Source organism: Myripristis murdjan, chromosome 6, assembly GCF_902150065.1.
Source record: "Myripristis murdjan chromosome 6, fMyrMur1.1, whole genome shotgun sequence".
Taxonomy (NCBI): Eukaryota; Metazoa; Chordata; class Actinopteri; order Holocentriformes; family Holocentridae; genus Myripristis; species Myripristis murdjan.
The window spans coordinates 21,640,420-21,750,189 of record NC_043985.1 but is presented as its reverse complement, the minus strand read 5'-3'; the positions used below and the strand labels follow the sequence as shown (position 1 = coordinate 21,750,189).

The 109,770-nt window shown below is 41.8% G+C and overlaps 2 protein-coding genes across 2 annotated transcripts; both read right to left on the bottom strand.

Moving 5' to 3' along the window:
* Positions 1 to 6,103: 6,103 nt before the first annotated feature.
* Positions 6,104 to 17,052, bottom strand: sema3e (sema domain, immunoglobulin domain (Ig), short basic domain, secreted, (semaphorin) 3E). The gene is made up of 17 exons (XM_030054493.1): positions 16,957 to 17,052; positions 16,147 to 16,206; positions 15,782 to 15,901; positions 12,893 to 12,986; positions 12,483 to 12,599; positions 11,552 to 11,694; positions 11,337 to 11,451; positions 10,753 to 10,822; positions 10,523 to 10,667; positions 9,967 to 10,192; positions 9,455 to 9,546; positions 8,954 to 8,995; positions 8,560 to 8,726; positions 8,064 to 8,131; positions 7,441 to 7,574; positions 6,393 to 6,630; positions 6,104 to 6,335 (listed from the first exon to the last, which is right to left on the bottom strand). The coding sequence occupies exons 1-17, from the start codon at positions 17,050 to 17,052 to the stop codon at positions 6,121 to 6,123; spliced, it is 2,142 nt and encodes a 713-aa protein (XP_029910353.1). The 3' UTR covers positions 6,104 to 6,120.
* Positions 17,053 to 41,296: 24,244 nt separating this feature from the next.
* sema3ab (sema domain, immunoglobulin domain (Ig), short basic domain, secreted, (semaphorin) 3Ab) lies at positions 41,297 to 67,873 on the bottom strand. Its single transcript, XM_030053137.1, has 17 exons — positions 67,215 to 67,873; positions 57,305 to 57,465; positions 56,745 to 56,807; positions 53,226 to 53,345; positions 51,924 to 52,014; positions 50,989 to 51,108; positions 50,728 to 50,870; positions 49,520 to 49,634; positions 49,342 to 49,411; positions 49,086 to 49,230; positions 48,746 to 48,965; positions 48,414 to 48,505; positions 47,994 to 48,035; positions 47,180 to 47,337; positions 45,850 to 45,917; positions 44,446 to 44,591; positions 41,297 to 44,149 (listed from the first exon to the last, which is right to left on the bottom strand). The coding sequence occupies exons 1-17, from the start codon at positions 67,330 to 67,332 to the stop codon at positions 43,613 to 43,615; spliced, it is 2,409 nt and encodes an 802-aa protein (XP_029908997.1). The 5' UTR covers positions 67,333 to 67,873; the 3' UTR covers positions 41,297 to 43,612.
* Between the last annotated feature and the right edge of the window lie 41,897 nt (positions 67,874 to 109,770).

The following is a 109,770-nucleotide window of genomic DNA, read 5'->3' as shown; positions in this document are numbered from 1 at the left end:
TATGCTAATTCATCAGTGATATGTCCTCATAGTTCTGTTGTAATAACCAAATACTGACCTTGCTATGCACTAAATATTCCACTTTGAGAAGAAGTAAAGGCACCAGCTCCTTTTCTATCTCCCATCCATGGGGGAGCTTAGATATACCACCACTGTTCTCTGCTCTTCCTGTTTTCCACAACATGTAGAGCAATATGTTGTGTCACTTGACCGGGTGTGTTGTGTGTTGTGTTTTACAGCCCCAGCCAGCTGTTAGGGCTGCAACAGTGCAAAGGTCAGAGTGATGTAATGAGGAAGATGGAGGGATGGAGAGATGGATTAGGGGAATGAACAGCACTCGCAGGGACACAAACACTGTGATTACGCTCAGATTAACCCCACAGCTCTCGTGGTGGCTCTCTTATGTGCACAACACACACACACACACACACACACACACACACACACACACAGCAAATGTGTAAAAATAAACACAAGTCACTACACCTTCACACGCATCAAGGTGGCGTCATGATTTTTTAGCTTGGCTTAACAGCACTGAAAATGTATGTGTGATTGACATTCCCTTTGCCTTTATTTCTGACGCATGTGCGCTTCTCATTTTTGGTACACTGGGTACCTGTCCCAATTCTCCTGGGAGAGTTCGAGTTCAGGCCACTGGATTAGACGGCAACATAATTCAGAGAAGTGTGGGTCCCATGAGAGATGCAATCCAGAGGACAGTTCATCACATCATCCACATCACTGCTCTCTCTCTCTCTCTCTCTCTCTCTCTCTCCCTCTCTCTTCTTCTATCTTCTCTTCACTTCACACTTTCTCTCCCACTAACTCGCTCTGCCTTCTCTACTTTCCCTCCGCTATCAGTAGTAGGAAAAAGTCAGATGATCTACGCCTCCCATCTTTCTCACTTCCTTAGCTGTCCTCTCTCGGTCTCTTGTGTGTCGTGAGGTGTGTGTGCGCTGTTGGAAACGTCAGAGGCTGATGATTAGTAGGCATCTATCATGCATACAACCTCCTCCAAAGCCGGAACACCCGCACACACACACACACACACACATGCACACACACCCGCACACAAGGTAGTGACTCATACTAGATGTAGGCTCTTTGGTGAGGAGTGATGGGTGTCACGCATTTTTCAAGATTTGGCAAGAGTTGTACATGAGGGAAATGTCATGGAGAGAAACAGACAGAGAAAAAGACACACTTTCCCTCTCTCTCTCTTTCACACACACACACACACACTGTTATATGTACGTTTTGCAAGGGTCAGTCCAACCAGTCCTGGTGTTGTTTATTTGATGCAGTGACTGCTCAAGGGGAATACCATACCCCTGTGTCAGCTGTGTCAGCGAGATAGCACACAGTACATGTTGACACGTTGCTGTGTTGTTTGTGCACCGTGTTGATGTCTATATTATTTCAGATTTGGCTCATGTATTTTGTGTATTTCTGTGTGTGTGTGTGTGTGTGTGTGCGTGTATCCTCATGATATTTGCTGGTGCCAAATATCTCTTCAAAAACTGGAGTCCCATTTGTTCTAACCTGATATGAAAGACAAGCAACTGCCTGTGTCTCGACTGATAGTATTTCCCCTTTGCTTATCAGATCATTTATTGATGTGGAGAGTGTAGTATTTGAGTGTCGTATATAACCTTCACTTGTCACATCTATGTGCCGACAACATCAGGAGATAAAAAAAAATAATAAATAAATAAAAAAAAACAGCCACTCTGTCCTCTGCTCTGGCAGTGAGCACATATAAACAAATCCAACAAAAATAGGTGCAGATAAGAGAGAATCCAACAAGGTGAATTGTTAGGGAAATAACAAAAAGAGCGTGGTGCACCACAGCATTGCACTGCGTTAGGACCTAATTTAACAGTGAGAACCATTTATTTCTCGAAGGCTTTAATCTGTGGCTGACAGTTAAGATGAGAAAAAGAAGACTTAATGAAGTGATGGAAATGAAAGCGGGAGATGTTTTGCCGTGGGGTGTGCTTATGTTTTGTATGTGTGTGTGTGTGTGTGTGTGTGTGTGTGTGTAAGGTGAGTCTTGCATGTCACTGATAAGGCATAACCACAGAGGGGGAGGTAGAGAGGGGTGGGAGGAGCTGGAGAGTTGGGGGGCAGAGAGAGAGATAGAGTGAGGGAGAGAGAGAGAGAGAGAGAGAGAGAGAGAGAGAGAGAGAGAGAGAGATCTGTCCATCTATTAGGCTTTCATCCCTAGTCACACACAGACACACACCCATGAAGGCAACTCAAACATACACAACCACACACACACACACACGTACAGTAAACACACTTCTAAAAGGTCAGATTTGTTCCATCTTACAATCCTTTACCACGCCAAATTACAACTGGCCTGCTTGTACAGTACAGAAAGGGAGATCTCATTTTCAGATAGGCCATCCTGGCTCACTTCCCAAAATAAACACATACATACACACAGACACATGCATGCAGCACGTGGACTGCTTTACATGTTGTTGAGGTTCATTTAACGCTCCTCCTCCGATGTTCATCTTCCAGAGGCTGATAACCTCTCCTTCCCTCTGACATTCTCACTTGTAATGAAGCGTTCTGGTGCATTGACTCCTAATTGAAACAGCGCTGTGCAGGGAACAGAGAGGGAGAGGATGCAGACGGAGCAAGATCAAGCGCTGTCATCGTCAACCTGTGGCAGAGGCACACGCGGCAGACGATTTATTATAAGTGGCCTTTGACCTTTTGATCTCCTGGTAGATTATTGAATGGATTAAGTGCATTTCAATGAACAAAATTGGCTTGTTGAAGCTTGAAATTTCGGATCTCATGCATAACAGTTAATGCTCCAGATTCAAGCTCTATATTTATGCATCTTGTAGAGCAGCTGTTCCCAAGGCTGCCTGCTCAGACAGCATGTATCTGTGGGGTCAGAAACTCCGTTCGGTGAGCAATGCCAATGTTCTAAAGCTCCAGTCCCAGAAGAAAAGGGCACTTTTGAGCCGAACTAGTAGTACCAGTCTCATATATTAGAGTGTAATGTATGAGCGGCTACAGGGACCATTGGCTACAGGGGCCTAGGGGCCAGAATGACAGTGGTAAAACTGACAGAGAGAGAAGAGGGAGCTGTGATAAGGTGGGAGCTGAACCAGTTCAGAGCCTGTTGCTATGGTACCCGTGTGTGTGTGTGTGTGTGTGTGTGTGTGTGTGTAGCCATATGTCCAGTATGAATCCCATTCTCAAATGCCTTCAGCACCCCACTGACTCAGGGAGCTCTACACAGAATATGAATGAGTGAGGATACCTTGCCAGTGTGCAGCCCATAATAAGTGTTCAAAAAAAATCTCGTCAGCTGCACGTGAGTTTGTAATTTACAAGCGCATGGCGTGTTCCATGTATTACATCACAAGGTAAAGCCACATTTTTCGGATAATTTTTATGGCATTTTGTGAAGACTGATAGACATTGCTAACACCTGGCTGTCATGCCACCTCTGATAATTGGTAAACAGGCAGGAGAGCATGGTGACATTCAGAGTATGATGCTGTGATAGAACAGAAATGCTCAGGTAAAAGTGCCAGCGACTGATAGGTCACACCTCTGCAGGGAAAAAAGACAGACACATCTAGAAGCTCCCACACTGTTTGTGGTGGTAATTGTGTGTGTGTGTGTGTGTGCGCGCGCGAGCAGGTCTGGTCTCTAGCCAGACAGCAATCAGCACATTCACATAGGTCACATTGATGCAGTCTGACCTGGGCCACACCCACCTCCAACGCCTCATATAGCTGTTGCTGTGGAAGCAACATCATGGCTTGTTGGTAACAAGAAAAATGTAAATTTCTTCTGTTTTTATCAGTTTTATCTACTTATCTATCTGTATATGTTCTGTCTTTTCCTCGTTCCAGATAAACATGATTGTATAATCTTATCAGATACACAAGTTTGCAATTCACAAGCACTTAGCATGTTTCATGTATCAAAAGATTATGTTTTTGGCATTTTATGAAGATGTTTATTAGACAGTATGATTGACTAACAGATTATTGAGGCATAGTGATGGAGAAGGTCCTGGACAGGACTTTTTTTTTTATTTGCCACACTGACGAGACCATAATTGTGTATAACAGAATTATGATGTAAACATCTTTCAAACACTTAAGTTTTATGTTTTTGTCTAAATAGCTGCTGCATAAGGCTCTCTCTATTGGCTACCTCTATTTTTCTGCCTCTCTGTCTCTGCCAGTTTGTCTGTGTGAGTAGGTGTGTGCGTCTGTCTGAGTGTGTGCATGTGCATGTGCCTGTGCGTATGTGTGTGCATGTGCTTGCACAGTCACGCAGACTCCAGCCTCACCATTATTGATCACACAGGTGACACCAGGGAAAGATGGTCCATCTTTTTAATGGTAGGTATTTATAAACGGTATAGGAGACACAACATTTTCAATCTTATTCAAAACTCTTAGCTGGAGAGTATTCAGGGAGAATTATGAGTGGAGATATCGGGTTTCAGTTCAGTCCAAGCTGCTCAGTATCCTCAGCCAATCATATTATGACTGCAGTAAACACAACAGAATTAAAACAAAGTGACAAATAATTAGATAAATAAGGCACAACATGGAATAGACATGGAAAATAGTCCAAATCTTCCAGATTCTATTATTAACACAATCTCTACAACAGATTTCACTTGTGCACCAGATCGTTCGACGCTGTCTATCTTCTCAGGATTAATTGACTATTCATGAAGCTGACACCACAGTCAGGCCAATGACATGCTTGGATGGTCACCCTGACATCGTCATCCTTTTGTTTTGAAGACAAATATGGTGTTCCCGACTGGTGTCTGTGATGGTAATTATGAATCTCATCTGCAATATCATTACACACAAACAACAGGAAGGGAAGATGAAGAGGGAGCAAGAGAGAGACAGAGACAGATAAAAACAGAAGCAAAATATCAAATGATCATCAGACACAGATGACTCTCTAAATGCACATTTAAAGTTACCGGATGTCTACACACAGGCCACCCTAAATTTCAGATAAATACAATATACAATACACACAATACTGTTGGTACATTTGATCACAATTGTAGATGAATTGAATGCAGACACAAGGCATAAAATATCTACTGATATTAACACTTTTACTATAACGGGCTTACCAAGTGCTTAAATAGTCATTATTTCCAATGAGGGCTTAATCATTATTAATAATACATGCCTCCAAATATCCATACTAGTGGTATTGTATGTAGCCATAAATGACCACATTATCCAAGTAGCAGTATCATAAAGCTTAAAGCATTTTTCACCGTACAAAAACAATACAACACTCTATTTCCAGTTTACTTTATGACATCTAAACAACTACAGAACTCAAAGTAAAAACCAAAAAAATAAGTTACTATAATACCAAAAAGAGAACAAAGGTCTTTACCTTTAACATAGTTGTTGATGTTTTTTTTTTTTTTTTTTTCATATAACACATACAGTAAGATATTAAGCTTTTGTCATATTACACCGTTGAATCAGTGGAGGAGCAGAGGTTTGGTTAGGTAGTCTCTATGTGCGTTTGTGTTGGTGGTCGGGTTAGGCTGCGTCAGTCCGGAGGAACTAATATGCGTTCTGTCTCTTCAGATCAGAGGCGACATCACTCAGTCAGTCGCTCAACTCCTCCAGGGGCCTTAGCTCTGCTCTAACAGACACTCGGAGACACTAATATACCTGATTTTACAGTGTCTACCCAGGGTCTGCACCATATGTTAGATTTACACCTGAATCCACACAGAGAGGCATACCATAGCTTATTTAAAAAAAAAAGGAAATAATTTTTTTTATAGCCATGGGATCCCAGCAGCCTGATCAAACTATCAAGAAAGATAAATGTAGCTACAGTAGCTGGGTAGACAGCTGTCTGTTTTTGTTTTTGTGTTACTGTTTTTGTTGAAAGATATGTGAAAACTTTTTATGCGGTGCAAACACTGAGCAAGTCTGACCTTTAGGCTATGTGTGTTTGTGTGTTTATGTATGTGTGTGTGTATGATTGTATGTGTGTTTGTATGCATGTGTGTGTGTGTGTGTGTGTGTGTGTGTGTGTGTGCGCACACGCAGTTAGTCTCTGTTCTCCTCAGGTGTCCAGGGTGTGCCTGGGAGCTCTGTGGGAGTTCTCCTCTCCCCTTCCTTTCCCTCTCTTCTCACCCCCTGCAGGAACATACCTCCTCTTTGTCTTTTTGCGTTTTTTATCAGAGCACCACACTCTCTCACAGTACTCCTCTACTCTCTGGGCATCCCCGTAGCCAATCAGCTGGAGAAACTCCTTGTACCACAGCCTGGAGTGAGGGCCTGGGACAGAGGGTGGTCCTAAAGCCCTAGGACTCACGCTGGGGCCCGGAGGGAGGCCCATGGAGGAGCGACAGGGAGCTGCAGCTTTCTCTCCATCCCCGTCTTCGGCTCTCTCCCCCTTGTGTATCACTGACTCCACCCTCTCCCCTCTGAGCACGTGTAGAGTGATGCGCAGCAGCGTGTGCACGTAGCCATGCTCTACTGTCTGGCACACGTACACACCAGCATCAGAGCTTCTCACACGCAAGAACAGCAGCCCATGGGAGGTCATGATAACTCGCTCATCACTTTGAACCTAAATTGGGGGGGAAATAGAGGACTCTTAATAGCAAATGATGGAGCCATTTCAAGAGGTCAATTAAAATGACTGGTGCTTTGCTGCTGCATTTACTCCAAGTGTTATGAATAATCCTACATAACTACTGAAGGATAAAATGTGGTGGGTACGTCAATAATTCACCCAATACATTCACGTTCATTCATTGTATAAGATATTATTATATTTATTTATGATATTTATTTGTTTGCAGAGGTTTATGTATTTAAGTGTGATAGGATGTTTCACTAATGGAGAATAGATGAAGGGTTGGTGGTGCCTCATTATAGGAAACCATAAAACACATCAGACACTACATTTCTAGTGCTGTTTTGTTGTTTGAGCAGCTTGTAGAACAGCTGCAACTACAATGGGAGAAAGAAGTGAGCTCTCCTATGTGCTAGATTTCTCCTTTTTTTTTGTTTGTTTGTTTTTACATTACTGCAAATCAGTGAATCTACAAAGACGCCCATTCTGATTTATTTTTAGGCATTGATGTTGAAACATGACAGCTAACATTATTGTTTTATATTATTTAATATTTATTCCTATTATATGTGCCAGTGTAGCTGTACTGAGGATATCTGCCAGTGACGTCAATAGAATCATATTTGGCTGGTTAGCCTCAGAATGGCTAAAGAAATGCAATTTAATTCCATAATCCAAGGTTTAAATCCAGCTGATGTGTTGGAAGGCTGAATTTGTTTTCCTTGAACCCCGTCCAGGCCACACAAAAACACAGCCAAGCTACTTCTGTGTGTTTTACACTTATGGTTGCACTGGACTCACCTCTTGTTTGTCTCCTCCTCTCTGGAGGAACCAGAGAACCTTTGCCTGCAGTGATCGGGGGGTACACTCCAGCAAAGTACTGTTGTTCTCCACTCCATATACCAGCCTCTCCTCAGCCCTGTGCCACTGCTCATCTGGACATACACACACGCACACACATAAAGACGGACATAGACACACACATCACAAAGATGGTGGTGCAAAACTTGAGATGACAATGAACTCTGGTGACCTTTCATTAAACGATGCACATCCAGTAGATTGAGCTTTCACCCCAGTCGCCTGCCACAGTAGATGCTCACAGAGCCCTCTCACCTCAGCCAATTGCCCTGGCACATCAGGAGGCCACATTTTCTCATACTCAGTCCACTGCTCCTCTAAACGTGCAACATACTGAGAAGCTATGCTGAGCTAGAAAATCACCAACTCATTTAATTCAGCATCACCTTATTGGAGGAACAGATGGATTTGAATAACAACTGCTCAACCTCTTTTTCACACAAATGTTTGCCTGAAAAATATTGATATACCAAATTAAGACACATGCTTGCATACACCACATGTGTACACACACACACACACACACACACACACACACACAAACAGAAATCACATACACTAACCATCAATTTGCAGCCCATTGCACAGCTGGACGGCGTTGCCATGGCGAACATCCTGCCGCCTGAATCGTCTGCTGAGAAGGGAGGCAAAGGAAATAAAGTGGGAATAATTTTGTAGATGTGATGAAAGGTGAAAAATGGGTGAAAGGAGAATGAGAGAAAGCAGGGAACATAGATAGATAGACAGATAGAGAGCGAAAGAGAGAGAGAGAGAGAGAGAGAGAGAGAGAGAGAGAGAGAGAGCTGATCATGTGAATACTGATAGACATTACATAACACCTGGCTTTCATGCCTCTCAGTGCCTCCGATAATTGGTAAACAGGCAGGAGAGCGTGGTGACATTCAGAGTATGATGCTGTGATAGAACAGAAATGCTCTGGTAAAAGTGCCAGCGACTGATAGGTCACACCTCTGCGGGGAGAGCACATCTAGCAGCTCTCACACTGTGGCCATGGTGGTGGCAATGTATGTGTGTGTGTATGTGTGTCTGCGGTGTTACCTCTTGGTGTAGACTCCAGCAGGGTAGTATCTGGAGCAAGTGAGGCCATCCCAGGCACAGTAGGGGTCTCTGGCCAGACAGCAATCAGCACATTCAGAGCCGTACAGGTCACACTGATGCAGTCTGACCTGAGCCACACCCACCTCCGACCCCACATACAGCTGTTGCTGTGGACCCAAAAACATGGACCATTAAATTTTACATTTCATCTATGTTTATCGGTTTTATCTACTTGAATCTGTTCCTGCTTTTCCCCATCAAACATAAACATGATTAGAAATGCAGGTTATGGTATATTTGAATTATATCAATACAAAGTAATGCAGAGTGTTGCAATGTTATCATCTTGTGGCTAAACAACAGAATTGCAGCTAATCACCAGCAGTCGCCTTACCCTTTTAGCTGATATTATGATCTCTGTTATTGGCGCTGGCACCTGCAAAGTAGAAACATTTTGATGTTTTTTAATGATAAAGTCGAATCAATAGCCCAACAAATTATGCAAGAATGAAATACCAGAAGGGAGCTGGCATTAAATTAAAAGAGGTTGTCATAGAGACCTCAAATCATGCTTCTTTTCTGGATCCACCCTTTATAAATATGGCAGCACCCACTCACCCACTCTCTCTCTTACTCAGTTTTTTGAGCTGAGACAAACTAAAATCTGGAGATTACTCAATCAACCATAAGGTCTCAGAGAATAATTTGATGTTTCATAATTAGAGCACTCTGATAACTGGGATTTTTCAAAACATTTCCTCTCAGGGATGGCTCAACAGTGCAACAGTAATGGGCTATAGCTTGCAGTGTAATTCAGTGAAATGTGTAACCTCTGATTAGAAGGCCTGTATCGCTCCAATCTTTCCCAAATTGGATCTTAAAATAGAACACTTACCTTGAATACTTGCAGCTCTTCCAACAGCACCTCCTCCACAGTATCTGTGTCTTTGTTGTAGATGGTGATCACTTTCAACACCAGTGAGTCATCTAGGAATGAAAAAATGAGACGCTAAGCATGGATGCTACATCCTTGCCTACACAAAAAATGAAGGCTAATGGTAACGCATGTAGTTTATTTAACATTGAAATGGAAAGAAGCACTAAAATTCACAAAATTCTATCGGTTCAGCATCACAGTAGACTCATATTTTATTTCAGTGAAGGAATCTGCTATTCTGATCATGCACACTGGAGAGCAAAGTACTGCATTTACTTTAAACATGTGACAAAAAACATACATCTGTCCCCAGTATATCCATTTTTTATGTGATTCTTGTGTATACCATCAAGATAAATGGAGAGAACAAGTGTGTTACTTCAATAAGGCTAAAATATTAAAGTGTAGCATTATGTGCTGGATTACGAGCAATTGATATTCATTCTTCTCATTCTGTGTGTACACTGTACCAGTGCCGATGTATAGGACATGATAGTGCCCATCCTGCGCCTGGACCCTGTCCACAGCAATCTGAGTGAGCTTTCTTCTGCCTGGCTCTGTCTGCAGCAGGACAGGTCTGCGGTGCAGGGGACGCACCGGGCGATACATCACAGGATGGGAGCGCACAAACCGCAAAACCTCATCAGGAAACTCCTTCGAGCTGGAGAAGCCACCGCCATTCACCTTGCTGGCACACTGTAGAGGAGGTGGAGAGGATGAGGGAGAGTAGGGGAGGAGGAGGGATTAGGGTGAGAGAGCAGCTGTGTATTGAATTGGTGCAGTATGCAGTGTAGAAAAAAAAGGTGGCATGTTTTGGTCTGTCTCAGACTGTCCTCGTGTGACCCACTGAGGTAGCTACAAGAGTATTGACATTCACCGAAGCTGTCCTACATAGCCTCAACACTCTCCCTCAAAGGGCATCTGCCATGGACACAGACACATGGAGAGTGCTTTGAATATGTAATGTTGGTGTACTGAGGATTGAAAGTCTGTAAATATTACTTTACTCAGGCTTGTGAGACTCACAGATCCAGGCCGAGGATAGGGGACCCTGTCTTCGTAGGGAGTCCAGTGATGCTCAGGTCTCTCCCGGTAGGCAAATGGACCATTGAAGGCTGCTCTGATGTCATCCATGTGATAGACACACACAGCGTAGCCCTTAAACACAGCGCTGCCAAGAGAAGTTTCATTGGTGATTTGATCGCATAGCCAACTGTGTTATTAATAGAGGTTAGCAGGTGTTGTTTTCCACTGACCTTGTTGTGCTGAAGAGGCCAAATATTTCTGGATTCTTCTTGTCCTTATTCTTGAGCACAAACACATCCTCTGAAACACACAAAATGTATTTCAGAATGTTTTTTTTTCTTAATAAAAACACATTTCCAAGGATTATGAGTATGATGGAATATTTCTGTATTGTAAGTAAAAAAGTAAACACAGGCTTAGCAGTAGATATATGCTTGGCAGCTGTAGGTACAGTATCTTAATAAATAATGCAACAAATGCGATTGTGTTTTTTTCCTCTGTTTTGTTTTGTTTTGTTTTGTTTTGTTTTGTTTTGTTTTGTTTTGTTTTGTTTTGTTTTGTTTTGTTTTGTTTTTCCTACAACATTTGTACTATAAGTACTATAAGTGTTGGTGGTATTTCCTCTTTTGATATGAAGGTAAGTCAGATATTTGCAACTCAACAAGGACCAAATAAAATCCTGTTATTACATAGTGACTTAGCAGGTGGGGAAGGAGCTAGATGTAGATGCCTGCCATGCTGCCATCCATAAAAAAAAAAAAACACAAATTGTGACAATCAACCTCAAGACAAGAATGAAAAGATATATTCCTACCAAGCTCATCAAAGTGTGTATCGATGCCATTGGGCCCAGCCACAGAGCAGATGAGACGAGTTTTCAGGAAGGAGCTCCATCTATTTACTAGCATCCTCTGTCCTCCTTGGTCATTCTGAGAGACCACAGAGAGATATGGCTTGTGACTGGGCTTTGACACAATATAGTTTGTTGCTGTTGTATGCTGAGAAAAGCGACTATATTTGCATTCTCACCGCACAGACTCGCCCCACACGTGTGAAAACAGCCTTGTTCACCCCTTGAGCATCCATCTCTCGCTCCGTGAAGAAGAAGTAAACCTTATCATCATCCCTGTCATCGTTATCAGGGATAACAGCCGACCCAATAAACTTTGGTTCTGAGGAGAGAAGAGTGAGAAACAAAATGCCTGTAATGAATGTTTCATAACTGAACAGATAGCTGTGACATGCCAGGCATGCCATCTGTGCTAATGAGTTAAAATTAGTGTTCTGCATTGTCGTGCTATAATAAGCACTGTAAATATCACCAGGAGATGCCAATTTTGCCTTGGAAACACTTTGATATTGAACTATGCCTCAGGATGACTGCAAAAGATCTGATGAGAGGCTGGTGCAAACCTTATGTTCATCATGTACTTATTTATTTTAAATGCTTACTATTATTGTCTATTTCATTAGAAAATTAGAAAAGTCTGAGAAAATATGTAAGATCTACTAAATTATACTTGAAAGCAATTATACTTTAGAACAATATTTAATTATTCACTAGACATTAAAACCCCTTAACAGCTTACAGTAAATACCTATTGGCTAACATAATTTAAAATTAATATTAAAAGAGCATATAAAATGTGTATACTGTTTCTGTTTTTTTTTTTTTTTTTTTTAAGATTTGATTTGTCAGCATGGAAAACAAAGACATTTAGAGACCAGATCAGATGGGGCAGAGAGGATATTTTCCTGGCCATACACGGTCAAATAACATTCCACAAAGTATTCTCTGTATTTCTGTGTTTTTTCTTTTTCTTTTTTTTTATATCAACTATTGCAATCTCTGCCTCTAATTTATCTTAATATCATTCTGAATAAATGTTTGCAATTTGTAATGAGATCTATTTATCTATCACAGGATGTCATTAAGGAGAAAATCATTTTTTACACCAACCACTGAGCTGCTGTCTGTCATCTCGCTCGGTGCGTGTGTAGGTCTGGTTGTTCAGGCGACACAAAGCTCCATCATTCTCCCAGTAGTCTGTATACAGGCCAATATACAGCTCTCCCCCTAACACACACACACACACACACACACACACAAGCATATGAATAAAAGCCATAAATAACAACAACATGCTACTGCGCTGCAACCCCACATACACCCCATTACAAACACTGACATTAAAAATGATCCACAAGATGGCAGTATTGTCCAAACCACTTTTCAGTATTAGATTGCCTTGTCTGCTGTCATTCAGCTGAGATGAAAACATAGCAATGCAAACTCATAACAGCTGTTTTAAAAAATCAATAGCTGAGCTGATGGTGAATTGATGAGTGCTACATTAAGCAGTGTCTTACTGGACAGTGTGGAGGTACAGGGGCTGTTGGGGTCGTACGGGCAGCGTCCTCTCCCGCTCTCAATGCTCTCCTTGTCCAGACTAAACAGCCTGTCCTGAAGACACCACACAGTTAGAATACAGATAACATGAAGGTGGCATACATGCATCACACACACACATGCCGTCAATGTAAAGGCTAACAACTTTCAGACAAAAACCCATGAGAAATGATGTGTGGATGGTGGTGGTGAGTGGTAGTGGGGCGTCAGAGAGACAGAGGTGGCTGCGGGAGCGGGACAGGACCGGAAAGTGATGAATGAGAAGGAGGAGGGAAGATAGATGAGACAAGGAGTGATGGATGACCAAATGAAGGACTGTTGTCTGAGTATGTACAGCCAGCTATGCTCTGCTCTTATATCATACAGAGTTCACTGCTCCCACTCATCAGGTCTGGCTTCTCTGCACAGTAGGTGGCACACACACACACACACACACACACCTGAACTCCCTATAGACTCACAGCTCATACGTTCTGGGCCACCACAGTGTTTATGACTGTCACTGGCAGATCAGAGGGGATGTCTTGTATTGATTTATGAGTAGCCATGGAGCCCTACTGTGCCTTGCCCGCAGCCCTGTGGACAACTGTAACAGAAGTCAGTTGCTCTTTTAAACTCATCCATCATGCGCTTGTGATATATCAAAACCTAACAAGATTTGTAAAATAGGCTGAATCGGTGTTATTCTACATACTCAGAAATACAAGGTTCATATAGAGTCTATATGAGCCTTATATTTGAGTATGTATACACACAGACAGGATCTCTATAGACTGAATCAGTGAATACAAAAGTGGGACTTTTTTATATTTAAATAGCTGGTTCTGGTGTGCTGTGGTTTAGTTATTAATGCATTATTTTTTAGGATTACCTGCTGAGAAAATGTTTTCATAAAGCAAAATAGCTCAGTCTGCTGCCAGTGATGTTGCTAAGCTGCATCAAATAAAGGCTCATGACAAGCCAGGTACATTGATTTTACTTTCCATGTGTTATGCGTTTTCAGACAGCACTGCCAAGGAAGTTTGCTTTATGGTGTTCACCTAGGTCTTCTCCCTTTCAAGAGCACAGAGACCATTATCGATGACTTCAACATGTTGTTCTTTTTCACTGCTTTTAAGCGGCGCTTGGTCAGTGTCATGTTAATTGTCTCGCACTAAATCAAAGGTGTTTTTTGCAAAGCCTGTTACAAAAGCATTGTAATTTACTCCTGCTGCTGTTCTTTTGATGATCCATTACTGTCACTATGTATCAGCTGTCCCAGTTCAATAGGTCAGCTGCTGCTTTGTATCAGCTGACTCACAGCTATTGATGGACGGTTAACAAGGCAGAATGTTACATACGCAAAAATTTGGTCTGAGTGCCAACAGATATCGGTGCTCAACAGAATGCCTCTCAGCCAGTGAAAATGCGAAACTGGCGCTGACTGTGGCATAATAAAACTTGTGGGCCTGTGGTGTGCTGTGGTGCACTAGTACATAGCCTATTACTCAAGTCAGGCTTAATAGTAATTCAAGGCTATATGTAATCTCATACACCACATATGAAATTTATGGGAGGCACTGGTTGCAGAGAGATTAGACTACATACACATAACACAGCCAGCAATAGCTAAGTAAGTTTTGTTGAGGATACAGTTGCAGCTATAAACATTCCATTGATATGAGAAGTGAGTGAGTGTGGCTTGAGTTTGGAAGGTGTGATTGGCCTGACCTAGTGGGCCAGAGTGTTGGAATGCGGGGAGGAAACCTTTCTCCCCTCTCCGCTCTCTCTAGATACACTACAGATAGCCTACACACACCCAACGGGCTGCTCAGTGTCAACATCTATGCTTTTCACTCATGCATTTTTACACATGCGCACACGGATGCATGCATCCAACCAAGCTTGTATGGTGTGCATACATTATATAAACACGCACTCATACACAAAGGCAAGCGCACACACATGAAATTGACCCCACAGTAAAGAGCCAGAACATTATTCTTCTCTGTTTTCAAAGTCCCTCCTGCTTAAAGAAGCCCCTGGTCTTGTTTTGTATTCATTCAGAGGTCTACTGGGGCCTCGGTGGTGTTGGTTTTTCCTGTGCAGTGTGCTGTTTTAATGTTCAGACAGTGAATGATATAAACAAGCCCCATGCCAAACAAACATTCTCCCTCTCCCTCTTAAGAAAACACAAACCCAACTAACTCTCTCTCTCTATCTCAGTGTCTTCCACATCCCCTCCTCTGAGATACACATCAATCCATGTCTCTCAGAGGATAAGCTAATTTACAGTAGGATGTGCAAAGTATTTAAGAGCTCAAGGGTTTTAGCTGTAGTAAGAGTTAAAGCAATGATAAAGTCTTGGCTGAAGCACTACGAAAACAAAGTGTTGACAAAGGTCTGGCTAAGTGGAACTATCTGCACAGAGAACCGCGCAGTAGCAATATGTGAAACTTGGCTGACAGCGTAAAATAAGAATCAGCATTCTCATACAAATAAATATGTGTTTTACAACTACATCTTTGCAAGGGAAAATCCTCTGGCACACAGGAAGTGGATGCATTATTCATTTCAGCCAGCAGCAAAAGCAGGTTGTTTGGAATAAACTAAAGAAGAGCTCGGTAGTTAGCATGATCAGCAAAGAAAAGATTGGCACTTCCAGAAACTCAGTCGTCATCGACAGAAAAGCCAAAGGAAAGCACATCACAGCACTCACTGTACTGTTTGAGTGTTTAATTGTGAAATGATCTCCGGCAGTGACCACTTATCACCAAAGACTTTGCCAGAACATTCAAAGGGCCTTGCAGATTCTTGTCACCTGCACTCAGCTCTCTACACCTTTAACAAGTCAGTCTGTCGGGACTCACCTGCCCTGTGTGTCCCACCCTGACCAGGCCACAAACAGGGTTAAAGGCTCCTGTCCCACACGCCAGCAAGTGTGTTTGATTGTACTGCTGCAATACCTTGATGTAGTTCGCACACTCTGGCTATAAGAGGAGAGAGAAGGATGACATTGAAGATGGGATGCGAAAAGACTGAGGCAAGCAGAGAAAATTAATAGTATAATGTGGAAAGGGCAGGTTTACTGCATCATCCATAACATCAATACATCAATAGGTTGAGTAAAGGTTAACGAGCACAACGACATATGCTAATCGATAGATACGTTTTAGTGGTGACAGGATATAGAATATACAATATGCGCAGTAATATTTTACTGAGCGTCCCTTACCTTCTCCCTTCCCTTCATCAAACACTCCTCTACCTGTGACTCAGTAGTGGCCCAATGAATCTGTAGAGAGAATATTTTTGCAGTCAAATTTATGTTACCTCCCCACTGAGCACTAGACATCATTTCAATGTTGCAGCCATGTTTTAGCTGTCATATAACCTGGCTTCTTTTTGGCTATCTACAGCCTAGTTTTAGCTGACTAATGAATAATATTACTTATTTAAGTAATTCATGAACAGCTGTCAGTATTAAGCATGTACACAGGAGAAATTCACATGAACAAGGTAATGTTTTATATATATATATATATATATTTTTTTTTTTAAACTAGTCAGACGGTGCAGTCTAGGCATAGACAAATGCTAAATTTTTGCTTTTAAAGCCAGTGTAGCCGGGTTTTAGCACAGACGTCCAAAGCTATTTAACATTTAATCACTGAAAAATTGTTGAGTTGGTCATTTAGTTTTTTGTTAAAATATCCCTACAATGGTAAAACAAGTGAATATTTGAGTAGCCAATCATTATCTCCACTGGCTCATTGTGATGATAATATTATGCTCTGTACACATACTGTGCAGGGGTATTCTGCCACTGTTTTGATTTCTAATTGAATTATTCAGTACACCGCTTTGTAATTTACACGGTAAACACACAGTCATATGGTCCATATGTTTACACACATACACAAACATACACACACACACACACGCATGCACACACTCACTGTTTGGCTAACCTACTGCCCCATGGGTGTGAGAGTTCAATATGCCTCACACCCTGACAGGCGAATGGAGAGGAAAACAGGCCTACCTCTCTGTGGTGCGTGTTAACCCGGTCCAGGCTCAGGGAGTACAGGGTGTTCTTGGCCCCCACATAGAGTCTCTCGTGGCCCTCATCCAGCAGCATGGTCTGGGGCTGGAGTAAGGCCCCGTGCCCCTGGAACACCCAGGTCCTGTTCAGCTGCCATAGCTCTGCACACATATCACAGAGTGTGTTTAAACACATTTACACAGATATATTAAGACAAAAGACCACAAGAAGTCTGGATGACAGTTACTTTTTTATATTTTAATGAGCTAAGAGATAGATAGATAGATAGATAGATAGATAGATAGATAGATAGATAGATAGATAGATAGATAGATAGATAGATAGACAGATAGATAGATAGATAGACATTTGCTTTTCAAACATGGGCTCATGGCTGAGATTGGGTGGCCCGACTATACTGACAAAATCAAATTTGATCTGCTGCCCCGTGCTCGAGGGATTTCCAGCTGCTCCAGTAACCTGCTCCTGAGTCCCCAGTGCTACCATAGCCAAGGGCACAAAGCAACATGTGTTTCTGATCCATAGCCTCCCCAGAGGATGACAGAGAGCGACAACAAGGTTATCTCTCCTTCTCATCTCTGCCTCCTGGAGCCATTTATGCCTACTCTAACTGGGTTCAATGGAGCTGCTATGTGTTATTGGCTCATAAATTGCATTTATTGTTTTTCATCATTACTGAACATTCACATGGTATAAACAAGAAGATGGGGACTCTCAGAGAAAGACATGGATTTGATATAGCAAACAGATTCCTTGTGCAGTGCTAACTACTTGGTCTGCTGGTGGCAATAGCGGAAAGTTCATAGGTTTACTAAAATTGACATGTTTCATCCTTTAGGCAACATGAATGTTGTAACCAGTGTCCGATTGTCATGGCAATCAACCCAATAGATTTTGAGATGTGCCATTCCAGACCAACAGAAAAACAGAAATGGTGACATGTGCGTCCGTGCTTCACAGCGGGGCAAAGGTACATAAAGAGAGGAACTAAAATAAAAGAAACAGGATGAAATCATTTTGATTTGTCAAAGTTTTGCCAGAAGGCAATAATGCATGCTGAACTAATTGCACAGAACAAAGCATGCCTCCCAGGCACTAATAAAGCCTACCTCCAACCCTTGACACAGCTCAAGCATGAAGACACTCCTGACTCTAGAAATTCCTCAAAGGAGGACTGGCAGAAGTGGGATATGAATGATGGGAAAGATGTTGTGATTAGTGGGAGGGGCATTTGATCTACACAGTCTGGCCTACAGTCTCTGTTACTAGGAGGAAGTGCTTTCATCAGACAGGAAACGGAACCATTCTGCTTTTATCAGGCATTAGTTAACCTTGCCCTGAGGCAGAGATCATGGCTCAGCTTTCCCACTGAAAATTGTGCCTGCATGAGTTAAGGCCAGTATAAACTGATTTGAAATCAGCTGTCACTCCCTGTCAATCAGCTTAAAGAGATTTGACTCCCTGCTTTAAAGAGTAAGCAATGGACTGTGACAGATATGCATGATATAAACCCAAAGAGAATAAGATGCCAATTTATCAAGAAAAAAAAGAAAGAAATCTAATACATGAAGAAACACATTCCTACGCCACAGGAATGTTGTCACATTTTTGTTGTTACATACATAGTTATAAATAAACATTTATACCCCACATTGTCTTTGTCATTGTCTTTGTTTGTTTTTGCTGTTTTTACCCTTTGTTCTTTACTGTGAAGCACTTTGGTTCAGCCAAGCTGTTGTAAATGTGCTATAGAAATAAACATGACTTGACTTGACTTGACATGACACGTGTATATGTAGCCCATACACATGTGTAAACCTAAATATGTTCATAAATGAAATATATGGATACATAGATATACATGACAGTGGTGGTTGGTGACTCAACAAACTGATGCATGTAGCCCATTTGTGATACATGTCAGACATACTGTATGTGTCCATATATAAAAATGTACAGGAATCATTATTTAATATAGCAAAAGATATATGGAAAACCCATATACAGTATGTGCATAGATTACATTTCCATGTGGGACTGTATTTTTTTTTTTTCCATTAAAAATGTACCGAATACCAAATTCAACACAAACATGCTTGGTTGCACAAAGAGCCAGACAGATACAGACCCATTATGTCAGTGCATATACGCATGCAAGCACACACACACGGTCACAGAGTTTTCTCTGTCTGATTGAACCTGACAGGTTGGTCCTCTATACCTGTCAGCTCCCTGTGAGCTACTGGAGCGCATGGCTGAGGTTGAAGGACTCAAACTAAGTACTGAAACCCCAGAGTGGTGCACTTCCTGTGGATCAGACCAGCCTAAAAAGACTTCTGGGCCCAGGACCACATGGCTGGCTGTCCTTGTAAAAGAAGACAAGGGGATCTGGTGTGTGTTAGCAGACCTCCTGAAACTTCACCAATTCAGCCAGGATCCTGAGTCTGATATAAAGTCTACAACAGTACAACAAGCCTGCAGGATTCTCCTCATTCGTTTTGCTCTCATACCCAAATCAGACCATTCATACTTCAGACCCCAAGACTTAGCCAGTACCACCCCAGTGATTCTGTCCTCAGGCAAAACTCCCTCTGAGCTACCTCAAATAATGCCAGAGCTGCTCCAAATTCTGGGGTTCTATAATTCTGTGATTTGTTTTCTTTAGCATCTGTATGTTTTTAGAGACACTCGATCTCCAAGATAAGGATTCAAAGTGTTTATCCCATTTTCGTAGCTCGCTCATAGAAACGCTATAGACTGTGGAAGGTTCTGTTTATTTAAAATGGTATTAAATCTCCACAGACGACGGAGTGACTGTGTTTATTTTTCTGCTATTAAGATATCTATGGTAGAGACAGGCTGACTGTTTGTTTGAGTAGCATTAGGTCTCTGGTGGTTAGGTGGCAGAGACTAAGGGGATGTGGCAGTGCTGTTCTGCCAGCGCCTCTGCTTCCTGTAATTATCTAATCCACGCACTTAGAGCTCTCTCTCCCTCTTGCTCTTTCTTTCATACACACTCTCAGTGCATTAACCTGACTTTGGATCAAGGACATCATCCTAACTTTTAATTCCACCTCTCCGGTGGTGTTAGACTGGCTCTGAAACAATCAGCTCTTTCTTTCTGTGGAGCCATATCTGCTAGCTAGCTCTTATTCGGATGACAGACTGAGACGGCAATTGAGAGTGATGGAGTAAACAGTGCGTCAGCCAGATCTTTTTTTTTTTTTTTTTCCATCCACTTTGCACTTGTCTTCAGTAATAATGAAGTGTGGCAACTGATTCCTATGAACACATACATATGCACACAAAGATGCAGTATATGCACACACAGGCACACTGACACACATTTTCATACAACAACAATTAACATGATTATACAGTGAAAGAAAGAAAAAACGGAAGGAAGAAAGAAAGAAAGAAAGAAAGAGGATGATGAACAATCATGTTCACAATAAAATAAGATGTTGATTGATTGGGTGAATTATGCATGATTGCAGTGTTATCATAAACAGCAATTGTTTGATTCTCTGATTACACAGACACACACTCAGAGGTGCCTCAGATCACACAGAGGCAGTAAAAATGTTTCTTCTCTGTCATTATGTGGAACAGCTACAGACAGCTATAGTCCCTGTTCAGCCTCCTCAGATTGACGGAAAAAGGGGATTTCCACATTTCTCTCTCCTCTGCCCAAGTCATTCTCCACATCTGCAGCCACTGAGGGTTTTGCCGTCAGCTAAGGAGCTGAGAGGGGAAGGAGGGTGTTTCTCCAACAGCAAACGAGCCAGGGAGACACACGGCCCTACTGTGCTCCCACTTCAAATGGAAAAGACAGAGCAAAAGGACTCCCTCAAGACAGACACTTTCATCGGCTGTCTGCGGGCTGCTGACTGATGCCTGAGAAGATTTGGTGCAGTGAAATCTAAATAAACCTTCTGATCTCCTCTTTATCCAAGTATGGAAACACAGTTTTCTTGCACCAGGGAGAGAATTGAGTGTGTCTGTATGTGTGTGTGTGTGTGTGTGTGTGTGTGTGTGTGTGTGTGTGTGCACATAGCACAGACTTAATTTTGATTGTAAGTCTCTGAGCAGTGAGGAGCTAAGCATTCATGTTTAGTGAAAGACACCATGATGAATGCACACAGGATACCATAAAAAAAGTTCTTTGGGAAACTTAAAAAGACATTCTAAATTTGCTAATGATAATGTAACTTTTTGCCAACACTAACTACATGTTTCTTGTCAGAAAATGTGTCTCCTTTGTCTCAAGCCATAGTTTAACTTATTGACTAATGGGACTTGAGCTGGAAGAGAAACAAAGACAAATCTTGGAGCGGGGTAGGGTAAAGGGGACATGAATAAGGAGTGAGTCTGTTCTCCTTGTGCTGCCGGGGCCTGACTGAGACTGTGGGGTCCCTGGAGGAGGGGTCAGGAGCCGAGGGGCTGGGGTGTTATGCCATTATCGGTAAAGCCTTGTGTTCCCGTATCCCCTTTTGTGGGGTGAATGATGTCACAGAGGAAAATGAAAGCCACATGGAGTGTCCAAGTAGGATGACACGGAGAGAGAGAGAGAGAGAGAAAGAGAGAGAGACTCTGAGGTGCGTTTCTCAGTAAATAAAAGTGTACTTCAGTAATGTACTCGGTGACATATATCACATCAGTAGTATAAACAACTGACAGTTGATGTTATGATTGGCCCAGGCAGACATATGCTTCTTTATCAAGCAAGACAGGTAAGCGCAAGACACATGTCATCATTAATGTTCTGTCTAAATGAAGGATTATGTTGTGTTTGACTGACATTTAATCAAACTCCATCCCCATCTGTTCCAGAGTACACCACTTCAACTGCAAGGCCTTGGAGCCCACATGAATTAGTGAAGCACAGTAACCTTGCAGGGCCTCATACTCTGTAAATAGCATCATGTGATTCATTTGCTTGAACGTGCAATTCTTTGCTTAAGCATGAACTGCTTCCTAACTACAACCTGCTTCATTTGTAAAATGAAAAAAAAAAAAAAAAACAGACAGAGTTTTCACAGAACTAAATAAGATAAAGAATGAGTGCATATGACTCAAAATGGTAGGGGTGACTAGATGAAGAACTATTTTGTGATGACTAAGAAACTAATTTTCATTTCTTGTTGACATGACGTGCAGACTTGGACAGTTTCTGATCTATGTGGTTCGGAAAAGATTGCTATAACAACTGAGCAATAAACTTCAAACATAATGGAAGTTGCGGGCTGCTGAGTGACATATCTAGAGCAATGTTCATACAGTACAAAAACAAAAGCTTCTTTAGATGCCAGAACAACTCGAATGAACTTAAACTTGATCTGACATACTAGCTGAAACAAAGTTTACTCTCATGTTTTCTAGCAGGTATTGTTTGTGTAGCAAAGACCACTGTATTATTCATGATTGCGAGTTGAAACAATCATTTCCAGTGCATTGTTTGGTGATTCAGTGTGTAAGCAGTAACCATATTCCATAGAGGGGTCCTCTTTGCTCTCCTGCAGTTTGGCATGGAGGGAGAAAGGCTGGCAAGCTGACACAGATCCGTCTGTTAAAGGAGGTGCTTCCTACTGCCAGGCTACAAGAAAACAATAGCTACTTGCCATCTCTGTGTCTTTAAGTGCTCGCCCCCACGGCTCATCCTCTGTCTCCTCATGTCTCTCTTTCTAATATCTTTGTAACTTCCTCTCTGAAGACACTGAAGAACAAACAATTTCCGTGCTTCCTCGTCCTTTCTCATGCCACAAACTTAACTCATCTATCCCTGGTCCCTTCGCAGAGAAAAGGTCAGAGAGGATATTACAGTTTCAGCAGCTGCCTTCCCCTCTGGACATCTCATTAATGAACTGGAGAGCACACACATTACACAATGGGAGAGAAAAGTACGCAAGGGCACACAGGGAGAAAATGAGAGCGAGAGAGAAAGAGAGATAGAGAGAGAGAGAGACCCTTTAACCTTTACTGACTTGGGAGTGATGATGTAGCTTAGCATCGTCATCACCTCCGTTTTTCAGGGGTTGATATAAGGGGTTGAGATAAGGTCTGTGTCTTTGCCCTGTGGCTGCGATACTAAGTGGTAAATGTTAATTACAGGTCTCTGCACATGTAGGCGGAACAGAATTAATGGGACTCCTCACTTTGCACATTAGCATTAAATAGGAAACAAAAATCCCCCCTCATTTAAGGTAGGCAGGACTTTATAACATACTGGTATTCCCCATCTGATCTCTCAGAAGAAATTTACCTACAGCTAAATCATTTAAAGGATGCAAAATATAAAGAGAGACCTTTTCTTGTCTGGAGAGGAAGGTTTAAAATTACAGCTCAGAGGGTGTGTGGGGGGGTGTCCACACATCAGTAATTGCTACCTTAGTATTCACTGTGTTCACACGCACACACACACACACACACACACACACACACACACACACACACACACAAATGCACACATATGCACCCACTATCGTACTTTTAAAAGTACAATTGGCAATGCTTGAAATTTTATAGTTTAATAGGATACATTTAAATTGCATTATGTTGAACTACCCCTTCAACCATTGTAAGTTAACATCCCCCATTCCTAGATCACACACTGACTCTAAACTCTAAAATCTATACATCAAAATAAGTGATTAGTGGGTGATTTAATGGCACCACATCAGCTCCTGTTGCCCAAATTTCACAAGTTTAGAGCGGCTGCTATAGAAAGGCAAAACTCTACAGGGAAGTTTTAACATCTGCTATACTAAGCCATTGTGCTAGCACCAGCTGAATGTGCTTTCCTACTTTCTCAAGATACAGCGCACGAGCAGGCATAAACTCAGGCAAGTGCTGGAAATTAACACTGGCGAAGCACAGCTCTTGAGTGCTTTTAGCATCTTTTGTTTGAATTTTCTGTGAGGTACACGTTGGACTAAAACAGGGGAAGGACACGAGTTTATTTATATAAGCCAACATGTATGATGTTAACCCTGTCAAAACACCCCTGACATCACTGGAAGCTTTATTCACCTTGGAATATCGCACGGACCTGCTGAACAGAAATATTTATAAATGTTACTAAATGATTATGACTTTTAAATAAACACGTCTTTGCAGAGATGCTGTGGGAATGCCTGGTCAACTTAATTACTGAGGGTTTTAGCTATGGCATGTATTTGCTGTCACGCACTTCTTACAGAACTCAGGCATGTTTTAAGGAGAGCTCTGCCATAAAATGCCTGCTGTAAAACTTGACAACTCAACTTTACAATGTTGTTTTTCAAGGATTAGAAAAATAACATGAACATTTTTTAAAAAATTTCCATTACATTGCACCCTTTCCTCAGCCAAAGGAATGATTCTCATTTCAAACAGAAGCAGCAGAAACCACTGCTGTCTCTTAAATCCACACAGATGTCTGATCTGTTCGTAAAGAGAGAATAGTTTCTGTAAGTGCATGATACCAGAACAGTAGTGCTCAACAGGTATCTATTATGTGGGTGTGGTGACATTTCTAAGCTCACAGAACCAAGGAATGCACAAATCTGTTTCATACCTGTAGTTTCAAGAATGAGGAGCTGCATAAACCACGGCTGGATTGAAAATTTGACACAGAAGAATGATGAGAGACTCTGTGTCCAATACAAACTGAAGTGCAAATTAAGTTTCAAAAACAACATTTATCCGCCTCCTTAAATTATGCAGAAGTCAGGAGTTTTCGGAAGTGACTTTGGTTTGATTAGGTCATCACTGTTTTGAAACCACTGTATCACACTCTCTGCAGCTCCATCACTGAGCCAAGCATGTGGATAGTGCTGCAGAGAAAGGAATATATGTCTATGCCTCACCACCCACCTGCAGAACACCATAACTTTGACACATGCTTGCTGTGCAAGAGGCTCATTAGTAACAGAATGGATGTTTGTCCTTAGGAAGGGCTCATTTAACTCAATGGGCATGGAGCCCTGAATTGAGCTGCCAAAAGCCTGAAAGCTAGACCAAGAAGGCCCAGAACCACTTTTTTTATGGCTAGTAGAACAAAACATACATTCTACTTTCTGTTCAGTGGTGAGCACATCTCACTGCTGGGCATTTCTACAGATAATCCTACCTGGATTAAGGATATTGATTGACTAAAAGCCCAAGCAATTGAGGTGCATTACCATCTCATAACTTGTGTTTAAAATCTTTGGGGGCTCTGCAGCCAAACCAAGGGTCAGTTCTGCTCTAAAGACAGCAGGCAATTTGTGATTGTAACTTAAGACTCAGTGAGCTTTAGGTAATAACCCTCTGGAACGTAACTTAATTGGAAATGTAAGCAATTGGGAAGAATGCTCGGGATGAAAGCGGAACAAATGTGTTTGGAAAAATCTTCACTGATCCAGAAGTGTAGAGGAGAAGATGGGAAATAGATGAAAGGGAGATAATAATAATTTCATGCCATGTGCGAAGTGTGTCTAACATCAAAGCTAAGAGAGATCCATACTTCATGGTAGAAGCACTGTCCTTGAAACATCTAATAATGTACCCGAAGGAATTCATTCCCAGAAATCAAGAGAACGTTAATATGAGAACAGCTACTTATTGAAAAAGAGACAGATTTCTATTGATCCCTCTCTAGCATCTGGGCATCTGACCAGAGTGGGTTAAATATATCTTACAGTAGCAGTGTAATTAATGACTTGTCATTATCACTCTCTTTGTCAATGGGGAGCATCAAACTGACATTACACTAGTTCTTCCACTCTGCTTTTATGCCAGAATGTTATGGTAATATTTTCTTAGTCTTAAGGGTGAATAGTTAAACCACATCCCTCTCCATCCCCCTGAACTGTGTCCAAGCCATAAGCGTGTGAAGAATTCACACTATTCCGTATGTGTGTGTGTGTGTGTGTGTGTGTGTGTGTGTGTGTGTATATGTATGCATGTCAATATGGGTTTGTGTGAGCTTATGGGTGTGTGCAAAAAACATTGGCCATGGCCATGAGGCATATATTAAGGCTTAGATGTTTTTCATTCCATAATGATAGGATCCAACTGCAGCCCTTCATAGCACTCTGCACAAGCCAGAACGTGTATCAGAGAGAGAGAGAGAGAGAGAGAGAGAGAGAGAGAGAGAGAGAGGTGGGATGTCAGTCATCATAGCAGCTCTGCCCTCAGGCGGCTAATGAATTGGGTGATATATGAAAGTCAAGGTTATTACAGATATTGATGTGGCATTTATGACTAAGCACATCAGCGCAGTTCTGCTCACTCTGTTGATATGCAAACTTAACATTCTGCCAGAGGTCCTTGGATCTTGCTCTCTCACCCTCTTTCTCTTTCCTCTATTCATTCTGTAGTTTGCTTAATATCTGTTTTCCTTTAATGCTTTAGTTGGAAAATTGTCTCCAACTGGATGATTTGATTTTCTTCAGGCTGTCGTAACCCACAGTACAAATAGGGATGGAAATAAAACACAGAGAGCACCACACAACAGTAACGCAAGCTCTCCTCACACCTGCAACTTATAGACCAGATCAGTCAGCTCCCCATAAGCAACTCAGAGCACTGTATTTATGATTTATCGACCACCCAAATTCCACACCTATATTCAAGCGTGACTAACAGGCTTATGTGGAATCGTCACCTTCTGTTACCATAGAGATCAAAGAGATCTTTGTTGGGAAAATTGGAATGTTTACTATTTACTCAGAAGTTTTATCTACAAAGAGAGGACCCTCATTGTTCTCTGAGATACACAGTAAACAATCACTCTGCATACCAGTACATACATATCCATATCACACACTCCCACACAGAAGTGCACACACACTCTCTCTCAGATACTAACATACAGTAACCACATCTATTCCCATGTCCAGCCACCCGCTCTATCAGTCCACCACTATGGCATGAGAGAAAGCCACATTGTGAATTCTCAGCCACCGTGGCTGTGGATCAAAACAAACTAGAATCAGCAGCAAGGAGACGACCACAGGCTCCTTGAACATCAGCTCACAACAGTCGGAGAGAAAAAGTATGCACTTGACAAAGTCATAGCAGAGGTTCACCCCTCTTAGAGCGGCGCTCTTGATGACTGTTTCTCCACCGGCTAAAACATAAATCACAGATAGCAATCCATAACAATCCCATTAGACAGTTACAATAACCCGCGGGTTTCTTTTGCTCAGAGGATGGCGCTTTCAAAATGACACGACGGAGGCTGACCCCCTTTTTTTTTCCATAGCAACAGACTTAAATTCCTTTCTGTTTTCTTTTTGAAATAGTTTTATTTGGTGAATTGCTTATAGCTCCAGCGCACATGTCATAAACCATGTCAAGAGTGGAAGCTCGGTCCAGTCTCATTATAGCTGAGCTAGGTTTTGTTTTGTTTTGAAGAAACTGTATGTTAGGATTGGGACTTAAAATCACCTATACATCAGTGAGTAAATATTCAGTGAGGCAATTCCACCAGGAATGTTGAGAATGCCATAAAGAATCCTAGCAGCCTGATGTTGAGAGTAGACGTCCTTTAAAGTGTGCAACAGTAAGTGCGGAGAATTCAGTTGGCGCTGTTACACCTGTCTTACTCTAAATCTATCATGAGGGCACTGGGTGAAGAATGCTTTCCATTCAGGTAGCATTAACTAGTCTGCACAGTTCTGAATACCCTGTTGTATCACCTGAAGACTTTTTGGCCTTTTTATTGTTGCTCTACCACAAAGCATGTGAATCACTGCATTGTTTCCAAAAAAATATTTTATCAAACTAAATTAAAAATAGCAGGTATTTCTCACCTTTATGGGAGAGCCGTATCCTTGGGTAGATGCTGTGGGGTGTGTGCGCTGTGCTCGGCAGAACAAAATACAGCAGCATCACTGCCAGATACACAGTCCTGATACACTTTGCCATCCTAATCAAGACACATGCACCAAGTTCATGAACACAGTCAGCCTGAAAGTGGCAAGTCCATTCAGTATGTGCCAGCAGAAAAAGTCTATGAGAAGATGGAGAGTCTGCTGTTCATATGATTAGCAAGTCCCCGTGATCAATGCTAAAAAAAGAAAAAATCCTCAGGTGCAAGAATCCCAATGGAGCCTACACAGAGATGAAAATCCACTTTCTGATGATCACCATAATGTGAAAAACTAGAGATATTTCTGCAGTGTCTATACAGTCTCTGCCTTCCCCTATAGAAGTCTGCTGAAAGCTGCATCCACCCACTGACTCAGTGGACAGGAGAAGGCTCTGGCTATTCTCCTTCTTTGGTCTTAGCAACCAGGGAGAAGAGAAGTCCAGTTGCTACATTCATGCCGCAGTGCCCACTGCTGATCTCCGTCCATATGTCAGTCCGTCTGTTTGTTTGCTTGTCTGTGTGTCCGGCTGTGGCTCTCTAAAGCTCAGATCCACTCTCTCTGCTCTGATTTTTTTTTGTTAAAGCAAATCTATGAGCTGAGTCCAAACCAAGGTGTAGGAGCTGAGAGCTGCTGATGTGTAAGACTTCTCTGTGTCTGTCTGTCCCAGCAGGCAGGCAGGCAGGCAGGCAGGCAGGCAGGCAGGCAGAGCTGGGCTGCTGTACTGTATCTTCAGACTGCGTTCCTCCTCTAGGGTCCACTGAAGCCAGTCATTCTCTGGACGAGAGCCCAGGAAAGGCAGAGTGGGAGAGGGGAGGAGTGGGGAGCCTCGTGCCTGGCGTGCGGTCTCCCTGCGCTGGTGAGGAAAGTGAAGCTAGCTCCTAACTCTGCACACGCTTGTACAGACAGGGAGGATCCAAACCTCACTTAAAACCTCAGTGAGTCAGCTAAGCTGGTTTCTACCACTGCTACTGATCTGGGCAGAGGATACCTGCCAGGGGAGGTAGTGTTACGTGTGTGTGTGAGAGAGAGTGTGTGTGTGTGTGTGTGTGTGTGTCTGTGTGTGTGTTTGTGTGTGTGTGTGTGTGTGTGTGTGTGTGTGTGTGTGTGTGTGTGTGTTGTCGTTGTTTTTGTGGTGTGAATGGGGAAGTATGTTTGTGTGTGTGGTAGTGTGGTGTTGTGAGTGTGTTTCAGCTTGAAATCCTGAAAATTGCATGTGCCTTCTCAAGACTTGAGTCTCTCCCTCTCTCGCTCTCTCTCTCTCTCTCTCTCTCTCTTGCTCTCTCTCTCTCTCTCTCTCTCGCCCCTCAGACAGCTGGATTGAGTGAGTGCGCTGTGTCTCCCAGGCAGGCTCTCTAAGACTCTCCCCGACTCTCCTGTAAGAAATACTGCCTCTCATGTCACTCTCCAGACCACCCCTCGCTCCTTTTCTTCCCTCGCCCTCCTCCTCCACCACCTCCTCTTCTCTCCTACTTCCACTGCATTAACATGGATCCAAGCCAAGGTCTTCAGTCTCTTAAATATAGCTCCGTTTTTATGTTGAATCACTGCTCTGTTTATGCTATTGTATGTGGATAATCATTATCATTGTGATTGTCTTTACCGTGAATTTTCATGTACAAGGCTTCTTTCATGGCAATTTTCTCTCTCCTATCCATTTAATCTCTCCCTCTGTTTATCTGTCTTCCCACCTCTCTCACTCCCCAATTCTGTGAAACCCTGTTATTAGTGTCCCCTTGTCTCCAATGCTTCCTCCTTTTATGTATTATACCTCTCTCTCTCTCTCTCTCTCTCTCTCTCTCTCTCTTTCTCTATTACTGTGTGTCCATGTTTGTGTGTGAGCACAGGTATTGTCAGCATTGTGTAAAATATTTATGCCGCACTCATTGTCATGCAGACCTCTTTTGTGTCTTTGTAGTCTTTTGTTTTGGCTCTTTTCACAAGGTCCAAAAGAGACCTTCAGCTTTCTGAATTTGATTAGCACAGAGACACACACAGAGAGGGACACACACAGACACACTTACTCACTCAATCACTAAAATGAAAGTTATAGCCGCGACGCAACTGGATTCATTATTGAATTTGCACATATCCCAGAGGAATGTCGCAAAGGCGTTCAGTTACTGGAGCCGCCGGTCTCTTCTAAGCCTCTGTGCAATACATCTGTTTCTCTCCGTCTCTCCTTCTCATGGTTTTGTGGTGACACACATATTAACTCACGCTCAATCCTACCAAGGAAACATTCCATCAGTCTGGAAAGAGGAAAAAATAGTTTTCCAGTTTTGTTCAAAGTTTGCAAAACTGTGTCTGGTTCATAATAAGACATAGTCTTTCAGTTATTTGAGAGATTATGGGATATGGTACGGACAATCTGCAGTGATGATATACATGTATATTTAGAATGCTACAATGAACTGTGAATACAGCCAGTACACTGAATGTAATGGTATTACAAACCTATTTAAAGGCAAATAATGACAAATGATGGACAAATAATGATGAAGCAAAATAGGTGAATAAATGACAGGGAAGAGACAGGACTGAGAAAAAGACAGGCATGCAGACAAAGACACCAGCAGACTCTGAATGCCAATGTGTGCCAACAAACTATGAACCTATATATTTGTATGCTTCTGATATGAAATTAAATTGAATGCATTGGGCTATAGCAGCTGCCCCCGCCCCTTTTACCCCCCCTAAGATCTGATGACTCTAACTCCCACGTTGCACCTGTTCACTGCCAGAACAGAAGGACTTTGTATGTGGAGGTCTAACAGCATACACTATCTCTGTTATTCCATTGCCTGTTGCAATTATAGACTCTCATCTGTTGTTGAGGGTGAGACAAATGTTCACAGCTTTTGTTGAGTTGACAGTATTTGAGTGACTGTGACAGAATTTTGTCAGTTTGAGCCTTACAATGCAGAATAAGGCGAACTAACCAACCCAGGTGTATAGCTGAGGACATTTCTGCATTGACATTTCCCGTCTTTATGAGCAGCGGTCTGGGAGGTGTTCATTTCCTATCTCCTCTTAAGCAGCTACTTCAGATTAATGATCATTGCCAGAGGCTAATGCATGTCCATTGAACATAGCATCCCCTTGCTCACACCAGCACCTCTGTGACTGAATGGGTCTCTCCTGCCTTCAACTAGTCTAATAACAGTCATCAGTCAGAAATCTGCCTCAGACCAGACACAGCAAGATCCCATTCCCCATCCTCTCCCCTCACTCTTTACAATTCCTCCCTCCCTCTATCCCCTTTTCCCTCCCCTCCACTCTTGATTTGTGTTGTACTTTCAGGCCTTGATGTTTCCATTAGTGTGATTCCTGCTGCAGTAGCTTGTACCAAGGTCCCTCCCACGCAGCACTCCTCCACACAGTAACCATCTCAGCAGCCATATACCCACTTTATCATCTTCATTGAAATCTGTCCTCTTATGTGCGTCCCTGGGATTCCTCCAATAGCTGGCATTCCAGATAGACTAGCCAGCCAAATAACTGCTCTGATCCCTCTTTTATTCAACATCCTTAGCCAGCGTGAATAGAGGCGATATCGCGTCCAAATTACCTGAGGTTTGTAAGCGTGTCAAATATATGAGACAGTAATATTCATGGATCCACATTTGACCTACACAAGAGTAAATGCCTTCCACTTTTATAGGAAGCCTGGGTTTGTGAAAAGACTGTTTGATTGAGTGTTGATGTCTAGTGTTTGTTTTAATAGGCCGTGTCCAAACGTCTGGCGGTGTTCCTTTCATGCTCTCTGAACACGGAAAATATTTTCATTCATGTTAATGCTGTGTCAATATCCGCTCCTGTTCAACAGCAGCCGCCCCCACCTCCTGTTACACCCACAGAGACACTCACACTCACACACACACACACACACACACACACACACACACACAGGGTATGCTATGTCTATGCAATTGCCTTTATGCCTGTTTAAGTGTGGTGTGTAACTGTGTAAGAGAGAAAAAGAAACATAGATAAGCGTAAGTGGGGGTATGTGTGTGTATACGTGTGTGTATGTGTGCGTGTGTGTGTGTGTGTCTACTATTGACCACCTGCAGGGCTCTCCCCTCAGCTCAAGAGAGGTCAGGTTATGAATGCCTCTGGTCTCCCTCTGCAACAGAAGCAGTGCTCTGAGGATCCAGTGTTTCCAAGCCTCTAGACACTCTGGCCGTTTACACAGGTGGCTATCATATGGCCACTGAGGCACATCCCCAATGCACACACAAACTACGGAGAGATCAGTCGGAATTTGAACACAGGTAATGATTATTGTTCACTCGCGGTATATCATAGTGCCTCTATCTGTATATTATATTACATGAGTGGCTGGGTAACAAAAACTCACCAGGACATGAGGATGTTTATTCTCTCTCTGTGGTTTGTGGGCTCTATCATACAGATCATGTTGCATTGTGTGTGATACCATGCAGAGAGAGTAAGTTACTATGGCGAGTTAGCTACTGGCAGAGGGGCAGGCAGTGGAGGATAGGTCTAGCCCTACTTTGACTGAGAAGCCAGGTGTGTTATGGTTGGCTTGGCTGTGTCTGCTGAGTGCAAACATCACATTTTAAAACCCATTAGGCGAGCACACCTTCACACATTCAATAAGAATCCACACACACACACTGAAGCAATCACTTCCCCCGTGTCTGTGGATAAGTGGAACGAGTCTGTATATATCCTGTTGCATACCATTACTTCCAAATTCGTCTCATCTTCTGAAGTGATACAGTTAAGCCCTGGGGTGAAGTGAGGCCCAGAGTAGCTGTATACCTCAAATGAGTATCAGCAGCACCACAGTATGGTAAATCCACTCTCTCTTTGGCAAATATGAGACCAGAAACCAAAGCATGTCACCCGAGCATCCGTTATCACAGGGAAGCTACATCACCACCATCTTGGCTTTCTTTCCTTCCTGTGATCCAGCTCTAAGGACATATTTCTACGTTATAGGGTTGGTAATGGGAAACCCAGGCCAGGCCAGCTCCTATGCTCCACAGTCACACATGGTGAAGAGGAGGAATGGGCTACGCCTCTGGAGTGATATGTGGAAGTGATTGTCTGGCCTCCTGTGCATCCTCATCCATCATCATGCTAACTGCAGTCACATATTCCACAGGAGAGAGAGAGAGAGAGAGAGAGAGAGTGTGTGTGTGTGTGTGTGTGTGTGTGTGTGTGTGTGTATTTGGGTGAAGGTGCGTGAGTATTGTGTGCCTGTGTTTATGTATTTTCAGGTGTGATTAAGGATGTTTTCGCACATGTGTAATGGATGACAAAGCAGACTGACATGTGGAAGTGCCCAGTCAGCCTCCTGTGCTTTGTCATTTGTCATGCTTGGCACAGTGACGTGTTTGTATTTATGCAGGCAAGTTCAGGGCTGGGAATTGAAAAAACAGGCAGGTGAAAAGCTTCTCGACACGGTCTTTGTTATGGCAGCTTCACATAGGGTTAGTTATGACCACTGTTACCAGCAATACTTAAGACAGATAAAATAAGAATGGTGACAAGCACAGGCCACACATCTGACTTAAGCATCGAGTTAATGCTGTTTTTCCAAGTGCAGTGAATTTCTGCCTCCCTGCAGTTATTTCTACACAAAGACACAAACATTGCATTTGTACATTAATCTGAGAGTACATGAGTGAATTTAGGGGAAACAAATAAGTTTGCTTGTTACATGGGGAAATACAGTAGAGATATATAGAGAAACTGTTATCTAATTGTGACCACAGGGGTGAATACATGTGATATGCATGTGTTTTTATGCGTGTACGTGACTGTGTGAAGAAAAGAATGCATGCATACATCTCTGCATTTGCTTGTCCTTGTCTGTGTGGGACAGTGTGTGTGTGTTTGTATGCATGTGTCTGTGTTTATGAGGTATGAGTAGTGACATGTAAATTGAACCTCTGTGCTGCCATCCTGTTCCAGAGGACGACCACCATGCATTGCTGCTAGAAGGCAAATACTGCGGCATTTTCTATCTGTCTTCATGGTCTGATTTTGGGCTTTGAAGTGACTCAGAAGCAATAAGTCGTCCTGAAAACCCTATATAGGATGACTGTCTGCAACCAATAAAAGCCAGCTTTTACATTCAAACCCTGACATTAATTGCCTAACCAATTTGACAAATAAACATCCCTTTATATGAAAAAAGAGACGACCCCTGTTTGATGTAGCACAGCAGAAACTGAAACAAAATTAGTTTAATCGAGACCAAATGCTGGGAAAGAGCAATACAGATCCACAGCATTGAATTGAGAATATGAGTCATACTCTGGGTGTATCTGTAAGCCTGTATTTCCAGGCTAGACTTCTCGCTCAGAAAATTATGGGCATGTGTGGTGCTCCTGCATTTTTGACTCCTACAAATCCCAGACACACTTCACATCAACACCTTGTCCTAGTGTGAACTCAGGCCTTGCATACATCAAGAGAACAGAGGTGTTAGACAACCTGAAGTGTTAATGACTTACACTATGCTTCAGTTGCAAACATTGCTCACACTGATGTGCATGCATTCTCACATTGTGGATAGTGAGGATGAATGTAAGTGGGCACATCAGATTTGGGTAGGAACTATCAGAGCTAATGCTTATTCCAGATGTATTTTTCCCTCTGGCAGAAATAACAGTTAACCTGCTAACCTACACTATATCACCCTGACTGGGTGAAATGGTGCTATCAGTGACCTGTGTCAGAATCTCCTGTTAATTCATTTAGAGATGTCACAAAGTTTACATTTGCCCTAACTCTGATTAATAACCTTGGGCAGGCTTTTGGATTACAATGTGACATATGCCAGAGATTTCTAAACACATGCATGCCCACATGTAGACACAATCATGTAGATGCACACCACACATCTGCACATACACACACAGAGCCGACTCCCCACACAAACATACACTTGCAAACAAAGATGAAGGAGACCGTAACAAAACCATGGAAAAAACATAAGAGTCTTTTGTCTCCAACTTTGCCAAACTTCATAAAGCTTACACCAACTTCAGCAACTGCCTAAGTCCAACTAAAACAATGCAATTTCTTTCCTATAGTTCTACACTAATGAGGAAATGAAAACAAAAACACTAGGAAGTCTTGTACACCATAAGTGATGAATAAGTTCTTTGCACACACTAAGCTGCAATGTGGTTTCCCAATAATTTTTTTTTTTCAATTTGTTTGAGACGCCAGCGTCGGCCTGATGGATGGACTGTATGCCTGTTGTCTGCATTCTAAGACGCTCTTTTTCATGCTCCTAAACCTCCAACCATTGTTTTTCACTTCATGTGTCCATAATTAGTGGACTGACAATTCCACAAAACCATGGCAAGCTCCACTTTGCCTCTGAGGGGAAGTGGAGATAAACATTTGGGTTTTCAAAGTCAACAAAATCTACTCTTTATGAGAACTGACAAACTTTTTCCCTGAACAAAACACCCCAGGTTTGGGTCACATATTTTGAGCCACCAGTATAACAACACATTATTGTGTATGTGTGTCTGAAGTACACACCATACGTTGTGGACTAAATTAGGTGAGGATAACATTTCTCCTGAATTGTGTGGCAATACCACAGATATTTTCATCTGTTTTTAATGTGAGAGGTTTAGCTAGTGGGCAGGTTTGGGCAACCAAGATTTAAAATATTAAACTGAAAGGTTAGGATTAGTACTGAGATTAGGATTAGGATTAGGATTAGGGTTGTGTTGGGGTTAAGGTTAGGCATACAAAACAGCTCTGTTTAGGATTCAGGAAAGGCTTTGGTGATGGTTAAAAAAGGACAGTTTTATCTTAAAATTCATTTCACTTCACAGCCTTCACTCACAGCTGAACATTTTTCGGTGTGAGCTTGTCTAACCTAGTTTGTCAGAGCTGAGGGCAAACATACTTATCCACCTACTCCAGCTCTATTTTCAGGTCAGACCACTCTCCCCTTAATATTTTCACAAACATATTTTGTTAACTTCTCTTGCTTAAAGCATATACAGTATAGATCCATTACACATTACATTGTCATGATGTGAAAGGGTTGGCTATTGGTTATATTTAGGCAAATAAACAACTTTGGTTGAGGTTCAGATTAAGGTTAGGGCTAAAATAAAGGTTAAGCAACTAAAACAAGTCAAGGTTGGGGTTAGGGTAAGTCGGCTAAAATAACTTATTAAGGTAAAGCAAGTGTTTGGTTGATATTAAGGTTAAATAAATAAATAAATAAATACACCACCATTGACACCAAAAATCTTTGTAGTATGAGGTGGGAAACAGAGCTGGGTCATCGGAGTTGAAGGCACATATAAACTCCCATCCACAAACCTCATCACAACAACCCATAAACCAACAGAAGTATTATTTCTATGTTAAACAAACTGTTTCAAGTCTGCCCCTAGTGCCCCTGTTTCTTACACTGCTGGGTTCAAAGGCTCCATTTAAACATGCCTGTATTTTGATAAGCTCCAGCTATGGTGGATTCAGTTGTCTTCAAATCAGGAGGCGGTAATTCTTTATCCTGCTAATGCGCTGTAAGTAGGACTGAATTTTCATCCAGAATGACACCAAGCTTAAGTTCCCTCCTTTTTTCTAAGCCCTCCACTAGCTGATGTGTTCCAGGAGCTCCAGCCAAACCTAACTTAAGCAGATCTCAATTAGTTGCAGGTTAAAAGTGTGCAGGGGGGGCAGCCAAGACACATAGCAGGCTGCCTGTGAGCTAGACACATTTCTCTGGGTAAAATGACCTCTGCTCTTTGGTGTGTAGGACTTTGACCCATCTCAGGGTGAGCTGAGGTCAGCCCAGGGGCCTCATTCACCCCCTGTCTGATCCTATCTCATCACTGCTCCTTTCAACAGCATCCATGCCTTTGTTTTCCCGGCCCGTTCTCATACATTTAGCCCGATAACTTCTTCAGTCAGCGGCTTTGAAGGCCCGGAAGATATTTTATCATTATCTCTTTTCCATCTCCACCTTTTCCTCTGGCCGGTTCTCATTCCAATTACCACTTATTACACTGAGTGCATGTCAAAGAAGGTGTATGCGTGTAAGAATTGGCAAACTGTGGATTTTCCTTACAGTGTGAAAAAACAGTGTAAACTCTTTCTATGAGACATGAGGCCAAACATACCATCCCGTCCCGACACTGTCCTCCACCCATCCAAGAATCAGTCGTGATGTGGTAGATAAACACTCAGTAGCACATTCTGGCCAACACTAACAGTGGCCTGCCAAGACAATACACAGCCCCGTACACACACACCTTGCACCACTGTGCTTGCATATCATTGCCTTTGGATAAACCCTTCAAGGGGCACACAAACAGAGAGGTAGGATGAAATGACTTCCTGACCATTCATGGCAAAGTTTACTCCCAGTTAATTGTATGTTTATGCATCCACTTGATGAGCGAAGTGTTACAAGCAAAGGAAGAAAAACAGGTCCATTTTTCTGTGTCTGCTAGATGTGTGAAGTTTCTCAAAATGAAGCCCTTCATCAGACAACTGCTGTGCCAGAAAATATGTTGACTTGATATAATTGTGATAATGTTCACAGTTAAGATGGTAAAGATTTGAAGGATTTTTATCTCATCATCTGGCTGAAGAGAAGATTACATCTTCTATACCTTAAAAGGAAGGAAGAAAACTCCAAGTGAGTGCTGTGTCTGTATGTGCATGCACATTCTTGTGTGTTACAAAGTCATAAAAATAACATTGAAGTTGGCCTTTTCCATGTAGGAAATGAGCTAAAGGTCTTGTCATACCTCCAGTCTAAATCTCCTGTGCCATTCTGTCACTCAAAGCACAAAAACGCTAGTGAGGTTTCTGCCAACTCTACAGCACACCACCGTTGTGACTGCTGCCAAGCTGCCAACATTAAATTCACTGTCCTCTCTTTTACCCGAGGCAAGGGATGTGCCCCTGCATGCTAACACATCACTAACACACTACCAAACTCAGAAGCAGAGAACACACACACACACACACACCACACACACAGAGCTAACCTGTCCGTGCTTCGAGGCAATACCAAACGATGATCAAGTAAATCCCCCTCCTCAGCCTGAAGAATTAGATTTTCCAGAAAATCACCGTCTCCTCACATACACACACACACACATGCACACACACCGCCACCACTGACCCGGTGACGGCAGACAGGGACACTGCCAGAATCCTACAAGCCTTTGATAAGTGACAGCTGGAGGAGAAAGAAACGTTCATTACCTCACCCCTTAGTGCACTGTGATACACCATACTATACTATAATGTAGCAGAACAGAGGTATGACATTATGAATGTTATTTATTGCCTGACTAATCGGCTGGATGCTGTCAGGGGTCATTCTGCAGTTGGGTAAACGTCAGACAGATTGTGGGTGAGTGGGTCTTGTTTGACTGCAATGGTGTTGTGGACGTCTCCAGCTCTCCTGGACTGCGCTGCGTGCTGTGTGATGACCCCTTGGGAAAATAACGAAAGTCAGTGTTGTGAATCTTCATTGCAAGGCCGCTGGTTTACATTGTGACCCAGATCCAAAGGTCAGTAAACATACTTGGACCAACACCGTAATGCTAAGGCTGGATCCTCCTCTGCTTTTGGTATTTTTCCGACCACCTTCCCGATAAATCAAACTGATGTCTTTAGTGGTGACCCATAACAAACCACCTGGATCCCACTGGTGATTTGTGCATGTGTGTGCATCTGTGTGTGTCCTTACGCTTGTGTGTGTTAGAGGCATAGTCATCTTTTCCAGTCGAACCCTACAGGGCCAGGTGAAGCATCAACCCAGCATATTGTCACTAGTGTGTAATAAATGGCCCTATCTCTGCTCCATTTCACTTTTCCCAAGCCTCCTGATAAGAGGGAATGGGCTGATCTCTCTTCCCCCCACCGCTGCAGTAAAGGATGCAGCTGCTGTAAAGGATGACGACTGTCCCAGGGAAGTAGGAGTCCTATGCACTTGTGTTTGTCTGAGTGTAGACGTGTGCTCTTACATATGCACTCAGCTGCCTCCCATATGACTCCCACCCTCTCATAACTTCTCTTGCCAAGAGCCTGTACCTGTACAAGATGAGTTTCAAATGGAGATAAAACAGACAAGCTGGGTAATCCCACTGAAGTTTCTTTAGATCTCTCTCCAGTTGCACTGTTTCTGAACTGGCTCTTGAATACATAAGCTAATGTGCTTCTAATACATGCAACTCTTATGAAAACTTCTGAAAAGGTTTGCACAAACACTTGCTGCTTCTATGACCATTAATTCCATAAAAACACACTGACTCCAAACATCAGAGCTGTTTCAGCATAATAAAAATATCAACAAGAGCATTATTAACCTTTCCCCAATCTCTTTAGTCTCACTCTCCCACCCTGTCGTTCATGTGTCGGATTTTCCATTGAGCGTATTGGTCCTTTGTGTGAGTGTCAGGGCGGTCCTTTTCATTCATGCGTGGCCTTGGCTGGGAGGAATGGGGCGACTGCTATTTTCCATCAGGTCAGCTAGGATGCTGGAGCTGAACCATAGTGATAAAGGTCCCCTCAGCCACTGGAGGGCAGTCACGCTCTGCTGTACAGGTATGAAAGCAGTGCTGAAGAGCAATTGCTTTTCAAATCAAAGACACTGGCAGATGGAGACAGACAATATCTATTTTATAGAAAGACAATGAGGAAAGCCAGAAATTATGTATAAAAGCTATGGCCCCAACAATTTTGCCAAGACTCTGTGGTGACAAGAAACTGTGAAACCCTGCATTTTTGATTCATAGAGAGTGTTGTTTGTACATGCTCATACTCTCTTTCTCTCTGAGCCACACACACACACACACACACACACACACACAACCACACACATTCACACATACACACAAACCTCCTTCAAACAGTTCACTAAAAGAGTTCACTATGGTAACAGCAGCCCATTTCAAGTGTTATCAGGAGAGCGCCGAAAAACATATTTTCCTCTTTCATCCCTCCATGGTTACTGCTGACACACTCTCATGGGTGTCCTTCCCCTGCTCTCTCTGAATGCATTCATCTCTTTCCATGAGCATACATGTTTTTGTGTGTGTGTCAGCCGTCCCAACAGACTATAACTGCACCAGAACTTCCGTATAATGTTCCCTTTGAAACATTTGAGACAGTGTGGAGTGGACCTCATGAGATCCCCTTGCGCTAGTTGAGTTAACTCTGGAGGTCAAGGTCAAAAAGCAGCTAGACAAATACTGACTGACCTTTGTTGCTGTGATCGGACAAATTTATTATGTTGGGAACAGCCATTTCCAATATGCATCAGTATCAGTATTAACATTGTAAAATAATAAGGAAAGGTTGTTTGTTTTGCTTAGATTTAAAAGATCAAACACAAAAGACTGACACACTTGTCTAAAGCAGGGATTCCCAAATCATTTCAGCATGACACCCAAAAGAGAAATCTGGAGCCTCCTCGGGACACAAACCTAAACACCAAAAATACATCATGAATTGTCATAGGATCATTTATAAACTACTGATTAAGAACACAATGATGTGGATTTAAAATGTATATGAAATTATCTAATGAGAGAGAGGAGATTATTATTAAAAAATCACTCTAACTTGTCCCCGCCACATTAGACTGACATCTAGACTTGACATCATGCATGTGATCAGGAGTGAGGGAATCACAAATGTCACAATTAATTTTGGCAAACACTGGGCCTAAGGTACAAGATGCAAAATTGCCAACGGTCAGCTGATTTGAGGACCCTTTTAGACTCAACACACACAAAAAAATGTGAAATAAGCACATGATCCATCTGTGAGTCCATCTGATGATGAGAAAGGTGTAGACTCTACCATGCAATTTCATGCTTATTCTACAGTTCCATAAGCTGAGTCTAAAGTGTACTCACGTTAGTCGATTCACAGCAAAGGTGCATAATGCACCTTTAAACACAGATGAACCGTGTTTTTCCCCTTCAAGTCAGGTTGAGTGTGTTTTTGTATTTCTACCACCAGGGAGCAGTAGTGCTCCACTTGACTGTATCACCGTATATCTTCTTGTCTTGTTGTGAAATGTGTTGAAACAAAGTATTTTCTGCCCTCAGAAACTATAAATTATGTTTATTGCACTAGGAGCCGTTGAAGATTGCTGAATTCTTGTTTTGTCAATGTCACTCTTTCAAAAAAATCAGTTTTTATGGTATACACATGACATTGTTATGGCAAAGCCCCTACAGCTAAGCTGTCATAACCTCCTATTGCAGTTATGTAATTAAATAAAAAATACAATTATGTTTGAAGTTATTATTATTATTTTTTTTTTTTTTTGGTTTGTTTGTTTCCTTATATCAAGGTCTTGATAGCAACAAATCTTTAACAAATCAAAGCTCACATGCATGAAATTTAGAGTGCATTACCACAAAGTAATTATACTGTACATAAAAATTGTTATACAGTAATAATACCATAATAGACAGATTCACTGAAGCCAGGGCTTTAAGAGGACACATTTATTAGACCAGTAGAATACATCACCATCATCATCATGCCAAAGAGTCCTTACAGCAGCAGCAGCAGCAGCAGCAGCGCAGCAGCACTTTAATCCCTCACTTACACCATACAGTCAGATGCATTGAGGCACCCTATATATTGTCTTTATAATAATGATCTGATCATATGCCCGTCTCTACTGAAAGTTCCACAGCTCTGGTGTCCAACTTGTCTTGTTATCCGAAGTTTGTTCTCTCAAGGTCAGCTCCAGCTGTTTCTCCGCTCACCCCCCCAGGGCTTCCTCTCCTCAGACAGAGGGCAGATGGATCTTGCAAACACTCCTGGACAAGGCCATCTGATGTCATACTGATGTGTTGCATTGTCATGTTTAATTACACTGTTCCATCAAACATTGTTTATTGTCATTAGCTAGCTAGTGGCCATCTGAATCCAGAGTGAGGTCCTGTTCAGAAGAATATCTGAAGAGCTGAAAGCAAATGCAAGTTTTCTGAGTACCTACCTCAGAAATTGAAACTGAAATTTAGAATCCTAACAGAAATAGTATTTACATCTATAATATAGTGTGCTGCATAAGCTAACAACAGAATTATTGTGGACAATATCAGACTAGTATATCACTGTTATAGCAAAACAGGTACACTACAATAGCATTCACATGCACTAGTACACAGTGTCATACTTGTCATACCTAGACCATAGTATTTCTATTTACATAATGTTCACAGCTACATTCCAGGTTTTTTGTGTTTGTGTGTGTGTGTGTGTGTGTGTGTGTATGTCTGTGCACATGTGTGTATGTCTGTGCATTTGTGTATGTGTTTGCAAATGCAAATTGTTCATTATCATGTCAAACACATGAGATTATTATTATTTTCTTATGTTTTATGCAGTGAAATGAACTTGCACTGCCTGTGGAGAGTATGAATAAGAGGCAACAAATGTGGAAGAAAAATACAGCATGGACACTGGGTTATTGCTCAGTGGGTTTGTTATGTGATATCTGTTGCAATATTGACCAGTATTGATAAATATCTCATAGACATTTCCAGTATCACTACAGTATTTGTGATAATACAATTATTTTAAGAGGTTGGTCCTGAATATTCAATGACTCAAATCAAATGAAATGAATGAAAAATAGGTAATAGTGAGAAAATAGACTGCATATCTAATATTTTCACAATGTACATTATTGTATATCAATAAATATACATGTTGTGGAAACAAAGTGTATACATTGCATAATTAAATCAACATAAAAGAGTTCATCATGACATGTAAAGTTGCACTGGTATGATGCAGTAGGTAGACACTCTTGACCAGTGACATTTAAGTTGATGACTGCTGACACTTAAAATAACTTGATAACAGAAAAAGAGAAACAAAACAATATTACAACCTTTCTTCCTTTTAGGAGCTTATCTAGGGCGGAGATGCAAAGACTTACAAAATCTATGTGTTTACAACTGCATTCAAAAGACTTTCTTAAATAGGTTTCTTTCTGGGGAGACAACATAATGTAACAAGAAAACCGCAAGCCATTCCCTTTAGTATGAGGACATGTCATAGAATACAGTATTTACACAGTTTAGCTACATAATTTAGAATTACTTGTCGGCAAGTTATGGTGACTATCGCTCCCGGTTGAGTTTCTTGCAGTGCTTGGGCATTTTTCTCTTTCATGACTGATTTAACCCTCTATAATCTACCAGACATCCCATCCTTGTGCTTTCCACAAAATGAGCAGACTTATTTTTGTGCTTGTAATACCACTGCCAGTTCATTTATTCTTCTGACTATTAATACAAAACCACCCCCATCCCATTTCAGATTTGAGTATCAGGGTAGAGAGATTCATGTTGTACGATGGCAAACACACCAAACTTGCATGCCATGAAGAGACAGTGCCATTGACATGGCCATGTCAACATGGAGTCAGTCATGTGTGAAAGGTGGGTATATATATATCCAGTCCTCTTTCTGTTTGTCACTGTCCCTCTGCAGTACCACAGAGGCCAGCTGAGATAATATGCTCCAATTGTCTTGTGTGATTGGACATCCTGTCTCCTGCAGTCCTCTGTTCCGGCATACTGTAAACATGGCTGCCCACGCACATAGCACAGCAGCCGGCAGATCAGGGAAGTATTGCCTTTTTTCCAGTTAAACATTTCCTATCCAGTCACTGTGGAAGAAGTCTGTATCTCAGTATGGAGGAGAAAAGGTGGGTGAGTTAAGCAGGGTTACAGAATGAGGACTGGGTGTGGGTTTAGGGTTGGGTGTTAGAGGTCAAAGTTCATAGGTCAGACACTACGGGGGGCCCTCTCCAGTTCATGGGTCCTGCGGTTGCGTCCCTTCTGTCTCTCCTGCAGGTGTTTCCACTTGGCCGCCAACCCATGGGCATGCACATGGCCGTGAGGGTTAGCAAAAGCCTTCTGCGGTTGCTGTTGCTGCTGGTGTATTTGTACTTGCTGTACCAAGTGAGCTTTCTGCCTCCTGTGCTTCCTCTCCCTCTTCCAGACCTGCTCGCAGAACTCGTCCACACTGCTCAAGGTTGGGTGATTGACCAAAGACAGGAAGTCTCTGTACCACAACTTGTGATTGGGCGTTTCCCGAGGTGAGGAAAGATCTTGGACTGGGGAGTTGGCAGCGGTCTCTTCATCACGGTGCAGCAGGTCCTCCAGGCGCTCAGTGTCAATGACCTCTAAGGTGACCTTCAGAAGTGTCTGCATGAAGCCGTGCTCCACTGCTTGGCACAGATATATCCCAGAATCCTTCTTGCTAAGTGTGCGAATCAGCAGGCCCTGGTCTGTGCGGATGAACCGCTCCTCCGCACTGATCTACAGAGGGAGAAAAGTAAAAAAGTGAAGGGGGAGGAGTGTGAATGGAAGAGAGGCAGAGGAGATAAATGAGTCAAATTTTCAGATTAAGTTTATATATCATATGGTCCAAAAATCAGACTATTGTGATTACACACTAGGAAATTCATGTCACTTGAATCAACTTTGGTATAAAGCACTGACTGAATATAATAATAAATTATCTAGAATAAACCTTGTTATATAGTACCACCTATCTTTATCCGTTCTCCAATCACGAGTGTATTGCAGCAAAATAGTGTGTAACGCTGACCAACCTCTTGTTTGCGATCATCTGTGGACCGTTGATACTGCCAATAGGTCAGGGCTCTCTGGGACTTGGGACTGCACTCCAGGAAAGTACTGCTGTTCTCCACGCCGTACACAATCTTATCCAGCAGAGTGGCCTGCCCGCTTAATTCATCTGGGCCAACACACAGTCAGATAAACAAGAAGCAGACTTTTAAGATCAGGCTTTGATGTAACATTCCCTTAGTAACTGACTTGTACAAAACTTCATTCTCTCAGAATATTTTTTTTTTCTACTCAGTGACTGCATTTCACATTATTTTGTCTGCCACTTTTCTTATCACACTTAATCATGTGCAGCATAAGCAGTTCCACCACAGAGGCAGTCAGTCTATTTCCAGAGGAAATGGGCTGTAAGTAAAACCTGGATTTTGCACAGTCAAGTACGTGATACGCTGTTCAATCAGATCCATGCCTGTTCCTGCTTGGTAAAGGTCAGTGTTGTTTCTAGCTGATCTCTAAAACCCCCGTTTTAAACTGAGAATTTCAGACTGGAGAGAAGTGTGTTATGTTGTCATTCCTTCATCCCTCTCCATAATCACTGTTTTCCTCCTCTGTTTAAGCTGTAAAGCTCTGACTCTGGAACTCTGCGGGCTTTGGCTGTAAAAAGGAAACAAGGCACCCTGCGCCATCCAACACTACTTCTCTTCAAAATGCAAAATCACTGTGTTGCTCTCTGTACTGTGTGGGTGGCTACAGTGCACCAACACTATTTGCTAGTACTGCAGGCGGGCCTATACATATATATTTGTCTCTGTGTGAAATCTCCTTCCTCAAATAGGGCAGCTTTAGATAACAGGATTTCACTTAAATGAAAGAAATGTATAATGAGAGTGAGACAGTTTGTTTGACCACAGTCTGCACCCCGTTTTTGGACCGAGACCACTAACAGGCCAGTGGAGTGGAGGGCTTGGCGACAGAAAGGAGTCTTGGAGGAATCCTGACCATGTTAATTATAAGCTTCACATGGACTGACTCTAATCTTCACACCACCAGAAACACATAAAAAACACAGACGTAGCACCACACACGCATTCAAATTGTTTCTCTACTCTTTTGATCGCTTAGGAAGGGACAGCTGTTTTGGCACCCTTTCTATGTTCTAAGGAGAGTTAAATCCTCCAAAAGCTCCTTTTGATGTGCTGTTGTCAGAAAACCGACATGCTTTGAATTTTACTAGTATAAAATAACTTACTTTTTGATTCATACATTATGCTATTACCCAGAATCATAATGCTTGAATTGAAATTAATGTTAATTAAATATCAACTTTATTACCCACTAATCATTATACATTTCCAGGGTTATTATCGTAGTTTGAAAATGCTTTTTGTAAATTCACACAATCAAATATTTATCTTATGCTTCTGTACCGTGATGTTGCAGATCTGAGCATTGTGTGAGTGGATCTCCATTCCTGATATCTTGTCTCCTCGTTCTCCTGCAAAAAAACAAAAAACAAAACAAAACATAAATATAAACACCTTCATATGTCAGCAGGGACACGGATTCCTGTGTATGTGTGTGAGAGTGTGTCTGTTTAGGGAGTTTGTTTTGGGTGTGTATAAGTGTGTTTAATGTGTGTTTGAATGTGTGGTTTGGATGCACAGCAACAGTGGAGGCCAAGGCAAATAGATAAACTAACAGCAATGAACCACAGCATCGTAAACCTTTAAGAATAAAAACTTTAATTATAGGGTGTGTGAGACAGAGGAATTCACATCCAATCAATCATTACAGCCTGTCTTCACTGGCTTGGGTCACTCTGGGCTGCAGATGCGAAAGGGATTTAATTCCAAATGCACACAACAATTATGAACATGGAAACACAGAGGATGTTTTCTGTAAACAATAAATGAAAGAACAATGGAGGCACCAAAGTGAAGAAGACAGAGATTTATGGACAGAGAGAGAGGCAGATGTAACCTCTCCCCCTCTGCTTCCCTTTGTTCTGACCCAGTGTTGGGGTGTTGGTAATTGGAGGTAGGAGCTTGCTCTGGCTGCCTTGTTTAGAAGTCGAACTCTCTGAATGTAAGACTCTGGAGTCCAACTAACAGCGGAAACAGGATACTGCACAGCTAGCACTCAAATCAATAAGCCCCATGGAGCTTTGTGAGTGGGAGGCTGTATACACACGCACACGCCCTTGCACACCGACAGAAATACACGGATATAAACATACACACACACGCACAAACGCACACACACGATAAGTCTACCACTCTTATAGCACACTTCCACTGAACCCCTTACACCTACTTCACCTTATGTTCACCCAGACCGACTTAGCCTCCAGACATCACTGACATCAGTTCTCATTTACAGTAAACACATGCGGCAGGTTATATTTCTAGCTTTCTGGTAGAAATATGACCCTGCTACCTTTAGGGGGTTCTGGCGAACATACAAAGAGTGTACTATTCGTGGGACCTACCTCCAGCTCTGAGACACAGCCAGACTGCATATGTCCTTAATCTGGATATGAAAAACCTCCTCTCTGATCTGATTTCCCCTCAATAATGTAGTCAACATGTAAAAATAAAAAAATCTAAAAAATGCATTATTAAAACGTGCGCTGTACATTTGGAATTTTAAAATCTACGCTGCATAATGTATTGAACTCAGGCCGCCCACTTAACTAGTTAAACTTTGTAAGCAGAAAGCAAACAAGGCAAGTGTGTGTATGTATTTAGGTATGCGTACCTCTTTGCCATGGGGAAGTATCTGGAGCACTCAGTGCCATCCCATGCACAGTAAGGGTCCCTGGCCAGGCAACATTCAGCACAAGCCTTCCCATATACCTCACAGCGATGTAAAGGCATCTGGGAGACACCAATGGCTGAACCCAAGTACAGTTGTTGCTGTGCAGGCAGAGGAAGGAAATATCTCAGTATCACAGCAGATCCAGGGCGCATGGATTTTTCACTGGCATTTTATCCCTCAGGAACTTTGTTATGACTTTTAAGCAGTGGCTTGTGTTGCAGTTCAATTACCTGAGCAATTCAAGTAACAGGCTCATTTTCAGCTCAAATTATGGCAGTTACCGAGGCAAAAATACAAGCCAGGAATGTGGACAAACGATCTGATTACAGGTGTTCAGCAAACTGCAACCTCCTCATTAGCTAACTGGTGTTGTCTCACCTCTCCTCTCCACTTATGGTGATTAACTAACTGTTAGACTGACATGCCAACAACTGAGATCTTTGTGTGATAACATATTGGTTCATCTGAATGTGTGTAAGCTCAGTGTGCTGACAAATGTGCCTTTGTTCTGTCTCAACAGCCCTGAAGCAAAATGTGTCACCCATGTGGGAGAGCTCTCACTCTAAACCACTGAGATTGTTCTTCCAGACATACTCGTAGAGGAACAGCAGTCACTAGTAGCATTTTTCACAATACAGCACACTGACATTGTCACCTATTTCTCCCCCCAGCAGTCCAGCAGCGTTCTTCTATTTTGGCCTACATTACTGTACTGAATATTTCTTGATTATTTAAATAGACTTATTGTGAATACCTGTTTTGTAGACAGTTCCATTGCTGTTATAGCTGTTGGCTCCTATAAGAAATGACAATGACAAGAGAACAACATGATTAGACTGCACCTTCTTTAATTCTAGAGTCATCTTAAAAGTCTTAGAGTGTAGAGTCATCTTAAGTTGGATTAATGGTTCTGTGTCAGTATATCACAGCGTCTTATACGCATTTATATGATCCTTCAAGCAAACATTATAAGAGTAGTAAAGTTACAATGACTGTCTCTTGTTTAGGTTTGGAGCATCCTGCTTTGGTAAGCCCTACAGCGCCACCTAGTGCACCACTTTGCATTACATAAAGCAAATGTCTTTGTGTTACATCCGTGCATGAGACTCAGACACACAGAGATGTAACCATAAGTCATCCTTATGAAGAAAGTATGGAAAATAGAACAACCTACCCTGAAGACTGTCATCTCCTCCAGCAGGACTTCCTCCAGGTCGTGCCAGGAGCCTCTGGGGATGGACACCACCTTCAGTACCGTTCCCATGTCTAGCACACAATGACAGCATGCACAGCTTCTGTCAGCACCTGCTCCATATGCTCACCTCAAAATATCTGGCTGATAATGTGTTGATGACAGTGATGTGCATCTCTTTATGCTTACTGCCATACACGCATTTATTGAACAGATGCAAGCTCACTGATCAAACAAACATTATATTTTGTAATTGCACCATATGGTTCGGTGTAACTGTGCTTGTAGGTGTGCGGGTGTATATAAAATTATACCTGTGCCTATAAACATGACGTCATACTGGCCGTCTTCTGCTTCTACTTTGTCCACCACTATCTGTGTGAACTGATAGTCCACGTCTGTTTTGACTATGATGGGTCGGTGGTTGATGGGGTACACAGGGTTAAACATGGCTGGATGACTTCTGGCAAAGGTTATGACCTCATCGGGAAGGTCCTTGGTTGTACCAAATCCTCCAAACGTCTTGCTAGGGCACTGTGGAGAAAAAGAATTGTTGTAATGTAATTGCCGCGGATGCATTACAATATTACAATAGATAAATAATTAAATCCTGCTGTGAATCAAAAAGGCCACTTAATCACATGTTGTACTCACAGTGCCAGGCCGTGGGTAGGGCACACGTCCCTGGAAGGGCACCCATTGATAGTTGGGTCCATCTCTATGAGCGTAAGGGCCCAGGAACACCCTCCTGATGTCTGCCATGTTGTACAGACATACAGCTGAGCCTTTGAAGATGTTGCTGATGAGCAGAGAGAATGATGCAAAAAAGGAATGAGGAGGAGGTTGTTTATGGCATGGGTCATACAGTCAGCAGTCACGGTCAAAACCATTTAATTGTCTGCCACGGTACCTGGAAGTGGTAAATACTGCATATATGATCGGGTTCTTCGGATCCTTCGTGCTCATTAGAAAAACATCCTCTGAAAGCCAAAGAAGATGTATTGCACATTAAAATCATTTGATAAAATGGCAAGATAGCAATGTGCAGTACCTTCAGGCAATATCTGAAGTTAGGAGAAATCACTCACGTAGCTCGTCAAAGTGTGTGTCTATTCCATTAAGGCCAGGGACAGAGCAAACAAGCCGAGCCTTCAGGAAGGTGGTCCACTTGTTCACCAAACTCCTGTGGCCTCCAAGGTCATTCTGTGGGACAATCACAAGTTTAATCTCCCACTGAAGTCTCACTGTCAATCATAATAAAAACCTGTTCCGGAGTAGGAATCTAAACACATTAGTCGAGACTTTGAAAACATAAACATGGATTAGAGGTGGTGATAGATTTGAGAGGCAAGAAGTACTTTTTTTTTTTCCTGATTATTACACAATCTTTGTCAATCAGCCAAACATCTTCTCTGGCCTTATGAAAAAACATGTTCCACAATGACTGGATTTCAGACGAAGTGAAGAAAGAGAATAGATTTCTTTTTCTGTTGTCCCAGCACACACACACCCTTACATGTGTGTCTGGTTTCCTGACAGTGTTTGTTTTTCTGCGCGCACACACACAAACACAAACACAGATACAGAGGCAGAGACAGAATGCTGGCTCAGGAAACCTATCTCACTCAGTGATTTATGACAGCATATTAGATGTGTTCCAAATATGCACAGGCCTAAATTAATAGAACATCCTGCATAATGGATTACTTGTCTTGTGTTGAGCAGAGCAGATTCCTGACATTCTGGGGAATCTGGCTGCAAGGCATGAGGCACATATGCAACTAAATGGGAGGAGGAGGCTAGGCTCTCATTCACTGATCTGCAGTCAGCTTGGTGTATTCCTTCTTAATGAATGAGGATGGGATTTGGAAGGTGAAAGCTGATACACGGCCAGTCCTTAAAGACAACCTTCGCCCAGAGTTGTGTAGTGCAGGAGACACAAATCAGTGCCAAAGCCTGGCATTAGGATAACAGTGCTGCTATTGACAGTCCCTTTGCCTCTCAGGTTCTGGTGACATTTAACGACTCTCTCAGGTTTCTGTCTTCAGCGGCGACCGTACCAAACACAACAAAGCCCACTCTTCTCGCACCTAAAAATAACTGGAGATAACAGCTTTATGAAAGCTGCCATTATGAGAGCCACTCAGACACCCGTCAAGTGTTTTTCCAGATACAAAGGCTATTTCACATAATGTCTGTATGTGAGTGGGTGTGTGTGTGGCCTCTGTCTGTGTTTGTGTGCACATGAACGTGTTTGTGAGTGTATGTTTGTGTGTGTTCAAGCAGGCATGCTCACTTTGCAGAGCTGCCCAATCCGGGCATGAGTAGCCTTCCCTGCATGCTCCCCATCCATGGCGTTCTCTCTGAAGAACAGGTAGATCTTGTCATCTTCTGGGTTGTCACTCTCAGGGATCAGATGGACGCTCACAAACCTGGGATCTGGGAAACACCCCCACACAAACAACCATAGAAGGACACACAGAAGGAAAATATCACATTTTTTAATCTAGTCATAAGTTCAAAAGAGTCAGTCAGGGACGTGCTTGTTCTCCCTTACCATTTAGCCAGCGGGAGTCATGCTGCTCTGTTCTGATTGGGTGATGCTTGCCAAGAGTGCGGAAAATGGCAAAGTCCCGCCCCATAAAATCAGCTGATGTACCAGAGTAGAGTTCATTGTCTGAAAATGACAAGAGTTGAGAGTGTTAGCGTAACTGCACTGGATGAGAAAACAGTCAATGATGATAAAGATGATTCTGCCTCAGAGTTGCAGGTGTGAGGTAGGAGCAATTGTTCAGGGGCTTAGCAGAACAGGTAAATTTAGAGTCCAGAAAAAGCACCGGCTGCCACAGACGGTGACTGACGTGATGAACACTGGGAGTGTGAAATTGACATTAACACAGTAGAAGTAGGCAGGGCAGAGAGGGAGGGTGACCGGAGGTGAAGGGATGGAGGGACAGATGAGGAGGGACAGGACCGAGGTGTGAGACAGGGGGAGTACATAATAATGGTGGTGAGATAAAAGAGAGAGTGCAGAGGAGATGAGGGGTGATGGGCTGGAAAATCGCCATCTGTTAGGTTAAACGGTGTGATATAACACAATGTGACTGGCTGTAATTGGAGGAAGAGAGTAATGACATGCTCATACAGACCTGTTTTATTTGACAAAGACTGGGCATTTAATACAAAGGAGAATTGACGACAAAGAGAGAGCGCAAGTCTCATCTGCCATACACACCCAGCACTTGAGGAAAATATAGTCAGATTGAAACAGAGTTTATAGTCCTGCCAATGAGGGGTCCACTGGTGTGTGAATGCAGACTACAGAGCATATAATGAATGACAGAGATGCCCTGTTCTGTTATTCACACTCGCTTTACAATCTATATATCTGCTAAGATGAATGAGCATGGCCGAGGGTGTTTTTATACGAGGTGACTCAGACTCCCAGTAGTACCACAAAGCGTATCCGCTCTTAAACACAGTGCGACTCACCAATGAGCAAGGATGCGGTGAGCAGCTTGGGATCGTAGGGACTCTTTCCCCGGCCGTTTTCTATGTGAGGCTCCAGTCTGAACACACTGTCCTGGATTTACAGAGATAGAGATTCACATTCAGGACCTGTAGTCAGCTGCCTAGTACAAATTTCTTCTCACATGTGACTCCTGTAAGGTTGGAAGATGTGCTTTTGTGACCACATGTTTATTATGATCATGGATACAGAAATCAGTTTGTGTTTTATATGTGTCAAGTTGTGCACAGAGTGTCTTTCTAATTTCAGCTATGACTGGCCTGATTTCCTAGGTATGCAGCTCTATATGTTGAAAAAAGTGAATGCTGCAAAAATTGCTGTGAAGTCCACTATAACTGTAAGTATACTATGAATGTGTGTCTGAGGATTATTTTTGATTGAAAGTGAGTTTCCACTGCTATATACTATACAAGGAGGCCGGATTCAGTATGTAAACAATTAATACTCATCATATTCAATGGCTTTGTAACCTCAACATTCACAGAAAAACACATAAGATAAATTACAGTTCAGGGTTATATGGTGTACATACAGTAGATAGTAATTCTCAGAGATATTTCCCCTGTCTAATTGTCTGAAAATAGCTGTCTAATGAATAGGAAACACACATTTAAAAGTCTGACTCAGTGACATTTGGAGGAGAAGAGAGCAATTTCCTTCTTGCATACTCAAATGAGCACACACACCCATGTACACACACACACACACACACACACACACACACACACACACACACATACACACACACACATACACATACACACACACGCGCACACACACACAAAATAGTTCCATATTAGAGTGATGAATTGGAAATTCTGTGGACTATGAAACCCTGTATTTAATTTTCCACCTCATTTTGCTGAGTGCGTGAAACCATTTTTATGTACTTAGCAAATCATTTAGGGGGAGAGAATGCTTTTACACTCGACCAGATATGGTTCTTCGCATCTCTAAATCAATAATTAAACTTGAATACTGAAAACTTTAAATAGTACTTGCAGGCCATGAAAATATGCTTTTTTTTTTTTTTTTTTTTACTAAGATTATTCTTTGGGCAATTCGATTTTTTATTTGATAGTGATAGCAGAGAAAGACTGGATTCAAACCCAGGCCACTGCAGTAAAGACTTAGCTTTGATTCATTGTACACACTCTACCAGGTGAGCCATCGAGATGCCCGTCTGCTTTATTGTGATTATCTGCAAAAGAAATGTTCAAACAAATGAATGCAAAGGGGAAATTGAGCATCATTCTGTTCTGTACCTCTGGTCTCCTGCCCACCTCCAGGTAGGCACACACAGGGTGAAATGCGCCTGTGCCGCACACATACAGATGGGTCTGGTTGAACGGCTGCAACACCTTGATGAAGTTTGAGCACTCCCTCTGTTGGAACAGAGACAAAAGAGTGGTTAATGACAATGTTGTTTGCCAGAGCAGGACTAGGATACAGGCCACTGTTTTTTATGACAGTTGATGTTATGACAATTTATGACACCATTTTCTTTGCCTTTTCTGGCACATAAAGATCATTAGTGTCATGGATGTCAGTAAACTTGGTGAAACAGCATCCAGACCATTTGGGTCAATGTAGACTGGTGGAGAGCCAAGCTATTCCAATGCACTGTTAACATGCTGGCCAAACAAACAGTTCAGACCTCACCCAGAGCACAAACCTAGACAGAGATCTGTCCAACACCAAAAGAGAGAGGGGATTTCTGATGAGCTCAGCCTCCTATAATGTATCAGAGAATGGGCAACTGTTCCTTCAGATTAGATGACAGTATTGTGCTGTGTAATAACTCTGAGAATACATTTTAGATCAGATTAACAGTGATAATCCATGACTCTTTATTTTTCACTGTATCTACATGTGTCTTTTTCTCTCTCTTTCTCTTTGTGATCTTTCCTCCTTTGCTCTCTCTCTCTCTCTAACATTCTCTCACTGCTGACCACCAAGGTTACAGGGTCATGATTTGTATGATAGCCAATGGGATTATTGTGAATACTGGACGGAATTAGAGTGTGGAGTAATATATGAAGCAGTCAACAAAGTCGATCATAACCTCAAAGCAATCAGGATAATCCAGGCCAATGTTGACTTACTATCAATACTAAGGGAGCGGTGTAGCACTCTCTCCTCTAGTATGAATTGCAAAAAACATTTTTTCCATGCTCTTCTAAAACTCACACCTGCTGTTAGTGCTGTCTTAAGGCAGAAAAACTACTTTCTGCCAGGCTCCTATTTCGTTGATTCATGACCATTCTAGGATCATAGTGAGATTTTATTTATTTATTTATTTTTTGTACAGATACAACTGTCCTCTGGGCTTAGGCACTCTCCTTGTCAGTTGCTGGTGATATAGCAAATCAAAAACATATATGTGATGAATTTCCTCAAAATTATGTGTGTGGGTGATCAAGAGCAGCACAGCAGGCATGTGTACATGTGTATATGTGCCGTATATGTTGCTCGAGTACCATGTGGCCAGTTTCCCCGTGCTCTTTCAGCACGTGCCTGAGCCGACCTGACCTCAAATGAAAATGAATATGTCATCACACATGGACAAAAGAAAAAAAGAGAAAAAAAAAAGAAAAATAGAATGACAAATTATGCATGACTAGGTTTATCTGACTTTACTAGGTCAGCAGCAGAGAGCAGCCTCTGTTTGTGTAAGCTTTTGTTTTAATTTCAACAGCTGTATTTCTTTAGATTTACAGCCCACGTGGGAGGGTTTACATGAGTAATGAACTATGGTGATTGCAAACGCCAGCACAGTAAGCATGTTTTATAGAGTCTGCATATTGTCTTTCAGAAGCAGTTCCTGCTTTTTGGTACCTTTTCCGCGATACAGACAAGATGACTCAAATGTCACAGGTGCGTAATAATCCAAGAGCTAACAATAGCATATGATAACAGGTTTGTAATACATGATAATGTCCTTAGAATACCATCAATAGTAAGTCTTTGATATGGGAATTCATTGACAGTGCAGTTGGTAAACTAGCATTCACAGTTTCGTGGGTTTGTTAGAAAAATAATTTTAATCTAATTTTAGCTTCAGTCTGATTAGGAAAACTGAGAGCGCAAGTCACATGGGAGTAAATATGTTGCTTGTGGCATAAGCAAACAATATTAGGCTGCATGGAACAATAAAATTTGGTTTGGAGATATTTATGCATTGTTTGCTTATTTGGCGTTGGACTACATGACAGCTGCAGCATTCTTCCTTCTCTTTGAGGTGGACCTATTTATCTAATTCCTTTCCCTCTTTTCTTTCGTCCATAATTGTTTGCTTTCAGTTCATCAGAGGACAACAGCGGATCCACTCCCCAACCCCCTCTAATTCTCACTCTCTTCCGACCCTATAACAGAATGACCTCAGGGCTCACCATTCATTCATGCATCTCGAATGTTTAGATAAAACACCCACATACAAAGGACTTCACGGCTCTTTAAAGCAACCATATTGAAGGGTGGAATGGCAGGAGAGCTCACCAGGCCCTGTCCCGGCCACAACCCAAGCTGTGAACTGAGGCATAAACAGCACTGCTATGATTTCATATTCTAGCCTTTAGCCTAAGGCCCTGTTGACGATGAAATTCATAAGACAGCTTGTGGGGAGCTGGAACAGTCTCGCAGTATGTTTACACAGGGTTTCAACACACTAAACAAGCGTCTCTAAAACTGCACTCTGCCAGATACAGGGTAATATGACGCTCAGCTTGTCATGCAAGCTGTATGATTGAGTGAGGTTAGGCCAGCTTAACAAGCTCGGGAACTTAATGCCACCAATAAATTGGGGAGGTTTTGAGATCATATCCAGCTTTAGCTTCGGCTTATCAACTTCGCAAAAGCATTCTTATCTTAAATAAATACATCTTACAGCTGTCTAAGTATGACCAAACTTCTACAACACATTTAAAGATTCCATATTGTTATTTTTTATGACGTTGTTTTCAAGCAAATGTAATTGAACTGCAGTTAAAATTTGATTTAAATTAGTACAGCTGAATGAATCAGAACAGTTGCAAAACCTGACTGGTTTATAATGCCAGCTCTTCTATGATCTCTTCTCTCTTCTCTTCAAATGATGTTTGGATTGGAAGATTTCCAATTCAGATACTGACAAATCTAGACGAAGCCCATGAATGATGCACTGACTGAAGTTTGCTAACTGCCTGTAAAAAACATTTATGAAAATACAGTAACTTTAATTCTGCCACTCAAACAAAATCAAATTTTAACATTGTCCTCATTAAGCATTTTAAATCTACATCTGTTAAAATAGAGAAATTCCATTCTTCTGCATGAGGCTTTTACTATCTACAGTCCATAAACATGTGACTTAAGGTATTATTTACATTGTACTGTTGTGCCAGAAGCTCTGGCTGTAAGTGCAGTTTTTTCCCAGGCTATTAGGTAGAGCTTCCAGAGGCTTGATATTGTAGATAAGTGATTAAGGTCAAATCATGGTCTATATCTTGGCTGGGAGATTATGGTCAGATTTATGGTGAGCTTGTTTCTGCTTTGTCCATATGACAGATTAGATATGTCAACACATGTTGGGAAACAAAAGCTGAAAGCTACAGTACAATAAAAAGAAAAGTTTGTCATATTTTACTATTTAATGATTACAATGCCTCAGATGAACCACAGATTCAATTTACTCTACTTTGAGAACTGCAGTCTTGGTAGTTTGAAAGAAGAAGAAACATGGTTGGGTACAAAGGGATAGATGTTTTTTTTTTTTTTTTTTTTTTTTTTTTTCTTGTAGTTCTTACCGACAGATCCTTCCCTGCCCACTTGCATTCATCTCTTCTGGAGGGAGAGGCTGGCCAAGTGATCTGCAACATAGACAAAGTAACAAAGAATTTAAAGAAATGATCCCTCATTGAGTCAGATTGACCGAGCTCTCTCAAATGCAATCCATGAATGAGAAAACCAGGCCAAAAAGTGAGTCCATCAAATGTGATAGGCCTGTGTGACAGCAACGTGTGTGCATGCATGTGTGTAAAATGGTGCGGGTTGAGGGGGTCACAATGCGATTTGTTCTCCACTTTGTTTCAGTTTACTCCATTATTCATCCAGGTGTGCAGAGAGCAGCTAACATGCCTGGCGCAGCGTGTGATCCTGTGCGACAGCTCGGGCCTGAAATATTCATGAGGTACTTTTCTGTAGAAACAGAGTCCCCAGATACCTGAGTCCTTGACTGGCACTCTTTATGGAGATGCACACACTCATGAACCACAGACAGACAGCTGGACAGACTGACTGAGGGTCAGACCAACTGACCAAAAGCAAACAGTGCAGACAAACTGTTATCACTGAACAATAGTTTTACCTGTGCGTAGTCTTTGCTGATATTGAGGAGGTTGAAGGAGAAGATGTGGTCCTTGGCTCCCACCATGAGTCTGCCTTTCTCCTCATCCAGCAGGAAGGTGTGGTAAGATGAGCTGTTGGCCAGGCCTTCAAATGTCACCAGGTTATTAGACTCCAACATATCTGATGAAATGAAGAAAAAACAAGCGGGGTGATGAATCAAGATCATTTCATCCCTTGATTAAACATTACAGTGTTGACAGCATGACAACAAAGAGATACAGTTCATTTGATTTGCGGGTTCAGAAAACATAACACAAACAAACAAACTAGAACTTGAAATACAACTTCAGTTCTGCTCTGTTCATTTTTTGCAGCCGGCATACAAGCAGTAATAGAAAATCCATCAAGTCATTCTTTGTTTAATTTTCATTTTTCATTTGTTTTTCTGCAAAACAAACCTGTAGTTTGAGACAGCTTTTAGGATTTCCAGCTGCCTAAATATTCTGTGACCAGAGATTCACCTCTCCTTTCATTAATGTTGCTGCTTGGTAGTGCTCTGCCACATAGTGACAGTTTGAGGATCACTACTGTATGCCTTAGAGGTACATGATAAAAAGAATGTTACATTAGTGTGTTTTGGCTGTAGCCCTGATAGGTGGGCATCACTTTTTATTCTCTATGAAGCTCCCTTCCTTTCATTTTTTTTTTCAAATCTTTTTTTTTTTTTTTTCTATGTGTTTTTACATGTGTTGTATTTGTAGTTTCCCTTCACTTCCCAGACTGTTTTCAAAACTAGAAATCGTACAGCGGGGCCAAGCAGAGACTTTGACAGAGGTCATTGCAGAGCCACTGCCAAGCCATATTGCACTGGGCAGGTGATGCCGACATTGGGAGCCAGTGATCAATCAGTGTGGAGGGGGGGAAGTGACCTTGACCAGAGCAGCCAAGCAGAAATTGGGAAACTAATGGTGGAAAACTGAGAGGAATACATAAAGTCATAATTCTCTGCTAATGTTCCACAGTCCAAACTGCAGCATTACTCTAAACCACAGCAACCATTAGGTCACATTAATATTGCCTACTTTTAGAAAGAGCCAGCTCACGTTTTGCAGTGTAATTCATGGCTGTGCCAAGTCTGGCCATGTAGTGAGATCTGCACTCACAATGGAAAACTGAACTCATTACAAATAGCATATTTAAGATTTTGTTACTAGGATTTCTCCCCTCTTGCACCTTTCGTGTAACCCATGCATGCACACACTTTCATGTTCCATCCCTCTCACCTAGTTTTCTCACCCAGATCGTCTGCCCACACAGTGACCCCCTCCCCTGACCACCCACACAAAAGGTTGGAGAGTTATGGAAAGGAAGACAGTTACTGGATGTTTTTTTTTTTCTCTTTCTCTCTTTTTGTTTCTTTCTCTTTATCTTCCCCTTTCTCTTCCTTATTCTCTCTCTCAGGGAGTAAATAACAAAAACGTTCATGAATGATTTAGCAGGGAGAATGCCCCCCGCTCCGAAGTGTGTCAGAGCCCGAGAGAGTGAGAAGACATGGAGTACACAGAAACTGGTAAGAAAGAAAATAAAACAAGAGGAAAGAACGATGCAAGGCGACCTCACCGACCGCATCTACCCATTCACAAATTTAATAAGTTAACAATTTAATAATAATTTGTCAGATTAAACAGAGATCTGATCACTCAGGCTACATATGGAAGTTGAGGACATGCTACTCTAATTTTCTCAGTATTATCAGTAACATACTGTGAGTCAAACACATGGGGTACCCACATAGTTGTTGGAAAACTGCAGTGCATTGTCAGGAAGCAAGTTGAATATATAAATTAAAGGAAGAAAAAGTAGGCAGTACTGAAGAAAGGTGGAGGTTAATAGGTGAGGAGAGGAAAAAAGAAGACCTCCTGGCTCTAGCTGACACACATTGTCAGTAGTGCTCTTCACCCAACACTTGGTGACTGGTACTCAATCAAAAAACAGGCCTATTAAATATGACACGCATGTATGCATGACACATGTGCATGCCATACTCCAATGTGCTTGCACATGTGAATGCACACGCACACACACATACAATGGGGCAACACCCTTGTTTTATTATTATTGCCTTGACGATGTTGGTGGCTTCTTGTGGCTCAGTATTCAGAGCCTTCATGTGAGGGCAGATGTAGCCACTCCTCATTATGAATTCAATGCACTGCTCACACCTGGCATTACATTTTTTTCTTGGGTCACAAGTGGACAACTCAAAGTACAGGTGGAAATGCACCCAAGACGCATTGAGGACACAGAGATCTGATCGCTCAGGCTACATATGGAAGTGGTCTAGGATGCATATGGCCACCTTCTTTTATCAGTGTGTACATGAATGTGTCCTGCGCCACACTGTAGGAACTGAAGGAAGCAACAACAGGTAAAATGGATTCCCATGGATGGACTATTCTTGTTCTTTCAATTTCTGGCAGACTAGGCACAGAAAATGCATTGCTGCCTCCAGCCAGTCAAAAAAAAAAATAGCGTATTTTTCCTTTGCATACAGAAATTATGTATGTGTTAATTTGCATATAAGGCGGGGAAGTGAGCTGACATGCTCGAGAGCTGTCCACTTGTGATTGGATCACCCAAGATGTATGTTACTGCCAGGTGTGAACAGGGCCTGTGTAAACCAACCCTTAGGCACCCTGACTCCTCTCTCCAAAGCCTTGTAAAAACTCCCTATCACAAGCTCATTTCAGTCCACAAAGATCACAAAATGTTCTTTAAATCCTAAGGATTTACAGATCTAGTTTGAAGCCCTTCTACCTTACCACAACAACACTGGCTCCAAACCCCAAAGCTGGTTGTGGCATAGCCAGCTAAGCAGAATTATCCAAGAGTGCACTCAGCAGAGCCCAGTTCTCTGCCAGGCATGTCTCCCCTTTCTTGGACATGTACTCGGACATAGGAGACAAACCACCCCTTTTTTACCTATTAGGAGAAGGGAAAATACAGAGGCACCATCAGTGTATCTCTCCTTCTCTGGTGGTCTGACTTAACCAGCAGAGGAGTTAACTGTGTGCAAGATGCATGATGCAAGGTGCACACTTATGGACAGACACACATGACCAAAAGCAATAGCTCCTACCTATGAGTTGGCAGAGATAACTAACAAAATATGAGACACTACATCTACACCATGATATTTATCAGTCGGTGTGAAAAGTTATCAGACTTTTGGTTGCATCTGATTAAATGCCATACACTGTTGAGGCAAGTCTTAGCTGCAGTGACTCCAGTTCCATTCCACCTCGCTCCACTGTGCCTATTTAATAAAACAGAAATACCATCAAAATGATCTTTGAAGGAAAATTTCATTCAACGTTTTGTTTGTAATGGGAAAAGTTGCTTTACTGTAGCTGCAGGTCTATTTGGATATTTTATCCGATTAGTTAAGTTGGAATATTAGTAAATTATTCCTATAAAGGGATTATGTGGCTGCACGTCACTATCTTAAGAAAGAATGGAAAGAAGCTCAAGGTCATAAAAAGTTGCTGTAGAAGTACTGTTCAACCCAGCCCAAAGCTCTGTGTCCCAGATTTATGCTCCTCCGTAGCCAGGGTGATCAATTATCTACGGATGCACTGTAAGTCCTTCACTGACAGCACAATAACACCCACCTGCTACCTCTAACCCCTTTCACCTACAACAGCACTGTCTATGTGTGTGTTTGAGGGAGGGGGTAGTAGCAAAGCCATCTTCCATACATGCTCTTTTCACTTTTAAATGACCACCCAGTATTTCATAATAAAAAAAAAAAAAAAAAAAAAAAAAAGTCTATTACAGGTACATGTGTTTTTGGTCATAGAACTCGGAAAGATGGCTCTGTATATAAAAAGTAACACACTTTTTCCTGCCTCAGACATTGAGCTTAAACAGCAACAAACACATGCTCAAACTCACACGTACACACTGGTGAGTCACCTGGAAAAAATATTAAGGAAAAATACCTGTGCTTTTTATAGTCCTCAAATAACAAACCACCAACTGACAGGTGTTTTCAAGCATGAAAAGAAAGACTCTATTTTGTCTTTGTCATCTGCATATAAGCTATGAATAAAGAAAACAACTAATTGCCCGGAGAAAGTAACCTTGTTGTATAAACAGCGAGGTGTCAGGGATTTGTATGGAAATAATCAGCTGCACAGACACGATGACTGCACTACTCTCTCAAACCACATCTAATAATGTGTGAGAGAATGGAGTACAGCATCACCCACCAAGTCCGCCCACCATACACACAGCTCTGGTTTTTGAGAATTGTCTATGGGATTGGTGTCCATGGCAACAGACCATTCAACAGAGACTATTGCTAAGTTATTAAAAGCTAATCATCCAGAGAGTTGTACTCTATGGGTAATGTGTGTATGTGTGTACGTGTGTTTTTGTGAGACTTGATCTGTGTGTGTGTGTGTGTGTGTGTGTGTGTGTGTTTATGGTGCCTACTGTACAGTATAGTACACAGAGATGTGTGTTATTGGAAAGAAACAGAAACCAACATGATGTTTCCAAGCTGCCACAGTGACACTAGCCTACATGTTATAACTGGTTTCCCCTCTTGTTAACTGGTACAGGAAGGTATGCATGCACATCACAAGCTAGCATATCTATTTTTCTCCTCTCAAACACAAAATCCTCCTTTTTGTTATTAAAAAAAAAGATCCCTTGGGATGGAGATCCTAAGATTTCCAAAGATACTAAATATGTCTGACTGAATCATATGGAAATGTGTATAAAATAATGCACCCAAGAGGCACAAGGTAGCCATAAAAGAATGCTATCTTGGGTTTGAACATTTTACATTAATTCATTGATGCAACAAGTAGCTGCAGAATATATGTCCCATTCTCATTCAATCTGAAAAATCTAAAAAAAAAAAAAAAAAAAAAAAAAAAAAAAACCTTTTTAACTTTGAAGCAACTTAAGGTAAAGTTAAGAGAAAATCAGTTCAGTGGGTTAAAGTCTGTCTCTTACATTGTGCTGCATAGAGGATGTTTGGCTAAATTAGATGTCAAAGGGATACAGACAGACACTTTCAGTCAGACTGGCAGACACAGACACCCAAGACAGGTGGATAGGCAAGTGTGTGGCCAGTACCAGGTGTCAGCTGCTACCCTGCCATATCCTTCTCTCTTTTCCCACAGTCTTTGAGGTGGACCTGTCTAGTTCTCTCCCAAATGCCACTTTTTACCAGCTGTTACTGATCACTTTCGCCCACTTTCTCTTCCAGTTCCACTCTCTCTTTCTCTTGCTCTCACCCTCTGCCCTGTGCATTCCCCCGGTCACTCTTTAAAAAGATTTTTACCAACTATCTCTCTTTACTTTTGTTGGGCACTTTTTTTAACCTTTCTGTTCAGCCTCTCCTCTCAGTCTTTCTATCTCTCTCCCTCTCTCTTTCTCACTCCCTTTTCCCTCCAGATACTGCTCTATTCTATTACAATGAATTTGTGAGTGAATGACAGAGAGCAGAAGAGCAAGAGTAAGAGAGAGAAAGAGAAGAGAGGGCAGATGGAATGGATGCAAAGAATCAACAGTCCCATGTGAGACTGATAAAAATAAACTCTTTTACCCTACATTCTCTCTGTCTTCCCCTCTGTCTTCCTCTATCTCTCTGGACTGGAGGGCATAGGGAGTGTTTTCTGAGTGCTTCCAGAAAAAAAAGCAGAAACATGTCTAAACAATCACCCATGTGTGGTAATATTGTATGGGACCTCCGATCTATGGCTGTGGTTCAATAGCTTAACTGACATTTGCTGTTCACATGGCTGACTGTATCATTGCCCAGTGACAAAACACAACGTATCATTGCATCATGTAAACAGTGCACACTGACTGATTCATGCATGCCCCAGGGAAAACACCACAAAGCTTCCTCTGTTAAGTGATTTGTTCTGTGTTATGCACAAATGCAGCGAAACACCTTTTCAACCTCACACATTAGAAGCAAGGGATTAAGAGCGCATTGGTCCGCCAGTTGGTATGGATGGTTGAAGGTTTGAGATGACTGCTGTGGCTATAACTGATTGGGCATGGGCAGAAAAATGTCGTCATTTCACAGGCAATGAAATTAAGTACATATAATCTCAACAATTCTGGGTCACGTATCATGTTAAACCTGTTAGCCGGCCAGATAATAAACAAAATGGAATTATCCATCAATAAATCTTTCTTGGCCAATCAGCAAGTCCTGATTGAAGTTAGGCCAAATAAACAGAAAGATTGCTCTGAAAACTTCTTTAATATGAAAAAAAAATAATAATAATAAGTCACATCAAAATGAACATTACTGATGTTTAAAAACAGGATTTGGTGGTTTATAGTGCAATTCTGGTGCAGCTGTTTGCTGTTTTTTTTTTTTTTTTTTTTTTTGTATGTTCACACACATATGTTCATTTAACATTGCTGCAAATTCAAGAGTCTATAAACCAAATAAATCCCTGCTCTTTTATTTTGAAGGGTTGGCACTGAAACCTAACAGCTAAGATTGCTGTTTTACATTGCTGTTTTTTTCCCCTCTTTCCTAAAAACTGTAGCTGTGCCGAAAATATTACCCTGTGACATCAGTGGGTTGACTTTTAGCTGTTAGCTGCTAAACCAGATATGCAACATAAATCATCCACTGAAGCGTTTAAATAGTGTAAAAATGTATGAGGCTGGGTTTTCCTTTATCTCAAGAACAAGCCATCTACACTATGAGATAGTGGACTATTCAAAACCTGAGAAAACAAGGTCTCCTAACATCTAGCTCTCCAGTGTGTATGGGATACCTTCCCATGGCCACTCACACCCTAAGAAACCCAACTCCGCTCCACAGATTCTTAACGTGCTTATGGATTAAAGGTCTTTAGCAGAACTTCACCATTTCCCAGCTCTGATTAAAAGTCAGTTCACACCCAAAACAAACCCAGTGGAACGGCATCACTATGAGCAGAAGAAGAATTTTGTGACCCGTTAAGACATACTTTTTTTCAATTTCAGTGTTTTAATTCTTGGCCTTTCTTTTGTTTTTTCCTCCTCAGCATTGACGAGCTAGAATTTGTTAAGACTTCTGGCTGGTGCCGCTGGTGGTTGCGCGTGTGTTAGTTTGTGTGTGGGTGCATGTGTGTGTATGCGTGTGCACAACCCTTTGGCTACCCTCCTGAAAGGGGTGGACAGGTCGGCGAGAAGGAGTACTTTTGGCAGTACACCCACAGCCTATAAAACTAAAGTACCTTCTCTTCCTTTCCCTGGACAGTAAACAACATGTGCTCCACTTCTTGAGGCTGGTACACATGCAAGACATATGGATCCTCTATTCATTCCCTATAGGCTCCATATACCCTGAGGGTGCAAATGTATATCAACTCACAATTAGTGTATCTCTGGGTGTAATCTCTGTGAAACTGTGCTCTCCATGGTTCCATGTTGATTGTAAATCATGGCCTCCTCATGCTTCATCATCACCCATACACTTAGTTGTTGATACAGTTGGACCTTAGCTCATGTTTAGGTAGCCATGGGGTACCATTGTTATCCTTCCCCCCTTCTCAACTGCCCTTCTGCCCCCCTACCCTCCCTTCTGAACATCAGTTGGGATCCCCTGGGGTTCAAGGGAAGGTTAGGGGTGTGTTTATGTGGAGAGGCTGGCCATATCAGAGAAGTTGGTATGCATGTGCAGGGAGGGGGAGGAGGGGCGGGGGTGTATTTGCGCTCAGGTTCACCTTTTACAGATCAACATTTTCCCTGCTGTGCTTGTGTGGTGGAGTCAAAAACATTCACAAGCCCATGGGCATTCTAGTTTTTCCTTCCTTACTTGAAAAATGATGTATTCCTGGTAACCTGTAGGGGTCAGGGTTCCTTCACCTCACAGACCTGTGTGTCACATACTTCAAACTTGTGTCTTCAGGAAAAGAGAACTTCAAACACTGTCCCGGTAAGTGCTATAATGCAGCCAACCTAATAATTTCATTAGTCTGTTTCTCCGGGAAAATCTGAATCCCTCTCACCGATCACAAGGATACTAAATTAACTGCATGGTTATTTAAATGGTTACTAGGTCATGAAGAAATAACTGCATATCATTTACCTAATGGGACTATAACTGGATACTACCCATACCACACTGCAGGGATGAAAACTTTACCTGCCCACTAAAACTTGGCAAGAAGTCCTCCGCCAAGGACAGCGCCAGATATTGTCCTCACTGGCCAAAATGTGAATGGGGCCTCATGGAAATATTGAATATAGAAATGGCAGCCAAATATGCCCACCAGGCTAACACCTAAAGCTCTGAGTTCCAATGATCTAATAGAGATATCACTGCATGGGCGTGCTTCACTGAACTGACAGCATGTGGTTTTAAATGACTGATATGCTCACAGGTATCATTAGCTATCTACAGATGGCCATGTATTTATGTGTGCGTGTATGTGTGCACGTATGCATGTGTGTGTGTGTGTGTGTGTGTGTCAGAGCGAGAGAGAGAGAAAGAGAGAGAGAGAGAGAAGCACATGTGTTTGTTTGAGTGTAAAAGCGTGTACTGAATGTGATTGCTGACATGTTTTTGTGTGAGTGTGTGTGTGTGTGTGTGTGTGTGTGTGTGTGTGTGTGTAGGGGGGCACGCACTCATGCATGTGTGTATGTGTGTATGCGCATGCATGTGTGTAATTATGAATCTCCCAGCGCTGAGAGAGAAACGTCTCTCTTTGGGAAAGCCATCTGCTGAAACAGACCTGCACCATTCATCCTCAGTATAATTACCATGCAGGAAAGGACAGAGCGGAAAAATGACATCCAGGAAAAAGAAGGGGAGAGAGGGATGAATGACGCTTAACTGCCAGCGAGTCCATGTCTGGCACCACTTTTCATGACAAAACTGACAACACCACTTGATCAAGACAGCGGAAGAGAGAAAGAGAGAAAGTCATTGAGGGCAAGGGGTATTGTATTAGGGGGGAGTCTGTCATAAGGTTTAGTTGTGGTGTTGAGATACATTAGACAGTAGCAAATCTGAAGTAAAGTGATGCTTCTGCTTTTTTGCATTGCATTCTTCCTATCCTCTTATTTTTCAGAACCCACTTGAATCTAATTTCTGAACCAAGATAGATCTTGTAATTGTTTCTGGAAGACTGTCATGATGCCTCTATAAATATGCAATGCAGCTATGGTAAATCTAATAATACAGCATTTCAGCTGAACATAAACAGCCAGCTATAGCGAGAGCTATTTCTGCATGACTGAAAAAAAACTTTAAATAAGCTGTATGAGAACTCCCTTGTTAGGTATGCAGACAAGCTGCTCAACATGCATATAATGACATCTGTGCATAAAATCAAGTCCAGGCAAATAAGTTTGCATGATCTAACACAAATAACAGAGTTTTATTTAAAAAAAAAAATGAACCTCATATACCATTTGCCATTGTGCTATTGTCTATTGTGCTATTAGCTAAAACTATGTGCACCAAATATGCAATATTATATTATACACCAGAGCCTACACGTGTTAAAGCATAGAGGTTATTTCCACAAAAAGCAGAGGACCTGGAATTGAAATGTATGTCCCATGAATGAAAGTGATTCAACTTTATTTTGCAGGAGTTTCTAAAGGCAGAAATCAGAACAACAGCATCTCTCTGTGTTTCTCATATGGACCTCTAGGAGCTTGCAGACACCACAAGTCTACGGACATGGCTTTTTTGATTTATTAGCACACCATGTGTGGTTTGGTTTGGTTTGGTTTGGTTTGGTTTGGTTTGGTTTACATCTATGCATTAAAAAGTGCAGGCTCTAGACCCCTCGATATACTGGACATGAACATATCTCAAAGAATATATGTGATTAATTTAGACATGTATCATTTATGGAGGGCAATACCAATGCAAAGTTTATGGTACTCACCTTTATAGGAGAGCTTTAGGCGGGGGACATTGTTCTTGATTTGTTGGGCTCCATAGCCCTCCGTCCTAAGCAGAACCACCCCACACAGCAGCAAAATTGTGCCCCAGAGAGTGCCCATGGTCCTGGGGCAAGAGAAGCCACAGATGTTCCTTAAATGTACTCCTCCAGGGCAATCCTCAAGATATTCAGTGTTAGTCTCAGGTGTAGTTTCCTTATAAAAGAAAAGGTCCTATTGTCCGGCGGCTGTGGATAAACACTGGTTGTTCAGTCCAGACTGGGTCTCAGCAGGTCTACTCCCCTGCCAAATCAAAAACCTTTGCTGTTCCAGGGGTCAAAAGCCAAGGTTAGAGTCCAACTCCAGGGGAAATAGAACCTGCAAGTGGAGTAGGGGATGTATGGGTCAGTGTCACTGCAAGCAATGTCCTGCAGCAGTCAATCCCAGGAAAACTACACCAAACTAAAGCCTAACACAAGATGAGTTCCACCATACTAAATGCCAGGAACAGTGAGCAGGTCTAGGTATGACTGTCATAGTCCTCTTTACCCCAGTACCTATCCAGCAAGCAACTCTCTTGCCTCTCGCTGTCTCTCAGTTTCTACCTTCAGCTGCAGAAAAAAAAAAAGAAAAAAAAAAAAAAAAACGGGTCCAGTTTGTTTCAGCGGTTAATCCAGTTTGCTTGGTAAGGATAATCTACTCTAAATCTCTCTCTTTCTCTCTCTCTTTCTCTCTCTCTCTCTCTCTCTGCCTTTCCTTTCTGTCTTTTTGACTCTCTGCCTCTCTCTAGTTAACACTACTCCGGGCTAGTCCAGCCCAGCCTCAGCGCAGCTCTGCCCCGTCCCCACAGCGCAAAGCAGACAGTGCAACTGAGAACAGCTGAGGCAGACAGCGTAGTCTCAGAGAGAGAGCGAGAGAGAGAATGAGAGAGAGAGAGCAAGAGAGAGAGAGAGAGAAATGAGGGGAAAAGAAAGGGAGTGCAGGCGGGAGAAAGGAAGAGAGAGCATGGAAAGCATGAGAGAAAAGGAAACTTTGAAAGCAAGAGTAGTAGGAGAGGGGAGGTTAGGGCAAGGGAAGAGGTTAGAAAGAGTGGGAAAAAGATATCTAAAGCAGCGGGAAATGAAAGGGAAGATTTTGTGTACAGCCATTCTTGTGGAAAAATTGTAGGTTTATGCATATCATTGGTATACAATTTTATCCTTTCATGTTTAAATGATGCTTTTGCTTTATTCTCATTGTTGATTTTTTTTTTTTTTTTTTTTTTTTTTCTTTCTTGGATTTGCTGTTACAAACAAACTTTAATATGTTTTGACTTTTATGCTGGGCACAGTGTTGCTGTGACCAGAGAGACACTTTTCTCCTCCTTTCCTTCCTAACCGTGAATATATTGTCTATATGCATGTCTGACATATTTTTATGCATTTCACAATTTTTAAATAGTATGTTGGTGTTACTACTGCAATCATAAATGGATTTCTTTAACTGAACTGAATTCCTTCTGTCCCATTTTTAACAGATAGATTATTATTCTAGTTTATGTGCCATGACATTCATTATAACTAAATCATGAAGTAGATATGAAACTTCATTTGTACCCAAATGCATCACCATGCTTATACTTACAAGTTTGCTCAGAGGAACGTGCCACAACATTCCTTTTCACTTTTTTGTGTTAATTTATCTAGTCATCAGTACAAGATATACATGTTGCCACTACAAAATAGATGAGATAAAGTTTGCTCTGCTGAGTAGAGTCTATGCCCATGACATGAAGTGTGACTGACTCCTTCTCAGTGCAAAACCTCACTGATGCACCCTACCTGAATCGAATGGATTAGTGGTGGAGTGAACCTCATAGTAGTGCCGCAGTGCTGGAGCTCATGGTTTGTTATGGGACTGTCTGGACAATAGACAGATAGAGCTTGTCAGAGCCATCTGTCTGCCTGTGATGGCGCCATTCAATCACATGGGCAGACACAGGAGTTTATAGAATGAGGCTGTTTTTATGTATACTTCACTTAATGTATGTAACATAAGGACTAATATTTTGTGCAATCCAAGACCCAGTTCAGGCGCTAAAATAAATGAAAATGTTCTACTATCCTTTTGATCTAGTTTTGGTGAAAAAATTGTTTGTCATTTATGTTTAATGAAGAATCTTCCAATGTTTAATCAATATATCATCATCTTCTTCATCATCATCATCATCATCATCATCATCATCATCATCATCAAACAAACAAAAAAAAAAACATGAGTCCACCATAATGACATCAGATTAGCTATCTCAAATAATCACCCACCAAGCAAAAGGACAGGTTGATTGGCTGCTTATTGGCCACTCCATCATAGTCCAAAGGGGAGTTCCCTGTCTTTTCTCTCAAACCATCCCAAATGAGATGTCAGTCTCACTCCAAACAGCAGACCCTCAGTGAACTGTTTCCTTCTCGTGGTGAATGATAATGACTTTAGTGGTGATGGTGTGGTTAAGACCTCTAACAGGCTGTATCCATGTGGATAAAGAGCCATCAGACAGTGGGAGGAGAGCTGAACTAATCCTGTAGTGAGTGGATGGGCCTCACGGTTATGCTAATGTAGGCTGGCGCTTGGAGGTTCCAGAGAGAACACTGGAGACTATAGGGAACAAGTGTCACGGTACAGACTCTGCTTCCCAAACAGACTGGATTAGGGGCTGGAACGGACAGACTCTTTTCTTTGCTACGTGGGATTGGCAGTGTTGACGTACCAGTTCATTATTCCAAGGATCATGTAACACAATCTGCCATAACTGTGGCCAGACGGAGCGATTGTGTGACATGAATTAGGAGTGAATGGCCCACTTGAGAATGTTAGTCCACACTTCTGTTGTGCATATTCCTGCAGTGTGCTTCCATGCATTTGAAGTTCAAGAATGAAGGGCACAACAGTTACTCTGCTAACTGTGTGTCGCAACAGTAAAGTCAATAAGTTGTTAGATGTAGAATAATTACTTCAAAATGACTCCAAAGTGTGTTACTATTTTGTTTTGAATTCTTATAAACTTGAAAACTGGCTGTCTTTAATGTATTCCTCCTGGCCCTGACTCAAAGAAAGAGAGAGGCTGGTGAGAACATCCCCATCCCTGACATAAGGAAAGTATTCAGGGCCCCAAACTCAAGAGTTCTTCACTCCTCCATTGAAGCTTCTCAATGCACATCTTATCCTAATTCATCCATTCTTTGCTGTTTCCCTCTCTTGTATCCTCTGTTCTGGATCTCATTTTGCTTCTGTGCTCAACCATGCTTTCAATTCATTCTCCAAACTTTTTGGTGTCACTAAATGTCCCGAATACGTGGAACCTTCTCTTTTTATTACTTTGCGGATCCTGATTTTTGCTTAACCTTTACAATGCTGTAAAAAGTGCTGAATCTCATGCTCCCTCGCCTCTCGCCTTTCAGCACAGCTATGGTTCAAAAATATACTGAATAACATTAGTCCAATAAAAAGGGGGACATGTCCTTGAGTGAGCGTGGGTTTGCACAGAGCCTAAAGGGGGTTGTGTGTTTCAAGGAGAATGCCCTGTTCTTAAGGACCAATTCAGCTTCATGGTCTAAACTTTCCTATTCACTAACACAGAGGTCCTGGAGTGCTATGACCATCTCAGAGTTCATCAACTCATATGTGAGAGTGCAGAGAGGGGGAGAACTTGCCTAAGCTGTGGAGAGCAATGGTATGTTTGGAAGTGGGGTTGATGAGGTCTGTGGAGTAGGAGAAGCAGGAGAAGAGATCTGTCGATACCCGCTGAAAGCTGGAGCCCCCCATCAGTGTTCACTCAGCCCTCCTTAAACAATACTCTCCCCACCTCGCCGCACCTCCTGCCCACAAGTACACCCCCAACTCTCAGATGTCTCCTCTCTCCTCTCCACAGACAAGCTGTTTTCCCCTGCTCTCTCTCTATGAGCATCACCTCCCCCCACTTCACACCAGCACCTACACCATGCCCCTTCTGCTCCCCTTCCCTACTGTCTGTACCCCCCACCAAACCTCTTTCCATCACTCTTCCTCGCCTCACTCCTCCTTCTCTCTTTCTTTCACTCTCTCTGACCTCCACCTACTCTCTGGTGGTTCTCCACAGGCTCAGGAACTTAATCCCCTAAATGAGAGGATTTGGCTCAGCAAAATGAACCACAAGCCTAAGACAAGCGAATTAACCACATTTGCCGCCCACCTACCCTTTACAATACCAGCTTGCATAGTTCACCACTTCATCCACCCACCCAGCTGTAGTCAAGATTAGTTTCACAACAGCCAACAATCAGTGATTGAAGCAGGCAGTGTGCGACGCAACAAGAAAACACATCTGGATAAAATCTATCCGAGGAAATATCATTTCAAGTAAGAAATTGCCTATTGAGAATGGTTTCAGAAAATGTCTGAGTTATTTGTCAAGGATGTGTTCATGTTCCACCTGCCTTAAGTTACACTGAGCAGGATGAAATACCATTAGACAATTAAAATACCACAGTGTGACTTTTTATTCTCATACCCAAGATGTGATAAATGACACAGTGACATAGTTTCCCCTGCTGCCACAGATATTGGGTTGCTGCCTATGACAGGACTGATACATTGGCATCCTGGTTATTATAGGCATAATATACCATTACTGCACACACACACACACACAAACACATGTTGTGATGGAAGCCAGCTGTGTGTGAAGACAAGTCTCAATATGGAGGGAGAGGGGAAGGTCTTTCTTCATCTTGGGAGCTACTGAGACCAGCTCAAGTCTGACCAACATCCCCCTGGGCAAAGGGAAGATGTCAAACATGGCAAACTTGACCACTTTTGATGTGAATAGTATAACCCTCTGTTAAATAAACTAGCTGGGACTTAATGATATCACACTTGTGTGTTGCTGTCATCAAGCAAAATGTGCAACAATAATTCTTCACTCACAATCTTCTATGTAAGCAGAGTCATATGAGTATGGCATAAATAGATGGAGCATACCATGCAGTATTCATGACTGAATAAACCACATGCTGTTGGTGATTTACTCCTTCTTGATGAAAAATGCATGAAAAATACAGCAAAAACCTCAGAGCTATGAATAAATTACTGGCAACAGTGTATCGTCTTCAACATCATGGCAGCCACACCCTTACTGTGGAAACCAGAGGGTCCTCTATGGCAAAACTGAGTGTGCATTGTGTACATTGCCTGTGACAATGCACACGCACGCACACACACACACACACACACACACACACGCACGCACGCACGCACGCACACACACACACACACACACACACACACACACACACACACACACAAACACAGACTGTTGGCACTCAAATTCCAACATTTGACACAGATAATGTAATCTCCATTTCTTTCACAGCATCACTACACTGTACACCCCATTACATTATATGTTCAATACAAATATTTCAACCCTCTGCTCAGAAGTTTGTAGTGACATAATACTAAGATCATAATATGTCTGTTGGATATGCCATACTCTTCCACTAGCCACATGAATTTATCATCAGCCATCAATATTTGAACCTTCAGGTTACCTGCTTCTCACCTTAGGGAATGACAAATGCATATCTCAAACTCACTTCCTCTGACCAAGAGAAAACTCATACAAGGCTGTGACAGCACCAGTATCCATAAACTGGCCCTGCGGTGGCCCTGTGGCCTCAGCAAGTGTTCTGATTTTTTTTCTCCTGCAAGTTTTCAATCTGACCCCCCTCCCCAATATTTGATAAGTGTTAGATTTTTTTTTTTGTTTTAAATAAACGGATTATAAGAATAATGAATGCGGGTAGTATAGGCATAGCATTTAGCCTTGTGACAATTGTAAGCTGACGTTTTACTGTTGACTTCCTGAGAACACAAATGCTACACAGTGTTAATGTAATGTGATACTTTTTGTTTGCCTTCCTCCAGTGGTGCCGGATAGGGTCACCAGCAGAATAGCACCCCTGCAACTGGCAGGGATGCAGGGTCTTGCTCAATACTTCAGCAGGGTAGATACTTGTGGGGCCCGGATCTTGGTATTCGGTTGAAGGATGGTCTCTCTAAAAGACCTGGGCCAACTCGAGGCCTAAAACTCTAAAATTCTAAATTTGTTCAAGTGTATTCCAGGGTATTTATAGATGGGCACAGTGGTTCGACACCAAAACATTTACACTAGTGCATCCAACTTCCTTGTGGTAGCCGTACACCACTGCTTGGAAGAGATATCTGACCTCCTTGACAGTCTTGTCCATGCATGGTCTTGTGCTGTAGAGGTGCTCCCTTTATAGCAACCTGCTATCACTGTGAATCAGCTTCTGTTCTAAACTTTACATGTCCCTGCAGAGCTTTTATGGCTGGGAGAGACAGAGTCCAGACATACAGCGGAGCTTAACTCATGCACCATCTCTGCCTAAGTTATCTTTTAATGCATGAATTTTAGTGGTATTGGTTTCTTTAGACAAAAGCCATCATGCTTGTTCTGTGATCCTGATGGTTTTTCCCCAAAAGCCCTTTAGTTTGGGAAGTATAAACATTTCCTTTTGCTGATCTTATCTGCAGTGATTCATTAGCACTGGAGCATGCAGAAAAAAAATCTTACCACAAAAGCAGACACATTCTACACCATAGTAAACATGCATACAATGTAAGCTTTTGCTATATGCTGATGACGCACAGCACAAAGGACACCACCCATGTGATGTTTTTGACACAAACAAGGTCAGTTGGGTTCATGGGGTGTAACAATACATTATTCCACATTTCTGAGGTATAGAATTTCCTATCAGCATGGGCACCAACTCTCTTCCCTAATGATTTAGCTAAAGATATCTGAGGTGGAGTGCATAAATTTGGACATAGAGTTGAAACACACACACACACACACACACACACAATTGCACAATTGCACAAATTACATAAAAGTGTCCTAAATTGCCCTAGTGCATGTACAATTTTGACTTGTTTGTAGTAAAAGGAAACACAGACAAGGCACCCAACAGCATTGCAGGCCCGTCAACCAGCAACTCTGCAGATGCAGTGGCTTCTGTACTACAGTTCTGTTTTGCACTGCTTTTTGTGTATGTGTCCACCCGATTTGATCATTATCACACCATTGAATGGACATTATCAGTCGTAATCACCACCATGGAGTGTGGGTTAGTAGGTCCCGACTGCACCCTCTATTAGGTCAGAAGACTGTTATCATCTATTCCTATCGTCAATAAGTCTTAACCAGTCAAATGGGACCCTGGAGGCAGACATACCATGACACAGTATAAAGACAAACAAACTCAGTTGCATAAGGAGGTGGTTGGTGTGGTGTATGGGTAAATCACATGGACCTTTCATTCCGGAGACCCGAGACTGAGTTCATGTAAAGCAGGAGCCCTGTTTGTTTTTAACCTAACATTACTTTACCTAGCATTTCCTAACCAAACTTCGTGGCTAAGGGTAACATTTGAGTGATTAAGAGTGATTGACGATCGGAATACATGGTAACAGCCTTCTGACCTACTGACGTTTGAGTGGTTAAAGCAATTTATGATAGGAATGGATGATAACAGCCTTCTGACCTACTAGAGGGTGCAGTAGGGACCTACTAACACACTATTAACCCAACTGTGTGGGGGTCATTACGGCTGATAACGTCCATTCACTGGAGTGATAATAGAAGAAGCGAGTGTCTTTTGTTGCTTTTGTTTTTCTTAGATGCATAAAAAAAGTTGTTGCAACAAATGAAAGTCCCATGATACTAGTAACACACTTACTTACTACACAGCTTTTTGCAGGGGTCACATCTGCAAAGAACTTGCTCTCATAACAATGTGAAAACAGCACAGATTGCAAAATAAGTTACGGCAGCAGAGCAACAACACTGAGAGCAAGACAGCCAAGCCTGAAGTACTGTTGGCAGAGCACAGTTTCTGGAAACTCTATTTCCATGTCTCAAGTTATCAAGGATATTTCAACACCATCATTAAATCCAAGGTATGTCATATAAATTGCACAGTTTTACAAGTTTTGTAAAAGTGGAGCAGTTTCACGGCTTCAGTCTACAAAAAGTAATAAATCACCTGAGAATAACACATATATGTCTGCAAAGATGGGACGTAAGAGCAGAGCTTTGCCCTCCATTTTCCTTTGGAGAGAAAGAGGGAGGGTGGGTAGGAAAGAGGGATGTCAGGAGAATAAGAAACATTGTTACAAGAGGTATTACTGTCTGTGAACATAATGTGTGTGCGTGCCCGTGCCCGTGTGTGTGTGTGCGTGTGTGTGATTGCCTCAGCATATGTGTGTACGTGTAGGAGACAGGAAAGCTGAAAGTCATCACTGGTGCTGTTTATTGACTCAGAGGGCAGACCTACATCAGCTCGGAGTAGCGAGGGTGTAGACATCACACACCTCACTTCCTCCATGCTATTACAAACTGACTTGACATTACCATACACTTTACTCCATGTCTCTCTATCACACTCTGGCTGTGTAATACAGCTAGACCCATGCAGCGAGGGGTGAAAGGAAGAGAGTACAAACATTGGGGAAGCACTGAATGAAACACACACACACATACAGAGAGAGAGAGAGAGAGAGAGAGAGAGAGAGAGAGAGAGGTAAAGCACTAAACCATAGCCCAGCATGTAATGGTATACCTCATGGCAGTAGACATAACAATAACTTCTTCTAGGCAAACATGTGACTAACTCAAACCTCTTTTTTCCCCTCTTTGCGGGCTGTGCCTATGGCAAAGTGGTCACAGAGACACAGGGGCTACTGTTTCTCCGTCTTCAAAAAGAATCCAACCAACTCATGCACTATTCTCCGGACAGAGGCATCTTTCCCTGCCCACTCTAGCCCTCTGCCAGCTCATACACAGTCTCTAGGGATAATAATTTACTTTCAAAATTTTCTAAGGGCAAGGGTTTACATTTCACTGAGAAACAAGATTATCGCTGTTAAAAACAAGCTGCTCTCACTCTCTGTTTGACTTAATTTGACACAGTAGCCAACATGACAGCCAAACTGAATCACCACTGAGTGACTATTGTCATGCTATGCTGGGGCTACTTTGGGGTTAAAGGTTAGACTTAATTAAAAACCAATAGCTGCAGACCTGGGATTATGCCCTGCTGAGTCTTTGATCAGAAGTGAGGAGGGCTCCAGCTGAGAGCCTGTGTCACTGTAGGTTAAGCCTAAATTCTAAGTAAAGCTTTGAAAACGGCATCTCCCATCATTGAGATCAACACTGAACATAAGGACTAATGTTGCTGAAAATACCAGTGTTAACTCCAACTTTGTATTCTGATCTTATGTTAAATCATTCCAGTGCTACAGGAGGTAAAACAAAATCATATTGTCCTATGTAAGATTCTGCGGTTAATCGTCTGTTATTGACACAAATTAAACATTTGCTCCTCTGAATAAAAGTCAATAGATTTGTCTGGCTGAATATCAGATAAGGACATAATGGGCATCTTTGCCAGTGTGTCAGAGAACACATTCAGTGGAATTAGTATGTTATAACACTGTTTTGTATTGATAGTTTTTCAGGACTTATGCTCTTTCTGAACTTACATGTCTTTCTCATGCTTTTTTGCAATTCAATTAAAGGCCTTTGCTTGCTCATTCTAATATTTACCCATCACTATGCACCTTGGCAGCATCAGTTGAGTCCGTAAACATTTCATGTTCTGACATTTAACCATGGATTAAGTGACCTTGTCAATAACAGGGGATGTGAGGAATGGTGGGGTCTTGATCGATTGATCTGGGGCGACTTGTTTAATGGGGTTTCTTGTGTTAAGCAGAGGTCAAACAATAGGCATCCGTGAGCCTTCAGCCTTCCACACAGATTTATACCTTCTCTGAGAACCTTGACTCTGACATAAACCCAATAATCCCCATATAGCCTTGGCCTGTCTGTCTATAGTGAATACAAGTACCTTCTGCAAATCACCTAGGGCCACGAAAGGATGAGGGGAGGGAGGAGATTGAAGGGAAGACAAAACACGCAAGAACAAAACACAAAGGTAACACAGACAGATGAAGTAAAAAAAAGAGTGAAAGAGGAGAAAAGAAAGTGATATAGGCCGATCCAGTTCAGTCGGTCAGAGAGGACCAGAGGACAGTATCATTAATTGATGTTTGTGCAGTGTTGAATTATCCATGTGTGCAGCTAAACATCACCCAACGTTATCCTCCCTGACATTGTGCAAAAACACTTCTCAATGGGATAGACAGATCATTGAATGGCTAGGAGGCACGATTAATGTTCTTAAGTTCAAACATTAGCTGAGGTGAGAAGCATCCATCTCAGGTCATTTTGAGAGACCAGAGACCAAACAAATCGAGTGTGTTTGTATCATCATTGCCCCCAGAAAACCCCATCAGACACATCTGGCCGATGTCACTCCTCCCTTTCTTGTTCACACCTCTATCCTCAAATCTTGTCTAGTTCAGTGCTGCGAATTGCCTCTATGACGCTCACTTTGCAGAGCCCCAGGGAGGTTGATAAAACAGCACCAATTCCACACTAATTAGTCAACAGGAAATTGCGCCTCATTTTAATTTATTGCTCTACATGCTCAAGATATGTGACACAACATGCCTTCAACCTGCCCTGTCAGCCCAGGTGCTGAATCTAAATTTAATGTATTGCCTGTTTTTTCAGCATTTTATTTATTTCCAGAGTGGAAAATAAAATAAACAAATAAAATCATAAAAAATGAACCACGGCATTGCATTTTTTCCCCTCTTCATTTTCTCCACCTTTCTTCACCCTCCACAAAACTGTGTGCAGGGCCCTGCCCCAGTACATTCTGTCTTTTTGCCTATACTGCAGGCAGGTGCTCACCTTACATCCACAGGTATGAAAAACATCAGCTGTTACACACACATACTTGGACTTTCCTGCTGTCTGCCAGGTGCAGCTATATAACTTTTACAGGACTTTTAACATCCGGCTCATAAATTATCTTCATGCTGGGATAGGTAGCATATAAAACTAGAAAAAAGTGTGTGTGTGTATGTATATATATATATATATATATATGTATATAGTAACACAATTCTTAGATTTTGAATCCCATACTGCACACTGCAAGTCTTGCTTTGATATTATATAGATACATACAAAGTACATAAAAAAACTGTTTTGAATGTATCAAATTCCACAAATAAGCATTTATCAAAATTAGTAGCCTTCGGACAAAAACAAGTCAGCCTGAAAGGATACTGTGTTTAGTTTCTCTTCTTAGTAGACAGCCAACATTCCTGTAAGTTAATACTGGGCACTCACTGACTACCAAGAGTTTCAGCTCCAAATTAGGTAGAAGGAGCCCTTACAACCAGTAGAAAGGGAAGGGGGTATTATTGTATGACCCCCTTAGCTAAAGTATCAATAACTGCTGGGCTTGTCATGGTCGAGTGAGAAAAGCTGTTACCTGGAGGAAAAAGAGAAACAAAACATAACCATCTCTGGATCTCTGATTACAGCACTGATAACAGGCACTCTCACTACACTGAAGTAATGCAGACATTAGCCAAACAGATTGGAAAAGAGGAGAGAAGAGAAGAGAAGAGAAGAGAAGAGAAGAGCATCCTCTTTTGTGAAGACATGTCGGGTAAAAAGGCCCAGCTGTCTAATTAAGCAGAAGCTCCAGCCCAGAAACTCATGCCCAGGAAGGAACCCTTGGCCTTGCTTTCAGTACCCAGTATATCACGCCACATTAGTCAGGCACCAGTCTCTGCCAAGGCATCAAACACAGCACAGTTACAGCTCTCCAAGTCTAAAATCCCATTTATCCACCCTTGCCTATCCTAATCACTCCATCTCATGTTCATCCAAGCCTCATATTCTTCTGCTTTGGTGCCTCATTGGGGCAACCATAGATGTATAGTTGAAGGTGACCCATGGGTGAGTGCAGATGAAGGCAACCACTGTTACAGTGAGAGGGCACAATCTGGTAATGCTACTGGTTGCATACAAACACAAACAAAGGAACCTAGCTAACCATCCAAAGTCCTATTTTGGACTGTGCCCCCTGGCCTCTATACGCTCCATGCCCCTTGCCCCTGATCACAGAGGGTCAGAGTGGCCACCCTGCCATTTCCAATCAGACCACAGTGAGAGGACTGTGTCATACATCTTTCATGTATCCGCCCCATTGGGGAACACTATGAATACATCATGTTGTTTTCATCATTATAGCAGTTCCAGTGAATATGAATGCTGTGACCAAGAGTTGTAGACATGGGTTTAATTGCTGGCTAATGAGGGTTTAGTTTTCTATTCTAGTCCAGTTCAGTGTTCATTGTTTGTGCAAGTTTCACAGCTACAGCCATCTTGGGCATAACATTCTGCCTCAGGTATGACAGTCTCTCCAGTGTAAATGATATGTACCACGATGATATGTACCACAACCAAATATTTTGTCTAGTTTGTTTAATACAGTCAAATTGAGTGGAAAGGGAGCACTAAACTTCACCACTCAAAACACGCAGCAAAGCATAATTCAGAGCATGATGTTAGCTACGTTGTTAAATTGAGTATTTAACCAAACCTGCAGCAGTTTGTTATGCTCTTGCTTGGCTCCCTCTCCCTGGTATGTGGTCTGCTGTACTATTGCATAATGCATGATGTTGTTTTGGAGTTAGCCCCACATGAAAAAAAAGAAAAAAAAAAAAAAAAAAGTCAAATCCAGCTCAGCTTATTGTCTGGAAAGCACAGTCCACGGGATACGTAAGATCACAAAAACAATATTACACCATCAAACAATAACAATATTGTGGACCAATTCCTGCAAAAAACACCTTAGCAACAAAGTTTTTACACTTGGCTGAGGCATATTTACAGAGAGAAATTGCAATAAAGACTGATGCAGACAGTTTATCCAAAGAGACCAACAAAGCAGAGACTTTTGGCACATGCTTCCACACCATTTAATAACACCAAACATGGCAGGAGATGAGAGTACAAGTTATGTGTGGATAGAAAAGTAGACATATTTTCCTCAAAATCTCTCCATTTTCTGTTTGGTTGCCCAACTTTGATTAAGTAATACCCTACGCTCGCACACTTTGCATACAGATTCACTTTTTGAAATGCGACGAAAAATATGCACACAATTTGGACTGAAACATAGTCGCTGTTTGTGTATGAGTGTATATGAGAGAGTGAGCATGCTTATTGTGTTTGCTGCAATATGAGATGGGACCATGTCATTCTTTCTTTTTTTTTCTAACAGTAATGATATAAATCCCACTGATCTCACTGGAAATACCTTACTATTAGGCAATGAATTTCCGCCGGTGTACGTTTTACGGCTTCCCTTTGCACTCTGTGGGGATGAAGGTCAGCACTAAAACAGGGAGGAGTGGGAGTTAATGGCACACTTAGAGAGTCCTCTCAATCCCTGTGATAACAGTGAAACTCACCTCAGGACCTCAGGGTCATTATAACACTCACTGACTTGGGCTGTTCTATTGAGTCTGTCACCGCCCCTTCCTCAGCAACATAAAAGAAAGAGCTGAATCCAGTTAATCCCCCAAGCTGTTTGTTTACTCTGTTTACTTGAGGCAACCCCACTTTGTCACACCTCTGAGCAAAAGTCAGCGATGAAGCCCCTTATCATGACTTTATTCACTGCTCCACTGTAGTCTTGTCAAAGCATCCCTCAAAACATTCTGCAAAGGTCTGCGGGTAAAATTAAGAATACCACAATTAAACTTGAGCAAATGTTCCCCTCGAGTCTCTGCTAATGTCAGTCTCTATGATAAACCAATTGGATGACATTTTAATGTCTAATTTCCTGGCAGCATTCCTGGCTGTAAAAGCAGATAAGTGCAATGACAAAAGAACAGTAGATAATGTGTTAATGGGTGTATCAGACATGCCGATTCATCATGTCTTAATTAGTCTTACCTTCATTAACTTTATCTTAATTACTCTCGGCTAAAATGAATGACTCAGTTGGCTGATTAGGATATCTGCGTGTGGCTGAAACAGACTGCATTTTATGATTCACCACCTTGGCGCATCTTTAGCAAATGCCAAATAATAATTTAATTTAGCCAGTCTTTGTCCTTCACTGATGCCGGCTGATTTTTATTCAGCACGACCATCTACCCTCAGTTCATTAGGCTTTGGGTCAACCGCTTTGCCTGAAGCATGTTTGTGTGTATGTGTGTGTGTGTGTGTGTGTGTGTTTGTGTGAGCATGTGTAGACACGTGTGTGTATGCCTGTCTGAATGTGTGCACAGGAAGAGGAACATGGGGGCTAAAGTAAGGGGTGATAGGTAATATAGAGGAACATGCCCGGATCCCCTGTTCCTCCACGCTCCCTTCACCTTCAAAAAAGAGCGAATCCGATACTTTGCCACAGTTTGCAAACAGAAGCGTCCGGTGGGGCAGAGGGGTACACCTAATGGGTCACCTAGCATGAACAAGCAAAGAGCACATCTGTGTCAGTATCAAGAGGACTTTGGGTGGGGATGGTGGTGTGCAGTTGAGCTGAAATGAGGTGAGCGGTGGTCCAGAAATGGGGAATGCAAAGGAGGGAATTCAAAGAAAGGGCGGTCAGATAGAAACAGAATGAGAAGACTAAAAAAGGAATGAGTGGGTGGGTGATGGGGGAGGTGAGGCAGGAAGGCATGGAGGGAGAAGAAACAACACAGAGACGTACTGAATAGGAAACACATTTCACATTGAGTGTTTACTAATCCAGTAATCTAATGATGAAGTTTGTAATGTGGAGTTAAGCTCCATACACCCAATAGTATCTTATGTCGACAGATCATCCAATTCAATTAAGATGATCCCTCTAATCTTTATTTCAAAAGTCAACAAATATCTGACTGCAAACATTGCACAGGCACATATTTGCACTGACTCAAACTCAAAATCAATCTTGTGCCATCTTCAAGTTGAAAGGCTGCAGTTCTAAGGAGGGCAGAGACCATAGCTTATTAGGATAAAAGACAACTACTGTGTTGCTTGTGACGTGTTGCGTGAAAATAACAGGCCCTTACAACTCAAAGCAGATCCATTAGCTGGAGAAAAAGGGGGCTGAAGGAAATCTGAGACAGAGGTGAATGAGGGAGCTTTTCCAAGATACCCTTGAAGATAGCAGCTGACAGTGGGTCAGATGTTTAGCCTCAGTTAAGATACGTCATCATCACAATGACGAGAGCAAATACAATGATCTTGTTTCAGTCATGTCTTTCTACAAATCAGTTTTTCATCAAGTCATAATCTCAGGTTTTCACTAAATTTGTGGGATTGGGGGTTGGTGGGTTTGTGGGGTGTGCAGGGATTTTATTGTTTTTGCATATCTATGTGTTCAAACAACCAAATAATTTTCATTTGTTGCTCTTTTTTCTCTAAAACCAGAGGTTGGTGTGTCTTGGATTAAAATATTAAAAACCTTAATTTTTCCCCCTTTTTAAAAGATTACAACTCTTGAGATACCAAGTGTACAATCTTACCTTAAACAAAGTTTAAGATCTTGCTATGTAAACTAGTCATATCCTGCATTCACTTGCACTGCATTTATTTGCCACTTTCAGGCAATTATTTAATTGCTCTAATGTCATGTAAATGAGAGAATTGGTTTCCATATTCGGGGTAAAGGGCAAAGAGAAATCTGGTTAACACAGGTAGCTCTCTGCTGGAGTAACCTGATTATTGAACCATGTCAATCCTTACTCGGATTTCTGAATTGCTTTTTACATGTGTGTATGTCCAGGAGAAGAGAGCAGATACAGAAACTAATATAGTAGCAGACATAATAATAAACATACAAAGCACAAGTGAGTAAAATCTTTCTGTTCTATACTGTTGGTGAAGAATTAATAACTTTATGTCCAGGTTACCTCTGATGAAAATATAGGTGAATGACAAACACATCTGCCACCGCTTGCTACAACCCTGGTTTCTTGATTCCCCTTTGGTACAGGTAAATTGTTTCACTGTTGTCTAACCGCAAGCTTCACTTCATAATAGTGAAGCACATAATGTATCCCATTACCCTGCTAAAATTTAATTACATTTAGATAATTACATTTTCTCCCTCTCTGTAAATAATTAGAGGCATGCGACTCATGACTGATTAAAATCTGTCTTCAGCTTTATATATATATACACACATATGCACATTTATAAAATCCCCAAAGCATTCCTTTAGCATTCCTATGGCTTGCTGCTTTGAGAAACCAGCCAGCAGACCACTGACAGAAGACTGTTTCTCTCTGGACTTTAACAAAGAGTCACTGGTGAGAGAAATATTTAACTGTCAGCAAACATTCAGCAGGAATGCCCATTTCATGGTGAAACCATAACAACCACTTCAGACTTGCTGCTAGCTCCTTCATGCCAGTGGCAGGCAGGGGTGGGAGTAAACTGGTAGCACATTTCTATGGAAGCTATCTAAAGGCTCAATTAGCCCTCTGCTCGCTGACCCTAACACTGTGTTTGAAGAGGGTGTAATGAGAGGAAATAGCATAAGTGACTCCATGCGTTCTACTTCTCTACATGATGACAATAGTGCCCGGTAGCCATATTTACCCTTGCTTTCAACAGGGGTTTTGCTGGGGATATGGATTTAAGGTGAGCAGCATCAGTTTACTCATAGTAAATCATAAGAAAGTGCAGTAACTCAGACTGTGTTCATTTAAACTCATTTGGACATTGTAATAAAAAAAAAAAAAAAAAAAAAATTCAAAGCTCAAAACAAAAACTTTACCTCACTCACTGGACTTCACAGTTTCGCAGTTAAAGCTCATAAAACATTTATTTTCTTTGTATTGGAAGATGTTTTTCTGCATATCTCATTTTAAGACATCCAAGGTCTTTTTTTCGAGAAAAAGTCATCAGGTTTTACAGGGTCTGCTTGAGTAGTAGCAGAAGAGTTATGCTAACCCCTCTTAACCTCACCTCCATGTGGTAACGGTCAGCTACATTTAATGAGAGGTATTCTGTTGCATTGTGACTGGAGAAACAAAAACCATGTGCAAGGTTCTGGCTCTCCAGCAGCCAACCATGTGAGGGAAAATTTAGACTAAATGCCAGGAGACAATGCATTTTCAGTTCATGTTGGCCCAAATAGTACGCCTCAACAGAGATTCAGCACTTTGTATATCCCAGAAAGGAGGCTGCAGCCTTGCAGGAGCCAGAGGATTGGTGCCACTTGCTCTATTTTGTGTAAATCAATGTCATGCAGCTAATGTTGATTAAATAATGTTGTAGCATTAAATATGAAAATCTCTATCAGTCTGTCCATCTTCCTCTTACTCTCTCTCTTCCTCACTGTCCAGTTTGTAATTACATGTAAAGGCATATAGGGAGTGGTCTTGTAGAGGAGACTAGAGTCATACTGTATTCCCTTCTCTCCCCAGGGACAGGGCAGCTGTGTGCTATCTATTTCTGCCTAATGGCGTTTGTGTGAGTGTGTATGTGTATGTGTGTATGTGCGTGAATGTGCATGTGTATTACAGTGTATTCAGACAAGAGTGAGCCACTGTCAGCACCTTTAACTAGTCCCCACAGTGCAGCATGGCAGCATGGCAGTAAATAAAGCTTCACGCCTTTCAGCCACTCACTTAAGAGATCACTGCCCTGTACACGGCTTTTAATTAGACATTTACAAGATGAGCGTAAACACACACAGGCGTGGGGAATTACAGCCCTTACAGCACTACATGATTTAAGCAGGTTATTTCCATCTTTCTTTGATGCTCCACTGGCTACCTTTTGACAGTTTACCACATCTTATTCTTATTCATTCATTCATTCATCAGATCATACATTCTGTCTTTCACTGATAATCAAAATATTTTGGAATTCGCAAGGCTTGGCCCTTGAGGTCAGACTGCCAAGCACATTGCAAAAAATATCCATCTTGGGGTGCCCCAGTGGCTCAGCTGGTAGAATGCGCACCACTTGTCAAAGCTCAGTCCTTACTGCAGCGGCCTGGGCTGGAATCTGGCCTGGACTCTTTTCTGCATGTCATGCCCTCTATCTCCCCTGACTTTCCTGTCTCTCTCTACTGTCCATATCAAACAAAGCAGAAATATAAAAGCAGAAAAAAAAAAATCTTAATTTGTCATTTAGTCCCTTATTCAGTGTTAAAATCTTGTTATTGTTTTTGAAAAAGGTGAAAAAATCTGCCTCTGAGATCAGATAATCACACTTGTTTCCAATATCAATCAACTTGTACCAAGAATGTTCCTGAATCAAACGTCATTTTATTGAGATTAGTGGACACATCTTCTGCCTTGTGGGAACTTATTTATATTTGTTCCCAGGAAATTCCTGAGTCAAGTGAAACTGCTTTGAAAACAAGTAGGATTATGTCATCCCATTAGCACAAAAAACAAGGCTTTAACACTGAATATGAGACTAACTAACTTGTTGAGACGGAGATTTTTTTGCAGAGTCAAGATTATTTGAGCTGAGTCATGTGAGGGGTACTTTTGATACATCATCAGGTTACAGAAGCAGGACATCTGATCTACAGCACAGTGACCAAAGGCATAGAGCACAGTATGTGGAGGGCACTAATTGCATGGGAGTGTGGGGGGCACTCACTCGTGACTTGATACAGTCAGTTTGAACTAATCACTGACTCTAATCCCTCAGGTGTGTGTCTGATGGTACTTTTTGACCTATATTTGAACAGCATAATGTATTTGACTACGACCTGTTGCTTAATTAACAAAGTGCAATTAATTAATGTACTCATTCTAAACCCTTAGAAATTAAAACCAGCAACACAAATGATGTTCCAAACACACAACAGAACCATGTCCTTGAGTCAGAGAGATTTCCTCAAGCTTTCCACCCAAGTAACAGCAAAATTGTGAATATTTTCCACTGCTGAAAACTGTTTCCTAATACCAGACCATTATTCTAATTGCAAGATTCTCCAGACTCTATAAAAGCCTTAGAGTTGATTACTGAACCCTCATCACTAATAATTCTATAAACTGGGCTGCCATCTGTACATATAAACAGACACACACACACACATTGTGCACACACAGACAGAGTTTCTCTCCTATGTAGTTGCTACTGTGGTGTGAGATCTACACACAGAATAACACCAGGTTTCGTTATGAGATCACATGAAAAGTGGCTCCACATCACTGATGAGTGTGTTTCCCCCCGGGTGAATTTACTGGCTTCATCTCCATATCTGTTACTCAACCCACAACCACCAGCAAACTGTAAATGAGACCCGTTCGTGTTGCCGTGACAAAGGATGCAATCACTGAACTCCTTACCTTGACATGATGATATCAGAGACGACAAGACAATAGACCTCTCTGTGCTTTACCTACATCAGCTATTCTCTCTTACTCTACTCAGCTAGATCATATTTCCTGTAATTACAATGGAAAATTGCCATTGAAACAAACAAAAGGGTGTACACTTACAATTATTAATCCAGATCGATGCTGGTAAACATTCCCTTGTATCTGAAAGTGTGTGTGTGTGTCTGTGTGTGTGTGAGAAAGCGGGTGAGTGAGAGGGAGAGAGCATGTGGAAAAGTGTGCGTTCGGCTCCCAGTCCAGCCTGGTAGTAGCGATGGGGGTTGGAGTCACAGCAGATGAGTTTAAGTGGGCAGTAATATCAGTCCTCGCTACATCACTCTGCCATCTGCCAGCTACTGATCATTAGTGTGTGTGTCTCTCTCTCCCTCTCTCTCTCTCTTTCTCTCTCTCTCTTTCTCTTTCTCTCTGAAACATAAACACTCTAGTGTTTGTGTGTGCTTGTACACACACAGTTTCCTTCCTAGTTACGGTGCTGATGTGAAAATGCATATTTGTGTGTGATAGTGTTTATGTGTGTGTAGCACTCCAAGGCTGCGGGTGTTTTTCCTTCACCTGGGACGAGAGTAAAGATGTCATCGATTCTCAGAGGAGCGGAGGGGCTGGTACTAGGCCTGCCTTCGTTCCTCTGTGGGGAACTTGGGAGTGTAGCTGTAGCTGGCACAGAGTGAGAGTAAGACAAGAGAGGGAAGGAAAGAGGGAGGCGTAGAGGTTGAGTGAATGAGTGTAGGTAGGGAGTCACAGCTGTGAATGTCTCCCTGCGGAGAGAAAGGATGAGCCCAGACACAAACACCGTACTGTAGAGATCCAACCGGTGCAGAGACACACTCTGACTCATTCGTGGAGACTTTGCGACTGTGTGTTCCAGATGCCACAGAGACATAAAAAGGCTTCAGTATGTGCAGCCTATGGTCCCAAGTGACAAAGATTTACAACTCTCCAAAGCGCTGTATACAGTAGAACGGCCTGCCTAACCATTCAGAATATTCCAGCAGAGCACCAAATCTTTCCTTTGCAACAGTCCAACGCATGACTTCATGTGACCCGGTTTCTGTATATCCTCATTCAGAAAACACACACACTCAGACATATCAATGAGTATTAATTTAAGGACAAGTGTCAGCCAGTTGAATTAATTTATCATGTTAGTCTCTGTCAGAGCTCATTACTGTGATGCCCACTGGGGCTAAACCGCAATCCACTTAGCTTGGGCTCCCAGAAAAAACATACACAAATGCGCGCATACACACAGACACACACATTGATGTACATACCCACAGCCACATACAATGATGGTATGACATGTGGTTTTCATCAGCAGGCACTGTCACCACCATGTGGCAATGGAACAGCCACAGATCCAGCACCTACATTCAGAATTACACACACGACCCACAAGGCCACCTCTGAAGCAGCATTCCCCCCTTATTCATTGGTGTGTACATCTATATTCACATTCATAAAGCAAAACATGTGGACCACACTGTGCGTGGAATTTCTGCCCATATGCATGCTCGTGTGTGGGTGTTTGCGCCTGGCTGTGTGTCTGAGCATGCATGTGTGCTTCTGCATGCATGCACACACACACACACACACACACTATCTCACGTTGTTGGCAGGTATATCTGCAGGTTGCAATATTCAGGTGTGCATTACTGAACAGAATGTGTTCAGCCTCACTTGATCCACTGCTACATATTCTCCTTTTAGGGCTGGGCCATATGGACAAAATCAAACATGATATTTTTTGACATAAGACCTAATTGTTAAAATTGTGACAATACTGTAAAGATGACTATTGATGCTTTTGTAAAATATCTACATACAAGGCAAATAATAGAACGGCTAAATTTAGACAATTAAATTTAGTTCAGACAATTGCATCCTATTACTGCAACCCATTCAAAATCCCAAATGATATCTAGTCTCATATCAGAATATCAGTGTAAATATTGACATATCACCCAGTCCTATCTCCTATGCATCTCCAAACAGCAACACCTCAGTTTCTAGCACTCATTCTACCAAGGACTTTATGCGAGAATGTAGACAATTTACAGGCAAATCAAATTAAATCAGCACATGTGATTTGTTCCAGCATATCGCTCATCCTCTTGGTCGAGAGATTCACAACATGACTTTATCAGCATGTACAAGTATGGCAGGAGCCATTCCTGCTGGTTAATCCGTCACAGTGTGGCATTAGATTTTAGAGCTCATATCACCAAGGTCATACTGGGTACAGCCAATTGGCGGTGAGGGACAGGACAGAATGTCAATATTGTCAACTCTTGACAAGGATTAGCCAATCAATAGTCAAGACAGTGAGGCACGGGCAAAAGCACAGAGTCAGATCTGTTTACATCACCCAACACTCAGTAATGGCATCAGAGTAATCGGATCCATGAAGCACTTGTTAACCCGAAACTCAATACAAATTTGTCTCCTTTTCATTGGGAGGAGAAAGTTGGAACATTCTGTTAGGCAAGGTTAGGGACAAACTACTGGAACAATGTAGCCCACACAATTTAAATAAATTGCTATAGGCAGCAGTACTCAACTGGTAGCGAGCATAGTGGTGGTTTACCAACGCATACATACAAGCACGTACACACAAATGCAGACACAGCTGGTATCGATATTATCCATGTGAGATGGTATTTTATTCCAGGATAGATAATTACAGAGACCACAGAAACCCACAGAGACTTGGAGTACTGTGTTATATTTATTTATTTATGTTTTGTGCTTTGATAGTTTTATTATTAGTAGTCGTAAAGGAGATCCGGGGTGATTGTAGGAGGGGGGCAGTTGTAGCACAGACTTTTATTCATGCTAGACACACGCCAGGCCATTCAAACTTGGTAAACACTTGGACCATCCACTTGCGGTGCTCTCTGCCAAAAATGCAGTCTCTACCTTTCATTTTCAGGGAGTTATGAGCCAAAAGCTCATTTTCATTTCCAACAGTAAAATACTGAATGAGGAAGTGTTTTTTTCTGTTTTGTCATAGTGTATGTTTATTTAATTTTGCAAGCCTATGCCCTCGGGTTAGACCTGAATGGAGACTGTGTATCAGTGTTAGTTTCATGTAGCATGTTAGCTTAGTTTTTATGTTATCCCTCATCAAACACCAGGATAGACGGGAGGGATGAAAGTAGGGCTGCATTAACAATGCACTTGTTTGCTGTAAGTCGGGCAAAATATGCCGGGGATTATGGTGAAGAAGAAAGACCGGGGTCAGCACTGAGGTGTATAAGGCATACACTCTCTGTAATGTGACCCTGTCAGTATTTCCTTTCACGATCAAATTGAGTGGTGGATGACAAGAATATGAGAGAAAAATGAGTTCCTAAACTGTTTTGTTTTCCATTTAATCAAAGTTTATCAGATGTGTTGATAAGTGAGGTGAAATTATTGTTTGATTTTGTAGCGTATATGTGTACATTGTCCACATGAAAATATTGTACTCTTTTTGTAATGAGAAAATAAATTGAAAGTGCTTCAGTTGCCCCTTTATTTTATTTTTAACTGCAATCATGTTTTAATTATGTCAACAATATATCTATTATGTCCTCCTAAATCTTGGTGGCTATTATTGACCAAATGCTCTACATCTGCATTAGCAATTCAGCACAGATGGATTCAAGGTTCAATGAAGTGTGTGTCTGTGTCTGTGTGTGCATGTGTAAGGGGGTTGGTGTTGGAATGGGTGTCTGTCCTGGTCCCTGTCCCAGGCTGCGCTCGTGAGGGCCGTAAAGTTATCCAATGTCGCCACAGGACTATTGGACGGCTGTCAGCATGCTAAATTAAAAACCACAAGCACGCAGCGTTTAATTTCTGTGTTTTTACCCCAAACGGAGTGGGATGACTGCCGCCGTGGTGCTGGGAGGGATGTGTGCATACATGGGCACGCGCCTGTGTGTGTGTGTGTGTGTGTGTGTGTGTGTGTTCTTACCTTCACAAAGGCCCTCCGTACTAAGCGTTCTGCTGTCTCTCCTGACTGTCCTCCTACAGGGACAGAGCCAGACCGCGTGGTCTACTCTAATAGAGTTATGTAAAACAACATGGGTGAACAATTTTTCTGTTATGAAAGTAATTTTTTAGTACAGTAAAATTTAAAAAAAAAAAAAAAAAAAAAAAAAGCATGATGAATGGTTGGTTTGAGGCACGACCTGCTCCTTCAGCAAAATCTCATCTAAATCAAATTAATCAAAATGACAAGACAATTTACTCTACCCCAAAAATGTGTGAGTCAAGAGAATTTTAGTAGAGCAAAGAACAGCCAAGAGACAGGAGGAAATCTTTCGAGTTAATTATGTGTCGCTACAGATTAGCAGTCTGCTGGTGAACTTGGTAAACAACAGTTATTCATGACTCCAGTGTGATTAGTGGCTTAACAACAGAAGAGCAGTAGACCAAATTAGACTGTTTACAAGCTGGATATTAAATTTAATAGCCCGAACTGGAAACTGTCGAGCAGTTACACTTGGAAGCACAGATTTTTCTTAACCCTCCTGTCGTGTTCGCGGTCAAATCTGACCGGAGGACAAGTTTTCTCTCCGAAAAATGCAGTTAATTTCATCTGTTTGTCTTGAGGTTCCATGACTTTGTTCACACATGCCATCTGAACACATAAAATAAATTTGGAGAATTTTTATAAATTTTTGAATGTTTTATTTAACTTGGAAACACCCATCGTGTTCCCGGTCACAAATGACCGGTCATTAGAAATGAATGGGTAAGACTACAATTAGTGTATAAAATAGAGTTAAACACATTCCCACACTCCTTTCCCACACCCCAACATGCAGGTGTCTTTGAGCAGACACAGATGTGTGTGAACACACACACACACACACACACACACACACGCACACACACCTTATACCCCTTTCTGGCTTCCATGGCAACACCCAGGGGAAAGTATCTCTCACACTTCTTTCCCACACCCCAACATGTAGGTGTCTTTGAGCAGGCACACACACACACACACACACACACACACACACACACACACACACACACACGCACACACACACGCACACACACCTTATACCCCTTTCTGGCTTCCATGGCAACCCCCAGGGGAAAGTATCTCTCACACTTCTTTCCCACACCCCAACATGTAGGTGTCTTTGAGCAGGCACACACACACACACACACACACACACACACACACACACACACGCACCTTATACCCCTTTCTGGCTTCCATGGCAACACCCAGGGGAAAGTATCTCTCACACTTCTTTCCCACACCCCAACATGTAGGTGTCTTTGAGCAGGCACACACACACACACACACACACACACACACCTTATACCCCTTTCTGGCTTCCATGGCAACACCCAGGGGAAAGTATCTCTCACACTTCTTTCCCACACCCCAACATGTAGGTGTCTTTGCGCAGGCACACACACACACAGACACACACACACAGACACACATGGACACAGCCACACACAGATACTCACAACTTTGCCCCTTTTTGGCTTCCATGGCAACCCCCACGGGAACCTACCACGGGAACTGCCAACACCTGTCAGGTGGCGCTATAGGATAAATACTGTGAGGCTCTGGATTACATCTTTGACCTAACAGTGACCAGCAGGGGAGGAGCCAGTACAGGCTTTACAGGAGGCAGAGGCTTTACAGGTCACCTTCCATGTGAAAATGTCATGAGGATGACTAACTAAATCATAGTGGTCAATGCTGACGGGAACACAAAAGATGCTATTTTTTTGCCACTATTTAGAAAATTGAAATGGTTTCAAAACAGTGTCCTTGGAAAACATTGAAATTAAGTACTCTGTGATAAATACTACAATATGTTTCATCTGAGTATTTGTTATAGTCAAAATAATATCTATATAATGTTTTTTTCCCTAAAAAACGAATGGTATGATCTCAGGTAAATTAGGCCTACAGCACACACATAGCAAATAGAAGTTCAAAACTTGTCATTTTCACAAGAGCAGAAGTTGATAAAAAGATCTAACACAACATTAGGTGATAATATGTATCATAGTTGATTTATAATCAAATACAATGTTACCGGTCACATGTGACCGGGAACCCCATGAGTGTTAGCCCAAAATGAACAGAATAGGAGGGTTAAAAGTCAGTGAACTGAGCACTGCTGAAGGACTAAAAGTTTCCAAATCCCAATTGATTTGTTTGTTTTCTCTTGAATTAATGTATGCCCTCTCCACCTCTGCTTTCACAAGAAGTCAGGGCATAATTCCTGTGATCCGCAGTAGCCAGGTTTGTGAACCATAACAAACCGCTCGCCAGTATCAAGCAATCAAGCATGGTAGCATTCAGCCATTTCAGATAAGTGACATTTCTCTGACCTCCATTTTAGAGTGCACTGTACAATTAGAGACACTGAAAATGACCTTTAACTACCTGCACCATGGTAATGGAGAAGTGAAGAGAGAAATGAATGTGACCAGACAGTGATTAAAATAATGGGAATAAAATTTTGATGACAAAAATTCTGACCTTGCATCAGATAAAACCAAGCGGAATGTGATATGAAATGTCAGGTCATCCTATTTACATTAGCTCCAAAAGGAAATTTTATGAATTTGTTGCAAAAACATTACATTCCTTTATATAAACTGTTTTTTTCTGGGTAATATCAATCAAATAATCATACTGTTTGGCTAATACTAATAGGCGATATTGGCTTTGGATGAGTTTTTCTCATGGCATTCATCTGTTTTTACAAATTAACTCTCTAATTCCCTTTAATATACTGCATTATTTTCTGTTATTCTGTGATCGAGGGCTGAAATTTACTTTTGGCCAGATTTGTCCATCCAGTTACTGGTTTACATGGAAGAGAAGAGAATAATAGAGCAAAAACGACAAGAGTGAGTTTTTCAAATCAATAACTAATAACAGATAGCAAGAGTTGTGCCACTTATTCAAAATGCATTGCACTTTGCAGCTGCATTCCAGTATGGGTGATTGCTGGTGGAGTAATTTGTATTCCTACCTCTTCTACGATGGATTTCTCACCGTGTGATTGTCAAACGGTGCTGCAAAAAATGACTTTCACTGTTGATGATTTAGATAGTTGAAAAGATTTTCCACCAATTAAACTCCATTTGTAGCTGCACTGGAAATACCCCATCATGATATCACGTCATCTGTGTTTGGCGAGTTAACCATGGGAATAATAAAAATAGACTGTGTTGATGTGTTTTTGCGGTCGATTTTCCTCTAAGGTGTCAAAGCAAGGTGGATCCCAATTACAACAAACCTATGAGATGAAAAAGTGATTTAACATGTACTCTCTTCCCACCCTATTTGACGATTCCATGTTTTTCCCACATCCTAAAATCAGCTCAATATCCTACATTTGCACCGCAGACTCTGACAGGCAGATTATTATCCGACATGGTTAATCCCTGATGAATTGTTGTATAGAGCATATCCTCCCAAAATGTCTACATATCAGGAGCAGAGTCAGGCCTCAGCACATCAAACAGCCAGGGAGGAGATAGGGTATGTCCTGTAGTTGACTAAAGTGAGTGGAACCATCTGTAAGGCATTAGAGCCTTTGCACGGGGCCCCAGTCTTCTGCTGTATGAAAATACACACTGCTCTGTCTGATCTGACCTGCCTAGCTTCACCGTTTATTATTCCAACCTGAGAGGGAAATGTTTGGAAACTGGATCTTTGACTGGACTCACGACTGCTGTCACGGTGGTGCTGTATGGATTGAGGGAGGCTAGGTGATGAGGATGAAGGGTCTTGACTTGGCAGGGGAAGGAGTAGTTGAATTTTTGTTCATCATCAATATATTTTTCTTCACTGAACCTCTTCTAGGGCTGGGCGATATATCGATATTATATTGATACTGTGATATAAGACTAGATATCATCTGGGAATTTGGATATCGGAATATTGCAATCTAACATAAGTGTTGTCACATCCTGGTTTTAACCCCTTACTGCCTGAATTTATTTACATAATTACATAATTGTTTGTGTTCTTCTTCTTCTTGCCTTCAAGCAGATGCTAAATTTTTGGTAATAGAGTCCAATACAATTCTTGGTATGTGTGAAATATGCATCAACAGCATCAGTGGGATACATACACCACCTCGGCTGCATTAAGACTGGAAGTGGTTTGAGGTGAATTCACGACAGTAGTCTACAAGGGGTTAAAAGCTGCAACACAGTAAAGAAATGACATTTGCTGTAGATTTTGCAGCTGTAGTTCTGTTATTTATCTCTACCTGCTTGGTCATCATATCCACATTACTAATAACTGTTAATCAAAAATACTGTGATTAAATATTTTATGAAAACACCAGTAGACATCCCTAAAATATCATCACACTATCAATATTGAGGTATTTAGTCAAATACATTGTGATATTTGATTTTGTCCATATCATGCAGCCCTAACTCCCTCTTCCTTCTCCACCTCCTCTTTTTTTTTGGTTCTGTACTGGTTCTCAATCTTCCAAAGTTTGGGTGTGATTGTGTATGACTAAGATACAGTGCATGTCTGTGGCTGAGTGTGCCCAAGTGTGATGTGTGATGTGTAAATGTGATTGATCAGGTGAATGTGTGCGGTTGGCTGACAATGGAAAAAGCAGCTGGACCACAGGGAAAGTGAGTGCGAAAGGGAGAGTGTCTTTGATTTGTCACAGTGCTACTGAGAAAGTGCAAGAGGGTGTCAGGGAGGCTGGTCAACGGGTCAAACACCACACACACACACACACACACAGAGTCAAACACAGTCTCACAAAGGCTAATTGACAAAAGAAAGAATTTTCTCTGTTGATTCTTGTTGATCTCTTTTTTTTTTTTTTTTTTTTTCATTCCAAAGGTGGTAGGTGGTGGAGAAGCAGCTGTTTGTGACACTGCAGACCAGACACACATGAATGGGTCAAAATTCATGTGTGTGTGTGTGTGTATGTCTGTGTGTGTGTGTGTGTGTGTGTGTGTGTGTGTGTGTGTGTGTGTCTGTGTGTGTGTGTGTGTGTAATTCTCAGGTGGAACGGAAAGTGTCTGAATTCCCTTGGCACATTATTGTTATTCTGTCAATGATGAGTCACATGATGAGCAAACTTCAAAACAAAACGAAGAACATGGAATATTCCCCCCACGCCCATATTTTTTTTTTCTTTCACCACACCAGTCTCTCTCCTTGTCACAGGTGGCTATGCTGCACTTTTGAGTGTGACAGGGTGCTGATTTACACACACAGCAGGAGCTCCTCATGTTAATCAAGACCTACCAGGAATGAGCAATAAAAACGACACCACACGTGTGGCAACTGAATTAACTCTGGAGGGGGAGAGAGAGAGAGAGAGAGAGAGAGAGGGAGAGAGAGAGAGAGAGGGAGAGAGAGAGAGAGAGAGAAACCAACTAAAGAGGAAAAATAAAGGAAGAAAGGTAAACATTTTCTAGGGGATGATTGGTACTCAGTGGGAATCTTAGCTGTCAACACGCACACACACACACAAACACCTCCCCACACAACATACTCATTTCAAGTCGTCTGCCTGTCCTCAGCACCTGGTCAGTGAGAGGAAATGAGTGGTCAGCCATCTCAGGACAATGGCCACAGTGTCCAGCTCTGACCTCTCACACACACTCACAGCCAGCAGGGAGAAAACACTCCGAGCGCCATGGGAGGCCTGGACCAGTCCCATACTGCACCGGCCTCTGTGACATTGTCCATGCATCCTGTTGCTGTCAGCACTCTCGCCTTCTCTCTCTCTCTCTCTCTTGCAAGCCTGAGTGCACGTATTTAACCCTCACTAATCACAAGTCAGCACAATGAAACACCCGTCTGGATAGAAACACAGAATTCCAAGAGCCCACCTTTGTCAGCTATCGCGCATTCTGGTTCACGTACATAGATAAAAAAAAGTCATGAAATCGTATCCAGCAGGAAATCAATAAACCAACCCGACTCCAGTAGGCTGTTAACTGTGAGTGAGTTAGGGTTGTGCAGCTTACATGCACCTGTGTGTGTGAGTGTGTGAGAGAGAGAGACACATCAAATTGCTCAAGTTTATGGTCCAAATTACAAAAAAAAAAAAAAAAAAAAAGTTTGGTGTTATTCATGTGCAAATAAATACAAACAGAAGCAAACAATAGCTGCAAGGTCTGAATGAGTGATGGCCACCCCTCTAAACTATTTTGTGCTTTTTTTTAAACCAGATTACCCGACCATTTTTTTCTTCCTCCCTGAAAAGGGGTGGGGGGTAAAATAGAAAGAGATAGGGGAAATGAGCAGAGGAAAAGAAAGCAGAAAAAGGGAGATGGGTGTGAAAACAGGTCATGTATGCTATAGTGTGTATTTGCTTACAGCCCATTCACCTCTAGAGCAGGGCGGGGGTGAGCAGGCTCTATATATAACTGCAGAGAGGGTGCTTTGGTGTGGCTGCTCATCTCTCTGCCCTATAACTGACTCCCTCTTTAGACTACAGAGGTGCTAATATGTAACCATGTCTTCCTGTGTGCTTTCATAAAACCCAGACTAAAGAGATTGGAAGCTTTACTTTTTTTCCAGACTTGTTCATAAAAGGGGAGAAAAATCTGTTTGATTTGTTTTGTTAATTTTGTAGAGCTGCCCAGTGCTTGGGTGGACTGCTGGCTGATTAGTACTGATTGGAGTATTTGAGTTGGCAACAATGAGATTTACTGTATGCAAACACACCTGACCTGAAACAGATCAAATATCGTGTACATGCGGCGATGAAATTTATGAACCTTGAAGGGCAGACCACAACCTGAATGTCAGAAAAGCTGAAACAATAACTGAACCTGAAGTTGGTCTGAGATAAATGGATGTGAACCTGGCCCTGAACTTGAGGGCACAAGGACTTGCCTGTGATATGAATAGCTCATGTAAGGGTGGTGAGTGTGTACAGCCTGAGTCACATTTCTACTCTCAGAGGGAGAAGTCTGCCTTGTGATAACACTGGATAAGCGCTTCAGTCCATTTTGCAAGAAAATAATATGGACTGTGTAGCTACCTGACAGAATGAGTCTACCCATTTATCTATGAGCAAACGTACATGTTCAATTCAGGCATGGTATTTAAGGATAGATGATTTATTGGTGCTTAGCACATGCAAACTACCACTCCATGTAGATGCTGTGAGAGTGTGCGAACAGTCTGTGGGTCCAGGAAAACAGTTTGTCAGACTTTTCCTGCTGACCAGCCCATCCATCAGCAGGAGCCAGCCTGGCTCCAGGGCTCTGGGTCACCTTACACCACATCTTGCACCACAATCCCTGTCCTTCCCTACCTCTTTACCACTCTCAGCTTCAGTCCTCCCCTCTCATTTTCATTGCTCCATTCCTCCTCTCTCCTTTCATCCTCCCAATCTCTTCCTCTCCTTTTTTTCAGCTTTTCTCTCTTTGGGCTTCTGTACTTCTTTTCCCCTCCAGGCGCTATCACTCTTTCCCTTCCTCCCTCCCACAGGCTGGGCAGTAAAACAGGAGCAGGCTCATGGGAGGCCATTAACCACCAGAAACGCAACATTACAGCCCTTCTGTGGAGCAGACGAATGCAGACTCTCTTACACACCCACTGAACCAAGTCTGGTAGACGAGCACTGTGTAACAAATGGGACTTCTGGCCCTGCAGCCATCCACTGTGAGAAATGATGAGCAACAGATCAAGTTCAGATTCTGTGCACTCCCACTCCCATTTGTGGTGATGACATATAGATATAATTAATTGTGAATTTAGTTGAATGTGATCTCAGTTCTTTGACTTCCTTGGCCTCCATCTTTCCTCTGGAGAATACACTACAACAGGCTTCTCAGCTTGCTAATGTTAGCTGAACTGAATCATTAGCAAACATAGCTTATAACCTATTCAATATAAACATAGAAACATACACTGTTGTGCTTTATTTTGAAATGAGAAAGTGTGTGATGTCTGACAATTACATAAAAAAAGATTTAGCAATATATAACAACTAAATAGCTCCAAAGCAGTGTTATTGCTATTGGCTCCTCAAGAAACCAGTGATGTCATGCACTAATATACATTTTTAATTTGATGCCAGTGGAAAAGGTTGCTAGATTTGGTGCTAGGCTCTTTTAAAAAAAGTCACTAGTCACAAAAGTAATAAAGTCACTGCGGGGTCTAACGGGTCACTAAATGTGACAAATATAAACTGGCCAGTGGCCAGAAGAAAGTGTTCCATGTTATTTTATGAAACCTTATTTGCATATGAGGAGGATTATGGTAGACTAAAACTGTAACGAAGGTGTGAGGAAAGTAAAAGTGAAAGTTTACAGTGAAAGTAATGAGTGAAAGATAAAATTACACACACACATGCACACACACACACACACACACACAGACATGGAATGTCTCAGGATACTGTCCTTTTGGGTTCCACATGGTTTTAATTCTACAAATTCACCTATTAAACTAAAAATGATCTAAAAATGTGCAGTGCATGTGTCTGGGTGGGTGTAACATTGAATGGCCCTAGCCATGGTGAGGACAGCTGCATTGAGCACCAAATTGGACTTTCCCACTTGTGTCCCTTCCTGTGCCTTAAAGACACACACAGACAGACTAAAGGGATTTTCTACCCTTTGCAGGGCTTTGGTCGGGTGCCTGTCTTATGTGTGGTCTGTAAGGCAATGCCCTTGTTATGCTGTGCTACGTGCTCAAGGCGCTTACTTCAGGATTTGCATGAGAGGGAAGTCTTTCCTATATCACAGACACATGCACATTCACCCACATTACAACTACCATCCTGTCAAAAGCCAGGTGGCAGTGCCTCGCTATCAAATACACTCTGGCTTATTTTTCTGTAGCCTTGCATGTGGAGTGAATAATAAATTTGTTATAGAAAATGGATCTAAATCTACATGAATCCTGTCTAAAAGGAAGGCTGAGTTACTACTATTAAGCTAGGAGTAGGGGAGAATAGTTACCAGAGAGTGAGGGTGTTAGCATTGCTTTTAGTGCTGTTGTGGGACGGAGAGTTAGCTGGGAGCTTGTCATATAAAGCTAGGTTAGACTACCCATATTTCTGTGCTCAACCTGTAAAAAATACGAGTGCAGAAATAACAGACATATGTGTGCATACACACACACACATACAAACACATACACACAACTACCTCTAAATTTGTAAGCTGAAAAGGCAGGGGAATCAGATCAGTTGTTCACCAATGCTAAGTGTGGGGTCTGCTTTCCACACTGCAAAACAGTAAAAATACTGGAAGACATGATCATGGCTCACCAAAACTTTTGACAGACACCAAAGCATCTCTATTACAGATAAAATATATAGCCTGCCAAATTGTTACCATATGATCTTTTGCCACACAAATGCCATTGATACTACTTTTGGATTTGAACCCGTCGTGTGTTTTTCAACGTGAACATCTGCTCTCTCCATGAAAAAACATACATACAAGCGACACATCGACAACACATAGCTTGCTCCTGGTATCCCGTTAGATTAGATGAGGCAGTCTACAGTGACATGTCAGCTGCAGGGGGCCTGCTAAAGCAACCCAATCTGCATACCACTCAATTAATTGAGTTTTCAGTTGTAGTGCAATGTGAGCTCAGACTTAGAGGGCTGTTCTGCGAATTGATTTCAGAGTTACACTTAATAAAGATTAAATAGAGATGTCTCAAGAAATGTGTGTGCGTGTGTGTGTGCGTGTGTGTGTGTGTGTGTGTGTGTGTGTAATGTAACAGAGACCCCTCAACAGCTCCCTGGAGACAGGCTTGACACAAAAGCTAAGAATAGCCCTGGCTATATTACCACCAGTGAGGAAAGCGAGAGGGGGTAAGTTGGGAGAAAAGGAGAGAAGTGGGCCAAGTGACACTCGGCCTCATGGGAGATGACCAACAGACACACTGCCTTCATCCGGATGCTAAATGTCTTTATCACCTGGCACTGTGTGTGTCCTAACACAGGCATACACACATGCACATCCCGTGCGTGTACACATACACCCGTTCACTAAGCATTGCTTCCCCTCCTCATCCTCTTCAACACATGCACAGACATGCACAAACACACACTCACACACACAGAAGCTGCCGTTGTGCCTTTCATCTCAGGCATGTGAGAGTTATGGCGTTTGGAGCCCAACCTCTTATTTTTAGACTGAGTAAACAGTGGTCTGTGCTTGAGATGTCCATCATCACTGGGTGTGATGCCAGGTGGGTGGAGAAGATGAAGAGGAGGAGGGCAAGGGGAAGAGTGTGTGGCAGGAGGAGGAGATGGATAATCATCAGGAAGTAGGATTGACAGAGTGCTTAGACACATTCTTGACTGTGGATTCATGGAGACTCAGGGCCATTATCACTGATTATAGGACAGGTTTTCACTTCTTGTATTACTGTACAGTTACTGCTGTCATTTCAAAAACCTCGTTATTTAGTGGTGGCCAGACATGTGCTAGGACCCCAGGTTTTTAGGACATGCACTTGGACGAGGAGACCGAACGGTTACTAAAACAACATATCAGTGGACGTCAAACAATGTGACCTGTGCTACTCACATGTCACAACGCATGCATGCACGCACACACACAGTCTGCTCACATGTCAGGCAGGAGGTTGTGACCTTGTCCTAACAGCTCTATTTCCTCTGCCAGCGAATACGAGGGCTTCGTCCAGGATCCCTGTAAGGTTCAGAAAAGGAAATACTGCAGTGAATGACCTGCTGAAATAGGCCTGTGACAGCAGCAGCACAGCAGGCAAGGGACTTAACACGCGTGTGTATGTGTGCGTGTGTGTGTGTGTGTGTGTGTGTGAGAGAGTGTATGTGTGTCTGTGTTGACACCAAGAAAATGGAGACATGAATAGCCACATTCAGGCGAGCAAAACAGAATACTCAAGAGGCTACGCTGCAGCAGTATTAGTGATGATGTCTGATAATCACCCGTCATTTGAGATAATTGGGTAATTGGGGTAATGGATTTCGCTGTGGTCCTATCTCATCATTACAAACAGGTATGGGCCACTATATTATGCCATCTACACCACCACTGTATAATGACATAATAGGATGAGCCAGAGGTAATTGGCTCCTTGTGCCTGTATTTTTATCGCAACTGGGAGAATGTGTGAGTTTTCTGACAGTACAGGACAGAGAACGGACTAAGAAAGACACCGAGCAGGACAAGGGAAAAGAGAGAATAAGTGTGAGTGAGAAATAAGAGGGAGAAAGAGCGGGAAAAGAGAGAGACACACACACAGAGTGAGAGAGAGAGAGAGAGAGAGAGAGAGAGAGAGAGAGAGAGAGAGAGAGAGAGAGAGAGAGAGAATGAAGCCAGGAAAAAACAGAGAGCTCTGGCAGGTGGTTAATGGAGGTTCAGGGTTGTTCATTGTAGAACGGGGGAAAGATATGAACTGCATTACAATAGCAGGCTAACATTATGGTCCCACTGCTATTATAGATTTAATGACATCATGGGCAGTGTCCAACTGCATTTAACTTACTCATCTGCATAATAGGGCTGTCCTGTCTATGATCAGTCTCTCTCTCTCTTTATTCCTCTCTGTTCTCTTTCACATACACAATTGCACACACAGACACAGAAACACACACACACACACACACACACACACACACACACACAAGATAGAATAATCATTAGCATATACTTAGCATAAATGATGCCAGCATAAAGGACTGAAGACTTTGTGCATAGAATGTAAAATATGATCTAGTCTAATGACCAGTTATGAATTACCCCTCCGCCATTAGTTTTTCCTCTATATTAGACATTAATATCATCAGCAATTATCCTGCAACATTTTTCCATTTACTGTAAGCCAGTGCGGACTAAAAAGCCATAGCAACAACACAATGAAAAACTAAATCTTTACAGAATTCAAAAGGTATCCATATTGGCATAATTACAGTATACAGCAGTAATTGCGGTTGCAATAATTAGGGAGAAGCCCAGATGATTGAGGTTCAAGTCCATAGTGCTTTAATCTGTCTAGCGCTCTCTATCTATCAGACAGCAATGACAGGAATAGTTAAGTCTTGAATGTGGTGAGCAGACCTGAACAGCTGGAAGGAGTGAGTCTCGTGAATCTTATGAGATGACACTTTCCACTGAGATTGTTTTACCATTCATCAAGCAGATCGTGACTTTTATTTCATCTCTCTCTCTCGCTCTCTCTCCCACACACATACACTGAATACGTAAGAAATTGAACCACCATAAAATTCATAGTGGTTTTGATTTGACCTCCATGTCGGGTGTGAAATATATTCTGTGCTTATTCTTTCACATATTTCAACTTTAAGCATGACTGAAGGAGCCATAAAATGGCAGTGAGTGCGGTCATCTGTCACTTGCAGGAAGCTACTGAACATGTTCTGCGCTGATGATAGCAGTGCCCTTCATGCCTGGCAAAACTGATGCTTGGGTACCTCTTTCTGTGTGGGCAGTTTGCACCACAGTCTCATATTTCATTAAATATTGTTGTGACACTGTCCATATTTGTCATTAAAAAAAGACTGAAAAAAATAATAACAGGCATTGGGTTGAAACATCTCAAACTACAGTGTAGTGAGAAGTTAATATTTTTTAAAAGGTCAAATTTCTTTTATACAAAAATGAATGTGGCGTCTGTTTTCTTCAAAGTAGCTTTTAAACTGTATTTTTCACATATGTGAGACCATGCTTTCTCGTGTATCAAATATTTAATGTTTAGTCATAATGTATCTTAGACATGTGGTTGGCGAAAATATATGGCAGTGCAGGCTGAGAATTCTTTCATGGCACTCGTGAAAACCTGCTCATACTTTTCTCCCTATAGCTGCACAACTGTGTTGAAGGCTGGTGGGTAATTTAGTACACAGGTAACTATGTAGTTTCACTTTAATTAACTTGTGTATCTGTGCAGTTTAAACATTTGATAAGTTTTCTGTCTTGTGCAAAATGAATAGTCACACAAACTGAATGTAAACATAAATACATTATTCCGTAAAAGAAAACTGTGTTGTTAGCTGGCGGCTACAGCTGCAGCTTGTACTGTGAAGTAAAGCAGCTGTCCAAGCAGTACTGTGAAGTACAAGCAGCTGAGATAGGCTGCTGTGGGTCACGAATAGGTCACATTTTCAGATTGGTAAATGCAAAATTATAGATTCATCCGGAAAAATCACATCCCTGGTATCTGTATCTAACATGCTTTAGTTGAAGAGTTTTGCTACACAGTGAGCACGTGTGTGTATGTGTGTGTTTGTGTGTGTGTGTGTGTGTGTGTGTGTGTGTGTGTATTTGTGTGCATGTTCTGTGTTAGGAGACTATCTCAGGTGAAAGACAGGAGTGAGGCACCATGACAACCAACATGCACATGGTTCTGGGAAAGACATCAAAGAGCCCGCCATATGGGTAAGGTTACCAAAACCATAGGAGACAGCGAAAGAAAGAAAGAAAGAAAGAAAGAAAGACAGAAAGGAAGAGAGAGAGAGAAAGAAAGAGTAAGAAAGAAAGAAAGAAAGAAAGAAAGAAAGAAAGAAAGAAAGAAAGAAAGAAAATAGTGCCATTATTAACATTTAAAAAGTAGTTAATTGTACAGTTTGACACAGATGATAATAATAATAATACACCACCATGTGTCTGACGACGATTAAGGAAAGTAATTAGCCAGCAATGAATGTAGAATGAGTTCATTAAGACAAAATGCTCCAGGACGCTGAGGCTTATCACAGTAAAGAAAGCACAGGCGGCTTCTCCTTTATGGAAGCACTGCCTCATCTATCATACGGTAAATCAGTCAGAAATACAAGGAAGCTATGTGAAGGTCTGCTGAGATCACTGGACCATGACATCAATTTTATGAATGATGATGTAATGTATGGGATGCAGTGTTGCCAGTGTCATTCTTCATTTCTAGAGGTTAGCCCTGCAAACTGGACCATTTCTCCTTTGATGGCTCTCATTCATTATGGGGGCAGTTGAATGGGCCTTCATCTGAAAAGGAATTTCACCCAATAGGAGCATGTCCAATGCTCCCCATAAATCTTCAAATCCTATACTGATTAATAGTGTGGATGCCAGCACCCACAGAGCTCCTCCTACTATAACATTGTTATGGTATTGGCGCTGAATCTCCTTAGCAATCGTAAATTGTAAATGTGACATGTCAAAATCCCCTCTTAATATTTCTCAGTCTGGTGACAGCACAGTGGGGTAAGTGGGTAACCCCTAAAGGTCACTATAGATCTGTCAGCTGACCTAAATTTATGTTATTAATCAAGCTCTTAAAATGGTTTCCACTCCGTCTCCGTCTCTGCTGGTTAACTTTACCCAGATTCTGCATTATGTAATGTTGCTCTGAATTTATCAAGGGACCTGGAGATTCAAACCAAATACCCTCTGGTCTCAATAAAACAGCTCTATCTGGAGCCCATCCACAGCAAAACAGAAAAGAACATTGTGTGTGCTGTTGTAAAAGAGCAACAGATTGTTTGCAAAACAGCCAGTGTGGACCTTGTAAAATGGAAGTGACTAACAAAGGTAACAATGCAGAATTTTCCAAGTAGAATCACACTCTTGCACTATTATAATATATTTTTTTTTTGTCTTTTGGCAAAAGAAAGCAACTTCAAATGCTTATCCATTCCCCAGAGACATAAGAATAGAGGTGTCTGGAGTCATGACTGTACTTAACAGTATCAAGTGGAAATCCACATTGCTGCAGCTGTTATAGCGACAAGCATTTCATCTAAGACTTTGATCCCCCCGATGCTGGCCACTCATCACCATTCACACCTCTTAAAAATACTTAGAACATGTGCATGCGCACACACACACACACACACACACACACACACACACACACACACAGCTTTAAAAACCATCATGACAGTCTAGGCCAACTTGTTTGTTAATGTGCTAAATAGGCCTATGATACATTTCCGCAGTTACATAGCTGAAGTCCCTGTCCTGTAAAGTCACTGTAAAGTCACATTGAACCACTATCACAACTTTTTATATTATTATTTAATACATAATTTAAAATAATGGGAATAGGAAGATCTGTCTTTTACCTATGCGCAATTCACTGCAGAGTGCTAGTCCACAAGTTGGTAAGATTAGAAGGTAAACAATACAAACGTTGCTCAGGCGATAATAAAGAGGAAAAAAATCCCACTTTTAAAGCCATTGTTAACAGCCATAATTGTCCACCAGTGGTATTTTTCTCACCTTCAAATCAAGCAGAAGGATCCGAGACTCAGGGCAGCGTTAGAGGGTGTTTGGGGGTATCAGCTGGCAAAACCTCACTGGTATGACGTGACGTGGTATGACTGAGGGAGGGGGGTAGTTTCCAAACACATGCCATTGCATGCTATCAGGCTGTAGAAAGATACTAATCCCATTGAAGCATCGCCTATTCTCTCTCACCTCTGTGACCCTCTTCCCCCTCCTTCCTCTCCTCACCTAACATCTGATACCCCCCAACCGCTTGCCAAGTATTCCACTTAGTCTCTATAGATCAATACGATGAAAACCTCTCAGGCTTTATCTTTGTCTCTTTTTCTGTCCCCCCTGTTTGTGTCCCGCTGTTCTGTTATGTGTCCCAGCATCTGTCAGACCACGAGCCTCATTGGAAATACTGTTCTTTGATATTATCTTACTGTAAATTGTACTGTATGATATTTTCAAACAACAACAACATATTATTATTAATAATAATAATAATAATAATAATAATAATGATAAGAAGAAGAAGATTATATCAGTGCTATTTATACCTTGGATAATATTATTTACACTTTGTAGAAATTTTGAGGAAAAAAAGCGATGCTGATCATGGCTTTATCAAAAATGACATCTCTAACTTGTGTGGAAGAGCCCTCTGTAAATAAGCTGCCACAAAATATGTAGATGAATTTCTGTCTGTGTACAAAGGTCATAAATTGCTGCTAGCTTACCCTACACTCCCTGCCACGTCCCTCTGGTTCTTAAGAGCCTTGAGGGTCACAAAACTGTGACTCTTCCCAGCTTAGGCAGGCCCTACCTGGGGTGGAGAGGAGCAGGGATTGGGGGAACAGATGGAGACTCTGAGGGTGTAATCTCTCTCTGGTGGGAGAACTGCTTCAGGGCTCCAACCAGCATCCATCAGTGTCAATGTGCCAGACTCTTAAAGAATACAAAAAACAGCGGTTAACACAGATGAATGCACTAATGAATCGCACTAATTCCTAATGTAACTACAAATGAACTAATTCTGATTATGAATAGATGAGCTATGAATAGTCTAATTGAGGTAATTCAGTTTAGTAAGATCTGATTTCATTTGATTCAATTTTAGCCCATCTGCTTCCAATCATTTAAGTGTTTGTGTCTGACAGTCCAACAGTCACTGTCACCACAGTCAGGAGAGCAAAGACCAGTGCTTCCCGTTCACAGTTGATATCCATTACATAAGTCAGCCTAATATTTTCCAAATGAGATTAGTGTATTCCATGTGGCTGGAGAGCTGAATAAGGATAAAGTAAGAATATGTGACCAATTGGAAAAAACGATTAAAAGGCTAAAGGTCAATGAGGTGTGGCATCAAACTGTACTGAGAGCTGTATCCATTACATGGGTATGCACACAGCGTTCGCCCCTGGGATCTCTGGATGCCAGCAGCAATATGAGACACGCATGCATGCACGCGCGCGCACACTGTGTGCACACACACACACACAGAGAGCTATGAACATGGCCTCTGCTCTGCCTCTGCATACACACACCGAGCTACAGTGAAATTCCTGAAGCAATAATCAAAAAATTGAACAATGTATAAATTCAGCATGATATGCCAATTCATTCAGTGCATTAAAATCATTTATATATATTTTACATGCATTTTGTGAGAAATATCACAATTAATCACAAAATAATTCTTTACTTTGTTTATGTTTCTGTCACATCTCTCTCTGCCGATAATGGAATGCAAATGGAATGTAACAGAGACAGAAGATCACAACTTGATTGGCTGATCGGGGGGGGGGGATTATCAATGCCGCAATATCGACACAGAGGTTTAAAGGCTTCGTTGTGCTTTACATTATATTTACATTACATTTGACTGTAAAATGTCCTTAAGAAATGTGAAATAATCAGCAAATCTGGACATCAGCACACACAATAACTGTCACTGATTTTCTCTCCATCCACATAGTGACCTTCATAAACTCTAAGCTAAACTACATTCCAAGTAAACACCATAATCTTTTAGATTGTTTTGAGGAGGCAGACTGAAATGACCATTCACTCATTTCTAATCCTTCATTTATTTTCCGACCTGAATGTGAACCCTCTGTGGCTCAAGTTTAAACTAACATTGAAACCTATACACACAAAATAATGCAGAAATAATCTACGTGCATGCGAATTTATTTCTGTTTAGGTATTTCCCAACAATGTAGTACAGTATAACTATGCTTTCCATATTTTGCTAGAACTTGTGGTGATTATCTGCCTGAAAACTGAGCTAACCTCATAATATTGAGCGGCATATTTTGAGAAAATACGGGAGCCCCTGCATGGTGATCTGCAAATTCACGCTTGAAATCTGAGTTTTTTCTTCACACCCAGGAATGGAAAATAGCTGAAAATCCTCGGTGGCTCACAATGTTCTGGAAGATTTCCATGTTTGCTGAGTCCATTAACCTTGACGTGCCCAGAGGTATTCTCCTGTGGGTTTGAGTTTCCACAGAGCAGGGCAGACACGGGACAGCCAAACTGCTTCACAGGGATGTAAGCAAAGCAGTAGCACATCATGTGAGATGGTTGCCAGCTACGCAAGACACCTCGACCACCCTCTGTCTTACCCTCCCTCTCTCATCCTTATCCTTTATCCTTGCTCACTTTCCCATATCTTTCGTCCAACTTCCTCAAAGAAACCAAAGCTTTTTATGGCCTTCAATACCTTTTTATCAATGGAATGTTATTATTATTTTTCCCTGTTTATTTTAAGCTATCCTCTGTATAACATATTTTTAAAAATGTCCTTTTACTATCTGCATGTGGTATGAGGTCTCTCTGTTTGTTTAAATTCAATCCCTGGAGTACGCTTGGACTACCTATGTACTTGTGCGATTGTGTTATTCTTCAACTACATTTAAGTCTAATTTAGCCTACTTTAAATTGGTGAATTACTATTTTTCAATTTATTGTAAAACATTTTGCAACCTTATTTTTTTGTGTTGTCTTCTAAAGGTGCTATATAAATAAAATTAATTATTCAAGGCATCCTAAATAACCTTGCATGAGAAAATGCATAGTTTTCTTAGGGGGTGGGGGGGAAAAGAATTAAACAAACAAAAATAAATAAATAAATGAATACATGGCTAGAGGAGAGAAGAGGAAAGGAAATCTTCTACAGGCCAACAAGTCCTCTGTATTCCCAGGTGGGAATACAGAGGAGCACCAGAGGGAATACACTCCCCGTTCCTCCTTGCATGACAGTTTAGCGACACCAACATCACTCCAGTCTGTGTTGTGTACAGTGGCTGACCACGCCAGGAGGCTGTAGTGGTGTGCCTGCAGCTCATTGTGTCAGCAGAAGGCGTTTGTTGAGAGAGGATACTTTCTCTGGATCACGTGGAAACTAAGAGGTATTTGACACCACTGTTTGTCTGGCATTTCCATGTAAGTTGGAGTGCAGGGCAGCGCACCTGACAACAGCTCAAGAAAACAAGGAAATAAATAAGCTAAAATGCAGCTTTTATTTAAAACCTTTTAAGGTTTTAAAACCAACCGCCCAGCAGAGTGAAATATCTCAATGATAACAACCATCTCCATGCAAAATTACATATTTCTGTTTACCATCCCTTTACAGGGATAAAAAGCAGTGAAGTGTTTTCATTTTGTCAACATGAAAACCAGTAATTTCACTATTTTATAAGAGACCCCAGCATATCCTTATTGGATTTATTTTGCTGTTGCTTTTTTCAAATCATGGATGTCACAAGGAAACTCATAAAAAAAAAAAAAAATAGTAATCAAGTATCAAAGTCCTCAGCACGTTTTATACTAATGATGAACTAATGCACAGAAACTGACACTATTTGATGTGTAATTGGGGTTGAAAAGGTTCTCCGCATAGGTATCACATACCTGCTCAAGAATCTCAAAATTGGAGTCAATTCTAAGGTCGCACACGTTGATTGGGTGATCATTGGGTGATATATGTGTACAGGAATTCAATGCACATCAGTGTAGAAGTATAAA

Coding starts and splice junctions, on each gene's coding strand:
- sema3e (XM_030054493.1), bottom strand. CDS start 17,052: ATGCTGCTGGATGAGGGCCACGAGAGACTCTATGTGGGGGCCAAGAAC. Junction 16,207..16,956: donor TTAACACGCACCACAGAGAG/GTAGGCCTGTTT, acceptor TTCTCTCTACAG/ATTCATTGGGCCACTACTGA. Junction 6,631..7,440: donor GAGGAGGAGACAAACAAGAG/GTGAGTCCAGTG, acceptor CCCCCAATTTAG/GTTCAAAGTGATGAGCGAGT.
- sema3ab (XM_030053137.1), bottom strand. CDS start 67,332: ATGGGCACTCTCTGGGGCACAATTTTGCTGCTGTGTGGGGTGGTTCTG. Junction 51,109..51,923: donor CACCGCATCCTTGCTCATTG/GTGAGTCGCACT, acceptor TGTCATTTTCAG/ACAATGAACTCTACTCTGGT. Junction 44,150..44,445: donor CAGATGATCGCAAACAAGAG/GTTGGTCAGCGT, acceptor CTCCCTCTGTAG/ATCAGTGCGGAGGAGCGGTT.